This window comes from Trichoplusia ni, chromosome 12 (assembly GCF_003590095.1).
Source record: "Trichoplusia ni isolate ovarian cell line Hi5 chromosome 12, tn1, whole genome shotgun sequence".
NCBI classification, from domain to species: domain Eukaryota; kingdom Metazoa; phylum Arthropoda; class Insecta; order Lepidoptera; family Noctuidae; genus Trichoplusia; species Trichoplusia ni.
In genome coordinates, this window is record NC_039489.1 from 6,152,356 (window position 1) to 6,296,534 (window position 144,179).

At 35.1% G+C, this 144,179-nt stretch overlaps 13 protein-coding genes and 2 pseudogenes across 16 annotated transcripts in view; 2 read left to right on the forward strand and 13 right to left on the reverse strand.

Annotated features, from left to right (window-relative positions):
- Positions 1-15,730: 15,730 nt before the first annotated feature.
- On the forward strand, positions 15,731-17,956 carry LOC113499364 (UDP-glucuronosyltransferase 2B17-like). Its single transcript, XM_026879815.1, has 4 exons — positions 15,731-16,595; positions 16,770-16,992; positions 17,190-17,409; positions 17,522-17,956. The coding sequence occupies exons 1-4, from the start codon at positions 15,771-15,773 to the stop codon at positions 17,808-17,810; spliced, it is 1,557 nt and encodes a 518-aa protein (XP_026735616.1). The 5' UTR covers positions 15,731-15,770; the 3' UTR covers positions 17,811-17,956.
- Positions 17,957-22,232: 4,276 nt separating this feature from the next.
- On the reverse strand, positions 22,233-27,073 carry LOC113499578. The gene is made up of 8 exons (XM_026880093.1): positions 26,045-27,073; positions 25,733-25,955; positions 25,411-25,630; positions 24,820-25,105; positions 23,570-24,439; positions 23,254-23,476; positions 22,933-23,152; positions 22,233-22,565 (listed from the first exon to the last, which is right to left on the reverse strand). Exons 1-8 carry the CDS (start codon positions 26,882-26,884, stop codon positions 22,283-22,285), a joined length of 3,165 nt encoding a protein of 1,054 aa, XP_026735894.1. The 5' UTR covers positions 26,885-27,073; the 3' UTR covers positions 22,233-22,282.
- A 2,362-nt stretch (positions 27,074-29,435) lies between these two features.
- LOC113499226 (UDP-glucuronosyltransferase 2B7-like) lies at positions 29,436-32,762 on the reverse strand. The gene is made up of 4 exons (XM_026879620.1): positions 31,750-32,762; positions 31,418-31,640; positions 30,908-31,127; positions 29,436-30,835 (listed from the first exon to the last, which is right to left on the reverse strand). The coding sequence occupies exons 1-4, from the start codon at positions 32,569-32,571 to the stop codon at positions 30,547-30,549; spliced, it is 1,554 nt and encodes a 517-aa protein (XP_026735421.1). The 5' UTR covers positions 32,572-32,762; the 3' UTR covers positions 29,436-30,546.
- A 2,474-nt stretch (positions 32,763-35,236) lies between these two features.
- Positions 35,237-41,273, reverse strand: LOC113499579. Its single transcript, XM_026880094.1, has 9 exons — positions 40,360-41,273; positions 40,049-40,271; positions 39,376-39,595; positions 39,006-39,303; positions 38,728-38,789; positions 36,390-37,233; positions 36,090-36,312; positions 35,599-35,818; positions 35,237-35,525 (listed from the first exon to the last, which is right to left on the reverse strand). Exons 1-9 carry the CDS (start codon positions 41,179-41,181, stop codon positions 35,237-35,239), a joined length of 3,201 nt encoding a protein of 1,066 aa, XP_026735895.1. The 5' UTR covers positions 41,182-41,273.
- A 3,049-nt stretch (positions 41,274-44,322) lies between these two features.
- LOC113499580 lies at positions 44,323-53,628 on the reverse strand (annotated as a pseudogene).
- A 6,440-nt stretch (positions 53,629-60,068) lies between these two features.
- On the reverse strand, positions 60,069-68,403 carry LOC113499601. Its single transcript, XM_026880115.1, has 6 exons — positions 67,200-68,403; positions 65,514-65,748; positions 65,008-65,150; positions 64,257-64,398; positions 62,333-62,459; positions 60,069-60,264 (listed from the first exon to the last, which is right to left on the reverse strand). The coding sequence occupies exons 1-6, from the start codon at positions 67,249-67,251 to the stop codon at positions 60,085-60,087; spliced, it is 879 nt and encodes a 292-aa protein (XP_026735916.1). The 5' UTR covers positions 67,252-68,403; the 3' UTR covers positions 60,069-60,084.
- A 9,012-nt stretch (positions 68,404-77,415) lies between these two features.
- On the reverse strand, positions 77,416-79,871 carry LOC113499678 (UDP-glucuronosyltransferase 2B20-like). The gene is made up of 4 exons (XM_026880223.1): positions 79,010-79,871; positions 78,612-78,834; positions 78,104-78,323; positions 77,416-77,927 (listed from the first exon to the last, which is right to left on the reverse strand). Exons 1-4 carry the CDS (start codon positions 79,838-79,840, stop codon positions 77,645-77,647), a joined length of 1,557 nt encoding a protein of 518 aa, XP_026736024.1. The 5' UTR covers positions 79,841-79,871; the 3' UTR covers positions 77,416-77,644.
- Positions 79,872-84,784: 4,913 nt separating this feature from the next.
- On the reverse strand, positions 84,785-90,528 carry LOC113499679 (UDP-glucuronosyltransferase 2B31-like). The gene is made up of 4 exons (XM_026880224.1): positions 89,052-90,528; positions 86,486-86,708; positions 86,192-86,411; positions 84,785-85,205 (listed from the first exon to the last, which is right to left on the reverse strand). Exons 1-4 carry the CDS (start codon positions 89,874-89,876, stop codon positions 84,917-84,919), a joined length of 1,557 nt encoding a protein of 518 aa, XP_026736025.1. The 5' UTR covers positions 89,877-90,528; the 3' UTR covers positions 84,785-84,916.
- A 68-nt stretch (positions 90,529-90,596) lies between these two features.
- LOC113499581 lies at positions 90,597-93,231 on the reverse strand (annotated as a pseudogene).
- A 2,186-nt stretch (positions 93,232-95,417) lies between these two features.
- On the reverse strand, positions 95,418-99,257 carry LOC113499675 (UDP-glucuronosyltransferase 2B10-like). The gene is made up of 4 exons (XM_026880219.1): positions 98,252-99,257; positions 97,861-98,083; positions 97,028-97,247; positions 95,418-96,565 (listed from the first exon to the last, which is right to left on the reverse strand). Exons 1-4 carry the CDS (start codon positions 99,077-99,079, stop codon positions 96,277-96,279), a joined length of 1,560 nt encoding a protein of 519 aa, XP_026736020.1. The 5' UTR covers positions 99,080-99,257; the 3' UTR covers positions 95,418-96,276.
- Positions 99,258-101,920: 2,663 nt separating this feature from the next.
- On the reverse strand, positions 101,921-104,444 carry LOC113499676 (UDP-glucuronosyltransferase 2B9-like). Its single transcript, XM_026880220.1, has 4 exons — positions 103,568-104,444; positions 103,256-103,478; positions 102,454-102,673; positions 101,921-102,301 (listed from the first exon to the last, which is right to left on the reverse strand). The coding sequence occupies exons 1-4, from the start codon at positions 104,396-104,398 to the stop codon at positions 102,019-102,021; spliced, it is 1,557 nt and encodes a 518-aa protein (XP_026736021.1). The 5' UTR covers positions 104,399-104,444; the 3' UTR covers positions 101,921-102,018.
- A 7,945-nt stretch (positions 104,445-112,389) lies between these two features.
- Positions 112,390-114,895, forward strand: LOC113499672 (UDP-glucuronosyltransferase 2B9-like). The gene is made up of 4 exons (XM_026880217.1): positions 112,390-113,407; positions 113,516-113,738; positions 114,093-114,312; positions 114,439-114,895. Exons 1-4 carry the CDS (start codon positions 112,577-112,579, stop codon positions 114,725-114,727), a joined length of 1,563 nt encoding a protein of 520 aa, XP_026736018.1. The 5' UTR covers positions 112,390-112,576; the 3' UTR covers positions 114,728-114,895.
- A 2,117-nt stretch (positions 114,896-117,012) lies between these two features.
- Positions 117,013-119,407, reverse strand: LOC113499671 (UDP-glucuronosyltransferase 2B9-like). Its single transcript, XM_026880216.1, has 4 exons — positions 118,577-119,407; positions 118,240-118,462; positions 117,665-117,884; positions 117,013-117,405 (listed from the first exon to the last, which is right to left on the reverse strand). Exons 1-4 carry the CDS (start codon positions 119,405-119,407, stop codon positions 117,117-117,119), a joined length of 1,563 nt encoding a protein of 520 aa, XP_026736017.1. The 3' UTR covers positions 117,013-117,116.
- Positions 119,408-121,641: 2,234 nt separating this feature from the next.
- On the reverse strand, positions 121,642-136,655 carry LOC113499668 (UDP-glucuronosyltransferase 2B20-like). 4 transcript variants are annotated; one of them, XM_026880210.1, is made up of 5 exons: positions 135,750-136,654; positions 135,288-135,510; positions 133,788-134,007; positions 133,238-133,414; positions 121,642-122,662 (listed from the first exon to the last, which is right to left on the reverse strand). In XM_026880210.1, the coding sequence occupies exons 1-5, from the start codon at positions 136,578-136,580 to the stop codon at positions 122,551-122,553; spliced, it is 1,563 nt and encodes a 520-aa protein (XP_026736011.1). In that variant the 5' UTR covers positions 136,581-136,654; the 3' UTR covers positions 121,642-122,550. The 4 variants fall into 4 exon arrangements, with proteins under 4 accessions (XP_026736011.1, XP_026736014.1, XP_026736013.1 ...); XM_026880212.1 differs by lacking the exon at positions 121,642-122,662 and adding an exon at positions 128,490-128,812 and having other exon boundaries at positions 135,750-136,655; XM_026880213.1 differs by lacking the exons at positions 133,238-133,414; positions 133,788-134,007; positions 135,288-135,510; positions 135,750-136,654 and adding exons at positions 123,012-123,231; positions 123,366-123,588; positions 124,197-125,073 and having other exon boundaries at positions 121,642-122,839.
- The window catches only part of LOC113499669 (UDP-glucuronosyltransferase 2B31-like), a 28,622-nt gene continuing 17,503 nt past the window's right edge, over positions 133,061-144,179 (reverse strand). Inside the window, exon 5 of the mRNA XM_026880214.1 lies at positions 133,061-133,245. Coding sequence (XP_026736015.1) covers positions 133,126-133,245 — 120 coding nt within the window. The 3' untranslated portion in view covers positions 133,061-133,125. The remainder of the gene's footprint in view (positions 133,246-144,179) is intronic.

Sequence of the window (144,179 nt, forward strand, 5' to 3'; positions counted from 1 at the left end):
TTATTGCAAGGGCCTTCCCACTCCACATCGCCTTCAACAAACCCTTGTGGACACGTACATAATTGTGTAGGTTTCTTTGCTGACACGAAAAGGAAAGAGGTTTTAATGCCTTAGAAAGCTAGCAAAGGTTTGATGCGGATGAAAAAGGAAACTCAGCCTATAAAAAAGCTTGAAGAATGTATCTTCAATGTGGGTAATAAAACTAGTTTGATGGAGGAAAAAATGGTGTATTATTTGACAAGATTATTTGATTTTAGGACATAGGAATCACACGTGGATTTAAGCTTCTTTCTAATCATTTTCTATTCTAACCAAATTGCACTTTCTGGCTTGACTTGGTTCTGAAGATTGTCGCAGAGACGTGAAACTAAACTGATATGTGACAGTAAGAAAAATACACGTGTCAAAATAGAATGTCATTCCCATATATTTTTAGTGTTTTATTCGTTTTCTATTCGAATGCTATGTAACAATATCAAAACCCTCTGGAATATAGAAGACCCTCTGACTTTTTCAACCATTTTCATATTATTTACTAATAGATTACAATATCTCTCGCGAGGAAGATTCATAAATGCTTAAGAGCGGTTAACTCACGCGTATTTATCGGAATTTCAACCGAATTGGCGATTGCGATAAATACTTTACAAATTGAACGATTACAAATTAAATTAACTTAAGTAGTATTGCAAAATGTCTGTGATTTAACTTAATCGATCTTAATTGATTGCCACCTTCTTTTTGGAACCTCTTTACGTTCAAGTGTGAATAAATAAAAATGACCAACAAAACATAAATTATCTCGTCACCATAAATAATTTGATTGTTAACCCTCCACTGCTAATTAAAACCTCTTGATAAAGTGCAATCATCTAAAAACCGATAGCGGACAAGTGTTATAAAATATACTTGAATATTCATCCATTTCGGAACACCTAATTTCGTTTGCAAATAACCGTCGGGCTATTTAAAACATTGAATTATTCAAAGCGTGTGTATTATTTTGGATGAAATTTGTTTGAATAAATTCATGTGTTACATTATTTTCGTAGTTGTTTTTTATAACACTTTTCTTTAGGTAAATATTTAGTTATTGACTGTGGTGGAATTGCAGGTTTTTTACATGAGGATTAGTAAACTAGAGGTGAAAATTTGATCCCAAGGCAGACGAGTCCTAACTTGACTTTTTCAAAGTTGTACACTTTTATAATCATTTTAAGAGGACGCTGAATAATTGTAATGGAAAACATCGTCACAGAAGCTGGATTGATTGGAATCTAAAATCGCCAACATTCCAAATGAGCTAGCGTGGTGATCGAAGTTTAGAACCTTTCTTAGAAAGAGGCCTAGGCCTAATATTTTATCATCCATAGGGCTAGTACTATCATAAATATTTAGCTATTTTTCTACTTTGGCAGGTTGTGTTTTGTTGTTGTAATTGGTTTATCATAGCACGATAGGGTCAAAACTTTTTTGAGAGGGCAAATTATTTTTTTCAATGGGGGGGTTTATATTCATGAATTTATCTGTAATCACCTCAGCTTACATTCTTTTAATTCTCCATAATAACTATAAACTTATAAACGACCAACACATTGATAAATTGTACGTGTAATTATAACAAAAATTTCAGTGTTTCATTTATCAGTACTTACTGAAAATTATTACGTTTCAATAAAATTCTTTCGAAGCCTACTTGAACGTAATTGCAATAATTGAAACCATTACTACAATACCATTTAAGTATTTCATTGTAAAGCTGAAATAATATTCAATTAATTCGATATTTCCCGTATTTAACACTGTCTTTCGGTTATTACCCAGAGGCATTATTTCATTGAATTGAGCAATTAATCTTAATAAGGTCTTATTAGGTATTCAAAACTTTAATTGATGAATGAGAATGACAGATATCTTCACCGGAGATTGTGTATTAGTTCAGTTTAGTTAAATTTTTGTCATTTCCATAATACCTCGCCCGCAGAGATCGGTCTCGACGAGATTTTTTCCACTTCTGTCTTCAGCGAGTGATAATTGCGAGTACTTTGTAATAAGCACACGTAAAGGACCAAAATGTTTTGGTGTCTGGCGGAACCTATTTTAGTATTTAATTTATTAGTATTTACTTAAAAGTAGCTTGTTAGTCCAACAATCATAATTCTAGGTTGTCGTTGCCGTCAAATATGTGGCCTCCATAAAAAATATACTTAAACTGTTGTTTATCTAGGAAAGATACACAACAAGATTATTTCTAAAACATCAAAGAACGTAAATCTTATTTATAAAAGTATCCTAACTTTAGGCGTTAAACAAAGTCCACTTTAGATGTTTTCTTCTAGATTAATCTTAGTGCTTTCAGATATTTTCTTAAATATTTTTCTGAAATTTTAATCTTGAAGTCCGGAATATAGACCTTTGTATTTTAAGATTTAAATAGTGAAAAGACTCAACTAGAGTCCATTAACTATATATTATTAAATGACGCAACTACATACTATTGTATTTATCGGGATTGCCTGACTAGTTTCGGATCAACCTGAATCCTTAGGTACTCTAGGACTAGACATTAAATAAACTTGTTTCTTTATTTTTCATTTAATATGACAGTATATATGATCCTGGTGTCCGAGTTTCATATACCAAGTTTAAAGATCTCTTTGCTTAAACTTTTTTTTTAAAAACAATCAAATAAGTGAGAATTTTTTTCCGTGAAGAAACATGGATACAATAACTTGCTGATCTTAAATAAATGCGGACAACATCACATACATTGTTCTGAACCCAAAGTAAGTTGCTAAAGCACTTGTGTTATGGAATTCAGATACAACGAAGGTACCACAAACACCCATCTTGTATTGCAATGATCTAATGCAGAGATCTAGCGTTTTGATCAATGCTCAAAATGTTCATATAACATAATAGGTAAATAACAAATGAAATTTAAATATCGTATCTGACCTGATAATAAATTTGGTCTTAAAGTAAATTAAGTTCAGACAATGTTTAATGATTGTTATTCTAACCTTCAGAGAAATGAACAACAAATAATTTTATGAAAATAGTTCATTAAAGTTAGCCAAGTTATTGTTATTTATGTCAATAAAACTGTAGTTTGAAATGTAAATTTACCTTTTGTTGTAAAGAAATACATGCCAGTAATTTAAATAAAAAAACTTGCCGAGTAAGTCTTTAGTAAAACCTGTGTTATGTAGGTTGTGGGGATAGAACACCTTTACCTGGAATCAGTTTCTCGGCTTAGTCTGACAAGACCCCAGACAAGACAAGACCAGGAATCGACCCCAACATAGCTTGGACAACTGTGATATACCAGCGGTACGACTGTTAAATTTTAATAGTCCAGTCGTAGGTTCTTATCCCGGAAGGTTTTAATGTCATTTTGAATTTATGAGCAAATTGTAATAACCGCCTTTTTACGTCATGATGCTAATATTATTGCAGTTGTGGAAGAGAGACGACGCCATGCACTGTGCGTCACATTTTGCACTCAAATCAAGCGATGACGTGTATTATTGTTTTCTTCGTAATTTTAACCAGCCTTTTCCAAAACTTGAATAAATATCAAATAACAACTATATCAATACATTTCCGTAACCTAAAACCATAATAAAGCCATAAGCGAAGTCGAATTCAAATAATTCTTCAAGAATTCGACTTAGCTTTTAAAAACTTATACCATTAACTTTATCTGTAATGGCAGTTCTTTTTCTTATCTCCAAGACTTCAGACCTAGGTTATCGCTTAGTTCTTAATAGTTCCGGTAATAAACGAGTTATCTGAACTCAGGTGTAATCTTCCGTTTATAGGTTAATTGTTAAGCGGTTTTATAGTTCATTAGTTGAACCACAGATTATCGTGAGATTCTTTAATTGAATTGAATCTCAATCGTTTTTTTTTAATTTCGTACACAAAGGTTAAAACGAAAGGGTTTTAAAGTTTAGCTGTCTACTTTAGAGGTACAGATACCTCTGTCTGTTTGTTCGTCCGTCACCAGGCTGTATCGCATGAACTGTGATAGCTAGACAGAAATTTGAATTTTCATCAAAAAAAATGATGTACTTCTGTTATCACTATAACAACAAAATACAAAAAATGAGGTTTAGCTAAATTGTTGCTGTCATTGAGTGAGAAAAAAAATGGGTTAGACAAAAATATGTTAACCTATTTGTTTTTATTAAGCCTATTTGTAAGGGAAACTTTATGGTTTTTTTCTTAAATTTTCATCCATTTTCGAAGAACCTTGCATAAAATATTTCAAAGTTCAGCACGTCGTGAATTGCCAAACACTTGCCTTTAATTTACTTCAATAACTTCTAAAAGTCAAAAAAAGTTAAATTAATGCATTACATGAGACTCAAAGTCAAGTTTCGTACGTGTCAACGCGAAAACGCGATCAATAAGGGATTGATTTTATATCAAAAGTTCGTTGGAACCCTCCCAGGGGCTTTCCATAAACTTTTTCATCTCCCGCTAAACCTTCGGGGGTTCAAACAATTTCATTTTATATCTGTTTTCGAATAAAAATGTTGTGTGAAAAATAATAATCGTTTCGATAAAAATTATTTATACTATTGGTTTTGATATGAGACAATCGGTTGTTCGAGTCGGTATAAAACAAATGCTTGTAAATGGAAGGTGTTTTATATTTTGATATCTCAAGATTTTGATATTCGAAAGAAAAACAATAAAGGTTTAATGCACGAAAGAGTTATATTTAATTGTTGTGAAACCACAAAAAAATATTTGAAAATGTTCAATACTGACTCCGAAAATAAATTGTGTTATAATCATAGCGAGCAATCAATTCAGAGCGAGCCGTATTCGCGATACTGAGGGTGTAAATAGACAAAATAAAAACAAGCAAATCTAAAGCCGACCGTAACAACCATTGCTTAAGGTTGATTTTTATTTTTGTAATTTGTTGTTATAGCGGTAACAGAATGTAAAACAGAAAAACAGCTGCCTAGATATCGACGTTCAGGAAAAACAGCCAGGTAAAAGATGGACAGACATTAATGACAGCAGGAACAAAATTCAGCCTTTATACTCTAGCCATAAAATCCTAAAAAGTATATCTATATCTATACTAATATATAAAGCTAAAGAGTTTGTTTGTTTGAACGCTCTAATCTCAGAAACTACTGGACCAAATATTGTTATACTGGATAAAATTCTTTTTGTGTTGAATAGACCATTCATCGAGGAAGGCTTTAGGCTATAAACCATCACTCTGCGACTAATAGGAGCTAAGATATAATGGAAAGTGTGAAAAAAAACCGGGCAGGTATACCTTAATCATAACTTATATCTTCTACCCACGGGGACGAAGTCGCGGGCAACAGCTAGTCTATATATATAATCCAAGATCCCATATTTACCGCCTAAAAACTTTCCCCTAAGTCAGATAGACCTTTACCATCACTAAAACTGACAATAAGAACATAAATAACAGACAGTTATATTTCCATCAGTTGCCAGTACTAACAAACCGGGGCCTCGCGGGACGACACATGTATCAGGAAACCACTGACCAAGCTCCTAGTCTATTTATTTAGCCAGTCGAAAAAAACAGACCAGAAAAATTGGGCTTTTAGACCAAGAGTTCCGTAACTATAAGCTTTATATTATATTATTTTATTCTTTATTGTACACCACATAAGTAGTTAGTTACATGGTTTTTTTTTTGCGTACCATTTTCCTGTTTTGTATTTATTAGGGTAAAACAGAACCCTATGGCTCTGCTGACAGTCCGTCTTTTACCAAACTGTATCTCTTAAGCTGTTATAGCTAGGCAGTTAAGGTTTTCACAGATGATGTTTATAACAACAAATAAAATTAAAATCGAAGTAAAAAACTGTGGTATGGTTATTGACATGTGACTATTTTTCTTTTCAAATTGGTTTTTTTTAGCCTATTCACCCTTGAACGCCATTTTAACATGCTTCGTTTAGTTAATCTGGTTTAAACGAATTACAATACATAGTTAATTTGATTAGTTTAATTTAATTTGAGTTAGTTTCACAAAAAGGAATAATTCACCACAGAGGCCTATCTCTGACACCAGGTTGTACATCAATCATTAGAAAAAGCACTCGGTGTTGACACTGGCTAGTTTGACCTTAAAAGTTTTGGATGGTCCTTTAAAAGCAACAGAAAAGCACACTGGAAAAAAACAGTTTATGAGTTTCGTGATTTAAACGGACTAATATTCATGCTAGTAACAGACAAACAAATTGGCAGCAGATCCTTCGTTTTACGTAACCCTAAAAACGTTCACCGTTCCTAACAAATCTCCTCTCGCGAGTTGTGGTTGGATTTTATTGGACCACTAATCTCTCTGGCTAATAGTTTCCCTACTTTGAGTATGTGATTTCTCGTGTTTATTTCAGTAGGTATTCTGGTATCCTTATTGCTTTTTTGCTATTGATTTACTTTTGACGAAGAAAATATTGGTGTGATTAACGCTGAAGATTAAAAAACACGATTAAGATTAGGGTAGGTACAGTTTTTAATTTATCAAAATGATTTTGTTACTTTATAATAATGTAATTTCTAGTTTTCTGGTAATTATGGAGAGGCCTATGTCCAACAGTGGACTGCTATAGGCTGAGATGATGATGATGATGATGATGATGATGATGATGAATAATGTTGATGAAAAAAATTTCAAGATTAATTATTTAAAAATTATTAACATAAAAGTTAAGAGAAGAGCGTCTAATAGAAAAACTAATATCTCCATAATACTCCTAAAAGAAATATGCCAACCAACACACAACCTTTTCGTGACATTTTCCCGACATCCAAAAAAATACTAATTTACCTTTGTTTACCATTTAGGAAGCGGTAACAGGCTGTTATCCCAAAACACGAGTAAAGTAAAAGAGAACAAATTAGTTCGAGAGCTTTTTTATGAAAAAATTGTCCTTGCTAACCCTTTGTTTGGTCCATATTAGCATATTTTGATCATTTCTCAAAGGCTTCCGTGGCATTGAAAAATGTTGCATAAAATGGGAGTATTGTAATTTGTTTCATGTTTTAGCCTTGCTGTTTGACAGTGGTCCTTTTTATCAAGTGCTTTGGGACCTTCAAATTGGTTTGATGCAAACTATCACACATATTTTTAAGCACGCTCACTTGCTTGAAGCACGTCGTATGCTGATTTTTTACATCTGCACTGTGTAGTGTGTGTGACAGAACTTTAAATGAGCTCTGAATAAGACTAGGGAACAATCGTGTTACGTTTAAGATAGTCAGGGTTCATCGTCTTGGCCTTTAAAGGTTATATTTTTAGAGCTGTTTATATAAATTTAGTACAAGGTGACATAAGCTATTGGGACGTGACAAAACACTGTCTCAGCTAGATTTGTGTTTGACCTAGCCTGTTAGATAAAGTCAAGAGTATTTTTATTTGCAAAATTAAAACATAAGTCTATCCAACTTTGATACTGAAATAATTTAGAGGTATGTTTTTGGAAACACCCAAATAATATGTGTCCAATATATTAAAAAAAAACCCTTTACTTTTTAATTTATAGGTACGGCTATTTTTACAAAACAAAAATATCATTTTATATCATGAAACCTGAAACATAAATCTATATCTATACTTATATCTATACTAATATATAAAGCTGAAGAGTTTGTTTGTTTGAACGCGCTAATCTCAGGAACTACTGGTCCATAGTGAAAAAATATTTTTGTGTTGAATAGAACATTCGTCGAGGATGGCTTTAGGCTATAAACCATCACGCTGCGACTAATAGGAGCGATGATACAATGGAAAATGTGAAAAAAACAGGGCAGGTATAAATCATAACTTATATCTTCTACCCACGGGGACGAAGTCGCGGGCAACAGCTAGTTTTCCATAAAAATTAAACTATCAACACTAAAATAATAAAATTGCCAAGGCGAGTATTATCAACAATATTACAAAGGATGGACAACATCCATTAAAATAACGACAAATAAAAGCCTTTTCAAAAAATGTCATATTTCATTGTGATCATCAATATCATACGTAAGTTTAAAACATGATAAATAATTCAAGTTCAAACAAACTCAATAAGAATACTAATTAAACAGTCAGATAATTTGATTACAAAATAAAACATAACCTTTACTTCATATTCTCCAACAAAATTTTTCACAACTTGTCAGTCGACGCTTACAGCAATTACTTAATTTTTGCTGTCGAAAAAATCTTTCTAGAACCATTTGTTGATTTCAATTTAACCATTTTAAAAAACCGGCCATGTGCAATTCAGATCCTTACACTAATAGTATTTTTTTATAGGGGAGAGAAGAAGATTCTTTTTGACCATTATAGCGACAAACATTCACCTTTAGTAAAAATCTATCTAAAATATAGGCATACCAAATAGAGACACCACCAACAATCATACATCGCAGTCAGCTCAAACTGAATAACCCCACTCTTTGTCAGTAAAGGCTTAATAAAGTAACTTAAAATATCACAATTTTCAGTTACCACTTTTCAACAACAGCTTCATATTTTCCGGACAGTTTTATGCCTTGTGTGTTCGTGTCCATTCAAGTAATAAACAACTCGAGCACCGTAAAAACTTCGCCAGCCAGTTGCGAACCCGATAATAATTTTCTCGATACTTCCTCTCGCGGTTTCTCTTTCACAACTTCGTTTATCCACTAATAAAAAACGTATTTGCCACTAGTTTGTTCTTACTTATAGTTTTCATTCCCGTTCTCGAAATATTTTTTGCATGCACAAACAATGACGATGATTTAATGACAAAAGGCGGGGATATACGACGGGTCTGAATTTCGGAATCTTTTTGGAAGTATCCAGAAAGTTCTGGAAAGGTTGAGAAGCGACCCAAACAATTCTTCAAGTGTTAAGTACTGTTTGGGACCTCGAGCTTATCAAGGACTTACTGACAACAAGGACAATGTAGCAATTTCCGTACGAACGACGGAGCCTCTGTAGGTAATAGATAAGCCGAATTTCTCTTCCGTGACGTCATAAGAAGTGCCTGAAGATTAAACCGCCTGAGATTTTATTTCGCTATTTTTCTGTGAGAAATTTTAGTGGATTAAAAACGACGTGTATGGAAGGTGAACTTGGACATGTTTTTATACGTGATATGAAAAACTTTTATAGGATTTTTGTTAATACTTTTTGCACAAAATCGTCATCAATTTAGAGAGTGAGTTATCAAAAGAAATAAAAGTAACACAATCTTGACATCAAAAAAATTGTAGGATTAAGATTTAATCTCGTAACGTAGTCGACACACAAACAGAATTCATGCTATGATGGATCTAGGGTCTAGAGAAGGTCTAAAATTCAACGAAGTCAAATGTTAAAAGCGATTGCAGAATCACACTTAATAAATCACCACAAACCCAACAATACAAACCGTTATTTATGTTAGCATGTATCCTTCATTTACACTAAAGCTAATTTAGTAAATGTGGAGCGAGATTCTGTAATATTAAATCTGCTACGTTGTCACTCAAGTCACGGTTGCCTGGAATTATCACTCTCATTTTGTAGGGGCCAATTTCTGTCAACGCCGCCCGAGAATGTTAAACATTGGGCGGGGACTTTGAAAGAGCGATTGCTGTGATGCAACGTTTCATTATAAGGTCTTAATTGCTATTAAAATTTTGTGGTAGTATGTAAATTTGGGTGGGTAGAAATTTTGCTTGTGAATGTTTTGTGTCATATCTACGGAATGGGAAAGAAATATGGAAATTTTATCGGAGAAAAAAAAGATTATAAGGCTTATATTTTTTTTTTCTCAGGGATTCGTGACTTCTATAATATAGACTATATACTTTAAGGTTTTGCCAGTTAAATTTTGTCTCCAAGAGAAATGAATATTGACTGTAGTTACCTTTATTTAATTCCTAATATCCATCATTCTCACCTCTTCCTTGAGCGCATCACTTTTAATACTAGCTATTCTAGTGACTTCGTTTGTGTGGAAAAAAGACTAGGGAGGTATTATGTTGGATACATACACACTTAATGCTTAGTGAAGTTTATCCAAATACAAAAAAAAAACAATTTGATTGTTTTGAAATAGCCATTGAAATTGAAAATAGCCATTGCTAGGTTAATCGCACACAAACGCACAGACAGAGAGGCAAAGCGACAAAAGGGGAAGCTTATAAAAAATGATTTTTTGTGTTATAATTATGCAGTCTATGCACCACTAATTTACCTGCCTCAGTTTTTATGACATTTATGGATAAGTAAATTATTTAATTAGATACTACTTATTAGCATCATAAGAGTGGTTTAGTCTCATGAACTAAACGAACATTATCCCTTCAACCCGATGATACATCAAAACGAAATCGCGCTTCTCAAAGCCGCATATCAAACGTAAATTGTAAATCTGCCTCATTTTACTTAGAAGCGAGACCCAAGGTGGGATCCAAATTGTTTTACAAATTGTTTACATTGAGAGCAGTTCTTAGATCCTTGTTTTGCTCGTAACTTCTTCCTGTCATTATATTAAACAAATTTATTGGTTTACCCGATACGGAATGCGTTGAGAATGTTTTTGGTAAAAGGATTTTCGACTGTTTTCGTTTGTTGAAAATGACTGGAGCTGTGCAATCTAAGTTGATAATGAGGCTTTAGAATGTAATCTTGTTAAGCTTTGCCCGTCAAAGGATTTAAGATTTGGATTACGAGTGCTTGATTGCTTTTTGTTTTATTTAGCAGTTTTTGTTTCTACTGTAGGGTAAAAGTCTTTTTTACTTTTTATTGTTGGTACAATAAGATACAACTATGTGTGCTTCGTTCAGTAAGACCAAGTTCTTTTTTTATTGATAGCTTCAAAATCGATAGAGTCAACAGATGACACGCCGATTTTAAACATATACCAATTCATATTACGATATACGTATCTACATAATAAAGACTTGACTATATGTGCCCAAGAATCTTCATTTACAAGAAAGCCGACGACAAATAGCTGAAATATCAGGAAACCAGGTCAAAGAGAAGAAGAACAATTAGCTAATGAATTTGAACGTTGAATTCTGATTACAACTTCGATTTTGCGGTCTATGCGATTCGTGGATTCAATCGAGTCAGACTATTTGAATATTAGAAGATCGCTGTAAATATTGGTTAGTTCTAAAATGTAAGTAAGCGTGATTCTAGTTAAAAATTGTTATTTCCATGAAAGTATTATCCCATAATGATTTTTTAGTATACTTTATCCAAAGAGTATAACGAAAAGCAATTAGTAAGGCATTGCTTTGCTGTATCTCATGAAAAGTGATAGAGAGTTGAAGTTTGTCCAGATGATGTATTTATGTATACTTAAGATCAAGGTTGATATGGTTGTAAATTTGCCGGATGATCGGTATTTTTTGGTAGGTTCAGTTACAAAAACTCTATGTTGCGAGTCTGTCACGCTGTAGCCAACCCTCAGTGAGTACGAGTATTGATCACCAATCAATATTCATAACCTAAACAGGCCATAAAAAGGCCATAATTATGTCCAGAAGTGTGATTTTTAGGCTGGTATTAAGAACTACTTAGCAAATCACTAAAATAATCTCACGGGAACATAAAATCGGAATAAAAACTGAAACTATCCTATGTGATAATCCAGGTTATAGAACATCTGTGTAACAAGTTTCATTTTAATCATTTTTAGAGATTTTGCGTAAAAGAGGAACAAACATCCATGCATACAAACCCTATTACTATTAGTAGGATTATAATAGTATCAAAATTTAACCGAAATGCCGGATAGCCGAGTGGTACAGGACATCACGTCAAACCTACTAAGTGTCAAAACGCTAACGCTGACAAATCGTTCCAATGTCAGTACATTTGACTCTAAGCACTGACAAAGTCACGTCGCTTGTTAAATGGAATGTCATTATGTACATTGCAAGATTTGTATTCTTGTCTATTTGACGTAACATTATCTTGATTCTTACTTGACTTTGTATTTAGTCCAGTAATAATTAAGTATGTGACAAAAAAACTAATTATTCCGTTGGATATATTTCCAAACGTAAGGGAACTGCGTATTTTTTCAAGACTGTCGTAACAAAAAAGTTATTTGAATTTTAATGTGACGTCAATTAATTATCAGTACACTTTTTACTGGCAAGTGACGTTACTATCCCCTACTTTCGTTTCCCCATCTTTGATGCCTTTTATCTTCATATATTTTTATTGCTTCTAAGGTTAAAAAGCAAATATCAAATATTTTTAGAAATCTACCCAACGGCCAACCCTACGGCTTATTAGATTTTTTTTAAGTCAAATATGTACCTTATTACACTAAATACCTCTAACTCCCATATTAATATAATCCAAAATCATTCTAGTCTCACTGAATCCTTCTAAATCATAAGAATGAAATACAGGCAGCATAAGCTGAATGTACCAAATATATTTTCTTAACTAACAAACCATTCTCTACCATTACAGATATAAATAGCACCTCTTTATCAAGGCTTATAGTTAATCTAATAGCAAACGGCAAATTGTATGTTTTGTTCGATAATTTGATTCTCCTCTTTTCATTTTGCGTCCTAATAGTATTTGGGTTTAGGTTGTATTTGTTGTTACTGGAAAATCGATCCTAAAGATATTATTCTAGAGCTATTTTTGGTTTGATTATTAAAGGTAATTACAATCTATGATTAGTATTAGATTTTTGATATTTTATTGTTATTTACTTTTTCAATTACATCTAATATCTTAAAGTTATCGAATACATTTTTTTAATTAGGTCTTGCGCCTGATACTTTTATCTTAGCAATACCGTCCGAAGCAGTAAGGCTGCGATTCCACTAGAGATGTGCGAGGATGCGTAGCGTGGAAGGTGTTTGTAAAGAACCAATAGAACGCGTTATTTATTTCGCCTCTGTCTGCATAACTCTGGTGGAAACGGTTCAGCTGTCATCCTCGCACGACACATTTCCATCAAACATCCCTGGTGGAAACGCAGCCTTACAACGGAGCAACAACTTGACATCGAGCATATGATCTGAAGTCTCCAAATTGCAGTGCTCATAAAGTACCCAATAGTCACCCAACCGAAACAGTTCCAGCTAAGTAAACGAAATTAAGGTTAACGTATTTAATGCTATTATTATATACCAAAATAATTATCGCTTTCGTGAAGGCGTATATTCCTTGGAGTATTTTTTTACCTATTTTTGATAATAATCGATTATTTTAGTATCAAAAAATATCGACCCTTAGCACTGTTGACAACGTCGTAAGAAGGAGGAATATGTAACAGACAGTATAAGGTGTAAAGGCCGCACTTCACTCGTCGGCTTCCGAAACGCGAAAGGATGTCTTCACTTCTTCAGCCCTCTCCGGCCTGTTTGCACACGATGCATTTCCATGCCCTGGCCCTATGCAGAAGACATAGCACGTCAGGTTTAGGCAGTAAGAGTCTGACACTAGCCGTTATCCCCCCCAAGAAGGTGGGTGCCGGTGACGGAACGAACGCGAAACCAAAAAAAAAACTTTCTGGACTGGCACTTCAAAGTCACATTACTTGCCGAAAAGAAACGTTATACCCGTATTTTTAAGTGTTCTATTAGTTGTACACGGTCAAGGTAGTCTATTTACATCTCTGTCTATGTTTAACAGTACTTACATCATCATCAACGTCCTTGAAGAAATAAATTCTACCTAACGTTTTTTTCTGTTCTTAGTTTTTGTGATTACTGTAATGTGTATCCGGGTAAAGTATTTTTAGTCGTCTGAGTAATTCACAATGTTTCATTGTCATTTACTTATGCCTACATATTAGTGCTATAATCAACTTATAGCAGAAACATAGTCAAACATTTAAAGTAACGTTTATTTGCAGGATTATTGGTCTAGAGGTAAGTGGCCCCGACTCCTGTAATGGAGGTCATGGTTTCGATTCCCACACCGGAAAAATATTTGTTATTGTGTATGATTGAAATTATCACTTAATTCAGATGACCATTTACATGCACATGATCTTACTCATTATTTTACAGAATATTTTTTCGTTGTTCTTTCAATGAAATTTCCATTCAAAGGATAAAGAAACGCTTTTAATCTCGATCTCATTCTTTGTTTGATTGGTCCTACCACCCATAAGAACGATATTATACTTTTGTATTCAATTACGGAAGCCTTTAAAAGTATTGATAATAATGGTTTCTTAAGTTTACGCGAATGTTAGACATTGAAATGAAACTACTTTTACGGATTTTATCGCGGTTTGTGATCTTTACTTTTATGGACACGGGCAGTCTGAGATGGTGTTTGTTTTGACAGAAGATGTTGTTCGTTCTACCTTCATATTTTTAATTAATTATTTATGGTCCGACCTACGCAGTATGAGCTCACTGTGTCGGGATGTCTTGCAGCGCTGCTCTTGGGTTTAGCCTTGAGTTTTTGTATTATTGGGTCCCAAGTAGTGTCGAAACGTCGGGAACTAAAATCAAACATTAAACCGCGATAAAATCCATAAAAGTAGTTTCATTTCAAGTATAACCAACTTGCGTTTTCCTGACTTTTATTTTAATTCACAGAATGATCACTATTGGAATTTACCTTATCAACTAACGTTATCACAATTTATAGTAGTATCTTCCTCATAGTATTATCATTGTGATAATTATCCGATACAGTACCATGGCAACGTGATTAATCATGTTCGAAACATGTACAGACAAGTCAACTATTATAAAGAAGTATCACAAGACGAGGCAAAGACGAAATGATGACGTCACAAGTACCGATGGATGGATACACAAAAAGGATTTTTTAGTATATTATTTTTGGACTATTATAACTTGTATTATTCTTGTATCTTGTATTATTCTGTAAAAAACCCTTAAATTCAGAACTAGTTGGTTGAACCAGTCATAAAAGATCAACTATTTATACTTGTGTGCTTGTATGAAGTCTTATCGATAATGTATTAATTTGTCATGAAATCACTGTTTAATTAAAAAGTACCCATATCTCAAAAGCCTTTTACTTAGCGTATATCACGACCACAATTTAAAAGTCTTACATGAACTCTTATATAGCATAGTAGTTATACAGTTATAGAATGTGGGTTGATTCCGGTGTTTTTCATGGCCTATGCAATACAAAATATTTAGAAGCTACAAATTGCAACAGACGCATTAAAAGCAGGTATTGATAAGATCATTGTGAAGACATCAGGCTCTGATTCCCACCAGTAAAGTGGGAATCAGATGATTATATATCTCGAGTGTTTTGACTTGTAACTCTTCGACTCCAACAAAATCTAGTTGAAAATAGTTTTATGGTAAAAATCAGAGTAAAATGTATCAGAATATTTTTTTATGCGTTTGGCCTTGAGTAGTTATATTTAACTCATCAAGCAGGTTTCAAGATTCAAGGTTCAAGGTTCAAGTTTTCAAGATTCTAGTTTTAAAAATATACTTACTAATTACACAGAAATAATTATAATTGCGTCAGCAAAAATCGATTAAAAGTATAATCTAAATATCGATTTTAAACGTGACTTGGCAAACAATAAATTACCTTTTTAAGAGTTAGAAAACTATTCTTTTAAAAAAATCGATGCAGTTTCCATCTCTCCACGATTTCATTACAATGACATGTTGAAAAATACCAACCTTTTTAACGTATAAACCAAACAAGGTTGAACGATCGTATCGCTAATCTGAAGCGGTATATATAGTTAACGAACGACATTGTGGATAAGTGTAAACATATCAGTGTGACGGTAAACATGGTGGCGTATCTGTATTTATTAACGTGTTATCTTTTATTCGTAAATTCAAATGAGGCGGCGAGGATATTGGCGATGTTCCCGACCCCTTCCATCAGCCACCAAGTAGTGTTTCGACCAGTGACTCAAGAGCTAGCTAAGAGAGGACACGATGTCACCGTCATCACAACAGATCCCGCCTTCCCGAAAGGAAAAGCACCTGCTAACTTGACAGAAATTGACATCCATGATTTATCATACGACATATGGATGAAAAGCTTTATGTCAAGTCCTCGTACGGATGATCTATTAACCCAATCAGAAATACTTTTGAACTTGATAAGAATACTATTTGATACCCAGTTGAAAGATGAACGAGTGGCAAGTTTGGTCTTAGGGAAAGAGCAAAAATTTGATTTGTTGATTCTAGAAGACTGTGTTCGGCCTGCGCTTTCATTAACACATTTTCATAAGGTTCCAGTTATTCTGTTCAGTTCTTTGGGATTTGTGCTTGATAATTTTCAAACGCTTGGCGTTCCTTATCATCCGTTGTTGTACCCTGGAGTTCCACGACAACGCTTGAATAATCTCACATTATGGGACAAAATAAGTGAAACCTATATATTCATGAGGTACCAATATTTAATTGGAGAATCTATAGCTTTGGACGATAAGATGCTGAAAAGACATTTTGGACCTGAATTTCCAACAGGGACTGAACTTAGCAATAACGTGGATATGGTATTTTTAAATGTGAACCCAATTTTTGAAGGTATAAGACCAGTACCTCCGAATGTTGTGTTTGTTGGAGGCTTACATACAACTCCAAGAAAAGATTTACCTGCTGTAAGTATTTTACGTTTTAACTTACAATGTACTGTTCCCTTTTATTTTTATACTGCTTGTATCATGTCCCACAATTACGAAAATTCTTTACCATCATTTAAACTTCTTTATCTATGTACCGTGTTTCCTTTAAAAGGTTGAGAGAATATTAATTTTACGTAAATATATTTTCAGGATCTCAAATCATATTTGGACTCTTCCAAAAATGGCGTGATTTACATCAGTTTTGGTACTAACGTCGATCCTACTCTACTACCAGCCGAAAAAATCCAAGTTCTAGTGAAAGCATTCTCTCAGTTGCCTTACGATGTGTTATGGAAGTGGAACGGAGACGAGCTGCCTGGACGTACTGAGAACATCAGAATCTCAAAGTGGTTACCACAGTCCGACCTACTGAGTAAGTTTTTAATACATTATATTATAATACATTACATTATATTTATCCATAGGAATTATATTTTGAAACCGTGCGCCTAGTGTCATTAATGAAACATTTAAAAGTGCCTCGGGAAGCGCCTACTTGAAATAAAAACTTTAGATTTAGATTTGACTTAATTGCACTGGTTTTATAACTGCCGTTTGTTTCTTTTTCAGAACATCCTAATGTCAAGTTATTCATAACTCAGGGAGGTCTTCAATCAACTGATGAAGCCATAGTCTCCGGTGTACCTTTGCTTGGTATGCCCTTGATGGTAGATCAATGGTTCAACGTTGAGAGATATGTATCTCTTAAAATCGGACTGCGAGTTGATTTAGAAGATGTAACAGAGGAAAAATTTAAGAACGCCATCATTGAAGTGATTACAAATGACAGGTAAGATTCAGTTGACTTAATTCTACTGTTTAAAATTTTAGTAAACAAGAATAGAGAGTCATGTTTTGAAAGGTATAGCGTACAACATTTTAATAAATGTGTTATCTTTCAGTTATCGACGCAATATAGAAAAGTTGAGAAGTATAATGCATGATGCACCACAAACTCCACTGGAGCGCGCCGTGTGGTGGACGGAGTACGTGCTGCGGCACGGCGGCGCGAAGCACCTGCGCTCGCCCGCCGCCAACATCTCGTGGGTGGAGTATCTAGAACTGGAACTGGTGCTCACATTACTGACAGGACTATCCGTAATTTTAAGTGTTGTGTTCATCGTCGTCCGAAAACTGTACAAGCTAATATTTAAAAGTTCGAGGTCTTCCGTAAAATCCAAACGTAGTTAGTATATTAAATTTAATAATCTTAATAAGCTGTCAGCTGAATGAGATCCATTCTGAACGACGATTTACAAAGACTGCTAGTAGCTTCCAATATTTTCTTAAGTGATATATGGATAGTACATAAAAATAATAAAATATTCTAAAAATAATATCGTGTTTGTTCTGATAGGAGGAGTCCTTATCTCAAGTGTTTGTTGGGTACCAAGGTTATTGTAATTAGATAAATTATCCCCCCTGCGTACTTTCATATAAAGCTGAATCACTGTTTTACATATCAATGCTAATAAAAGATTCCGCAGACAGATAAATAGATATCACTATCTATTGATCAGACTTGTTGAGATAAAAAAGTGACCACATGTCCAAGAGCATATGCACTTATAACGTAACATGCAACAGCAACAACGCAATTGTTTTAATGTTTATTGATCAAAAAACTCGTTGTACTGCCTGACGTAATATATTGATAAGATATTTTATCAGTTGGTCAAGCAAGGTCTTCAAATTGACCTTGATGTTATACTTTGAGGCTTGCGTCGGTCTGCCGGTCAAGTGAGGTATATTAGTACTGATATAATAAAAAGCAACGTAGTACACGTTGCTTTTTATAGCACAGAATCTACGTTTTTTTATCTCGGATTAAAACGAGTTTTGTACGAAAACATTAGCACAACAAATTAACCTGTTGATTGATCTGAATAAAGATAAATACATTCACAATCACCTTAGGAATACTAATGATTCGTAACAATTGTCATTCTGTGCTTATAATTAGAGTCTTGATGAATATACTTGATGAACCTTTAAATAAAGCCGTATACAAAAAATGTCTCGTTGTGTCTTATGTCTGTAAGTACAGCTCGCAGACCGTTTATGGTTCATTTTATCTCGCGGGCACGAGCAGCGAGAAGAGCAGGTCGTCGAATCATGTGCACATTGGTTAAACTCTGTCCGTTCCAGGATGAACCTTTCCACAGGTTATGATATTGGTCAATAATATGCATAGCCGCGCGCGGTTTTGTAAATTCAGCAAAAAATTTCGAGCACTTAAATAACCAGACAATATCAATGTCTTCGCAGCATGTATGTGCCATGTGACTTGTTCACATTTTTTTCTAAGAGATATTTTTAAAAAGCTCGGTTTTGTCCAATTATTAAAGAACAAATACCCTATTACATCACCCTTACAAAAAGATTCAAATTAAAAGATTCGACCGCCTATAACTTTTGTCAGACAGCAAAAGAATTGCGTTGCGGAAACTGACCACAGTAATGTGTACGCGTCGCCGGCGCCCTTTGTATGGGAGAACATACCACAAATAATGGGCCAGCCCTGGAATGGCAAAACTTTTTTACAGCACTGTGGGTGCTGATTTATTAAAAATTGTTATAGAAGCAAAAATGTGTATTACAGAAGTTGATACACACGAATGCGTATTCTAGTAGAATAAGAAATCTGATGGCTGCATAAACTTAAACGAATTTGTTGGTCTGTGATGCGTCGCAGATATTGATGTCGTAGCAAACGTAAACGTGTTAAGTGAGCCCTTTTTAAGTCATCATGATACATTTATCTGGTATAGTGTCTTCTCTTCACAGTTTCGCTACCTGATCGCCTACTGACACCTCTTAAACTGATATTCTTGCCGTTATGTAAGAAGGCTCCCAGCCATCATAGGCTTCTGATTGAGAAGCACCTTCTCAAAAGCTACTATCCAGACAAACGTCCTTATTTACAAGCCACGTAACTTGAACTTAAATTACAAAACATCACTTCCATAACATATCTATAATTAGTTTAAGTTTTAACGTAAAATTTTAAAGACAAAAGAACCCAATTTGTTTCGTAAGAAAGTTTCGGGATATTACCTCGAGAACTTAGTTCTGAACTTTGAATAATTGGACAATAAAAAATTGTATGACTTCTTTTAACGAGACTGAATTGTGTTTTTTTTTGGAATAGGTAGGCAGGACCTTTTTTATAGAGTTCTAAAATTTTCCAAGAAAAGTTGAAGAAAATGGTGTTTTTATGGGTACTCCGTATTATTACAGGTTACATTGATTCTTGTTTTAAACTAGTTGAATGTGAAGAATTCTGAATTTTTTGACTTTCAGTGAGATTTAATTTATTAATAGCAGCACCAATATTTGAATATCAATTTCAATGTTATACGGAAATCGCAAAAAGAAAGAAAATATTTTTATATATTTCCAGACATTTTTATTTTTTAATTTTAAAAAGGTTTAAGTTGTAAGTGCAAATATTTTTATAGGCTAATAAAAAATAACTGACTATATGCATGCATAAGGGCCTAAAGCCAAGGTTTATTTTGCTATTCATAAAACAAACTAATCGCCCAGACTGCGTTCAAATGTACAGCTATAAATTTTAATGAGTAAAGTTAAGATCGAAATATTTAACACCAACATTCAACTCTACATTATTTCTATAAACGCCTGCCAAAAATATTCGAGCAACTCAACATCTTGCAAATATTTGCGGACAAAAATTAATATTGAATTAATTTTCAAAACAACATTATTAGATAAGAGAACACAGCGAAGTTCTCGAAACAAAACCAATAATAATTAATAGGAGCCATGTTTTTAGCATCGCACTTAATGTAAAAGACGCTTTTGTGGGGAATGTGGCCTTAGTACAAGCGAGTGTTGAGAAACCACTTAAAATTTTGAATGCGGACTTTTTGGACGATAACTTAACCTTTTCCTTTTAGAAATGTTTCTACAGTTTTTCTTTTAAAAGCCTACCAACATCTTTCAAAGCCTATTATTGCAGGTGTTGGAGAGAGAAGTCGTTCTGTGCTATATAAAACAATCAGGTTTTTTAGAAGACTGGTAATAGGCCAAAAGAATTTTGACAGATTTGTTTATAAGTTTAATAATATGGTTTTATAACAAACGCCTAAAACTAACACCAAACAAAAAACAATTAAGCTAAACTTGATAACGTTTAAATGTGACTTACAAAATGATAGTTATTTCACGTAAAATGAAAAATAATCAAGACAAACGTTTAATCCAGTTTAAAAGACGAACAAAAGACAGACGAATCCTCCTCTTTTTTTAAGTCGGATCAAAAGAATAAATTCTTAGAATATTCTTTTACGATGCAAAAGATTTTCTTAACATTATTCGTTCTGAGCAAATACATTAATATAATTTAACAATAAATTAATTTTAAACAAACACTATGTTCTCACACATATTTTTTTTTATCATTTTAGTTTGACATTGTCTGACCCAACAATGCTTGAAAAGTATTACATTAAAATTGAATACAAAACAGAATTTACTCAGAATCTTATGTATTCAGTGCATGAACACAATAAAATGTGTTGTTTTTATCATCACAAAAGATGACTTTATTATTTTTTAAATCAACAATTACAATTAACTATGAATCAAATAATTTGTCACGATAAATATAAAGAATAACCGAAGTGTGAACGAGACAAAAAAAAACATTTTCGGACGCCGTTGGGTAAAAAAATACAAATATGAAAAACATGAAACAACGAATTTTACTCTCTATTTATACCTTTACTATATATGTATATTATACCTTTTTCCCGAGGCTTCGCCTGGTTGAATGTCGCTATAGCTGCAAGTCATTATGATTCTATGCTTGGGCAGTCGAATAAACGGAGCCTATGTCTTAATTCAGAGTGTCACTTGTCTTCTGTAAAATAGATCAGATTTGATGCCTGCCGGAATAGCAGGTGAGCGAGATTATACAAAAGGGTTACTACGACCCCGGTACACAAATGGGGAATTAAGGTGGGTTTCATTCTGTAAAAGTCGAAACCGAAACAGAAGTATTCATTTGGTGATTTCCCATCCTGAGAAAAATCGTTGCGGAAGAGAGACGCCATTATTTCCAAAAAAAAATACAAAACCCACACACCTACCTCTATAATAAATTTTATCAAAAATGGCGATATTTAAGCTTCAGGATACAAACATACGCTCAAGAATTTGGATTCTTAATATCAATGTCATTACTCTCGTTTGTGATTAACAATAATTACTATATCCAAATTAAGCCCGAACAACAGACAAATTCAATGTAACATTCATAATGACGTCATCAACAAAAAACCTCATTAACATATATATAAAAATTATCATAATCGCAATCATTCTCACTCCGCTTACATTAGCGCCACCCGGTTTCCGCTCATGAGCAAAGTTCCTTTTGCCATTACATAGATAAGCGAATGAAATTGAACGCGTTTCGTTGATATCCCTGAATTAAAACGAATGCTTCTGTACTTGCTGCTATGCTACTACTGTGAATACTCTAGATCAAGAGGATTTTGTTCCATGTATAGGTTAGGTATGTAGGCCTTCTTAGACTTTTAAGGTTGCAATAGAAAATAAATAATGATAAAAACTATACAAAAGTCAATCAAAACAAATTTTATTTCACACAATAAAATTTTCAGTTTACATCTTTAAGAATCCTTTATTTTAGAACTATTGTTCACCCAGTAGATGCACAGTTTGTACATTGTTATAGGAATTACAATGAAAATGAATAATAGTTCCAGCAGTAAAGTCAGAACAGAAAGTTCCAGTTCTTGGTACTCCCACCACGAGATGTTGGCGGCGGGCGAGCGCAGGTGCTTCGCGCCGCCGTGCCGCAGCACGTACTCCGTCCACCAAATAGCACGCTCTAAGGGAGGCTGTGGGTTCTCCTGCATTATTGTTCGAAGTCTTTGTATATTGCGGCGAAAACTGTAAAATTAAATACAATAGTTTCTAGCTTTACTTGAACTTTTATATTTCTACTGATAGAATTGTTTGGGTGCCCGAACTTGGGTGCTGAACGTGGATCGCGATCCAGCTTGGGAGACCACGGTACGCCAAATCGACTAAATTGTAACTATAGCAATAACCGAATTTCATGTCATGATCGTTGGATTCCTCAACCAACCAACTTATATAGTTACAAATTATAAAAATTAACTTTTTAAAATTAACCGAGCCTTAGATCTATTAATTGGATTCACTTTGCACGAAACAGAACTATGTGCTGTTATTATGAAAAAGGGAGCACAAGAAACTATTCCGAATTAAATAAAAATAATCGAAATAAACTTACCTTTCATCTTCAATTACAGTTTTAATGGCATTTTCCAATATCTGCTCAGTGACTGTTTCGATATCTAATCCAATCCCAATGTTGTGGTATTTGTATTTTTCAACATTAAACCATTGATCACCCAGCATGGGAAAACCAATCATTGGCACGCCAGCAACAACAGCTTCATCAGTTGATTGTAAACCTCCTTGCGTTATGAATGCTTTGACTTTTGGATGTCCTACAATGTAATTATAATGCTTAGTATCATTGACTGTAAGAGCAAGAATTCAAAAAACACTACCCAATAAATCCAGAAAATCCAATAAAACTAAGTCTTACTCAAAAGATCGGACTGCGGCAACCATTTTGCTATTCTAATGTTATCACTCCGTCCTGGCAGGTCATCGTTATCCCACTTCCAAAGCACGTCATAAGGAAGTTGAGAAAACACTTTTGTGAATATCGCAATTTTCTCTTTTGGTAAATCTGACGGCACAACGTTTGTCCCAAAGCTTAAGTATATCACTCCATTTTTAGACGAGTCTAAATATGACTTGAGGTCCTAAAAACACAGAACGATGATTTTCATTTCGAAATTTTGCTGTATCGTTTATTAAGGTAAGAAAACTATCTAGGCATATAACTTTGTACTTACAGTAGGTAGTTCCTTCTGTGGTTTTAGGTGGAGTCCTTCTATATAAACTACTGACGGTGGAACCGGACGGATACCTTCAAATATTGGATGTATGTTCAGGAACAACATGTCAACGTTGCTACTCAACTCCGTTACTGATGGTAAGTCATCACCAAACTGTTTTTGAAGCATAGTATCTTCAAATTCCGCCATATTTTCATGAAGTTTCTTAAATTGGTAGTGAGTGTACAGCGCACGAAGCTTTTCCCAGGAAGTCAGATTGTAAATACTCTGGTGGAAATGGTCAGGGTATAACAGAGGGTGGACTTCTGCACCTATTACTTTATAATTTATATTTGTACCACCCATGGAACTAATAAGAATAACTGGAACATTTTTGTAGATGTGAGAAAATATTAAAGCTGGTCGAACACAGGCTTCAAGTAATAACAGATCAAATGATTTTCCTTTGTCACTTATTAACGCTTGGACCTCTTTAGTTTGCAATTGCGCTTCTAGAATTTGAGTCAATCCTTTAAAAACAATTTCCATCTGTGATACTATATCATTCTTTTTTCCTTTAGAAGCTTTTGTAATGAATGTATCGTGCCATATTTTATACGAGACGTCATGGACGTCGATTTCTGTTAGGTTAGGAGGTGCTCCAATATTTTTGAACTCAGGATCTGTTGTGATGACTGTGACCTCGTGACCTCTCTTTACCAGTTCTTGAGTTAAAGTACGGAAAACAGCTTGATGACTGATGGATGGTGTCGGTACCACTGCCAGGATTCTGGATGCTTCATTAGTAGTCACAAATATAAAATAAAGGAGAATATACAGTATAGTAGACATTGTAGACGCACTTACACTCACGTTCAAAAAATTACACTAAACACGTTGTCGAGAGTATTTTTATATCGGACTCGATCGCTGTTTTATTTATTTGATGAGTCGTGAGAAAATTCATTATTTGCATGAATTTAAATACGCCTGAATAATGATTCAAACACTCCAAGCGGTCCTAACAATTTCGCTCTTTTCTCTAATGTAGTTAAATTGTTGGGCTAGGAGAACACTTTTTTTTCTAAAGGTTTATCGAATAGGTATTAAGATTGATATGTTTTATTATATCAATAAAACTCTTTAATTAATGTGTCTCATCTTTATGAGCTCTTTAATTGTGACTAATAAACAGACTATAAAAATAACATATTTTTATTTTTTTAATTTGTTTCACACTAACGGTATTTACTAAAAGTAATTCCTTAAAAAACTTTAACTTTAGATTTACTTTTAAGAAATGTGGAAATGTGGAAATACAGTTTATAAATAGTAAAAATAGTTATGGTGAAAATGGTAAACAGTCCTGCCAGTAATGTGAGCACCAGTTCCAGTTCTAGGTACTCCGCCCACGAGATGTTGGCGGCGGGCGAGCGCAGGTGCTTCGCGCCGCCGTGCCGCAGAACATGTTCCACCCACCAAATGGCACGCTCTAAGGGAGGTTGCAGATTATCCTGCATTAAGTTTCGAACTCTTCGTATATTGCGGCGAAAACTGAAAATAAAATACTTTGGTATATTCGTTTATTGTGATAGAATTGTTCGCAGATCGCGATGCTGCTTGGGTTAACATGGGACGCCAAAACAGTTACTATGAATAATAGTTATCGCTTTAATACGTAGGATATGGCAACATCCTAATTTGTAAATTGATGTTATGTTATAATCATCGGATTTTTTTAAGGTTACCAAATACTTTATAAATCAACTCATCAAAATGTCAGAATTACCATCTTGGAAAAATCGCACAAAATTGACTCAATTTGCACAAAATTTAACTCTGTGTTGTAATAAACTTACCTTTCATCTTCAATTACAGTTTTGATAGCATTCTCTAATGTCTGCTCAGTGACTGTTTCAATATCTAATCCAATCCCAATTTTGTGGTATTTGTATTTTTCAACATTAAACCATTGATCACCCAACATGGGAAAACCAATCATTGGAACACCAGCAACAATAGCTTCATCAGTTGATTGTAAACCTCCTTGCGTTATGAATGCTTTGACTTTTGGATGTCCTACAATGTAATTATAATGCTTAGTATCATTGACTGTAAGAGCAAGATTTCAAAAAACACTACCCAATAAATCCAGAAAATCCAATAAAACTTAAGTCTTACTCAAAAGATCGGACTGCGGCAACCATTTTGCTATTCTAATGTTATCACTCCGTCCTGGCAGGTCATCCTTATCCCACTTCCACAGCACATCATAAGGAAGTTGAGAAAACACTTTTGTGAATATCGCAATTTTCTCTTTTGGTAAATCTGACGGCACAACGTTTGTCCCAAAGCTTAAGTATATCACTCCATTTTTAGACGAGTCTAAATATGACTTGAGGTCCTTAAAAGAACAGAGAACGATTATTTTGATTTCATTTAAGCAGAAGGTCAGAATACTATGTCTATGCATACGGAAAATTTTATACTTACAGTAGATAGTTCCTTCTGTGGTTTCAGATGGAGTCCTTCTATGTAAACCACTGATGGAGGAACCGGCCGGACTCCTTCAAACATTGGATGTATGTTCAGGAACAACATGTCAACGTTGTTACTCAACTCTGTCACTGATTGTATGTTAGGACCAAACTGTTTTTGAAGCATAGAATCTTCAAGCTCTGCAATACTTTCATGAAGTTTCGTAAGTTGGTAGTGAGTGTACAGCATATGAAGTTTTTCCCAGAAAGTGAGATTGTGAACTTTCTGGTGGAAAAAGTCAGGAAAAAGTATGGGGTGTCCTGCTGCACCTAAAACTTCATAATTAAAATTTGTTCCACCCAACGAACTGACAAGAATGACTGGAATATTTTTGTAGATGTGTGAAAACACTATCGTCGATCGAACGCAAGCTTCGAGCAGTAACAGATCAAACTGTTTGTTCTTGTCATTAATTAATGCTTGTACCTCCTTGCTTTTTAACTGTGCTTCTAGAATTTGATAAAATGCCTCGAAAATTATTGTGATTTGTGGTACTAAATCACTTTTTTCCCCTTTAGAAGATTTCTTCAGGAATGTGTCTTGCCATATTTTATACGAGACGTCATGGACGTCGATTTCTGTTAGATTAGGAGGTGCTCCAGTATTTTTAAACACAGGATCTGGTGTGATGACTGTGACTTCATGACCTCTCTTCACTAGTTCTTGAGTTAGAGGACGAAATACAACTTGGTGACTAATGGATGGTGATGGAAACACTGCTAGGACCCTTGCTGCGTGATTAGATCTTACAAGTACGAGTAAAAGACAAGTTACACTAAAAATTACTTTTGTCATGGTAGACAAACTTACTAGAACATTCAAAGTAACACTGGGTAAATTTTAATTTTTGGATATTTCTTTTATACTGATACGAATTAATTCTTTGTTTATATATGTATCCTCCGTTATTTTTATATGAATTGTGGGAAATTTCATGTTTCCTTTTGTGAGTAAATCAAAATGGTTTGTCATTAAACCTATGTGATTGACGTTAATAAGGATGATGGTTTTTTTTTACATCCGTCTGGAAGCTTAATGGATAATATTGCAGACGAATTTTTTCTTCGGTCTTGTGACTGCTGTAAACGTTGAAGCTGTATGATGTGACTTTTAGATGGCTATATGTTCTTTCTTAAATATTCTAAAACAAAAGATGATGAACAATATCGTTAGTAAGCCTGGATTCCAAATATCGGAATCTGAAATCGCAAACCTGCAGTGAACTAGCGTGGTGATCAATGCTCGAACCTTCTCTATGCAAGGAGGGGCCTTTTCCCAGCAGTAAGACGTAAATTGGCTGGTATCATATTAATACTAGTTGTTGCCGCGTGTCCGCTCGCTACAAACCGAAAATAACCCCAAGGGAACATAAAAAAATTGTAGAATCCTATGGTTAAAACTATTTGTGTCCCAAGTTTCGTCTAAATCCGTTCAGTATATTTTGTGTGAAAGAAGAACAGAAATCTATGTATCCATACATCCTTACATCCATACATACAAACTTTCGTGTCTGTAATACTAGTAGTAAAATAATATCTAAATAATCAATGTTAGTGCAAGTATTTAATTAGTCAAATTATTTCATTTTTTTACCAATGTGCGTCATTATGTAATTAATTTATGACTTTATTGTTTAGATGAATACAATTCTGCAACACAAATTATTGTAAAAACATTTACACTATAATTTATGAAGTTTTTATATCCTAAATAATATTTATTACCCTTTGTGAGTCATATTTTTAGTTTTATAGTAGAAACTAGTATCATAAGTAGTTACTGTAAGATGTCAAAGACTAGTCAATCTTTGATTTAGATTTATTAAAAAACCAACATCTGTTGGTTAATGTCGGAAAAATTTCAGGGCCGCCAGTCATTTGAAACGCATTGCCATACACCGACACAAAAAGGCGGATGACGTAGCACGGCGGTTCAGGTTTCGTCAGTAAGTGTCTGACACTACCCATTTCCTCCTCTGAGAGAGTGGGTAGTGTTCAGGATAATTCACCTACAAAAGTAAAAAAAAAGTTCGCGAGTTAGACTCGCGGCCCTTAGGATTCTCTTCAAATAAGTCAACTTTTTCAGGTTAATCGGATGTATCCTCATGGACAAGGAGGAAGCGAGTAGACTCCTGACTAAACTTGAACCGTAATATTTAGTCGGTGCGTAGCAATCCATAGAAATTCATCACGCACTGACCGCGGGGACGCTTAATTTACGTACCTACACGAAGCATGACATAGCATTATTACAATAAAAATGATTAGGTGGATTCAACATTATTTATTTATTTGTTGTTTGGTTAACTCAAGTTTATTTATCGGGATAGAACGACTAGTTTTCGACCCAACGGGAATCGTCAAATTAGCCCAAATCCGAGGTGGCTGTGATGTGATGTTTATTAGCTGAGCCTCTATTGCTACCATCCAGCTTTGGCATTGCATCAGCTGACAAATGGTGACTATCTTTATTCTACTACCACTACTACGATTATAGTATGTGGTTCCAACTAGCACTGATGTATCCAAGTAATATTAAAGTGTTAACTCGTTTCAGCTGTGCAGTGACATTAGAGACTAGTGGCATCTTCAGTCGTGTCACCTCCTTCGATCTAATATGTTTCTTCTAGAAGTGGCGAAGGATGGGCGAAGAAAAGAGCTGTTTATATGATTATTTGATGTTCAGAAAGTGCTAATTTGAAACCTAACTTGACAAAATTGATTTTGATTTTTCCTATTAATATTCTTTTCGGCAAATGGTCTCTTCGAATATTTTAAACATCATTGTCAGCACAGATCTGCAATGTTTTGTGGAATAAAAAAAATAGGACACCACCATACAAGATTAACGATTGAGGTAAAATCTCTAGAGAAACTAAACGATAAGGCGTATCGAAACGTTTGATAATATTAAACAAACAATGTGTTAAGCGGCGTTTGCACTGCTAAAGCGACTGTAAATAAAATAAACACAACATAAACTCTCGTAGTATAGTTAGAAGCACACATAATATAGAAAAGGCCCAGCCTCTTTTGGCTAGTACCTTTTTGCTAGTACCTAATAACAAAAATTTACTGGTAGCTGATAGCAGGAGTTGGGACGAATAAAAAAAACCTTGCTGCTTCATTTGTTTATACGAACGAAGTATAAAATGTTAATGAATAAGAAAATGTGATACTCATATCTTGAATTGTGGAATCAATTAGTGTGTGCTTCCATAGAAGTATTGACTTGTAATATTTAAGTTGTCTAATTATTTTTAGTTATTATTAAATTAAATAGAACGGCCGAAGCCTATACTATCATCAACTATTTCATCAAATTACAACTTACACAATTGGCAAAATATTATTTTAAAACAGTTTTATTCTTTTCACAAAAATTTAAACATGTCAACAGTTACAACTTGCATACATTCACAAATATATCAAAATCAGGATATGAGTCCAGGAGAGCATTGAGATCCCTTAGCGATCTTAGTAGGGGGGAGTTTGGCTGTGCAATGCAATGGTCCGACGACGGAACTGCCAGAAATCTATGCCGTCTACCACGATTTGTTTGTAAGACCAGTGAATAAAACAAATCAATTTCCGATGCAAAAAAGTATTTAAACTTTATAAGATTGTATCTTTTTTCATTCACGGGTTAACGATCCTTTTAAAGGCGTGTACGGGGATATAGGTCCAACGTGCAGAGGCCTTCTTGAGAACTTTAATCTATAATGTGATGGAGCATCTACTAGGGATCATTCGCCTCCGCTCTATGGGAGAACCAAACTGAAAAAATCCAAAGTAGATGCTAGACTATTGCAAATGTGTGTGTAAAATAATTAGGCTATTGTATACATGTTACATGTTATGTGGACCAGTTCCTTAGATTTTCCGAAAAATTGTGGCACTTACCTTTCTACACATGGTGATGTAAATAAATTTTCATTATTATAAGATTGTTATTATTGTGGCATTTGGGTGTTTCTTTTGTTTTTACTCGACCATATTAATTGGAATTACTACATAGTATGTTATGGCGTATTATGGCCGATAAGACTGAAGAAGACCTTACAGTTTTATTAGAAGGCTAGCAATAGTACTATGTATATAAATGTATGTATATGTTATATTTTATTGACATCTAATCAGTTTTTTATAATTTTTATGACTATGAAAGATTATGTTTATGGCTTTGCCCGAGTACTCGTAAGTTATGCTGCAAAGAGCAGTTTATACATTATTTTCGCCTATTTAACGCCTGTTTTGGGAGATTTTATAAATCGCTAGCTGTAGCCCGCGACTCTGTAGTCGTGGTCTTCAGTTTAAATTGCGTGGTCACTCCTGTTTCAGTTTGCATGTTATGATAAAATTATTCTTAAAACAATACTATAATGAGAGGGTTGAAATTTTAACAAAAAACACGAATGATTACTACAAAACCAAGACTAGAATAAAAAACGAAAAATTTCAATTTCGCTTAATTTTAACAGCAGTTTCCTTACGACTAAAGAAATACTTGTACGATTTTACTACAATTAGAATCACCGCACTTAAAATAGCTAATAAAACACCAAGTAATGTGAGCACCAGTTCCAGTTCCAGGTACTCCCACCACGAGATGTTGGCGGCGGGCGAGCGCAGGTGCTTCGCGCCGCCGTGCCGCAGCACGTACTCTGTCCACCACACGGCGCGCTCCAGCGACGTCTGCACCTCGTCACGCAACAGGCCACGCAGTTTTATGATGTTCTTTTTATAGCTGAAATAAAATAATACGATATTAAGAATTCTTAGTCAACCTGAATTAATTTAAGATACATTTTATACCCACCTATCATCTCCAATAACTTTGTGTACGGTTGCTATAAAATTCTCTTCCGTAATAATATCCAAATCCAATCGAACTCCTATTTTTAAATATTCATATCTTTCAACATTGAACCATTGGTCACCCAGCAATGGGACGCCAATCATCGGAACGCCAGCTGTAATCGCTTCATCTGTTGATTGTAAGCCTCCTTGTGTTATGAATAACTTGATTTTGGGATGTCCTGAAAAATAAAAAAAGTATTAATATCTCAATCCTACAAAGTAATATCTTTAGCAAGAATTTTATTACCAGGCATAATAGTTTTATATTTTTGTTTCAAATATCAGGTCTAAGCATTTTTATGAAAATTATATCTCAAGTTTAAAGCCTTTACTAGACTGTTATGGACGTAAAGCGCCAAAATGTGGTCTTTTGAATGACAAGATTCGTATCAAACCACTTGCAAATATATAAGTTCGGAATGACATACACTACTTAGTAGGTACTGCAGCTGTTGGACATGATGCTTACTCAGTAAATCTGACTGCGGCAACCACTTTGAGATTCTGATGTTCTCAGTACGTCCAGGCAGCTCGTCTCCGTTCCACTTCCATAATACATCGTAAGGTAACTTAGAGGTGGCTTTCACTAGCACTTGGATTCTTTCGGCGGGTAGGAGAGTAGGATCCACGCTCGAACCAAAACTTAAATACACCACACCGTTTTTAGAGGAATCCAGATATGACTTTAGATCCTGAAATTTGATGTGGTATTTTAAGGTTTTGTGATATAGGTTCTGATCTGACAGGTTGACCGACAAATAATGCTTCAGATAGTTTAAGGATTCAGATCAAAGAACTTACCTCAGGTAGTTCCTTTTCTGGATTTTGATGTAACCCACCCACAAACACAACATTTGGCGTCACTGGTCGGATTCCGTAAAATATCGGATTGACATTCAGGAACAGCATGTCCACATTATCACTCAATTCCTTCATCGATGGAGAGTTCTCGCCAAGAACCCTTTTTAGTAACTTTTCTTCTTCGACCATCATGCCTTCCATAAAACTGTTCATAAAATAAATTATGGATAATTCTTTTACTTTTTCCCACATAGTAAGATTGTTTGTTCGCATGCTAGGGACCATGGGATAAAGGAAAGGATGCATAGGAAGTCCAAACTGAATTAAAGAGTCAATAAAGGCTCCAGCAGTACTCATTTGAATCACAGGCACTTTGTATATATGTGCATACACCAGTAAACTCCGAACGTATGCTTCTAAGATCAGTAAATCGAATTTTCGTTCTTTATCACGTAGCAAACTGGCTATGTTTTCATCTTTCAATTGCGCCTCAATTGTTTTCAGGATTAAATCAGGTAGAAGTTTCATTTGTTTAATTAAATCTGTTGATTGTTTTTCTTGAAAGGGTTTTAGCCAGTTTTCGTAGCTTATATCATAGACATCTATTTCTGTGAGGTTAGCAGGGGCTTTTCCTTTCGGGAAGGCGGGATGTGTTGTGATGACGGTGACATCGTGTCCTCTTTTAGCTAGCTCCTGCGTGAGAGGTCGAAACACTGACTGATGGCTGATGGCAGGAGTTGGCACTACTACCAATATCCTTGCCGCTTCATTTGTACTCACAAACAAAACGTATAACGTAACTGAATAGAATAAGATACCCATGTCTAATAATAAGTCTTAACTTAATTCCTTCCTTAAGAGCACTGCTATTGAATGTTCAAGATTACTGTTTTTATATCGAATTGGAGTAATTATAATCGCTTATCGGTTTGAATGGATTATTTACTGACTCATCCTTTGTTGCCGACTTATTAAATACACACACAGACAAAATTAATGGAACACACAAATCTAGGACGAAATTGATAAAGAATAGAAAAAAAGTATTCGAAGAGTTTTGTTATCTTAAGAATTAAGCTAAATACTAAAAAATATGACTTCATGTCGAATATGTGTTTTGCAACCTATATTTGTGTTAAAGTTTACAATCAATTTAGGAGCCATAATATTTACTTATTTAACCTCTTTGACACTTTTATTAGCTGGAGTTCTTTCTTGGAGACTTTCAATGTCCAATGAGTTTATATTTGGTATTGTTCTGGGAGCCAGCCACCATGTCTTAAAGTAATATCATTATGGGTTGTGCACATTACACGGCTTAGAGCAGCGTCTTTTTTCTACACCCGTAATAATATTACTCCAAGTGATGGTAGTATACCCCTAGGCCCCGATTTTGCTACTTACAATGGCCGATGAATAAATGACAATTGGATAGTAAATGGTAAAATGCTAAACAGAATAGAAATGGTGCCAATTGAGAATCCAATTTCCAACCATCCATCCGCCATTATAAATACCAGAATTGGGGCCCGGGTCAGTCCATCTGGGTTATATTGCTGTCATAGAAATACCGCGTATAAAAAAGCCGTGAGTGCGTCCAGTAGTTTAAACTAGTAGATTCTGAGGTTTCAGCGAAGAAGGATTGTCAAAAAGGGTTACCATGGCCCCGATACACAAAGAACAAATGAAAAAACATGGGTAAGTTTAAATCAGTAAAGTTCTATTCAATCCAAAGCAGAAGAATTGATTTGACGAATTCCCATCCGGAAAAAAATCGCACATTTTTCTGCAGTCAGACCACGATTAGTGACAGCAAGTGTTGTTTGTGAAGCCTATTATTAAGACTCAGCTGTTTGTCCATCTGTCTATCGGCTCTTCCTTCTGTCACTTCACTGTGCCTCATAAACTGTTATAGCCAAACAGTTGATATTTTTACAAATCTGTTTCTGGTTTAAATATGAATCCTAACAATCAAAATTGGTTTAGCAATCAATAAATTTGATGAGTGAATATTAAAAAAAAATATTTTTCTGAATTCTGTGCTTCGGTAATCTGGCTCGCAATTGACATATTAATTTCTTGTGTGCCTCTAATTTTGCTCGTGAGTGCAGGTAACTCAATTGTTATCTTATTAGTAGTATCATTTATTAGTTTAATAATTTATTGCTTTTTTTCAATCCATCAGTAAAATCTTTTACGTCTGTCGTTAATCGACATAAATTTTATCTGTCACACATTTGTAGAATGATGTCGTAGGGGTTATCTCAGAAACTACTGAATTGATTTAGGAAAATCTTTCACAACTTTCGTTCCTTAAATGAAATACTTTCCTGTGGTAATTGGATTTGTAAAGTAATTGGAAAACAAAATGTCAACCGACAGTATTGCTTACGGATGCTGCCTAAACTTTGAGTTATAATATCTGATTTAGTTCCAGAGAAAGAGCTTGATGACACCTAGAAAAATTTCAGCTGCAGTAATTAAATATTTTTATCTTTTACTATGTAAGATTTTTTTTAATTCATCAAATAAATTTTAATGAATGTTATTGGCGATTATAGTCCTCCTTATAAATTTAATCGTAATTCTGGAATGACCCTTAAAAACCTTAAAAAATAATGTTTTAAATTATTTATCCTACAAGGCAAATAACAATTTTACCGAGAACGTTGACTGCAGTCTTAATAGTTATTCTGCTGTATTCGACATTTATTAAATCCTATCAAAATAAGTATGCTTTGTATAGCCTTACTTACCAGCCTATACATGTGCTACTGCCCAACACAAGCATCTACCTTTATAGGAATGTTTAAGCATTGATCAATTTGATCATCCTTGTCGTGGTCTTGGGTTCGATCCCAATTCATGCAACCAACATTTAGGTACTAATGTGACATTTTCAAAGTTATGTTATCATCATCCTAACCTTTTCCCAACTATGTTGGGGTCGGGTTCCAGTCTAACTGGATGCAGCTAAGTACCAGTGTTTCATAAGAAACTGCGTCCCTGTATGTTTACCGCGCATACTATAATTTTAAATAGAGTTTGTAACGTAGTAGTTGGATCCATTGATTATCTATCTATACTCTATACTAATATATAACGATGAAGAGTTTGTTTGTTTGTTTGAACGCGCTAATTTCAGGAACTACTGGTCCAAATTGAAAAATTACTTACTGGTCCAATTTTTTGTGTTGAATAGACCATTCATCGAGGAAGGCTTTGAGCTATAAACCATCACGCTGCGACTAATAGGATCGAAGATACAATGGAAAAAATGAAAAAATAGGGCAGGTATAAATCATAACTTATATCTTTTACCCACACCACGGGCGCCACCACCAGACGCGGGCAACAGCTAGTCTATTATAATATTACTGAAATATAATTTTAGTCAAATCGAGAAAACAAGCTAAACACTTTTTTTTTGTAAAAAAGGCTTTTTTTTATTACGAGTTATAGAGACATATTTAATACAAAAAAAAAATCAATTCCGTTTCGATTTAACAGGAGCTACCTTTCGACTAAACAGGCACTTATATAATTTAACGACAATCAAAAGCAACGCGCCTAAAATAACTAATACTCCACCAAGTAATGTGAGCACCAGCTCCAGTTCTAGATACTCCGCCCACGAGATGTTGGCGGCGGGCGAGCGCAGGTGCTTCGCGCCGCCGTGCCGCAGCACGTACTCCGTCCACCACACGGCGCGCTCCAGTGGAGTCTGCACCTCGTCACGCAAAAGACCACGCAGTTTTACTATGTTTTGTCGATAACTGCAATGAAAAAATACGATGATACTAATTACCATTAAAACCGGAATCCAGTTTAGGAACCTGTTATACGCACCTATCATCTCCAATAATTTTATTCACGGTTGATATGAAATTCTCTTCAGTGATGACATTTAAGTCCAATCGTAAGCCTATTTTGAAATATTCATATCTTTCAACATTAAAAAACTGGTCAGCCATCAACGGAACACCAATCATCGGAACGCCAGCTGTTATTGCTTCGTCTGTTGATTGAAGACCTCCTTGTGTTATGAACAGTTTAATTTTGGGATGTTCTGAAAAGCTAGGAACAAATAATTAAGGTCCTCTTAAGACTGAAAACTTATTTTGTTTTGGTCTTTTTCACAATCTTTTCTAGGATTTTTGGTTGGTTATAAAGCTGGTTGAGTTCTTATAGATCTTTATGGTCCCGTGGCGCTTTAAAAACGATGAACAGTTTCTTATCAGACTTCTTACAGATTTGATAACCACACTGACATTATTATAAGCTCTTTGATGTGAACAGACACAATTTTTAATATTTGTTTATTAAAAAACGGTACTCACTCAGTAGATCTGACTGCGGCAACCACTTTGAGATTCTGATGTTCTCAGTACGTCCAGGCAGCTCGTCTCCGTTCCACTTCCACAGCACATCGTAAGGTAACTTAGAGGCGGCTTTCACTAACACTTGGATTCTCTCAGGAGGTAAAAGGGTGGGGTCCACGCTCGAACCAAAACTTAAATACACAACGCCTTTTTTAGATGAATCTAGATATGACTTGAGTTCCTGAAATGAGATAAAAGAAAATAAGCAAATGATGTTTAAGATAGAAAAATATGAAAACAATTAGAGATATTGCTTACCGCTGGCAATTCCTTATCTGGATTTTGGTGTAAACCTCCTATGTAAACAAAATTTGGCGGCACAGGTCGAATTCCGTAAAATATTGAGAATACATTCAGAAACAACATATCCACATTGTTACTCAGTTCCTTCATTGTTGGGGAATCTTCGCCAAAAAGTCTTTTCAGTAATTTTTCGCCTTTAACCGTTATGTCATCCGCAAAATTGTTCATGATATGAATTATGTACAATTCTTTTAGTTTCTCCCATAATGTAAGATTATTTGTCCGTTCGCTAGGGACTATTGGATAAAGAAATGGATGTGTAGGAGCTCCAAACTGTACGTAAGAGTCATGGAATGCTCCAGCGCTACTCATTTGAATAACCGGCACTTTGTAAATGTGTGAGTATAGCAGCAAAGGTCGGCAAAACGCTTCTAAAATTAGTAAATCAAATTGCCGGCTTTTATCATTAAGCAAAGTTGCCACCTTTTCATCTTTTAACTGCGCCTCAACTGTGTCCACCATCATATCAGATAAGAGGTTCATCTGATCAACCATGTTCGTTGGTGGTTTTTCTAGAAAGGGCTTCGTCCACGTGTCGTGGCTTACATCTTGGACGTCTATTTCTGTGAGGTTAGCAGGCGCTCCTCCTTTCGGGAAGGCGGGATGTGTTGTGATGACGGTGACATCGTGTCCTCTCTTAGCTAGCTCCTGCGTAAGAGGTCGAAACACTGACTGATGGCTGATGGCAGGAGTTGGCACTACTACCAATATCCTTGCCGCTTCGTTTGTATTCACAAATAAAATATATAACGTTAGTGAATAAAACAAGATACCCATGTCTATACCTACACGAAATTGCCTTCAACAAAGTACTATTATTGTATGTTCAAGATTACTGGTTTTATATCAGATTGGGGCCATAATTGTTTATCAGTTTCAGTGACTCTCTTGTTGTCAACACGTTCGTACACACACTGGCAGAATTAAAGAAACACAACACCTAAAATTTTCGGTTGTCACTAAGACGACTATTATTTGTAGAGAATAATAGATGAAAAAGCAGTAGTATTAAATCCTTTCAAAATATGAGTTTTTGTCGTGTGATAGCTCTAGATACAGATACAGGTAGTTATTAAAATAAGGTTTATTTTTTGTATCGATGTCCCCATTTACAGTTATTTTATTCCTTTTAACTCTATAAATGCTGTTGACTAAAAGTCTTATCAAACAAACGTGAAAATATAATATATTTCAGTTAAACTCTTGGAAGCTCAAATCAAAACAGTTAAATTGCTCTTTGTAGCTTAAAAAAGACTCTTACAATTAGAACTCTTACCCCCATAACATTTAAATGGATCGACGATTTTTTATTAAACATGTATTGTCCAAGGACATTTGCAAATAATTCACCTTTAATGCCCCTAATTGAAATCGCTCAATTCCTTCGAGAGCTATAATGCCACAGAAATACAAATGAATATTCTACGAAATTACGGAAAAAATGTGTTCCCCTTATTTTGTCCACGAGTGTACATTACTAAACTAAATATAATCTTAATAATCTAATCTGAAGTTCTATATTTGTTACGCATTTTTATCAATCCTTAAAATCTGTATACCGTTATAAAGTATACTAGTATAATAATTATAAATAGGTAATTTATGCATTTTTGGTGTTTTAGGGGGTCACAGGAATTGCTGAGCCAATTTCGAAAATATTTTACTGCTAATATTATTTGTGAGAGACATAATAGGCCTTTTTCTTTGTCGACCTAATTGCACAATAATTCAAAGACAAAAATTGACCACTCATAATTTCGTATTAAAATAAAGTATCTACTCTGTTTTTTAGGTATAAATGAAAAAAAATATTTTAATACATATTATTTGGGGAAAGCTTAAAAAATAATAATTAATAAAAAAAATGAAAAAGTAAATTAATACGAGATTGATGCTGAGTACCGCGACCTTATCAAAATTAATCAATCGAATTATGTAGACGGTATTTTTCCAAACAATTTGTTTATCATAACTAACTTTATAAGTTCTTTATGTTGTAGGGGTATTCTCTAGGCCTACTAAACCGATTTTGAAAATTCTTCTACTAAAAAGTCACATTACTTGTGACTGCTATACGTTGTATTTACCCGCAAATTGAAATGACTTCGTCGCGGTAATCGGATTTGCATAGGAATTTGGACAGTTACTGTTAAAGCAGATATAAGGAGGTCAATTTCTCAGAAGAATTACTCAACAACGGAAAAAAGTTTAGCTATTAACTTATAATTTACAATAACACAACAATTTGTGAGAACTTTTTTTTTTTCAAATAAAAAGTTCTGGTTTCTCTCACTTTTTAAGCTTTGTCATAAACTGCTCCGTAGACATCGTTTTCAACCGTAGTGGTGTTAATGGCTATATTACAATGTTTATCATCACATAAAAATAATTTCAGAAAATCATATGCTTAGACGGCATCATAGGCCTGACATGACACTAAACAAGAGGACATTAGATATCATGACAACATCGTCAACTCAACCTGAAAATAAATGAAGTAAAGAAATCGGGAAAGCAAATGCTCATGAAAAGCCTACTTAATTGTAAAATATTTATTACGCCAAAAAATTAGTTTCGCTTTTTTTTACCTGGGCTAGTTTTTTTACCAGGGTAAGTTGCAAACAAGTACATGTAAGCTTTAAAGGCAATAAGTATAAATACACTTGAAATAGCTAATACTCCTCCAAGTACTGTGAGCACCAGTTCCAGTTCTAGATACTCCCACCACGAGATGTTGGCGGCGGGCGAGCGCAGGTGCTTCGCGCCGCCGTGCCGCAGCACGTACTCCGTCCACCACACGGCGCGCTCCAGTGGAGTCTGCATCTCGTCATGCAACAGGCCACGCAGTCTCACTATGTTCTGTCGATAGCTGTAATAAAATAATATAATAACAAAAATTCCATTCAATCTGCGCAAAATTTCACTTTCCTGTTTTACGCACCTGTCATCGCCGATAACTTTATGTACGGTGGCTTTGAAATTATCTTCTGTGATAATATCCAAATCCAATCGAACTCCTATTTTGAAGTATTCATATCTTTCAACATTGAACCATTGATCACCGAGCAGTGGGACGCCAATCATCGGAACGCCAGCTGTAATCGCTTCGTCTGTTGATTGTAGGCCACCTTGTGTTATGAATAACTTGATTTTGGGATGCCCTGAAAAATAATTGATCGTAAATGAAGTAATCACCCCTCCATCCTGCGTATGCCCTATTTTTTTTAAATAAAAAATTGCAAGGATGTTTGCAGTCACAAGAAAGTGACCTGCCGGCCAACACTACTGGCCTGTGGAATCCCGCTGTCGATGTATGAAATATTGCAAAACATTGCCAGGTAAGCGATTCAAGATCAAGTAAGAGTGTGACATAACTCATGTTTGCAAATTTTTTTATTCAACCATGTTTTTTGTGTTAAAGATGTCAGTCGTCGGCTCTATGTCGCACGTAAGCTTAGTATTCATTTAAATGTGGAATGCACCGCGTTATGACTCCAAGTAATAGCATTAAATGTTCGACAATATGTTGTGCAAAGCTACCATTTGATTTGTATGAGGTCCACGAGTTGTTCGTCAGTTTTTGGAAGCTTTAAATTTTTGGTGTTGCTACTTACTGAGTAGATCTGACTGCGGCAACCACTTTGAGATTTTGATGTTCTCAGTGCGTCCAGGCAGCTCGTCTCCGTTCCACTTCCATAACACATCGTAAGGTAACTGAGAGGCAGCCTTCACTAGCACTTGGATTCTTTCAGGAGGTAAGAGAGTAGGATCCATGGTCGAACCAAAACTTAAATACACCACACCATTTTTAGAAGAATCCAGATATGACTTCAGATCCTGAAATGTTTTTTGTTTTGTTAGATGTTGCAAAATAGTTAAAACTTGATACTTGCAAGCAACGTTAGAAGAAGTCATAAGTAAGTACCTCAGGCAATTCCTTTACTGGATTTTGATGCAGCCCTCCCGTAAACACAACATTAGGCGGCACAGGTCGAATGCCTTCAAATATCGGAAAGACATTTAGAAACAGCATATCGACGTTGTTGCTCAGTTCCGTTACAGACGGAAAGTCGGAACCAAAATGTTTTCTCAGAAAAGCGTCTTCTTTTACCACCATATCGTCCATTATTTTGTCCAAAGTGTAGGTAAAATACAATGATTTAACTTTTTCCCACATGGTTAGGTTATTAAGTCGCTGACTTGGGACATGCGTGTAAAGTAAGGGATGTGTAGGAACACCGAATTGTTTTAAAGAGTTACGAAAAGCACCAGCGCTACTCATTTGAATCACAGGCACTTTGTAAATATGTGAGTACAATAGCAAGGGTCGGCAATATGCTTCTAAAATCAGTAAATCAAACTGCCGGTTTTTATCACGTATCAAATTTGCCACATTTTCATCTTTCAACTGCACCTCAATTATGCTCAATACCATTTCTGGTATAAGTTTAAATTGTTGAATTAGGTCAAGTGAAGATTTTGCAAAGGAGGTTTTTATCGACGCGTCGTGAGATGTATCATGGACATCAATTTCTGTGAGATTAGCAGGGGCTCCTCCTTTCGGGAAGGCGGGATCTGTTGTGATGACGGTAACATCGTGTCCTCTCTTAGCTAGCTCCTGCGTAAGGGGTCGAAACACTGACTGATGGCTGATAGTTGGAGTTGGAACTACTACCAGTATCCTTGCGGCTTGAATTGTATATACAAACAAAATATAAAATGATGTTATATGTAATAAAACACCCATATTTACAATTTCACTCAAGTGCTTTCACTCACAAACTGATGTATATTTTTGAGATCCCTCTTTTTATATCAAATCGAAGCAACAGTTTCTTGTTACGAAATCCTGCAGACTAAACCAAAAATTAGTAATCATGCCGCGTAGACATTTTATAAAGATAAAGAATTGCCTGATAAAGAATTTACAGCTGATAAGATATTTTAATTAAAGGTAACATACTAACGCAACTGTCATTATAAAAAAAAAACATTGAAATAACTTAGGTGACATCATGATTTGCGTTGAGTTAAAATCTCTCGCTATCTCATATTACGCGTTAAACGTATGGACCCAGCGGTAAATCCTGCAACGACTAGCATTCACAAAATTCGGTGTAAAAGAATAATCCGTTGCAAAAACGACTTCACACAGCCTCGCACCCTCCTTTCTACAACTACCTCTACAGCCTTAGAGTGTAATTTTAAAAGGAGTAGATTGTACCAAGAGCTGAAGAGAATGGTGGTTTAAAGGGAAACTGCCCTACTAATATAAGCAGGTGATAATCATTTAAATTACCTGCAGCGATGCTTACGTAGCGCCATCCATTTTTTTTCAATTATATGCAGGTTTATTCTCATTGACACCTACCTTCTCGGGGGAAAGAACGGGAAGTGTCAGACTCTTACTGACTAAACCTAACCGCCCGCGCCGGGTGACGCCAGTCGCGTTTTGTTGCCGTTCAAACACATAGCATTGCTACACGTGCCGGCTGCGGGGAGCCCCCGGCCGCTGAGTAGGGCTTGCCTTCGCGTTTGTGTGGAGGCCGACGTATAAAGAGAGTCGTCGCATCAACCTCATCACTTATCGTCGGAGCTGTGATAGAAAATCATAAAATTTAGGCATACATTGTACTATAATAATTGGTAATCTATAGTCAAAACTCATGTACCTACGCTTAAAAAGATACCAAATAAACAAGTATGTAATATTTTAAACAAGTCCGTTCTGGTTGTAATAAACGAGTCTAAAGGTTTTGATTTCTTTAAATTCTTAAATTAACAAGCTTAATCAGCATTACGCATTTCATTATTATTAATACTCAACTCATCATGAGTGTCTCAAATTATTGAAAGAAATTCTGCACGTGGTTCGATAATATTTATCTATCTATATATATAATCGATAGATTTAAATTATCATCTCAAACAGGTGCAACTTAGTGGTATTACTATTGAACTGCCAAGTCAAACGCACACTTTTTTTCGTGTATTACAAAGTTATTATATCTTCTCTAACTAAAGACGGTAAAGGAAAATATCGTGAGCCAGCATGACTGAAATTTCAAGTGTGTTTTAAGCCACGTCAGATGCATGGGACGGTATATATTAGTGACACCGAAAGTGAAAGTGAAAAGATGTAAATCGTCATAAATTGCAAAATATCGCATTTGAAAACAAAAGGGTGTTCTGAAAAGAACACCCTTTTGTTTTCAAATTCCTTCTTCCACTTTGTAGCTTTAGCTTTTTTATCGGGATTGACCGACTAGTTTCGGACCCAAAAAGTAAGGCACTTTAAACCGATTTTTTTGTAGTCGATTGAAAATGGTTGGAAAAATTAGAAGTCAGTCGTATTTCCTTTAACAATATTATTAAGAAGTCATTTAGGCTGTACACATTCCTGCAATGTCACTCTCATTTATTTAAGGTAAGTTGATAAAGCAATCAGAAAATATAGACTGACAATAAGTAACAAGTATTATGCGGTTGATAAACAGTAATTGAAATCAGTAGTGACTAATGACTTGCAACCATCACTTAAATCCCTTTGAAAATCAGCTGCTGTCTGAGCGACGGGATTTCAAAGTTCAATAATTTTGAGGGATGATGATATTTTGGGATAAAACATTCCAAATTATATGGCCTTCACCCACCCTTTATCCAATATGGATCATCATTACAGGCTTTTTGTGCATTGGTATGTGCGGAACCCACAACGGTTACTCTTTCGGACGAAGACAGACCTCCACTGTATGCTCTACCGCCTCCTCCGAGCAATTTTCTGTTCTTTTGGAGTTGTCGTTTAACTGCGGTTTGTTATTATTGTTGTATCAGGCGTTTAGTTTACACCACTAGTAGATACGAATCGTAAAAATCATACCAGATCCACAGCACTTTAATGGTTATTCAGCACAAGTGGTATTAACAACAGCTGTCAACAGCAGTGGGTGCTGCTTGCGGTGGCTGGTCGGTCTGCTGACCTTGGCCTTAGTACTTAAAGTTTAATTTCGTATAGGCTTATATACAGCGACCTCAAACTTTTGTTTGTTTGGCATGGCACCTGCACACTTATTTTGTTATTGTTCTGTACAATTATAATATTTTTTGTAAACGGAATGACAGCGTGCTGCTGGGGAGTTTGTTGCGCCGTTTCTTCTCTCACAGCAAAAGCCCTTAGAAAGCGGTGAAGGGTGGGCGAAACTGGGTGCTGTCCAATGTAAATGACCTTCAAAAAGTGCTACTTAGTAGCCTAATTTGAATAAATGAATTTTGATTTTGATTTTGATTTTGTCTTTTTACGAATGTATTCTGACCTATTTTAAGGAACCCTAATATTTTCGCCAACACCTGTCGTGATTATTTTTGACGCCGTGAACGTTGAAAGTGACGTGCTGTCCCAAATAATAACAACTCAGCTCAGGTTGATTTCTTAAAATAATGGAAAAGATAGGTTGGAAGCAAAAGACAAGACGCGAGAGATCATAGTATACACAAAAGGAATTCTATACTAAGCCGTGGTTTGCGCAGTGCTGATGACGACAAAGGTGGTTGAGATGAAGAAACTGTCAAAATACCTAGTTTTTTATCGTAAGAGTTTTGAGTCACAAATAGTACTTTCATTTTGTCATTCTGCACAAATATTTTGGAACATCGATACGGCCAAAGAGCAACATAATTATGACACAATGTCAAAGTACTTTGCCCTTTTATTATTTTAATCTAATGCTTGCTGAAATGATAAATTGAGATTATAATAAAACAAATAATGCGTAATTGTTTGTTCGATAAGATATGCGAAATAGGTTTCCCTTTTTGATATTTTTTATCTTCGTTCAAAGCTCAGCTTTCTAGTAAAATTCGTTTAATTTTAGGTACAAACCAAACTCTCAGTCTAAATTATATTATTTAATATCACATTAAATTATAATAATGTTTACAAAGTATACATCAACGAAATTTTAATTATGTCCTTTTTACTTTGACTGGAGATTCTAATGAATTATATACATATCTAAATAATTTACGTAACACAATCAATAAGACAATAAGAACCGTTAACAGTCCTGCCAGTAATGTGAGCATCAGTTCCAGTTCTAGGTACTCCGCCCACGAGATGTTGGCGGCGGGCGAGCGCAGGTGCTTCGCGCCGCCGTGCCGCAGCACGTACTCCGTCCACCACACGGCGCGCTCCAGCGAAGTCTGCACCTCGTCACGCATCAAGCTACGCAATCTTACTATATTCTGGCGATAGCTGAAAACGTTGAATATTTATGAAATTGCTGCTGTTCTCGAAATGAACCGAAAACTTATTATATAATTGTACGGCCTAGAGATACAGAAAACAATAAAGATCCCTTTTTTTGTAACTCGGTCGACATTGTTAAAAATTTAATGGCTCATGGAAAAAAAAGCTTCATTCCTACAAGATTAACTCACCGGCGATCTTTTCCATTTCATATTTTCGTAAACGGAATGGATTAATCGTAAAATTTAGCTCAATATATAAAAATGAAAACAAATTGTCGAGTACATAAGTAAAATTTTGTAGTACCTGTCATCTCCAATAACTTTGAGTACGGTTGACTTAAAGTTTTTGACTGTAATCTTCTCCAAATCTAAACGAACCCCGATCTTGTGTGATTCATATCTTTCAACATTAAACCACTGATCAGCCAGTAATGGGATTCCGATTAGTGGAACGCCAGCTGTTATGGCTTCATCCGTAGATTGTAGGCCTCCTTGTGTTACAAATAACTTTATTTTTGGATGCCCTGAAAAAAAACAAGATCATTTATTCATTTGTTGACTGGAAATTATTGTACGTATTATACGAGTATTGTACGAAATTATTATCGTATATTTTTACTCTGCACAATTTTTTTCATTTGGAGTCTTCGATCATGTATCATAGATAGTTTAAACATTATTTGTTTCAGTTATAGGTTTTTATACACGCTTTTTAAAAATACCCTATATTCGAGAAACACGTGCAAATTGTACCTTATTTAAATATCCAAAAAAAATACGCAAGAATAATTACTACTCTGACCCCATATAAATCTGATCACTTTCCTAGTCAGAATGATGAATACATTTTATTGCCACTTCATTGGACTCGGTACTTACTCAGTAGATCTGACTGCGGCAACCACTTTGAGATTTTGATGTTCTCAGTACGTCCAGGCAGCTCGTCTCCGTTCCACTTCCATAAAACATCGTAAGGTAACTGAGAGACGGCTTTCACTAGTACGTAACACAATCAATAAGACAATAAGAACCGTTAACAGTCCTGCCAGTAATGTGAGCATCAGTTCCAGTTCTAGGTACTCCGCCCACGAGATGTTGGCGGCGGGCGAGCGCAGGTGCTTCGCGCCGCCGTGCCGCAGCACGTACTCCGTCCACCACACGGCGCGCTCCAGCGAAGTCTGCACCTCGTCACGCATCAAGCTACGCAATCTTACTATATTCTGGCGATAGCTGAAAACGTTGAATATTTATGAAATTGCTGCTGTTCTCGAAATGAACCGAAAACTTATTATATAATTGTACGGCCTAGAGATACAGAAAACAATAAAGATCCCTTTTTTTGTAACTCGGTCGACATTGTTAAAAATTTAATGGCTCATGGAAAAAAAAGCTTCATTCCTACAAGATTAACTCACCGGCGATCTTTTCCATTTCATATTTTCGTAAACGGAATGGATTAATCGTAAAATTTAGCTCAATATATAAAAATGAAAACAAATTGTCGAGTACATAAGTAAAATTTTGTAGTACCTGTCATCTCCAATAACTTTGAGTACGGTTGACTTAAAGTTTTTGACTGTAATCTTCTCCAAATCTAAACGAACCCCGATCTTGTGTGATTCATATCTTTCAACATTAAACCACTGATCAGCCAGTAATGGGATTCCGATTAGTGGAACGCCAGCTGTTATGGCTTCATCCGTAGATTGTAGGCCTCCTTGTGTTACAAATAACTTTATTTTTGGATGCCCTGAAAAAAAACAAGATCATTTATTCATTTGTTGACTGGAAATTATTGTACGTATTATACGAGTATTGTACGAAATTATTATCGTATATTTTTACTCTGCACAATTTTTTTCATTTGGAGTCTTCGATCATGTATCATAGATAGTTTAAACATTATTTGTTTCAGTTATAGGTTTTTATACACGCTTTTTAAAAATACCCTATATTCGAGAAACACGTGCAAATTGTACCTTATTTAAATATCCAAAAAAAATACGCAAGAATAATTACTACTCTGACCCCATATAAATCTGATCACTTTCCTAGTCAGAATGATGAATACATTTTATTGCCACTTCATTGGACTCGGTACTTACTCAGTAGATCTGACTGCGGCAACCACTTTGAGATTTTGATGTTCTCAGTACGTCCAGGCAGCTCGTCTCCGTTCCACTTCCATAAAACATCGTAAGGTAACTGAGAGACGGCTTTCACTAGTACGTTGATTCTCTCAGGAGGTAGGAGAGTAGGGTCCACACTCGTTCCAAAACTTAAATAGATCACGCCGTTTTTAGATGAATCTAAATACGATTTGAGGTCCTGCAAATTAATTGTCAATTCAGATTAGTTGTTTTGCACTAAAATTACAACGAAAGTTAATTGAAAATAATATTCACCTAAACAGTCAATAATATTATATTTTCAAAAGCTTTTAAAACTCACCGATGGTAATTCCTTTTGTGGATTCTGATGTAATCCTCCAATATACACAACATTTGGTGGAACAGGTCGAATACCTTCAAATATCGGGAACACATTTAAAAACAGCAAGTCGACATTATTGCTCAGTTCCTTCGCCGATGGAGTGTCGGCGCCGAAAATTTTTCGTACTGATTTGTCTTCTTCAACGGCGAGATCTTCAAACATTTTCACCAATGCATAGGTATTATACAGTTCCGTTGCTTTTTCCCATAAAGTGAGATTGTTTAAGCGCTGGCGAGGAACCGAAGGATAAAGTAGATGATGGATAGGAGCACCGACAGTGAGTAAATTAAAATAAGTGGCACCGAAACTACTCATTTGTATTACAGGTACTTTAAAAGTATGTGATAATACCAGATATGGACGAGAGTACGCCTCTAGAATCAGTAAATCAAACTTTCCATTCCGAATCACATTTGCCACTTTGTCATGTGTTACTTGCACTTCAAACAATTTCAAAAATGAGTACATGGCTGTTTTCATTTGGCCATGCAGATCGTTTGTTCTGGGTTTCGAAAAAAAGTGTTTTGACCATGTATCGTATGATAAATCATGGATGTCAATTTCTGTCAGGTTAGCAGGGGCTCCTCCTTTTGGGAATGCGGGATCTGTTGTGATGACGGTGACTTCATGTCCTCTCTTAGCTAATTCTTGAGTCAGAGGTCGAAACACCATCTGATGACTTATTGCAGCAGTTGGGACCACTACTAGTATCCTTGCTGCTTCATTAGCACTTAGGAATAAAATGTAACACGTAAATGAATATAGAAACGCACCCATGCTTGCAAGTAGTCAGTAGCGTCTAAAAAAGTGATGATTAAATTCTCTTTTATATCTTATTAAGAAGATAATACAAAAGATAAGATTTTAAATTAAGCGATGATGCTTCCGTCATCGAATTGTACAAAGTCTAGTCTATTACACTACACTACTTAGTGCTCTATTATGATGATAACGTTAATGATCATCAAGATTCATAAAAATATGACATGATTGTTTGTCTTAGTATATGACAGCACTATTTAAGGTAATAAAAAGATTATGTCAGTTTTAGTCATACCAGCTAAAATCAGCCTACAAAATATGTCATACTGTGAACATAAATCACGGTTCACTGCGGATTGCCGATTTCAGATTTCAATAATTAGGAACTGGGTTTGAAAAGAGATTGTTGATGTTGCCCAGTGTTGTTAGGTTTTCCAGTTTATCGACGGTAAATAAGGTTTTATTATAACTTGGTAACTGTTTAATTGTGGTGTTTTCATGGTCATTTTCTAGCTTTAGGATATTCACTTGACACTACGTGGGTCAGTACGAATCATCCATGATGGCGTTGTGACTATTTATTGAGGAGCTCTTATGGCCATTATAATGCATTGTAAAATTTGTGAACAGCCGAAGATCAATAGAGCCTAATTCCTATGGCCTATGTCCAGCTGTGGACGAATATGGGGTGATGATGATGATGATATTTGTTATTATACCGATACCGGTTTAGCGATCGCGGTTCATGAGAACCCGGGTGAGAGAAGTCTCAGTGATTGTTCGTTCGTTTGTGCACTTTGTGTTCCATATATTATTCAAAATATATCAACCCTGCATACTTCGATAAATTGGTAGACTTGACTTCTTTTATACTGCGTCATTACATTGGTAATCCTTATGCAATTAATTGTCATTGACGGCACAGCGTGATTAGATAGTGTTAAATCTATGTATTTTATAAAAACAGTTAAACGGCAATTGATTATAGGTACTTAAGCCTTATGCTTTTTTTGAGAAAATGTCAACTTTCTTATTATCATTAAATGATGCAACGGTTCACTATTTATCGGGATACCTTTCAAACTGCAACCGGCTTCTTGAATTGGTGGATACCCCTATCTGCATAGTGGGAGATTTCAACCTGGGAGAGCTTCACTGGGGTTCAAAAGCTGCGGCTGATACCATTCCTAAAGCTTTGTTTTTTGTTAAGGCGGGGAAATCCTCATGAACACCCAATCCCTCAGGGGAGGAAATGAGTAGTGTCAGACTCTTACGGACTAAACCTGAACCGCCGTGCTACGTCATCCGCGTTTTTGTGTTGGTACATGGCAATGCGTTACAATCTTTCATACACCGACCACGGGACCATGTTTAAAGTCTGCCAAATCTTTTATAGCTGAGTCATTAATTTGACTCAGCCGAGATAGCTGAGTAGCATAACAATATTAAGAATAGCTCTGGCCGAGTATTGGATCTGGTGCTAGCCAGGACTTTGTGTTCTTCTGTGACCGAATCTGACGTTCATTAGCATTTACGAATAAAATGTAGCACGTAAACAAATAAAGAAAGGCACCCATGCTAACAGTTACAGTAACTAGCTTCTCCAAAATTAATTATTAAATTCTAGATTAGATAGACAGATTCTAATTTCTATCTTGTTAGGAAGATAATACGATACATAAGGTTTTAAATTAAGCGATGATGCTTCCGTCATTATGGGTTAAATACGAATCCTCCTTGATAGAGTTGTGACTATTTATTGTGCCATTATAATATTGCATTGTCTCATTTGTTATGATACCAATACTGATGCTGTTTAGCTATCGCAGTTCATGAGACAACTGGATGAGAAGAGTTACAGTATGTTGGTTCCGTTTGTACCAAATCATATCATCATTGGCCTAGCCTTTTCCCAACTATGTTGGGGGTCGGCTACCAGTCCAATCGGTTTCAGCTAAGTACCAGTGTTTTACAAGGAGCGACTGCCTATCTGACCTGCTTAACCCAGTTACCTGGGCAAACCGATACCCCTTGGTTAGACTGGCTGTCAGACTTTTTCAAACTTCTGACTACCTGTAACGACTGTCAAAGATGTAGGAATAACAGCCGGGACCCACAACTTAACGTGCCTTCCGAAACACGGAGGAACTCGTTATGACAAAGATGGTCACCCATCTACAGACCAACCGCGTCAAGCATAGCTTAACCTGTGATCTTATCACTTATGCGGTTATAGCTTAGCCACGAGCTCCTCCCAAATCATATGTATAATATATCAAATCTGCACCTAGCTACATGGATAAAAGCAGCATAAAATAATTTTGCTGCGTCATCCCATCGGTAATCCACTTATCTTTACATTCGTGCATTGAATGGCTTTTGATGACAAAGTGTGATTAGATTGAGTTTTAAATAATTTATCATTGGAAATTAATAATAAAATCTTATCTTTTTTTGAGAAAACTTCGACTGTCTTACTATCATGATTCATAAGATACCTCCTGAGAAACACAAACGGAAAGATTACTAAGCTAGTCTAAGTGAACGGTTCCTTTTTGGTATTTAAGGACGAAACTTCAAATTCTATTTATTTAGTCAAAAAAAGCAATGTCTTGACATTTTTGTTCGTAAAATGAAAACAATGAGCCATTCTCAAAGTCAAAATCAGTATCAAAAGTCATTTATTCAAATTAGGCTACTATGTATCACTTTTTGAAGGTTAGATTACATTGGACAGAACCCAGTTTCGCCCACCCTACACTGCTTCCTAAGTGTTTCCCTATACTAAGTCATTCTATGTCCAATAGTTGGTTATTCAAGGGTGATGACGATGTTAACGAAAATGATGATAATGATGCTTGGGTGGAACTGAAAAACACTGCTAAAATTGTTTTTTATTTTGTGTATAGGTAGACTACTGACACCGAATAAGATCAAATTATGAATACCTACGTCAAGTATGAATACGTTCTTTTTGAGGAAGAGCTGCAACCATGTTTTATTATTTTCATCATAATATATGATTGTGTAAATGATAGGATCTTATCAATAAATAACTGTAGGTAAATAAATACCTTGTATTTTGTCGATGGCATTTAGGCAACTTTTTCCTGTTTTTGTTTCCATCGACTCAATTTCCGATAACGATTGTAAAATTATAAGATAAATATTACAAGAAAATAATGACAATCAAAAATTATATTTATTCACTCACTTATTTTAATATTTTTGATGTATAACTAGATAACATTAATCAAGTCGTTTTTACTTTGACTGGAGACTGAGATCGAGAATACACATATGTAAATAACTTAGCTACAATAATCAAACTAGCAATAAGTAAAGTAATTAGTCCTGCCAGTAATGTGAGCACCAGTTCCAATTCTAGGTACTCCGCCCACGAGATGTTGGCGGCGGGCGAGCGCAGGTGCTTCGCGCCGCCGTGCCGCAGCACGTACTCTGTCCACCACACGGCGCGCTCCAGTGGAGTCTGCACCTCATCATGCATAAGACTGCGTAATCTTACGATGTTTTGACGATAGCTAAAAACGTACATATTATAAAAATAGTTTTCAAATTAAAGCTTATGAAAAACAAATAAATACTTATATTTATTTTGTAAAACTCCAAGAAATCATTAAACATTAATTTTCTTGTGACTTAACGAAAATTCTGATTAGCGCTGGGGAAGCAAAAGGACGTGCCAGATTCCCAAAGGCAAAACAATCAAAGCTCATTTTCCATGCCTATTTTAATTGGCCAAGTACACAAAACACAAACACTTGACAACACGGGACACCCTAGTCTTAAAAATCTAGCCCAACAATAAGTATGACGTAACCAAAACAATTTTTTGTCACATACTATTGTTGGTAAAAATGTGTCATGAGTATAATTTTATCATACCTCTCATCTCCAATAACTTTAAGCACGGTTGACTTAAAGTTTTCTACTGTAATCTTCTCTAAATCCAACCGAACCCCGATCTTATGGTATTCATATCTTTCAACATTAAACCACTGATCACCCAGTAATGGGACTCCAACCATTGGAACGCCAGCTGTTATGGCTTCATCTGTAGATTGTAGACCTCCTTGTGTTACAAAAACTTTAATGTTCGGATGTCCTGAAAAATATTGACTATGTTAAAAACATAAGGACGAATCGTTGAACCTAAGCTTTACTAATGTTTTCCGTTCACCAAATGGAATCTAGCATCAAATGTTATTGGATTTCTCTGATTAATATAAAAAAAAAACAGTTTTGAGCATAGAATCGTTCAGGATAACCAGATTATGCGAATAAAAATCTATCTAATTGCTCCTTCACTAACTTTTCTTCAGCATTCTTCCAGGCTTCCAAAGGCTTCAAAAAAGTTGTTGTGATCACTCAATTTTTTATCCTGCTCGGTAATCAAAGGCGCGTCACGTCACGCTCGGATTTAGGGTGGTGACCTACATATATCGCTGGGCTCTCTGTGCAGTCTTAATGATTCATGATACAACATGAATGTCAATTCATTGATCACGTCACTTACTAAGTAAATCTGACTGCGGCAACCACTTTGAGATTCTGATGTTCTCAGTACGTCCAGGCAGCTCGTCTCCGTTCCACTTCCATAACACATCGTAAGGTAACTGAGAAGCAGCTTTCACTAGGACTTGGATTCTCTCAGCAGGTAGGAGAGTAGGATCCATGGTCGAACCAAAACTTAAATAGATCACGCCATTTTTAGATGAATCTAAATACGATTTGAGGTCCTGCAAATTGTACTGACATGTTAGTTGCTTCACGATGATCAGTTAGAAATAATATTACAGAACTTACCGCAGGTAATTCCTTTTGGGGTTTTTGATGGAATCCTCCAATATACACAACATTTGGTGGAACAGGTCGAATACCTTCAAATATTGGGAACACATTTAAAAACAGCAAATCGACATTTTCTCTCAGCTCCTTCACCGACGGAATGTCGACACCGAAAAGTATTTTTAGTACTTTGTCTTCTTCGCTTATAAAATCATCAAACATATTTTCAATTCTATAGGTTTTATACAATTCTGTTGCTTTTTCCCATAATGTTAGATTGTTTAAGCGCTGACGAGTAAAAGGCGGGTAAAGAATATGATGGATAGGTGCACCCACGGTAAGTAAATTATGACGCTCAGCTCCGAAACTACTCATTTGTATTACAGGTACTTTAAAAATGTGTGAATATGCTAACAATGGTCTACAATACGCCTCTAGAATGAGTAAGTCAAACTTTCCATCTCGGATCACACTTGCCACTTTGTCATCTCTAACTTGCACCTCAAAAGTTTTCAAAACTGCTTCTAGTGCTGTTTTCATTTGAAGATGCAAGTCATCTGACCTAGGTATCGATAAAAAGTGTTTTAAAAACGTTTCGTAGGATATATCATGGACATCGATTTCTGTCAGGTTAGCAGGGGCTCCTCCTTTCGGGAAGGCGGGATCTGTTGTGATGACGGTGACATCGTGTCCTCTCTTAGCGAGCTCTTTAGTCAGAGGTCGAAACACCGACTGATGACTAATTGTAGGACTTGGAACCACTACCAATATCCTCGCTGCTTCATTGTAGTTTACAAAAAAAACGTAACACGTGAGTAGATACAACAAGATACTCATGTTCTCAGTTAGACTTACCGTTTTAAATTGCTTCTACAAAATGACTGACAATATTTATTACATGTATTTTACCTTTCATATCCGATTTTAGCGATAATAGGATAGATAAGGGTTTCCTTTAAGCGGTATCACTTACATCATTCTTTTGTATTATGTCTAATCATTTACATTATTTTATTTAAGCCGTATCGATAGCAGTTGTGTTTACGTCATTCAGAAATAACTGTTCGCAAATTCCATTTTAACGTATAATATTATGTTTGTAACTTAAAATGGACATGTGTTCCGATCTTATTTTCATATTTTTTTGTTTTGGAATTAATATGGGTATCACATGTATAAAACATGTGATTTGAATGCTTTTGAAAACCTCCTCGATACAAGGATTAACTTCCTAACTGCGCGATGCTTTTTTTAATGATTTTTTTCAAATGCATTGAATCGGCATTTGCAATATGGTCAAAAAATCTGCTCAATGACATTGTCTACAAAACCGCAAGCAGTCTTTTAAAAAGCTCTAACATCGAACACAAAATAATCACATTGTGTTTCGACATATCTCACATTATTTTTCTATTTATTTTAACACTAAAAGCTGTTAGATAAAGAAGAGATTAAAAGATAAAATCCATTGCCCGAGGCCATTTTGCTTGCGCTAGTCGCGTCTACGATGCGTCCAAGTGTCTATTCTGTTGCGACTCATAAATTTTTATGTTATCATAGTTATAAAAATATATTCAGGACTTAGCGCGGTATAAGTGAAAAGGAACGTTTTATAGTTAACTTGTTTCAGGATTTTTCAGTCTTTATTGGAGTATTAAGTTCAGAGTGAAGATTCTAGACGATTTTTGTTCGTCAAAAATAATTTAGTTGGTTAAATTTTTTTGATCATTTTGATTTTATTATTTTAGACCGTTCAAATAAAAGTAAGGTAATGAACTTAAGAATTTTAAGTAATAATATTTTCTGGGAGAGTAAATACCTTCCTAACGTAATACGTTACTGGGCCATTTTTTCTGCAGCAGTAGGTAGGCTGCCTTCTCTTTAGTTTGGTCGGGGTGGATATCCGTTGCAGCAAAACTACAATCACCCTTCTTTAAAGCAGTCAAATACCTAGCCATGTGCTATATCAAGGAAAACTCGAAAATTAAAAAAGGAAATGTTTTTCTATTACAACCTGGAGATGTAAGAAACATACACACACTGTAACAATGTGATGTGATATCGTAAAATTATCGTTTGGCTACATAAGAGCTTTACAAGCAGTTATTATGTAGATGCAAGGAAACAAAACGCTGACAGACGCCCAAGGCGATGTGTCTACTCTTTTTATTGCTCCCGTTCATGTTCATGTCAAGAAAAGCATAAACCTTAAGAATTTGCAGAACAGTTTTGGGAAAGGTTTTAACCCCCGTGTCGCGACTGTGATAAGAAAATTAAAACCGGAGTTTAAAAAAAAATTGTTACACCTGTTACACATTGGGTGGATGGGGTTTGTTTGAACATGTTTTTTTTAATGAGTAAGCTAAGTAATTATTAATTGGTATTTTAAAAAGTATTGACTGTAAGGGTAGCCGAGTGGTTGAGGTCACCTTGATAAGAACACTAGGGCGACTTATCGCGGGTTCGATCCCTGCGTAGAACAAACGTTAGTGTAATCAATGTGTGTATTGCTTGTCCTGAGTCTTGGTGTATTTGTACGATATGAAAGCATAATTGTTTTTTGTTTTAAGTTACGGTTACTTTTAAGTTTTCTAATGAAAGTTTTCAGTACTAGTTTTACATGAGCTAATCGATAACTAACAAAAGTTACAAACTAACTCATTATGATTACAGTCACGTAATAGAATGAAAAACCAGAACCTTTTAACGATGAAAGAAACCTGAGTCATCTTAAAGGAAATATCGAAGAAATATCTTAATAAAATCCCCTCTAATGAATGTAGAGGCTGCTTTTTGAATTAAAGGTTGTCCGCTTGCGGTCAACGTGATTTCCCTGAGGGATCTCTAGTTTATATTTATTTATTGCTTAAAGAATAAGGATTTTTTACAGCTGAATATATAAATAATCTAATTCGTACATGACTTGTATCGATGTTTCTTCTCAGGGTAACCAGTTGGGAAATGACAACGTTTATAAGTAGAAAAGTGATGACGACTATCCTATTTAGAATAAATGATTTCATTTCATACATGATAAAGTGGTTTACTCACTGGTTATCTGGTTAGTCAGACTAGATTAATAATTTTTATATACTGTATATTGTCCGAGATTTTCCGATTGCAGTATGAACAAGCATAATAAAACTTTCGATGACACACATTCTTAATGGAAAGACAGCGTGTTGCTGGGGAGTTTGTTGCGCCGTTTCTTCTCTCGCAGCGAAAGCACTTAGCAAGCGGTGAAGGGTGCGCGACACTAGGTGCTGTCCATTGTAATTTGAAATTTATAAAGCGCTACTTAATAGTCTTTTGAGAATATGAATTTAGATTCTAAGATGTATATATATATTATGATTACTGTTACTACTTATAATTGGTCTGTGCAGGTAAAAGGTCTTTTTATAAGCGATACGCGCGTGGCCAGCAATCGCAAAATATAGAAATTTCTGGAAGAAAAAGGGGGAGGCCGTTGCCCAGCAGTGGAATCCAAAACAGGCTATATACAAGATCCTCAGTATACTGTACCTCGAACATTTTCAAACTGATGAGTTTGCGGATGAGTAAAAAGTGATCTTGTCTGAATGGTTAAAGTATTGTGACATGATTGCTCAAAGACATTTCATTATACGCAAATAGGTAATTTATTTGCGTTTGCTATAATTTTCTTTATTAGTGTAATAGGTTACACGTGCCTTACCGTGCCAATAATGAGCAGTAAATGAATGAAATAAAAAAAAGTCTGGCACTCGGGGTCTGCCGCGGTAAAGCTATTGCATAAATACTTATACACCTATATACTTTCTCACAAACAGCTGATTATGTATTCGTCCGATTTCGGAGCAGCTCGTCTCGATTCGGGCGAGTTCCGTAAAGTCGTACAATACGTCTAATCGCATGACACACAGCGCCGTGTCGAAGACTGCCGAACTGACACGACGTTAGACGATGCACGGCCTTCAAGCCACACCTCCGTGCCCGTCGGAGTGGGGAGCGTAAGGTTTTTTCGTTACGGAATTTCTGGGTTTAGTCCCCGCGCTCAAGGCCTGCGATAGAAGCTATGCAATAGCCCAAAAGGCTGTATCTTTTATAGTCTATCAGGTCCATCAGATTCCTCATATTATCTTCATAATATTACATTGTCACGTATAATGCATAATCAAACAATATTAATGTTTAACTGGAAGCGGGGCTGTTAAATTTAACTAGCAAGAATTGATGACAACAAAGGGACTCGTGGAAGTAATTTAAGTCTTTCAAAAATATACGGTACCTATTACAAATTACGGAGAATTGGCTATTGAAATACTAGCTGATCGTTTTACTTCTTTTGTATTCATATGGATGAATACTCGAATACACAACATTTATAGGTAAATAAAAAAGGAAACTGCGAGTCGAAGTGGACTAGTGACAATGAGGGTTCCGTAAAAATAGAATCAAAATCAAATTAGTCGATTGACCAAAAACAATAAAAGGTATTAAGAAGCATTACGATCTTTATTTTTATTATTTGTGGTAATGGAGGAAAAAAATCATTATCTGTTAAAAATTTTACTTTCTGGCTTTCATGGTTAATGAGACTGCATCTCATTGTGACTGGCTGATAGACGAACAAACAGCGGTGCTTCAGTTATATGGTTTCATTTCACCATTAATGTACGGGACCCAAAAAAAATATGTTCATTAAAGAATGGAATACAGGCCTTTGTTCTGCGTTGAGAAATTGATGGTTTAACAATGTTCGTTGACATATTTCATACATCCCATTGTTGGGAAATTCAAAACCCCACTTGCTTTATTTTGTCCAGTAGTGCATCGAGATAATACTTTAAATCAAAATCAAATTTAACTAAGTTTGCAAACAGTTCAAAGCCCTTCCAATCGTATACGGTATATCTTAAATCTAGCTGTTGCCCCCGACTTAGTCCGCGTGGTTAGAAGATATAAGTTAGAATTTTTGAACGGAAGCCCACGAAGATAAATATGCTTCCCCGTTTTTTCCACATTTTCCATTTCCATCACTCCTATTAGTTGCAGCGTGATGGTATATAGCCTAAAACCTTCCTCGGTGAATGGTCTATTCAACAAAAAAATAATTCTTCAATTTGAACTAGTAGTTCCTGAGCGCGTTCAAACAAACTCTTCAGCTTTATATATTAGTAAGTATTAGTATAGAGTATAGATAATTACCAAATTTGCGGTTTACAATTAACACTAAAATGTAACTCAATTCCCTTTCATGATATTCTAACAATGCCTAAACAGACCTTAGTAACAGTACCCTAATTTCCACCTAAAAAGCAGTAAAAATAACGACCTACCAAAACAGCTGTCCTCGACTAACCCAATAGTTATTTGTTCCAAATTTGTCCCTTGCCCATCGTTAGGACAATTCTCACGTACCTACTTACTTATTAAGGGCCCTTAGGAGAGCCAATGTAAAAAACCTCTTTGAATTCTATCCATGAAAGTAAAGCTCTGGTTTGGTCAAATTGATACACCGAACCGTCTTTGTCCCGATATCTTAAGAGGGGTTTAGAATTACATATTGATAGGGTGTTTGTTTTTATTGTATAGGATTTGGCTTGGAGAAGATGTTTTCATTGAAGACGAACCTGAGGGCTTGGATAGAAGGTAAAATCTTAATTTTTTACTTATATGGAGAGTGTGCCAGACCTCCTAGATGTCTTGATAAGAGAACTTACCGTCGATTTAGAGCCCCCGCAGACCACAGACTTTTTACCGGCCGATAGTTTGGTCGGGCTCTTAATTAGTACGCAGATGTCAGCAAGTGCCCATACTATGACGATTTGGTATCGGCCGATAAACAAGTTTGATGGGCATCCCGATTCAATTCAAATTAAACTGTCGGCAAACTATCGGCCGGCCGTATAATCAGTATTGGCTCCCTACCACAGGCGCACACATGACGATTTTTTAGTCGGCCGACTAAGCCATAAAACATATTTTAGGCGCTTTAATAAATTCAATTAGTTCCCAGATTATATTTACAGAATTATAGTTATACTGTGCTGTTTTTTGCAACTTTCCTTTTAATAATCTATCACTGTGGATGGGATGCACTCAATACTCTCGATTTCTTTTTGTTATTAACATTTCTAATAATAATAACATTTCTCGAAACTTTCATCATACGACCGCTCACTTCAAAATATGTTTCCTAATTGAGCGATTAAGTCAGAGCAATAGGACGACTGTTTAAAAAAAAAAAAAAAAAAAACTATCGGCCGACTAAAAGTCTGCAGCCTGCGGGCTCTCTTACTTTTTGATTTATATTGCTGAAGCCATGTTCTTTTTATTTTCAAGTTCTTACATGCTTTTTATGAAAAAAATCTTGCTGAGTTACCAAACATTGTTTTGCCATGAGGCAGAATATGAAAAAAAAACACTTAAGGAATTCAAAAACAAATGTCGCCCAATTCTCAGACCTGCCCAATACGCACACAACATTTTATGAGAATCAGTCAAGCCGTTTTAGAAGAGTTTAACTACAAACACGGCGATTCTATAAATATTTCTTATTTTTTAATAAAATGTTTACAGTTCACTTTTAGTGATATAATTTCCTATTAACATTTCAATGAACGACGATTTTTGATATTCTCCTTTATTAAGGCTCCGGCTAGTTAGCAATTTAAATAATTTTAAAGGTAAACCGGGAAATATTAAATGGGAGGAAATTGGACGAAACTTCTGCAAAGTGTTGCCCCTTAATATCTTTGGGGTCCTCTTTGCGGGTTCGAAGAAACCCGAACACAACCCGGAAAAGCTTCTCCACATCATTATTTTAATTGGTTTAAATGTTTTTTTTCCTGTTTAGGTTATTGACCGTTTTAATTTGATTCGATGTTTAAGTATACTTTATCCGTTTAGAGATGTAATACCATTGAAAGATTTTATTTCTAGCATGTTGAAATATTTTCCTACTAGATCTTATGAACATACTTTAAAATACTCACATGAGTATTTGAACCAATTATTAGGAATAGGGGAGGGTACGTACATGCCAATGATGTTAAGGTTCCATAAATATGAAATATACTTTATGAAGACTGTTTTCAAGTTTAATTTCGGTTCATAAATTTCCAACTGATAAAGTGTTTCTTTTTACTGAAGGGACAGAATTTAGAGCGCTTTGATTATTTTATATATTGCAGTAACAACATATAATGTGGTGTCCAAAATCCATACATTGATGCTTTTCCTCTTCAAAACGCGGTGTTGGCAACGACCTCTTATCAAGTCCACAAATATTATTATCAATTTTGTTTTTGCAGATAAATTAAAAATAAAATAACCGAATCACGCAACAACAGTTTTATATAAACAGGCCACAAAACATAGTGAGCAGCACAATACAAATGTCAACAGCATGATTGTGTGAACTACTGTGAATTGCATTGAACGCATCAGCGTTCATGAGCTTGGCTAAGGACTTGCCTGATGGCCGTGGATCCCCGCCAGGACAGTTTGTGTACATCACATTCTGATCGCAATCCTGGAAAGAAGGGAAATTAAATATAATGGAGAGATTTTAACTTCCAGTCAGCGATTTCGATGGTATAGGACGTAAATCTGGTTCATTTGACTAGTAGTCATCATCATCATCCTTTTTTTTCGGGCTGAAACGCTAATAACTTCAACCCACGTCGAAGGCACAGCGCGGGGATATGTCGGAATTCCACCGACTAAAAACACCCCGGGCCCTTTCTACTGCTTAGCCTTTTCCCAACTATGCTGAACTATGTTTGGGTTGGTTTTCAGTCGAACCAGATGCAGTTTAGTACCAGCGTTTTACAAGGAGTGACAGTTTATCTGACCTCCTCAACCCAGTTACCTGGGCAACACGATTCCCCTTAGTCAGACTGGTTTTCAGACTTTCTAGCTTTTGAATAGTAACGACTGTCAAAGATATGTTATTTACAGCCGGTAACTATTTTGCGTGCCTTCCGAAACACGGAGGAACTCGTTATAAAATTTTGATGGTTACCCATCCAAAAATCGGACTATTTCCAGTTGGCAATTTAACTATTGACCTAACTATGAAATGCTAAGTTGCTTAAAAATATTTCAATAACAAAATAATAACGCACATTTCTTGTTTCAACTTCAAATTCAGCACAATCAAAAGCAAAGTAGCAGAAATTGTTTAAATAAGTCTCTTTTATAACAGAATGGCCAGGTATCTAAAATGCTCGAGGAATTGTTATGGAATGTCGAAAGGGCTGTTGGAGCTACGGCTCTAAAACAAATGATGATGTGCCTCAAGATGACCAAACCATTTGCGATTTTTTTGCCTATGGATCAGCTGAAGTGGCCTTTGGTGGTTGGCTGAATTTTTGTAAAACAATCTAGTGTATGACATTATGGTATCATACCATTGAATATTTAAAGAAAAAAGGACCGATTGGAGCTACCACTTTGAAAAGATTTTGTTTGTCAATCTCAAAGTCCAACCGTATTGGTTGATTATTTGTTTTCTATATTATTTTTGATCTTATTTTCATTAGTAAAAAACATTGAAGCGATGAAATTTAAGTCGTTCTTTTAATATTTTCATCGTTTTACAACCCAGACCTATCTAAATTTTCTTATTAATTATTTTAAGCGATCGTGCGCGTGCACAATGCACTGAAAAAGTACCATAGCTGCCTACACCAATAAACACTTACTAAAACACGACTTAAATTTCAACAAAATTGACGACCTCCGTGGTCGAGTGGCGTACGCACCGGTTTCAAGGTGTCTCGCTAGCTCTGAGGTCCCGGGTTCGATCCCCGGTCGGGTCAATGTAAAAATTCTTATTTCTACATTGTCTCGGGTCTGGGTGTTTGTGGTACCTTCGTTGTATCTGAATTCCATAACACAAGTGCTCTAGCAACTTCCTTTGGGTTCAGAACAATGTATGTGATGTTGTCCGCATTTATTTATTTATTTATAACAAAAATTGCCTGCATGAGAAACTAAAGTGGTCGGACCGTCTTGACGCTCACAATTTCAAACAAATCGAAAGAGTTAACTTTGTTCAAAACTTCTTTTTATAGAAGAAAATATGATGACACTTTCTAGTCTAGTTTCTAGAAAATGAAAAAATAGGTTATGATACGAGGTGCTAATGTTCACACATCCTTATCCAAAACATTATTTAGTTAAGAATAAGGGTCAAATGATAGGTCAAAGTCGCGTGACTTCGACACAAAATATCGCCTCCGTAGTTTTGAACATTATTTTACAATTTGGGCAATGTTATCAATATTTACATTCTCGAAAATAATTTACAAAATCGCTAGAAATATGTTAACAGTAAACACAAAACACGAACAGTATAAAAAATATTTTAGTATCGGATATTTTGATAGCAAACATTGCAAAATAAAAAATAAAATATAGACTAATAAACCCGTCACGTTTTCATAAATCATCCCGAAAAACGCTTTATCAACGCGTCGGTGTACAAGCTAAAAATAAATTCTATAAAGGAATGTGAAATCCACTGTGTATCAGAGCACAATCATTACAGTTACAAAGTCAAAAGCAAAAGAAAAAGGACCAAGAAAAAAACTTACCTGAAAAACATCGCCTTCAGAGACAATTACTGAAAATTTCTGCAACGTGACCGCTTGCTCGTAGGGACAGATTTCAGGCATGTCAAAAAGTGAGTCTAACGTGCATCGGCGAAACTGCGCTCGGGCACTGAAAAAAAAAAAAAACAGATCAACTGTGAATAGGACGCGTGATATTGAGGGTTTTGCACAAATAGAGAAAAGAAAAGAAAATTTGAAATTTAAAATGGTCCATCAATTTTAATATCCTCAATTATCACGAAGAAAACGTATTTTTTTAACCGTCTAAGCTTTCAGTCTAAGATCCAGCGATTTTTTTTATAGGCCGTGGAATCCTTCTGTATGAAGGATTGCAATGCATTGCCATACACCGACACAAAAACGTGGATGACGTAGCACTGCGGTTCAGGTTTAGTCAGTAAAAGTCTGACACTACCCATATCCTTGAAACTCACGTCCTCGAGGGAGGAAGCGTAGTGTCAAACTCTTACTCTCTGAACCTGAACCGTCAAGCAATTTCTTCCGAATTTAGGCTGAAATATATCCTGGTGTCAGACAGACATACAGACAACGGAGCTTTAGTAATAAAGTTTCGATATAACCATTCGTGTACGGAACCCCTAAAATCGTCGAAAAAATGACATTTGTCACCAGTACCAGTATTTTTGGTTGAAATATTTTTGGCGGGTTGTCAATGTGAATCCATGTTCATTGTTGCAATGGTTAGAATAAATGGTTCGCAGAATGATTTTTTACAAAGGATTACAAGGGTTTGTGACGTATATTTTTGCGTACTCGCGCGGCGTAAAATGAAAGTATTCATATTTGAAGTTTTGGGTATCCGGTCGTGTTTGATTGGATTATAAAGGATTGTGATTTTGCCTCTATAATAATGCGGGTTTTCAGATTCGGAAATGTAGAGAAATATGACTAAACACTTATTTATGTGTTTGCGAGTTCCCTATGATGAAAAAGGTATATTAATTCTGTTCACATCATCTACCTTTAATATCATTTTTTCAATTTATGGCAGCTCAAGAAGTTTTCAGTGACAGTACAAAATAATCATTGAAAAACTAGGTACAAGATTTTTCGTGCATCATTTTCAAAATTGAGTTGACTCATAAGGAAGGTGATTTTCCATCTCTTCATGCTCTGCAATTCACTTTTGACCCTACCATTTTTATTTTATATCGAAAATTGGCCAGTAACACCTGATTGTAAAAATAACACTAGTTTAAAAGACTGTTTCCAAGTAATTCTTGTAAAGACTTTTTGTATCATTTAATTAACAGTTTCTTTCAAACGTTCGGTTCATTTATTTCGGTGCGGTTCCCATTGGCACTGCAGTCGGGTAACGGGCGCACTCAATCGAAACCTCATTTGGTGTGTGTTGACCTAGACAAAAGTACGCTAGTGCACACACCAACGCGTACCAATTAGGCTAAATTGAAACATGTTGCTTGCACTTAAAATATATTTTGCAATTGCGATTTTTAAACGGTATTTAATTTTTGTATTTTATTTTCTTATCTCTTGGCTAATATTATACAACCTTGTGTGGAGTTTGAGCTAACTTTGGACCTCTGAAATGACTTAACACACTCTTAGAAAATTCTTAAGTGTGCCAGTTTCTCACGACGTCTACGTTTACCGCCAGTGATAATGTGTTTGTTAATACATTATATGAATTCAATAAAAAAACAATCTTTTCCCTAATAGTCCAACTAAATTAGTAAATATACAAAAATAAATGGAGTTATTTGGAATTTGATCATAAAAAAAATACTACAAAATTCCAACATACTAAAAACTCTTCATATTTAAAATAATTATATCGATAACGCAATAATACAAATTCAGTCAGAAATTCCGAATCTAACCCACCCAATTCAAAATGTCCTAAATAAATAAAACTGGAACTAACCAACACATGTAAAAGTGTGTCTCAAAATGGGTCCATTCGTGCGTTGTATTCTTTTGGTCGTCGACTAATGATTTGAATACTGAATAGCAGGCTTCCCAAGCATCCGAAGCCCCGTCAATGCAAACTGGTAATACGTCGTACCCTGGAAAATAAGTAAAGACATTTGTAGGCAAGTATCCAAAATTATATACTACAGAGCGCCATCTAGTGTTAAGCTTAGCGAAGTTTGTATTGTGAGAAGTAGTCAAAATATATTTTTAATTACTACAACAAAATATTATAGTTACACCCACACAGAGAACAAATTAATGATCGTGAACATCGTATATAATGTTCTATTGACTCAGCTTCATATTATCATGGCTCAAGATTATTCAAGATCATTTCTGAAACTACATCAGCATCACAAAAGCACAGTTTACACAACTGCAATCATCTGAGTTTTTCACTTTGCAAAACATTATTTTTAATCTGACCAGCGTGTAGGTCTAATGATTGACCTCTAAATGCTACAACGGAAAAAGTGGGTTCAGTTCGCACTAAGACAAAATTAAAATCGAACATTTGTTTTGTGTCTGGGTGTAACCTTTATATATATTATATCTGAGTTTTGAAATAAAACATGTTCATTGATTGTCTAAATGGAATTTAAAATACAAGCTTTGCTGAGTTCAAGACAAGCCGACCAAGATGGCTTTGGATAAAGTTGTGGTATATTATTATGCTACATATAGAACCATTTTCAACTTACTCGAGAGAAACCATTCGTCGTCACACACGTTGGTAACTACGTGCATGTGCCCTCGAATGCTTTCCTCGTTGAAGTGGCTCTCGGTCACATCCTTGCAATCCGAGTTCCAGTCTATAGCGCAATTTGTAAGGTGGCGGATTGCTCTGCAGGAAATTATAAGGCATGGTTCATAATTACATGGACATGTCAACACATTATTCCTAAGAATATTTCTATGTAAACCCGTAGTTTTTTATATACTTTTCACCTGATTTTTATTAAGTGTTCACTTAAATTAATTTAAATAAGTTAAGAGAACTCCATAAGTTTTTACTGCAGTCATTCAAGATGAGTAGCTACAGTATCTCAATAACTGAGTTGAAGGGGAAGCGAACAATCTTTTATCCTTAAGCACCGAAATAAAAAATTTAAGGCAGAAGTAATTTTCACAAAATATTTAGGTACAACTGCGGCAGAGAGACTACTAAATTTTGTATTATTTATTTATTATTTTATAATACTCTTACTTGCACCAATCGCTGATCTTGGCTGGCATCGGTGGCGACTTTCTACTGGAGTTATACATGAGAGCTGCTTCCACGGTACAATTGATTGCGTATTTCGAGAAATCATCACAATTGATGTTTTTCATCACAACAAGTTTCTCTTTATCCTTCGTTAAGGTCATAATTGGCTCAAATTCAAGTTCTTCGGCGACGGGGAGCCGAGATCTAGACGATTGTTCATCGTAGTCGTATAAATCTGTAATGACACCAATATTATTAAGATGGAAGGATATGAGTGTGTATTAACGTTTTTTATGTCTTATCACTTAAACGGCTGAAACGATTCTGATGAAATTTGGTAAAATATGAGCTCATACCCCAGATTAATACATAAATTAGTTTACAGCTTTTTAAAGTTAAATCAATAACCAATATTCTTACATTAAACTTAAACCATTCTTACATTAAATCTAAACGGGAAAGGTGTTGGTTTTTTTTTGTCATTTGATTGTCAGCCTATCTGATAAACAGCGGGTGGCACCACGAGTTAAAGCATAAAAAAGCCCTAAATATGTATATTTGATTGTTAAGTTGCATCAAAATAATAAACTATGCTTTTTGTTTTCAAATCATTAAGATACTTATCAAAATATTCAAAAATGCAATGCAATAAATCCCTTTTCAGGCGCAAGCTATACTTGATAACTTACTTATCTTGCTACATACGAAACCGAACATGATTTCGAAACAGCACGGTCCATACACATGGCAATCCAGTGAACTATTAAGCTAGGCCTTAATTGCACCATGCATGCGACATTGGGAAATGAGATCCTGACACTACGAAAGGGATTAACAAACACTATACCGGTGAGATAGACCACAATGGAAATTATTCAAGACGCTGAGATTTAGATTTGTGTCAAGATGAAGCTCAAAACAAAGAGACGGCCTCTTTTATAAATTGCGAAGACCGAAATGCCAAGATGTGAACACAAAAACGTTTGATGCATACAAAGATATGTAGGGGTGTATGTACTACATGTTGATTTTGGTCAAACCAAAAGTGCGAGTCAAATACATGACACTGAGGCTTCCCTACAAGTGAAAATAATTTTGCCAACAAAATTCGTCACCCATCAAATGTATGACCGAACTTCGAACTTTATTAAGTGTATTTTTAGTAATAGGTTTATAGGTTGCAAAAGGAGATGTGTCAATAAAGTGAAGAAACCGGCACATCTGAGAAAATTTCAAAGGTGTATTAAAAACAACGTCAGATGCTTATAGGGAAGCGAGAAGACTCTGACACCAGGTAACGTTCATGTAACAAACGAAAATAAGTGTAATAATTATACAAGACTTTCTTACGACTGGATGTTTTATCATTTTGCTATTTAACACTGTTCTTTCATACATATATAAATTATCAGTTAGATGTACTGTTGATAAAATTATTTAATGCTTAGCTCGTAGAGTTTCTTGCCAATTCTTGTCCACAGGCAAGACGTTTTGGAACCGAACACCTTGAGTCAATAACGTTCAACGTCATAAACGTTCTAAAAGTGCATGTAAAACCGCCTACTTGAACAATAAAATGATTTTGATTTCAATACGCAGATACGCGCAAATGCGGCCTTCGGTTGACTGGCCAAGAAGACAACACTCAAGTTTAAGAAGATTTTATTTAAAGAAGAAAGTACTTACAGACGGCATTCAGACATTGTAAAAGTATTGTAACAAAGTAAATGATGATCATTTCTCATTCACTCCGCTGTGTAGGTATCATTTCTTTGAATTTTACATCCCTGTGATCCAATGTAAATTAATTATCAAACGTCACTATATGACATTGATAGATGGATTTTGGTTTTGACAGCGTATTAATGTTCTCTTTGATTTCGAACCTTCTTTCTTTCATGTAGTTTTGTTATGTTTTTCTGTTGCTTATGTTTTAGTTTTGTTTATTGTAATTTTAGGAACAATGCTTTAAAAACAACAGTATTTAAAAGCTAAACTACTAAATTATGAAAGCTACTGATTGCACTGTTGACTCCAATCGCGTATCTCTACAACAAATATAACAATTGAGATTTAGTTAGATAAGGTCCTATTTCTTTTTTGCTATTTGTTCATCTTCATCCAATTTTATGGACGTCAACCCCCCATTGACTGTTCTGTTTTGAGAACAATGCTCAATAATTAGAAAATCGTTCATCTAACTTAACAAGTTCTTTCTGACATCTTGCCAACGAGTCTTTCGTTATCTCTATAAGCGTATACCTTTCATCTGAAGCAATTTGGCAAATAGAAGGCCATGTGTTAATACTTCGTTAGCTCAATCCATACCAAAATCGGTCTGTTGGTCCGACTGACTTCGTTACGATAAATCCTTTGTTTGTCAAGGCTTTAGATGAAGACATAGTCCATTATCTAGAACAAAGGTGATGGAAATTATCCATAGAACGTTATACCTACATTGTGAACCTCTCAAGGCTTGGCTTAAGCCTTAGCGGATACAACGGCACAATACCCTTTACAATTGGACATTATGAAATCCGATCGAACCCTGATACAAAAGCATTGTATGCGTATTTATTAAAAATAATAAAGTTTTTCATTCGAACAACAATCAAAACATAATATGTATATTCCTTGCACTACTACTCTATGCAGTATACTTAAAAAAGTCGTTAACCTTCTTTTTCATTTTAATAATAGCGTCCTGAACCTTGGTGTTTTTCTAAATTTTGATGTTATTTTTTTCTCTCGGCGTACTCCTCTCCACCGCAAAGGTAAAATTTGGTCCCTTCAAATTTTATTAAGTTTTAATCAGTCTTGTTACTTTGCTTCTGATAGTTACATTTATAAAATACTAGCTGTTGCCCGCGACTTCGTCCCCGTGGGTAGAAGATATAAGTTATGATTTATACCTGCCCTATTTATTTCACATTTTCTATTGTATCTTCGCTCCTATTAGTCGCAGCGTGATGGTTTATAGCCTAAAGCCTTCCTCGATGAATGGTCTATTCGACACAAAAATATTTTTTCAATTGAGATTAGTAGTTCCTGAGATTAGCGCGTTCAAACAAACAAACAAACTCTTCAGCTTTATATATTAGTATAGATTATGTACGTACTGACCTAAACCCCTCGGCTATCCGTGCATTAAAATAATAATAATTAATACAAAATATCCCAGCGGCCTTGGGATGGAGCTCGCTCCCTTTGTTTTGGCAATCTTGGAGTAAATATCAGGCTAGCACCGCATCAAAAGATTAAAGATTAATCACTAATCCATCAAATATTAACATGCATATAACAGTGAATAATAATTCCAATTTTGTGAGTAGGTACAATCGAATTGATGCTAATTAATTCTAAAACCGTGGTATTAAGGGATCTATACATATATGAGATGTTCGGATAGGTTGGATTTTGAGCCAATTAAATTTAATCGGGCGTCTTCTTGTTCTGTAGAGTAAGCTCGTGTTAAATTTTAATCAGACAATAGTGCCACTTGTACTGCGGGCTAAAAGCCTTTTTGAATTTTAACAAATTAAATGGTTTTTTAATATGTACCTATGTATGTATAATCCGTATATGTATCTTCTTCCGTCACTGGGAATTTTAGTGGGAGACAACGCAACACCAAAGTTACTGGTCGTAGAAAGCTAAAATTTGGCTTGTAAGTGAGTAAGTAGGCTTTGAGGATTTTTGGAAATTCAGAGAAAAAGGAAATGTATTCTTTTTTATTATTTCTTAATTTATTAGAAGAGATAGTTTATACAAATTTAGTAATTTCTCCTAGTCATAAGTATAATAAATGAAATAATATACCCAGATAAAAATACTTATAAAGCATACGAAAAAAATAAAATTAAAAAGGTCCACAAAATGACGATTATCGAAATATGCTATAAAAAAAAAACAAGAACTGAGAAATAAAAGTATGCTGAGCATCTAATGAAAATGGGTCAGTTACGAGTTGACCAGCTAATCTTGTTTTCTATATGCATACCAAAACATGATTAGCTACGAGCTACGAGCTACGGGCAAGATTAGCTACGGCAATACCAAAGCAAGGCTGTGCTACGGGTTTTGGCAAACGTCAAAGCTTGTAGCAAATATTTCGATATACCTACCGATTCACTGGTGTCATGCACAAATTGATTTTATTATCACAGCGTAGGATACAAAGCAAGCGTTCATTATTGTTATATTGTTCAAATTAGATGTGCTGCCAAAGGCGTAGGCTATGGTAGTTCCGTGAAATCAATAGTACATTAATAAATAATTATTTGTGTTTGTCAAATTCTAATGATGTCACAGGATCGGTTTACTCAAAGGTAAGTCAAAACTAACAATCAACATTACGGCTTACTGCATTAAGAAATAAAAATTCATTTCTTTAAATTTTTCATAACAATTGTTATCTCAAACTTTCGGATTCATGATAGCTAAGTTGTATGACCATTAGATTGCTAAGTAAAAGGCCGTAGGTCCAAGTTCCGCGATCCGCGATTCCGGTGCAATACCAACACTCAAAACTCCTGAAATATTCTCAGATGGGCCGGTCACCTAAAAATTCGTCAAGGATGCTGGTGCTGAGATGAACACTATTATGGTGCCTTTTTTACCCTTTGGATACAAAATTGTCTGCACGGATAGCCGAGTGGTTGAGGTCATCACGCCAAACCGATTTTGCACAACGCGGGTTCGATCCCCGTGTGGGAGAAGCATTTCTGCGATCCACGAATGCTTGTTGATCCACGAGTGTTTGTAAAACCCCCCGCGACACAACGATTAAATTCCTTAGTGCGGGAGTCATATAAAAAAACTCTCAAAACGAAAATAAAACATTGTTTATCTTTACTTTAAATCTTTTAATACATGCAATAATAAATAATTAACTTACACGACACACCTACGACCTTATCCATAGTAAGTTTTGTGTGCGTTGCAACTTGTTGCTTTACATCGGGCTAGTATCGACTTGATGGGTAATCCTGGTATCGGGCGTCCGAAAATTACAATCATACAAGGACCATACAACGCAAATTGAATGAATTTACGCAACAATCGACTTTGTTTATTATGAATTGGGTTAATAGTAAGAATGGAATTTAAGATACAAAAAAATTGCAAAGATGCTTGGTTAAACATCTTTGTTTTTTCATTTTGAACAAAAAGATTTCAGAAGTCTACACGTAAAGGGTAAAAACAAAACCCTATTACTGAAACACCACTGCCTGTTTGTTTACTCGTTCGTCAGTCACCAGACTGTTTCAGCGAGCACAATTCCAACTGCTAATGATGAAGATGGTTTTTTTTTATTAATTAAATTTTTTGAATATTTAACATTCAGATTCGTCTTTAAATATTTTGCCCATCGTTTTACATCCATTCAATATTTTTGTATTGTATATTGTAATATCTTTATTAGGAAACTTTCAGAGTATGTATTAAATTGCTTCTTTATTTAACCACTTCCCTATGTTACCTATCAATTATTTACATTAACCAACAGACCTTAACCAAATTCTGTTTTACGATCAATGCTGTGGTATGTGGTAGTTTCTTCGCTAGATGAACATGAGAATCCTATTAACATAAAGAAAATCCTCTTTACGAAACTATAGTTCAGTTTGGAAATAATTATAATGTTTACAGTTGAAGATATTTTGTTGATGATTCATATACTTAGGTATATGAATGATCCTTGATTTTAAAACTTCTTTCAAAATAGTTTAGAAGAAATAATATTTAAATTAAGCTCTTTCCCTTGTACGGGAATACCTTGCGAATGATTTGGTAGATACTTATTTCCAAAAACCGCACCCAATTTTAAAAGTATTTTTTGCAGTGATTTCGGATATGAAACCATTGACTTTACAGCCCAGCGGTCTAATAACGGTTTAATTTGCATATCAAACGAAAAATACGTACGTCTAAGGATCGAGTAAAAGTTACCGTCAATCAAACAAAAAAAAAAAGAAAAATATCAAGGAACATAAATAATCCAAAATAAATCATTACATCGATAGAAACAAGAAAAACAAATACAAAACGCTCACATCCTGTTTGTTTAAAGGAAAACAAACTGCTTTTATAAATCTGTAGAAAAAAAGACACATTTCTTTCCGATATCCTCTATCTTTTTGACATCGACTATGGCAGGTGATTTATAGATGAGACGAAAAACAATGGTAACCCCACGAGATTCAGTTAACATAACAAAAATAAGCGGGAAATTGGCCGTGACGTCACACATCGACCTGACAGCTATCGTTTCAGCGATAAACTCATACGAAATCAAATATTCGTATTACAAATTGACGTTTTGTTTTTTTTTTCATTGTATTTAGTTTTTTTTTTTGGCTTTAAACAGCATTCAGCTTGATATTAATAACTGGCTGGTTGAATATGACATTTTATAATAGCTTAGAAAACGCCGGTTTCAAATATTACAAACTAGCGACCGCCCGCCGTTCCGCCCGCGTGGGATTTCACTGAAAAGTTGCTGTAAAGGATAGTCCTGTTTGAAAGCAACCCTATGATACTTTTAATCCTTTCCAAGAACATCATCATCATTGGCCTAGCCTTGTCCCAACTATGTTGGGGTCGGCTACCAGTCCAACCGGTTTCAGCTAAGTACCAGTGTTTTACAAGGAGCGACTGCCTATCTGACCTCCTCAACACAGTTACCTGGGCAACACGATACCCCTTGGTTAGACTGGCTGTCAGACTTTTTCAAGCTTCTGACTACCTGTAACGACCGTCAAAGATGTAGGAATAACAGCCGGGACCCACAATTTTACGTGCCTTCCGAAACACGGAGGAACTCGTTATGACAAAGATGGTCACCCATCTACGGACCAACCGCGTCAAGCATAGCTTAACCTGTGATCGAATCACTTATGCGGTTATAGCTTAGCCACGAGTTGCCCTTCCAAGAACATATTGTTTATAAAGTTTCCAGATGATCGGTTTAGTATCGTTCGCGTGAAAGCGTAAGAAACTTACATTCATATTCGTAATATTAGTAGGGATTATTATTGTACGCCAATTGGCATAATTTTTGTTTCACTACTATCGTGTATATTTTTGTTTACCTTATTTGATTAAATATCTTTATTATAGTAAAACTTGAGAAAATTTGAGCTGACCCAGCAAAGGTTGTTTTGCCGAATATATATTTTTCTAGTTGTATGTATTTTTAATGCCACATTATTTAAAAAAATATATATTTCGTCCAAAATTAAAATGTTTTTTTTAGTTGTGAGCAACCCACTCAGGGGTATGACCACACTTAGGGGTATGAAAAATATATGTTGTTCTATTCTCAGGCCTACCCAATATGTGTACAATTTTTTTTAAAAATCGGTCGAACCGTTTCGGAGCAGTACGGTAACTAACATCGTGACACGAGAATTTTATATATTAGAAGAAGAAGAAGAAGATAAACACTTTAAAAATAACAAAATCAGCGGCCATCTTAAGTCGTCTATGTTTTGTTCTTCTAATGAGCACAGTTGAATAGCCCCTCGTCATCTTTTTCGGTTAAGGTTCGTAAGAAGGCCTTTGCATCTTAAGCCTATATCCCCGTGTACACCTTTATTTATTTATTTATTTTATATAAATATCTACACCATTCATGACTTAAATATTACATTACATTACAGGAATTATATACCTTTAAAAAGGAGAGACACAAGAGAATTATTGTTATTGATATGATCATTCTAAGTGAAATAGAAAATAATGTCATTTTACTCAAAATAAGCTAAATATTCCTCCTGAAATCAGTGCTACACATTCAGAAAATCGCCTTCATTTTGAATGAAACCACTACGGCACACCTTCGCAGAAAGATTAGATTTCCTCGGAATAAAGGTTACGATTGAAACTCCATCCGATATTGACATTTCAAGCAAACTCAATATTGATTACACTGAGTGCTTTCGAAAAGTTCTAGTTTTTGAGACGGAAATCATATTCGCAATGTAAGCTTAATTTCTGTCTAGCAACAAAACGTAAAAATGTTTATTGCGTGTCGCGTAGTATGTGTACAAAATTCAGCTCAATCAGAAACTGTGGTACACATTTGACTCGCAAACATTGATGTAAATAGGTTTAATCCAGTTTTGTGTTAAATGGAATATTAATTCTATTGCCTTATCCGTTGGTCTAAAAGTTACGGGCCCTGACTGCTATACCAGAGGTCGTAGGTTCGATGCCTGACTAGGACAAGTTTTTGTGTGATGGGCACTATCAATTGCTCAGTGCAGGACTTTGGGTGTAGTTTATGTCTACAATATTGTATACCTATTTAAAAATATATGTGTATGCTTATTATTTGTCTAGTAAATTCAACAAACAAGTTTTTCTAAAGTGAGACCTAAGGATATATATCAATTTTCTAGAATACTATTTTTCTTCAAAGATTTCATAAGTGTGTATCAAGCTTAATAAAGTATTTTTACTGAAGTGCCTACCTATCAGACTAGCATCACAAATCAATGAAAGCTGTAAACATGTAATGGCCGGTTAAGCTGCCTCGTTAAAAGCATTTATTAAATAGCCCAATATAAGTGGTACTTGTGAGTATATTTCGAGGACCCAACTAGTTGGACTCCGCTGGAGACCAATTCATGATTCATGCTCTTCAGAAGTTGAGGTCGCGAGCCAAACTATTAACAAGCATTACTTTTGCTTGCCTAAATTTGTGTAGAAGTTACTTTTATTCGAATTACTATTTAATTTCCGTGTAAATAAAGTTTATTTTTCGTTGTTTTCTTTTTAATTTAGCACGATTTACGTTTTTTTTTTTAACTTGAATGAAATTATAAGGTTTCTTATTTAATTTAGTAATTATGAAGATTACAACTTACTTTTGGGTCAAACAAAGAACGAAAGAATAGAAAGAAAAAAATATGAACGTCTCTTCTATGCCTTGTATCTATAAATCTGTTACGATTTCACTGAAAGAACTTTTGACATGAATGGTGAGCAGTAAGCTTAGATAAAAAACTAATTTAATTTTCCTCCGCGATAACTTACATCTTTGTGGCAAATCCAATAAAACGGAAAGTATTTATAATAGTAGCTGTTAGGCCGCGGGCCCACCCGCTACGAATAGGAAATGATCCCACGGTGACATGAAACGGGATAAAAAGTATCTTTTGTGCTAATCCTGCTTATAAACTATCGGTTTATCAAGGTTCGTCTAAATCCTTTCAGTGGTTTTTGCGCGAAAGAGGAGCAAAAATACCTACATCCATATACTCCTACAAACTTTCGCGTTTAATATTAGTAGGATTTCAACAACATTTCACAAAGATTTCCATGTTTAACACTTCTTTAAACACTAAACTGCTGCTGAGAATTTCTCACACAAATTTTATTTAACCGGAGAAAACTCTCAGCGTTAAAGATCGAAGCAACACTTATCTTCGAAGTAACAGTTTCAAGTTTCGGTTAAGCTTGTGTGAGCTTGACTCAAGTCTTGTCCAGAACGTTCAAGGTATATTCAAGTTAGGAAATAAAACGTTTTAGCGGCTGAGATACAAGTAAGCTCTTGTAAAAAACGTATATGTGGCTGGTGTTAAGGTTTCAGAAGTTTTTCTTTTCTGCTCTAGAATACGCTCTACTAAGTTTGGTGATACGGTTGCATGTATAAACGAGGAGCTTGGTGGACTTGAATACGTGACATTACTTTGCATGTTCCTTGAAGAAAAGGATTTGTTTAACTTAGTGCTGTGGGTTTTAAGTTTCCGTGCCCAAAGGGTAAAAAAGGAACTCTATTTCTATGGTTCCTCCATCTGTCCATCTATGGGCTGGATGAAATTTACAGTTAGCTATTTACATATAGAAAAAAACGCTAAAAAGGCTCAAGAGGTTGATATTACTACACCAAAAGACGGGTAAAATGACGACGAACCAAAAAAGCTGTATGTTAAATGTCTCGATCCATTTTAACAGTACCAAACGAGCATGGTATTCAAAAAACCGGTTACCATGGCAACAAACTCGTCGGCTACGGTTGAAAACATCACAGTAGACATTCAGGAAAAACAGTCGCCAGAACACTAGTTATCCATGAAGAACCTTTTACAAAACCCACTAGCAAAACAAATGCCGGCGACAAAGCGACACTCAATTCTTTTCATTCCATTCATATATTATCATTGTATATTGAAGTACACAGACTATTGTTAATATACAAGCAACCTCGTATTTCGCTACTATCGCTAATACTAGCACATCTTTTGTTTCGGCGAGTCACAGATGTTCGATAGCGGGTAGAAATGAAATTCCTCCGTCACCCATTCGAGTTGACATTCTCAATGTACGTGACTAGATTTCTGATTGGTGAAATGTATTTTTCACTGTGACATTTTCCAGTACTGCGTAGCTTTCGTTTGTCAAATCTTGGTAACTTTGAAGCTGCATGGAACAAAAATTGCGGCGAGGTTATATTGAGTGCGGACTTGATTTTATAGTTCAGGATAGGACTCTTTTAACTGTAGGGTCAGTAAATTGAATTTCAATTTGATTTTCTATTCGTTTTTTGTAGCTAAAAGTTGTTTTCTTTTTTACTGAATATTTAGAGACATCGTGTCAGATAGGAATGCGTTTTAGTATTCCTTTAGGTTTCCAACTTAGCAGTCATCTACACCGAAATATATACTGTAGTTTGATTTTTTTTAAGTATTCAACCGATGCAGTTATTGCAATGCATTCCTTGTGCCGCGATAGGTTTCTTACACATTCACTAATAAATATTCGTAGATTACACAAAATATGATTGTCCTAAGCGGGAATCGAACCCGCAACACGTCCTGTCACAATGGGTTTACCGTGGTGATCACAACCTCTCAGAAATGGCTTTACACAACCTTGATAAATTATCAGGTGGGCTAGTTTCCTCGTGCTGTTTTTCTGCAACGTTTAACCAATTGATAATATCTTCGAAATACTGATTGATGTATCCAGATTCCAAATGAGAAGAGTGTGCCGGGATTTCAAACTTGATACCCTTGACTTAGCGGAACAACGGTCATACAACTAGGCTATTACTGTTCCGAGATGTGTCTTTAGAGAAACAATAGAATATCACCGTGATCAAAGTAATTAAACTTAAAGGAATTTCTTTACCTTATACTAATCAATCATTGGATACATCTTGATTGATAACTAAAGTCCTTCTCTGCGATATTCGATTATTTAATAAACAAAACGGTACAAGTGAGTGTACTACACGCGACTATCAGGGTTGCGTACAAATAGGCTTAATTAAATAGCATATTTGTACCAAAAATTTATCACCCATCAAAAAACAATGAGCAATTTCCCAAGAAGACATTTGCTCGGTATGTTTTAGCGCCAATTTTTGAAAAAAGACAGTTTAAAATTAAAAGCCAAATATTAATGCGGTTGTGGAAGAAAGTTGTTCATCAACGCTGTGTAGTGCGTTTCCAAATTCGTCATAATAAGTATGTAGGTACTTTAAACATAGGCGACAGATCTCATTACTTTGCTACGATTTTCAGCCGTTACTTTCCCACTGCAGGGCAAAGGCCTCCCTTATATTCTTCCTTAGAGGAGTTTTACAAAAAATCATTTCCCATGCGCACAGACGTAAAGGCTCAGGACACATTCGTGGATCACACAGACCCTAGTTGTACGCGGGGTTTGAACACGTAACACAGGCAAGAGGACAGAAGAAAAAAAATGGCTCGTGACAACGAACAACAATAGACAAGGGTTAAAAAAAGTCTTCATGTAATCACACTTATTTTTATTACGGACAATTATGATGTTTTTCTTCCAACCAAAAAAAATCTTTGGATATTGAATCATAAAACAAAAAAAAATACAGTATAGCAGTAAAAATACATACATAAATCATCACATACAATTAAATATTAGAAGACAAACTGCCACGCCTCAAAATAATAATAATATCAGCCTATCTACGAACTATTACCGTAATGTATGGTACATAGATAGGTAGATAGGCATATACCGTATTTATGCACCATTTCATCAATAGTAAATACTAAATCCTATTGTCCCCCATCTGCAGTAACTTACTAACTTAACTTATGAGATACAAATCAGCCTATTTGTCATATTCAACAACACAACTATTCCTTTTTCGCCTTAATATTAACGTGACTAGTGACTATCTTGTACAACTTTCGGATGACAATGGCGGATACAATAAAAATAGCTAAAAGTACAGAGAATAATGTGAGCACCAGTTCCAGTTCCAGGTACTCCGCCCACGAGATGTTGGCGGCGGGCGAGCGCAGGTGCTTCGCGCCGCCGTGCCGCAGCACGTACTCCGTCCACCACACGGCGCGCTCCAGTGGAGTCTGCACCTCGTCACGCAGTACTTCACGAAGTTTGGCTATATTCTTTCTATAGCTGTAACAAAAATTAGAATAAGGAAATTTCAGAGTGCCGTTTCATCATTTTTTGAGAAACATCTAGAACATCTACACTTTATCTTAAAATGTTAACTTATACCTCCCTGAGCAAGTACCCAGGAGTTTTGTCAAATGTTTTTTTTTTTACTAAAATGCACATTATTTAGTTCTTACCTGTCATCGTTAATAACTTTAAGAATTGCATTCTTGAACTTTTCTTCGCTGACAGTTTCAAATTTGAGGTGAATTCCAATCTTAAACTGTTCATATCTTTCAGCGTTGAATGGCTGATCACCTATCATGGGCATTGCTATGAGTGGTACTCCTGCTGCTATCGACTCGTCTGTTGATTGTAAACCTGCTTGTGTTACAAATACCTTGATTTTTGGATGTTCTGAAAAAAAAACATAATTAATTAGGAATGATATTTAATATTTGAAGCCATGATGAGCATTATAGCCTATCCTAATTTAGATATTCAATCACCGCTAATATTTGTGAAATTGGTGGTCGATTATGGCTCCATGTTATTTGTCCATGGCCTTAAAACTAAATTATGTCTTGTTCAAACATCAAAAAATATTTTGGCAAGAATATTAGATTAGACATTTTTTCAGTTGCTATGACAAAGCATCGAAGAAGAAACTGAAGGAAAATGTAACGAACTCCATAAATTACTTACTTAGCAGATCTGACTGTGGTAACCACTTTGAGATTCTGATGTTTGCAGTCCGTCCAGGCAGCTCATCTCCATTCCACTTCCATAACACATCGTAAGGCAATTTGGAGACAGTCTTCACCAAAATTTGAATTCTCTCCGGAGATAGAAGAGTAGGATCCACGTTTGTCCCAAAACTGATGTAAATCACGCCATGTTTAGAAGAGTCTAAATATGACTTGAGATCCTGGAAATTTTGATTAATTTTTCATTTTAGCAGAATCAAAAATGATTTATGGTCAGAAAATTAAGTTTTATCAATATTAGGTATTAGTTATCATCGTCATGATGATTTCCAATTATTTAGTAACACAATATTAAAAAGATGGTCAAAGTCAAGGTAATGTCAAATTAATGCTTACCGTTGGCAATTCCTTTGTTGGTGTTTGATGCAGTCCTCCTGTGTATATAACATTCGGAGGCATAGGTCTGATACCCTCAAATATTGGATGAACGTTCAAAAACAGCATATCAATCCTTTTGCTAAGTTCCGTTAACGATGGTATATCTGGACCAAAATGTCTTTTGAGCAAGGCCTCGTCAATAGGTAAGTAGTCGGCATAGATCATATTTATCCTAATGTATGTATACAATTCATCTATTTTCTCCCACAGGCTAAGATTATTTAGACGCTTGCGAGGCACAGATGGATACAGCAGAGGATGAATAGGGGCACCAACATTTATGAAATTGTCATATACAGCTCCAAAAGAACTCATTTGTATCACTGGCACATTATCATAAATATGAGAGAAAATCAAAGCGGGTCGCACACAAGCTTCTAAAATCAATAAATCGAACTTTTGGTTTTTGTCACGAAGTAATTTGCTTACGTGTTCATTTCGTAGCTGACCGTCAAAAATATCAATAAACATTGCTGAGAATATTTTCATTTGAGAAATCACATCGTCGTTTGTGTTTTCTCTGTTCAAAAACGATTTCTTCCATACACTGTATGATACATCATGGACGTCTATTTCCGTGAAGTTTGCAGGCGGTTTTCCATTCGTAAATATTGGGTCAGTTGTGATGACGGTAACATCGTGTCCTCTCTTTGCTAGCTCCAAGGTCAGTGGTCGAAACACTACCTGGTGACTGATTGAAGGAGTCGGAAACACTGCCAGGATCCGAGCCGCTTCATTTGTACTCACAAAAAATATGAAACACGTTAACAAAAACCGAATCACCGCCATGTTCACAGCCACCCTCACTTGTACATACTATACTCGAATATTACAGAGTCTGGCTTTATATACTAAAATTGATAAAAGATATATTCCATCGTTGTTCATCATCATTTGCACCTTTATAAAATAGTATGAGTATGTTAGTGATTTTTATCAAATCTTATCAGGAAATATTGAAAATTATCGATAAACAGCAGGCATAGTCATGGTGGCAATGAAATATCATAAAGTTTGAATATCACCAAAAATAATATTCCAGTCAATCCTAAAATATATGAACAGGATGTTTATAAATATTACTACTGAACTATCCCTTAGGGTAGTAAACTGATAAGACTGGCGAGGGATGGGCATGGATGCATAAAGACATGTTATGTAAATCTGTAAACTCTTCGTAACTACCTGATTTTGACCTCAATGATTTTTTTAGTTTCTCGTTTATCGCTTAATAGTCGAGGGCCAAGAAAACACAGCCGTACCATCCTTTACTGGAACCATTTTGCCGCATTTTTTGGGCCCTAATTTTAAAATCTATTGTATGAGGCCAATACTCGGTTTTTTTTCTTCATCTAGTAAATAAACTATAAATTTAATAAATTCGAGAGAGCCGTTTTTAAATTAAATTAATTAAAGTCTAATAAGATGAATCAATAGGCCCCGTTTCTACAAAAAGACGCGAAAACCCACCAAAACATTCTGGCCAAGCCACAACATTACTCGTAACATAATAAAAGAACTGCTACAAGTCGCCAACCTCGTGAGGTAAATCCAAATATTTCAAATAAAGAAATCGCAATAAGGAACCTGAGACTACGTCTTTGTCTACATTTAATTATATTTTAGAGATAAACAAGCAGCTCTATCGAGACTTGGCTAGTTTCTTTACAGAATATTTTGGTGGGTTTAATAATGCGCTGAGTAATGGTGAAAGACAATTGACATTTAATTCTGATCGCCACCAGATACGATGAACTGTACTTTATTATTACTGTACTGAATTAGGCAGTAATTTATTGATATTTGACCCCAGTGTTCTTATGTACACTGATGGCGCCGGCTTACGAAATGAACATTCTAGAAGCGCCAGCGAGACGACCTTAACGCTTACCGCGCTGGCTGGTTCCTTGCGGCCCAGAATAGAAAATCGTGGAAGGATTTGGTGGAGGCCTTTGCCCAGCAGAGGGACACAATGGGCTTGAGAACAAAAAAATACTCGTGGGAATGATCGGACTTTCGTCAGCGATTAGCCATCGGCTTGACCACCACATGGGTTCAGTGTGATCACAACTTCGATGTAGCCTTAACCTATTAAAATAATAATACTCATAAACCGTATAGAACAATATTTTCCAATTAAAAAGTAACTCAGGGCCTTTCTCAGGTTCTAGGCTATCTGTGAACCAAAGCGAGACAGATTAACATACGGACAGACATACTTTCACATTTAAATATTAGTATAGATGTAATATTCCAACTAGTACCTAATACTTGCGCAATTTTTTGTGTATCATGCAGTACCTACATAAAAAAATGTCATTCATACTAAATCATGTTTTTTATTTTGTCTGATATCAAATTGGAGTATTTTGCTAGGATATGAATTGGCGTTTAGTTATCTGTTTATTACAGCCGTTGCATGAATTGTCGAATTTAAAAATTCAGTGTCATGTTTTGGTTGGTTAACCAATATTGGGTCCATTCACAGTTTAGACTCAGATGGAAGATGAAGTGGTTCGTTTTTGAAGTCAAGTGTATTTTTTGAGAAAAAAAAGTATAATTTCAAACAAAATACTAAAAGCAAATAAATAAGGCGAACGAAATTGTTTTCTTGACTTAAAATTGGTTTTCCAATAAACAGGTTTGTGCAAAGATTTGTGAATTTGATACTGCAATTTTGGATCCAATTTTTCATATATATTTTTTTGTTGCTCACGAACTTTCATGACATGTGATACTTAAGTTTGATTGTTAAAAATCTGTCAAAAATCTGTGCGATTTTAAAATTGTGGTCGGTATTTGTTTTGACTGTCGGATTTTTTAATTGGATACGTGATTGCATAAAATGCATGTTTGTTGCATGTTCTTTTTTCATATTAACCGTAAGATATAATTTATGACATTGATATTTAAATGATAAGTATTCGCTGGGGTAGGGTAGTACCATTGCCTGTAATTATAGTCTGACATGCCCTTCATGAATAAAAAACGTGATCAGTTTTCAATAACATGACTATAAGTGATTAAGTTTCCGGTGACCCCAATAATTCGAGGAAAATATTATCAGATGGGAAAGTCGAGCATGATAATGTGTGGTTCGATCTCCTTTCCCAAAAGCGCGAAAAAACACCACAACCACCAACGTCACTGGGAACACATTTTCTAGCGGACATTCCGACCGGCGTTGTCGACCCTCCGTGTCGCCCCGTCCATCATGATTTTTTTTAGCCTATTTGTACAGAGCAGTCACTGTCGCGAGTTCGACTTGCAATTGACGGTTGTTTTAGGCCATGTGATTACTTTTATTCGATTTAATATTATCGTATTGTAAAGATAGTCGAGTAGTATAGGTGTACACAATGACCTCCGCGCGTAAGTAAACACAAATACTTGTTTTTAGTCTACATGTTCTTGTGCATGTAATTTAAATGGTATCCTAAGGATCCAATTTCTTAAAGCTTAGGTTGGGTTTAAAAAAAAATCGGTGATTTTTTCAGTATTTAAAAAAAAAAAATTGTAGGGCCTATAAATTTTCATTTGCATTCGCGTAATCTCAATTACAGAAGGAACGAATGAGTAAAGTTGTGCAAGATAAATATAATTATATTTATCTCTAAAACACATATTGTAATTCATTATCAGAACACCTGGAAAAACTGTGTGGATAGTAACAAATAAATATATTGCAATATCATTAAATAAATTGTCGTTGTAATGTAATCATATCTTATCTACTGATATTAAAATAAAAAGCAGATTTTGTTTTGACTGGGGATGATAAAGTTTTACACCAGTCAATGCATGACAGGTCAAGTCCAAAGTTCAATTCAAACTTATGCAGAATCACACCTCTTACAATTTTTTTTGTAAAGCAAATTCATTCTGGAATTTGGAATGCTCAGAAGCGTTATCAACAAAACCTGCAATCACATCCTTAAATTTTCAATGACATCATCGGCCATTGGGGTCAGCTTCCAGTCTATCCGGTTTCAGCTAAGTTCCAGTGTTTTACAAGGAGCGACTGCCTATCTGACCTCCTCAACCCTATCAGACTTTCAAGCTTCTGACTACCTGTAACGACTGTCAAAGATGTAGGAATAACAGCCGGGACCCACAATTTAACGTGCCTTCCAAAACACGAAGGAACTCGCTATGACACAGATGGTCACCCATCTACGGGCCAACCGCGTCAAGCATAGCTTAACCTGTGAGCGTTTCACTTATGCGGTTATAGCTTAGCTACGAGCTCCTCTTAAATTTTCAATACAGTGTCTGGCTCAATTGCAAGTTATAATTTGTATTGAAAATACTACATGGAGAGTCGAGTGGTAGAGTTCAGAAATCCAAACCCACCGTGCGTGACATGGCTTGAGTTCAATCCCCGCGTAGGTCAAACATTTTTGATCCTCGAATGTTAGTTTTGAGACTGAGTTTCTAAGTGCAAGTGACTTGAATGTATTTTAAAGTAACACTAAGTTTCAATTTTTTAGTGCATGACGTTTTTCTCACTTGTCCCTTGGAATACTTAAATATTAGAGAAAATATAATACGGGTTTGGATATAAAAGACTATGTTTCTGCTGCAGTGGAGCTTCAATCGGGTCACTTGGCACAATTTAAGTATAAAATGGAAACTAAGCTATCAAACCCACTGGGTGCTAGTTTGTTTGTTAGATACATTTAGATGGTAAAAGATTGAACTGATTTTAATGAAAGTTTGAACAAAAACAATTGAAGTTCAAAATAAAACAAGAACATTTGTGCAAAGTATAAGCTTCGAGTTTGGCAATAAGGCATTAATTTTTGTGTTAAGATACAAGACCAAATCTAAAACACCACACTGCATTCCAACACTGGGATAATCGTCGGCAAAGAGTCTATCAGGCTATGGAGATTAGGTGAATCATGACAGCTGCATTTACAGGGACCGCTATGGTTGTGATGTGGTTAAAAGAGTAATTTTAAACGCTTTTAACAATTCGGGTGTAAATCTCTTGATAAGAGTTACTGGATAGTGCAATCTAACAAAAAAATATGCAAAAAGTTACAGTGCAATGCCGCTCTAATGTTGTACCGCTAATTTTCTTCAGCGTGCCAACCAAGCAGTAAATTCGAGCGGGTGGATTTGGGAAAATGTATTGACTGATTACTCGGCTAGGAATAAACGATAATGAGGCACGATCAGTGGTTAATTGAGTAGCCTATCCCTATGTAGGCTATGGACACCTGCCGTCCACAGGCATATTTATAAATGAAAATACAAAATAGAGAGGAACATAATATATTGTATTTATCTTTCGATAGCATGCTGCATAATCTTTTGCATGTTACCGTAAAAATATCTATTTACAAGTAAGTTTAAGAAACTTCTTTGTAAAATATTGATTAAACTTATCTCAACCCCATTTATACTATCTGGTTTCATTGGACTAAATGCAGTTTTTTTCTGGGTTATACACGGTGATTTCTTTGTCGTCTTACAAAAGTAGCCCAGTTCATGTATCCGACGTAAAATACCCCTTGGTGCGTTTTTTTTTTCAAAATCTGAAATATACTCTTAAAAATGATAAAAACGCCACCGCCCGCGCCCCTCACCATTATTACAAGGCTCGGACCGCGCTCGCAACAGAGCTGTGTTTTTAAAAAACTACGAATTGCATCATAATATTGAATAAAAATTGCATTTTAAATTTATTAAAATCTCATAAACACATATTTTTTTATCATGAACGTGTTAATTCACAGTCATTGGATACATGAACTGGGCTGCTTTTGTAAGACAACTAAAAAATCACGGTGTATATCATAAATAAGGATAAACTGGAGATAAGCTTTTTCAGCATTAATCTTTCATTACTTGGGATTACTAATTCCGTTTTAATTTACTCGCGGCCACAATCTTGCATCTGACGTATTTGTGAAGTTTTCGCAAGAAAATAATGAATACAATCATTACTACTGATAATCCAGCAAGTCCGGTGAGCACCAAGTCTAGTTCTATATACTCCGCCCATGTCATATTGGCGGTGGGTGATTTCAGATGCTTGGCGCCGCCGTGCCGCAACACGTACTCCGTCCACCACACGGCGCGTTCCAGCGGAGTCTGCACCATGTCGAGCATTAGGGTCCGCAGTTTTGCTATATTTTCCCGGTAACTGAAATAAAAAATGGCTTAAATTAACTGAGGGCTACGTAAAAAAGTCAGTCTTAAAAAAAATGTCATCCATCACATTTATTTCCGCACCGATCGTTTATTGATCATTGTTAATTATTCAGCAGCTAAGGAAACAAATTATCAATGACAATGTCCTAGCTATCATGGGTTCATAAGTTCAAACCTGGTAATAGAAGGAAAGGTGAAACCTTAGTAATAGGATTTCGATAATTTTCCGAACGGAAATAAATTATTGAACTTTTGGGACTACCAAAATATTTTCAAACTTAAAAAATGTTATGTGTATGGTATGGTATGGTATGTGGTATGGTGCGGTATATGTATAGGGTAATTAATGATGATTATGTCTGGGATAAATTAGAATTTAAAATTACAAGATTAGTGTCAAACAGTAGGTACGTATGACAAACAATGTCCGATCCTTGAAGGACATTTAAGTGACTTGACTTGGGCTAACAAAATATAGAAAAAATACTAATCTTTAGATAACATAAAAATATTTTTCTTTGGTACAGTATTAACGATCGATATTTTCTTGAATATTCGGCAACAAAACTATATTTTAGGAAGTTACCTAGTTGTTATAACGGATCCCACCAAAAACATTTTCATGTAAAATGTTGCCAAGACGAGCCCATATGACTCGCACTGTCAAAAAGTTATCAGATCTCATGTAGAGCCAAGCTTCTAACACTACAAGGCCTAACTTCATAAATTCTACACCTTAGTCAAAATATGTGGCTTGGCCATTTCGCTACATTCACATAGGCGTGAGGTGAAAAATTAATTCACTGTTCATTACTTTTGTGTTATACAATCGTTCTCGTAGTAACGAAGATTCGTTTTCAGAGCTGCCACATCTGATCTCTACGGGGAAAATCACAAGCACCTATTCATTTTATTTTGTTATACTGTTTAACACGATTTTTATATTTCAAAATAAGATTAGTAATATTAAAGTCTCACCTATCATCCTCAATGACATTGAGTAAAGCGCCTTTGAATTGATCTTCAGTAACAGTTGCCAAATCAACTCTGATGCCGATCTTGTGAGTTTCATATCTTTCAGCATTGAAAAACTGATCACTTAACAATGGCATAACCACTAATGGAACACCAGCAGTTATGGCTTCATCTGTTGATTGCAGACCTCCTTGCGTCACAAATGCTTTGATTTTGGGATGCCCTGAAGAGAAAATATTTAGTTAGAATCTTGTCTAAGATGTACTTTTCATGTAGTTTATTATGTATCGTACTTACTGAGTAGATCTGACTGTGGGAACCACTTTGAGATTCTGATGTTGTCAGTACGTCCAGGCAGCTCGTCTCCCTTCCACTTCCACAGCACATCGTAAGGTAACTGAGACACTGTTTTCACTAATACTTGGATTTTATCAGCTGGGAGTGAGTTAGTATCGACGTTCGTACCAAAACTTATGTAGATGACTCCATTTTTTGAAGAATCCAAATATGATTTTAGATCCTGGAAAGAGGCAAAAAGACTCGTTAAATTGATATAAAAATACTTATTTAAGACCTGCTGATGTCTGTGGTTCACACAACTGAAACTTAACTTATTGACGGAACTATTTACATTATAATAATATACCTGCTGCCCACTCGGAACACTAACATATGAATATGAATCCAATGCGCCACAATGGGAAAGTATAGTACTTTTAGTAGAATGTAGATAAACTTTTATTTATTTGTCTATTAATCAAAAATGTTATGTGATGACAAACATTACGAAAGCGCACATCAACACGTAAAATGCAACTATTCACTAAATTACTAGTTTATTTACGTTAATTTATATTTAACACATATTTTTTTTTTATTTATTTTCTTTTTTCACGTGTTTTTATATATTGGAAATGAACGAATGCAAGACAATTTACTTTTTTTTCTTGTTACGCTATTTAATCTGAGGGCACGGCAGTGCCCCTGCCAAGTCTCGAGCAAAACGGGCACGGCCGTACCATCTTTTCTCGAAGCGATTCGCGGCTGTTTCGCCCCCCCTGTATCTTCGACGTGGACAAAGCTAGGAGTTTAGCTTTTCGGGGAATAATAGTAGGCATTAGAACAAGCTTAAGTTCGAAATTACATGCCAATTGAATTAATGGTTTAGGAGTTACGGTCGATCAAAGTTACACCATTTTGTCACTCACTGACTCACTGACAGACCATCAAAAATCTAAGGTACTTCTAGCAGACTTAGAAACTTCAAATTTTGCACCAAGATAGGTCCTTAGCCACATATAAAGGAAAAATTATAAAAACATTAAAAAATAATATGCCATAGAAAACAATTTTATATTTGCGGTTTGGCAAGAACATTATGTATGGATTTTGACTGCATTGTTAACTTTGTTCGTTGTTTAAGTACCTATTCAATTGGATGAATACATACATAGAATAGAAAAGAATAATATAAATGTAATACACAGACTATCATTAATACAAATTAATACATAAAATTCATAATTCATTAAATTAATAAAGCTAAAACTCCATTGTATTGCGATAAATATTGTATGCGCGCTCGATAGATGGCGTTGTACGTGTCTGAATCGCGCTATGGTTTCGTTACAAAGCGCAGTCTAAGTAGTACTTCAGAATAATTCGATAATTTTCATTTGATAGCGCCACCTGTCTATGAAAAACCATTTCGAAACTAAAAAATATTGTAGTGATAATTGATATTCGGAGAACTTTACGTGTTATTTAGTTTAGTTTAGCTATAGTTTGTAAGTTAGTAGATATATATATGCATATATATATAAGTTTAAGCTTGTTTACATTAGAAGTAACGAAGTCTCAGAGAAGAAACAAAAGAGATAGAGATAGAGAATGGGTTCTAAGCAAAGCAGTAGCTGAAGTCCTAGAAATTATGACACCTAAAAAAAAAGAAAGAAATACACTTACAAAAAATAAATGAGATCCCACCAAAAACATTAAATGTAAAAAAATGCCAAGTCTCTCGATGCAGTCTTTCCATCGTAAAAAGTTTTGAGATCTCATAGAAGCCAAGTCCTATTCAAAATATTTTGTAGTTATAAATCAACATTTAGTAATTGTATCAATAGTTTTCTTTATATTATAATTATAGTGACTTGGCAATGAGCACAAATTAAAAGCTGCTTGATGCCTGGAATTATGTGCAAATGTTACTGACGAGACCAGTGATCAGATTATTTGTTATGTGTGAATCATGATGGTCACTACCGACTACATGCTCCAATACAATAATTAAGAATACCTTACGGGCCATCGCTTTATGAAAGTAAATGAATCGAGAGTACACTAAGACTGACTGCCGTTGCCGAAATTCGGTTGGGACGACACGGATAAACCAAAAGAAAATTAATTTTGTGATATTAATGTTTACGCATGCGGTGTGTGTAACTTTCAACTCCTACAAATATGCCGTTTTATTTGTTTCTTCTTGTGCTCATTGCCAAGTCACTATAATTATAATATAAAGAAAACTATTGATACAATTACTAAATGTTGATTTATAACTACAAAATATTTTGAATAGGACTTGGCTTCTATGAGATCTCAAAACTTTTTACGATGGAAAGACTGCATCGAGAGACTTGGCATTTTTTTACATTTAATGTTTTTGGTGGGATTTAATTTTATAAGACGTGCAACTATTATGAGGATATAAAAATACCGCGAAATTTAAAACAGTTATTTCCAATAGCTCCACTTTTCTAGCTTTATGCTATAAAGAGATGGCGTATTATAAATTATACACATACACAGTGTTAAAAATTAAATTGAACCAAGCTATGTAACGACTTTGTAAAATGCTTACCACAGGTAAATCCTTGCTTGGGTTTTGATGTAGACCTCCCATATAAATTATATTTGGTGGCACAGGTCGAATACCTTCAAATACTGGATTTATATTCAGAAAAAGCATATCAGCATTTTTATTTAACTCCGTTATTGGTGGTGTGTCTGGTCCAAAGTGTTTCTTCAGCATTTCGTGCTCTATAGATCTGTAGCCTCTTACTAAAAGCTCGTTCTTGTAGTACACATATAGTTCACTTATTTTTTCCAACAAACTCACATTGTTGATACGACGACGAGGAATTGATGGGTAGTGTATAGGATGAACTGGTATGCCTATAGTTTCGAAATTATAAGGCAAGCCACCTAAAGAACTCATTAATATCACAGGCGCTTTAAATCTATGGGAATATCCCAAGGCTGGCCGGACACAAGCTTCAAGGATAAGTAAATCAAACTGTTGCTCTTTGTCATGAATTATTCTTTTCACATTTTCATCTTTCAGTTGAGCATCTACCATGGACACAAACAAATCTAATAATATTGAATGTTGAGTCAAAATATCATCGTTATTATTTTTCCGTGACACTAGTTTTTTTCTCCATAAATTGTATGATATATCATGGACGTCAATTTCTTTTAAATTAGCAGGTGCTTTTCCCTTAGGAAAGGCAGGATCTGTTGTGATAACAGTGATATTGTGACCTCTCCTTACCAGCTCCTGAATAAGAGGTCGGAACACAACCTGGTGACTGATTGAAGGCGTCGGAAACACTCCTAATATTCGAGCCGCTTCATTGGTATTTACGAGAAGTATACACGCCAATATACTTAAAAACACTGCCATGCTTACTGTTCTTGCGCACCGGTAACACAAATATGCGGTAACAATTTAAATGCCTTGTTTATATAGTAAGAATAACGGATATCGGAAACGATAAAGCATAGAGTAGAAAGACTGGAGTGCTACTAGCACTATACCGAGACGCTGTAGGCGGGAAACAGCTAATATGAAGCGCTTTGTATTGCGTTTGTTATGAATCGCAGTGTTGCCAATTTAACCCGTCTCGTGTTTTGGTATTGAGTCATAAAGATACCACAAGATAAAATGATCACCAATAAAGGATGAACACATTTTATTCTTATCTTTATTTTGTTTTATATTGTTACTAATTTTAGTAGTAGTGGAGTCTATGTCTACAACTCAGATAGAATGACATTTCACAGGTGACGATTATCCGAATGATGTGGCAGCAGCCACGTATACGCTTTTGACAGCGACACAGTTCAAGGTAACCCAGTTATTTTTAGAACGGTACTATGGTGTAGTATAAAGAATTTGCGCCGAATTTTAAAATATTCGGGAATATAGAATGAGGTATTTGTATAGTATGATGGGATAAAACGTGGGAATACCAGTTTGAAGAAAAAAAAATGTCATTAATAGTGTTTAGGTTCACAGAAGCTGTCAGAATAATTTTAATATATATTTGCATAGGAAAAGCAATAGTAGTTCGTTTTTTCGATGGGAGGAACACTTTCATGGAGTTTATTAAAAAAACAAAACTTGCAATTGTGTATTTAATATTTTCAAAATATGGTTTTATTGACATCTTAAATTACACTTTCAAATTTTTATGCCCAAAAATTACAGAGATGGATTATTTCTTAATAAAGATTTGCAATGATCAACTTGTATTCCTGACCCGGTTTCATTTCGGAAGACAACTGACATCACAATAATAATATAAGTATTTACACTTCAAAAAGTATTTTTTTTATTTTCTCCTCCAAAACAAATGACGTAATCAACCAGGGTGACATCCCTTTTACAAGTTTTCTAAATCTCACTAATGAAATTATTGCTTCTTTACTTTGTTAGGAGTAACCAATACACCGAGGGCATACTTGTATAGTTTCCGAATAATATAAATGAAAAGAATAACGACGATCAATAGTTCTGCCAGTAATGTGAGCACCAGTTCCAGTTCTAGGTACTCCGCCCACGAGATGTTGGCGGCGGGCGAGCGCAGGTGCTTCGCGCCGCCGCGGCGCCGTGCCGCAGCACGTACTCCGTCCACCACACGGCTCGCTCCAGTGGAGTCTGCACCTCGTCTTTTATTTGACTGCGTAGTCTAACTATATTTTTTCGGTAACTGCAGGAAATATGAAACTCATTAAACAAAAATCTTTTTATCTTAACACAGGACAAAACGCAAAATTAAGGAACAGCTACCTGATCTTCAAATCAGTGGCAAGACTATGTGTTAATCCTGGGTATAAACAACATATATTATGAGTGTACCAAATTTCGGCTAAAAACAGTATAATGATTTGAATTCTTCTTCTTACCTATCATTCCCCACTACTTTAAGAATGGTTTCTTTAAACTTTTGCTCCGTCAATTGGTCCACATCGATTCTTTCTCCAATCTTGTGATACACATGTCTTTCAGCATTAAACCACTGATCGCCCAACATTGGAATCACGATTAGTGGAACACCAGCTGAAATCGTCTCATCTGTAGATTGTAGACCTCCTTGCATTATAAATAATTATTTACATTTATTTTGGGATTGTCTGAAAATAAAACGCAATAACATTTAAACCTGCTCAAGTTCAAGTTGGTCTCGCAATATTGTACTGCAGTTTAAAAAACACCAAAAAAAATATATAAACTACAAAAGTCTATACCAACCGTTCCTAAATCATATTTATTTTCAGTAGCAAAGGAAGTCACAATGAACGACAATCCCAACTTTCTAACTATCAGGATCCCTGAAATACAGCCTGATGGCAGACGGACGGAACCCTAAAAATAGATCTACGAAACACCGCAATTTTTGAACGATCTAATCCTTTGGGCCATTAACTTACGTAATAATAATTTATTCATTAAAAGTATGCGTAACGTTGCAAAACTCAATAAAACATACCTAAGCGGGCGATAACGTTATATGATCATTGCATAAAACCAGTGGTATTGCCCCGAGTCGTCACATACAAACACGTCATCGGCTACACTTCGACTGATAGACAAAGGCCGTTGACTGCCTCGAATAAACAACTAAAGCGACGTTTATGTTTTTGACTCCACGTTGTCTGCTATTACGTGTCATTGTCTACTACTAGTTTGTATAAGTTTTTCACTTTTTCGATTATTAATTCAAATTATAAAATATGTTTTTTTTTATAAGAAACCAAAACAGTTTAAAAATAAATAAATATTCCACAACTTTCAACGCCATCTAGTGTTAAACTAAGCAGAGCTTGTATTATGAGTACTAGACATTTGATCAACATACTTATATATTTTTAAATACATGCATATTATAGACAAATTACTCCCAGACACAGTACAAATGATCGGGCTCATCACACAAACATTTTTCCTGGGTGGGAATCGAACCCACGACCTCCGGTATAGCAGTCAGGGTCACTAACGACTAGACCAACAGGCCAGTGAGTTTGAGATTGGTGTCTCAATAAATACTCGTATAAATAAAAATTACTCACTGAGCAGATCTGACTGCGGCAACCACTTTGAGATTCTGATATTCTCAGTACGTCCAGGCAGCTCATCTCCGTTCCATTTCCATAACACATCGTAAGGCAATTTAGACACTGCCTTCACCATAGCTTGGATATTCTCCGGTGCTAGTCTTGCAGCATCCACGTTCGTTCCAAAACTTATATAAATGACTCCGTTCTTGGAAGAATCTAAACACGACTTAAGATCCTAAAAAGCAACGATAAAAGAAAAATATATTTATTTATTTATTAATGGGTGTTAAACCTCATCAAAAACGAATAAGTGGATAAAACTGAGACTCCAGATTGTACATTAACCTCACGAAAGAAGAAAAATATCTTGAAAGTATACTTTTGCAATATTAAATTCGTGAATTCAATAAACCCTAACATGTTGAAAAGTTATATTGGCGAATGTTGTTCGGGTAGTGGCAGGATAGTTAGACATTTTTAATGCTTACCGCAGGTAAATCCTTTTTGGGATTTTAATGCAAGCCTCCAATGTATATTACATTCGACGGCACTGGTCGGATTCCTTCAAACACTTGATAAACATTCAGGAAAAGCATATCGACATTCTTGTTTAACTCCGTAATTGTTGGTGTTTCTGGTCCAAAATGTTTCAGCCATTTCATGTAGTAGTTGTATAACTCACTAATTTTCTCCCACATGTTAAGATTATTTATTCTCTGACGAGGAACAGACGGGTAGAGTGAGGAATGAACAGGGACACCAAATGCTTCGAAATTAAAAGGCAAACTTCCAAAAGAGCTCATTAAATCCTAACGCAGGACGAACCCAAGCTTCTAGAATAAGAAGATCAAACTGTTGGCTTTCATCGTTTATGAGATTCTGTACTTTTTTGTCTTGTAATTGAACATCTACCATGAAAACGGTCAGATCGAAAATGATTTTTTTCTGGGTCATCGTTTTTAGATCTTTCAACAAATTTCCTTCTTCACAAATTGTACGAAATATCATGGACGTCGATTTCTGTCAGGTTAGCAGGTGCTCCACCTTTCGGGAAGGCGGGATCTGTTGCGATGACGGTGACATCGTGTCCTCTCTTAGCTAGCTCCTGCACCAAAGGTCGGAAAACTATTTGATGGCTTATTGAAGGCGTTGGGAACATTGCCGGGATCCGTGCGGCTTCATTTGAAGTTAAAAATAAATTAAACAAGTAAATAAATAAAAAAATAATGGACATCTTCAGTATCGCGGAGACCAGTGTTCCAAATAATTACTATTAAAATTGTGACGTTATGTGATCTAATAGTAGTTTATATAATTTCTTCCTATCTCATAGATACGATTATGGGTTTATATGTATAACTCTGCCTCACACTACTCGTAAATTAATTTGATGACATGTCAATAAATTTAATACATATTATTATGAAATCGTCATATGTAAACATTTTTGTTTGTCATAAATAGATGACAAGCAACAAAAAAAATCAACTCATGTAAAAATCCTTACTGAGCTTTAAAACTTTATCAAAGTACCTAATATGAATGCTTACAAGCAATTTTCGTCCAATGTGATAACATATTTTTTTGGAGATCAAATCAAAGAATGACTGGGCAGGTGCCTATCTAGCTATATAAGTTAACTGAAAAGTTTTAAGCTTTTCACTTACTTCGATTAACTCTAATGAGCACCAACCCTGTATCATTTAAATTGAAATTATTAGCGTCGAAATAGTGATACTAAGGGTCCCAGTCTAACTAATATGTTATTATCAGTCTACCAAAATCCAGTGAAAATAAAGGTAACTATAATTATAATTCTCTTTGCTTTTTAATCGTTGTGTACCTAATTTGAATGTAAGATTTCTTTTAAAATCACATTTAAAAATGAACTATTTTAACTATATCTAAGGGAAATATTTTACTATTAGTCAATGACCATTATATTTAATCCTATCAAGAGTCATGCACTCTCTTGTTCATAAATCACATGCACTGGCAACCGAACTAAGACGTCGCATCATCCTAAAAACAGTTTTCTGAAGCGAAACTTTTTAGGACCCAGCTACCCTAAAGCAAAAAAACTAAATAAAAAATTGTCCATTTAATTATTTCTGGACATATTTTACGAGTATCAAGGCGTTCATTTTAAAATTATCTTTTTATTTATCAAAATCATAACCACATATTTAACAACTGTTAAGCCAATAAAACGTATAATACCGTTATCTAATAAAACAAATAGAGATTATATTTGTTATCATGATTATAATCTTTATTTAAGTTTGGCATACGGAAGATTACACGATAATGTTTGGTAATTCAAGAAAAGATCTTCTGCATCAGGTCGGCCTCCAGTTTAACCGGATGCAGTTATGTACCAGTGTTTTACAAGGAGAGACTACCCTTCTGACCTCCTCAACCCAGTTACTTGTGCAACACGATTCCCCATAATAAGACTGATTGTCAGAGGGACAATTGACGGCAAATAACGTTTTGTTCACTCAGGCTCAGAACAAGCATTTGTGGATGACACAACGATTGTCCTACGCGGGCATTGCACCCGCAACACGTCGCGCACAGAGGGTTTGGCGTGATGACTTCAACCACTCGGCTATCCATGCAGTCAAGCAGATGCAGTTGTTTAATTGTAATGATAAGAATAAAATATTCTTATGTATATAACATTTGTTTATAACAAACGTCAGACTGAATACACAAGATAAGAACGTTATGACTTCCTCTTTAAATGGCATAATAAAGACTTTATGGCTATCTTGTTTGACAGCTACTGTCAAGGTTGAATTAATTGATAAAATGAAGAAACATCTGTATTGTGTAACATAATATGTTAATAGTTGCTACTGATAAAGATGCTAGTAATAAATGCAATTGTTTATTGAACTTAAATATTGCTTACGAATAAGGGGAAGCTTTTGAGTGTCTAGCTATATTAAAGTAAAGAATGTTATATATATTTTTTAATATTAAAACGTTGCAAACATATATCAGACGCTTGAATCATGGAGACAAACCAATATAAAGAATAAAAGTGTCAGTTATGATCAAAATTTTGAAATTGTATTTAAAAATAGCTTGGGGGTGCCTCATGGAACAATTCTGGGTTTCATATAAATCTGCTACAATAAAGTTACGCTGTTTTTTTCATGTAGTACTTTTTTCTGTATTCTGTACATTGGTTCGGTGTGTAAAGTATAATTTAGTAAATGAAAACAATCACAAAGTTTTTACAAAATTTGTCTTTATTGCACTACTGTACATAGTGACTCGCAGTTTTTTCTACAGTTGTTTAAAAAGTGATTAATATTCAATTTGACAGAAAAAACTTAACCAAAAAAGGAATGCAAAGAAATTTTTTACATAATTATACTGAAGTTGATTGTCTTTTTAGCAAAATCATGAAATAAATGGTATTTACAATAGGAAACTGTTAAAGTTAAGTTTTGTAAACTATCTCAAAATATGTGAAGGAAAAACTTAATGCTTCAAATTAAGTGAATTAATGTTGCTACTTATGTTTATCTACCAGTTTAAAACATAATGTCGGAATACATAATAAATTACTTAACAAAACTTAATAAATACTATCTACAAAATATTATCACGGCGTACAAAATCAATTGATTGACCATTGACCATAACATAATGGTCGTACACAATACTTCGCATTTCAATTTAAAATAATAACACCTACATTTTATACTTTCACAGCACACTTAACATAATTAGGAACGTTTTGATTTGACTTTAGGTACAGGTTTTTCAAAGAAACATTTCAACAACTTACGAATAATCAGTACTAGAACAGTTATTATAGCTACTAATACTAGGAGTAATGTGAGCACCAGTTCCAGTTCTAGGTACTCCGCCCACGAGATGTTGGCGGCAGGCGAGCGCAGGTGCTTCGCGCCGCCGTGCCGCAGCACGTACTCTATGTTCCAGATGGCACGCTCCAGTGGTTTCTGGGGCTGGTCGACCATCAGGGTATGTAGCTTGACTATGTTCTTACGATAACTGAAAATCAAAAGAGGTTTATTTTAAACAGCGTGCGTATAAAGAGACAAATATAAACATGGCGTGACATGGACGAATCGTGAAACGAATTTTTTGCACAGTATGTATAAAAAAACTTGTCCGATTTTTAGGTTTTTGGTTTTGCGTAAAATGATAAAATAATTTTAATGATAGATCGCTCAAATGTCTTCCAATAATCGGATATTGTTTTTCATTCGTATTTCACTTTTTATTTTGAATCTACTCAGCCTAAAGAATTTCGCCTTAATTATACTATAGCTCACCCATAGACTTAAAACATGTAGGTATATCTTATTTTAACGACCAAGAGTAACGAAAATGCTAACAAAATTGTGGGTTTAGTAGATTAAAGGGTTACTAGGTACTTTGTAAGACTATAAAAATCGTAACAAATTTTATCATTTCATAAGTTTCGGAAAATTGAAAATTTGTTATCCTTACCTGTCATCATTAATGATCTTGAGAAGAGCATCCTTAAACAGTTCTTCCGTAGCTGAACTCAAATCCATACGAATTCCAATCTTGTGATATTCATATCTCTCCACATTGAACCACTGATCACCTAACATTGGAACTCCTATTAATGGTACGCCAGCTGTTATCGCTTCATCTGTTGACTGAAGACCACCTTGCGTTACAAATACTTTAACTTTTGGATGTTCTGGAAATTACATAAAATCAAATATTAGATGCTATTCAAATTCTCTATATAGTAAACCTCCGTCCATATTAACTCTTATATTGTAAAAAGGAATGATTTCTTTGTTTGTGTGGATATGTTTATTGATATAAAAATAATGAGAATTAATAAATAATAATGGGCTAGAATTTTTAAGCTATCAAAATCGATGCGACAGAAAAAAAAATAGCAGACGTTATTTTGTGCTTAGTTTAAACATTGTTATAAAAGTCGTATTTTTTGACTATTTGTTTATATGAAAACTCGTAGAACGTGTCCTTGAGTTTGTTTCTATCACCGTTGTAACTTACTGGAAGTGTTATAATTATTCTAGTTTTGTTTGAGTATTTTTTGTTTCGGCATGATTATTGCGATACATGTTGAACTTCCATTTTTTTCATTAAAATGCGACTAATATTATGAAAGCGAAAGTGTGTATTTATGGATGTATGGATGTTTATTACTCTTTCACGCAAAAATCACTGAGCTGATTTAGACGAAAGTTACACAGATAGTTTATTACCATGATAAACACATAGGACACAATTTTGTATTCCTATGGGAACGTTTTATATATGCTTTGTTAGATACTTACTAAGTAGATCCGATTGCGGGAACCATTTTGAGATTCTGATATTTTTAGAGCGCCCTGGCAGCCCGTCTCCGTTCCACTTCCATAATACATCGTAAGGCAACTTGGACAACGTTTTCACCAGCACTTGTATTTGGTCAGGAGGCAACAGAGTAGGGTCCACATTAGTACCAAAACTTATATAAATCACACCATGCTTGGAATTATCTAAGTACGATTTCAGGTCCTGAAAAATGTAAAAATAATTTTCAGTAAAAAGTCATTATTTCTAGTCACAATTCAAATGTTCCTGATCTAGGTTAATTACTTTGTTACATAATTGATTTATTGTTCTGCAAAGAGTCTTAGGCATTTAAAAGTTTAAGAAATAAAATCTGAATAAAACAATAATTACCGCTGGCAGTTCGCTGTCTGGTTTTATATGTAGACCACCCATGAACACCATAGACGGAGGAACAGGTTGGATACCAGCAAACACTGGATTCACATTCACCATCAGCATATCAACGTCCTTATTAAATTCAGTGACACATGGAAAGTCTGGTCCAAAATGTTTCCGAAGCATTTCATTTTCATAAACTAAACTGTTATGATAAATGTTCTGAATCTTGTAATGATTGTAAAGTTCTGATAGTTTCCCTAACCACGTAAGATTGTTCAGTCTTTGCCGAGTAGCTTCTGGGTAGAGAAGAGGATGTCCAGGCGCTCCAATTATTTCAATATTGTCAAATAACGGACTTAAAGAACTCAGCAGAATCATTGGAGCTTTAAAAACGTGGGCTAACGCTCGTGCAGGTCTGAATATACCCTCGATAATTAATAAATCAAACTTCTGGCTCTTATCATTGATCAGTTTTTGCATATCCTTATGTCTCAACTGTTCGTCGAACAACATGATGAACAACTCAAAAGATATTCTCAGTTGTGACATCGTGTCTTTTTCGTTCCCTTTGGAATGTATCATGTAATTTTTCTTCCAAATGTCGTAGGATAGTTCATGGACGTCGATTTCTGTGAGGTTGGCTGGTGCTCCTCCGTTTGGGAAGGCGGGATCTGTCGTCATGACAGTGACATCGTGTCCTCTCCTGGCTAGCTCGTGAGTAACTGGCCTGAACACTACCTGGTGACTGACTGAAGGGATTGGAAACACTGCTAGAATCCTTGCCGCTTCATTTGTGTTAACGAATAATAAAAACACTAGATAATGCACAGAAACACCCATGTTGGCACGTTCGACGTGCGGCGGCCACGCGGTATAACTGATATATGTTGCTGTGTTACCTATTTATATAGTTCAACATCGTTATCCTATTTCGAGAATATCAGAGTATATCTGAGTTCACTATGTTGATTGGATTATAATAAATACCTATTGCAATTTATTTAATACTAGCTGCTGCCCGCGACTTCATTCCCGTGGGTAGAAGATATAAGTCATGATTTATACCTGCCCTGTATTTTTCCCATTTTCCATTGTACTTATCTTCGCTTCTATTAGTCGCAGCGTGATGGTTTATAGCCTAAAGCCTTCCTCGATGAATGGTCTATTCAACAAAAAGAGTTAAAGGTAAAGAATTTTTCAATTTGGCCCAGTAGTTCCTGAGATTAGCGCGTTCAAACAAACAAATACTTCAGCTTTATATATTAGTATAGATTAGGAAATCTATACTAATATATATTATTGGGAAAATTTAGTTTTTCCTGTTTTCGAGATATATTATTAATATTTTTTTATTTAAACAATTCATTTTCTACTAGAGTAAAAATACGAGGTGTCAAAATATCGTATTGAATTAGTCAAGGTTAAAAACTTATTGATTGAATATCGAATAAATTTGTAATGTGGCAATTAAAAGAACAGTTTTAAAACTATCACGTTCTGCGTATAGTAATATATTTTTGAATTTTTATACATCTGATTTTCAGTTCTACGAGACTAATGCAGAATTTGTTGCAATTTAGAAAGTATATCAGTTGTGTATTTTGTGTAATGATTGTTCAATACGGATACGTTGATTCTCTTACATAATTAAGTGCATAAGATAACTATTGATAACTCGAGTTGTTTGGAGGGCATGATATAATATTTATTATGATAAGCTCTATCATAGTAAATATTATCATTCGGGGAATTACAGCTCTATTTTTAAGGTTGCGTGCCCAAGTAGTAAAAAAAGACTACTGTCTATCCGTCTGTCTGTCCATCCGTCCGTCACCAGGCTGTATCTTACGTCGGGAACTAAAATCAAAAATTAAACCGCGATAAAATCCGTAAAAGTAGTTTCATTTCAATTCCGTGCTAAATTGTTGAAATGTTCACTAATTATGAATTAATACTGCCACAGTAACAACAAATACTAAAAATTAAGATCGAGTTTGCGAAACGACAGTCACCGTGTCTGTCATTTTTTTTCTGGTGAGTATTTTTCACCCAAATTCATTGGTCTCCCAACCAATTTCTTTCTCTTTCTATAGTCGACCTCTTTCCTCGTCTATGTGTACGGAATCCTCTGTGTCGCGAGTCCGACTCTTTATGGACCAGTTGTTTTTTAGTTTTAGGCGTTCTTCCAATAATGATGCAATACACACAGCTTCTGACACTATCGGAATCCCAAAAATAAAATCCAAATCGAAGCATGTATCTATACATTATTTTAGTCTGAACTACATTTTTATCTGAAAGATTAGGGACAGACCAGAAAAACGTTAAAAAAGATAATGTTTTTAATCAGTCACAGTAGATTTAATCCGAACTTTGTGCTATAATCGCAGTGTTAATAAACTACTTTGCCATACTTTATTTTGTCTGAAATTTAAGTAATTAATTCATTGATTATAGTAAACTGTAAAAGTCCAGCAAGTTAGTCAAAGAGGGTGCAATAATTCCATATCGTTACTTATTATAAAGTAATTCAGAGGTCATATTTTTTTTGTGAAACACATAAATGTAAGAACCTAACTGCGGGAGTCGTTTTAATAAAATGGATTGCAAATTAAATTGCCTTACATTCATAGACGATTCCTTTTATATCCCGCCAATTCTCGATCTAGTGACCAAGAGTAACCATAAGTTAAAATATATTTTTCAAACAAAAATTTAATTTAAAAATCGGACTAGACGTCTTCAAGTTACGGAAAACGAGTAAAAAGTTGGTTAAAAGGGTCTTTGAAAAAAAAAGATAGCTGTCACTGCTGACGACTACTGCCCCAAACCTCGACTATCCCTGTCAATAAACTCATATAAATAATAACATCTCCCATCATCTTCATTCCGGGCTCTTCTGTAGTTTGTACTTTTGTCTAGATGGGATATTTGAATTCAAAGGCCCGTCCTCAGCAGTCGCATTTTCGATTACTCGATCAACAAGGTCACTTATTTGCCCTCTGTGGTGTCCTTATCACTTTTTTATAGTTTTTATCAATTTATTATTATTTTATTTGGAACGAGGGTCGTATATGAGGGTAATAAAGGTAGGTTGTATAAGTGACTGAATTATGAACAACAAATAGGTAGGTTACTTATTATTAGTTAATAAGTTACCTACCTATTTGTTTAAAGATAAATAAATAAAATAAATATAATAATAAAATAATGACTATATTTAGGAGACTTCTCAGAATCTTAGCACGCTATCTAAATAGGTCCGATGCCGTGTAAGCGAGATCTTCCGAAAGGCTCATGTCTGCCTCTGTTATACAAAAGGAGTGAAAAAGGAACATAGGTTGGCTTTAGTCGGTTAGCTCGTGGCTAAGCTATAACCGCATAAGTGAATTGATCCTCCGCAGATGGGTTACAATCGTTGTCATAACGAGTTCCTTCATAAATTGTGAGTCCCGGCTGTTATTCTCCATCTTTGACCTTGAAAGTCTGACAACCAGTCTAACCAACGGGTATCGGTTGCAGGTAACTGGGTTGAGAAGGTCATAATAGGCAGTCGCTCCTTGTAAAACACTGGTACATACCTTTAATTTCGTTATCATTTATGAGCGGTCCCAGTTGCCGGAAAAAAAATGTTTATTTTTTACAAAACCAGCAACTTGGACTGCTAATTACAACATTGAATTGGTATTTTATGATAAAATATACATTAGTTTATTATAGTACATTTCTTACATATCACAGAATGCAAATATTCTATTAAATATCTAACTCCAGTAACATTACGAACGTTTTACTTTGACTTCGTACCTTCTTACAAAGGACTTGTATAGGTAATATACAGCTAGTACAATCAGACTTATTACAGTGAATAGTCCTGCCAGTAATGTGAGCACCAGTTCCAGTTCTAAGTAATCCCACCACGAGATGTTGGCGGCGGGCGAGCGCAGGTGCTTCGCGTTGCCGTGACGCAGTAAATGTTCTAACCACCAAATAGTGCGATTTAATGGTGACTCAGGTTGATCTCTTAGTAAAGTGCGAAGCTTCACAACATTTTTTCGGTAGCTGAAAAAGAAAATTTATTTAAACTGAACATATTTCCAACTAAAAATGCAACTGGTAAGAGATTTAGGTTAGCTAATGAGGCAGATTCTTCGTTGATACTGGTTTAATTAAAATCAATTTTAAGAGTTTCAAGTTATTTTAAGAGTTCATACCTGTCATTGTTAATAACTTCGAGAAGTGCGCTCTTGAAATTGTCTACTGTCATTACATCGATGTCCAATCTGACTCCAATCTTGTGATATACATATCTCTCCACATTGAACCACTGATCACCCAACATTGGGACTCCTATTAATGGAACACCAGCTGTTATCGCTTCATCTGTTGACTGAAGTCCTCCTTGTGTTACGAAAACTTTAATTTTGGGATGCCCTGAAAGTAACGACAAAATAATTAAAATATGTCCTGTTTATAAGGTAAACAGAGTTTTATTAATTATTCTAATACACAACAGCGTAGGTTATTGGTGACCATTTAATGCACCACCTTATTTCAATTTTTTTTTAATCTTGAGCCTTTTGAACTTCAAAATATTGTATAATTTTATTTGAAAATATTGTATGGTTTAAAATTTGATTTGTCAGATCGTGAACATGACTGGCCACGTTATTCACAATGACTGATTTATTACTGATATAAAAAAGGACAGATACTTAGAGGCTGGAAAAAGCAGAGAAAGGCCAAGAAGGAATTACATGAATGAAATGCAGAAAAAGGCAGAAGTAAGAACATGGATGGGCGTGAAAGAATCGGCACAGGATAGAGCAAGATGCGAAACGCTACGCCAAATTTTAGAAGACGATAATTTTTAAGTATGTCAAAAGTATTATTTAGAACTTAAAAAAAATGGATTTTTAGGATTCATAAATAGTTCAACTTAAGAAAATCCAAAAAAGTGTTCTCCTTTTTTAATATTCAAACACGGGACATGTGTAAAAGGCTTTATTAACTTACTCAGTAAATCTGACTGCGGCAACCACTTTGAGATTCTGATGTTCTCAGTACGTCCAGGCAGCTCGTCTCCGTTCCACTTCCATAACACATCGTAAGGCATTTGAGATAATGTTTTCACTAGAACTTCGATTCTGTCAGCTGGTAAGTGAGTAGGATCCACATTGGTTCCAAAACTTACGTAAATTACACCATTTTTAGAAGAGTCTAAATATGTTTTAAGGTCCTAAGAAACAAAGAAAAAAAAATAGATTATGTTAAAAATAAATAAATACACAGGTATAAATTAACTACTAAATTAACTTTAATAATTACCTTTGGTAATTCTTTCTGCGGGTTTTGATGTAAGCCTCCCATGTATACAACAGTTGGGGGTACAGGTCGAGGGCCCACAAACACTGGATTCTCGTAGAGGAACAACATTTCAACGTGATTGTAGACTTCCATTAACGACGGTTTGTCTTCACCAAAGACTCTTCTTAGTAACTGGTCTGATTCAAGTAAATTTTGATAAAACATCGATTCTAGTCTGTAGTGGTTGTACAGCTCTGTCATTTTCTCCCACATCGTCAAATTGTTCAATTTCAGACGAACAAACATTGGATAAAGGAGGGGATGTGAGGGAGCACCGATCGTGTGGAAATTGTCGTAAAACGCTCCAAAAGAGCTCATTATAACTATGGGTGCTTTGTAAATATGATAGAATCCAAGCGCGGGTTTAACACAACCTTCTGCAATTATCAAATCGAACTTTTGAGTTTTATCGTTGATCAGTCGTTGTACCGCTTCATCTCTTACTTGAGCCTCAAATATCACATTAAACAAAGTCACAATCATTTTCATTTGGTTGTACAGATCTCCTTTGTCTCCTTTATTGGCAACCATAAATGAGTTTTTCCATATCCCGTATGATACATCATGAATATCAATTTCTGTGTAGTTAGCAGGAGCTCCTCCTTTCGGGTAGGCGGGATCTGTCGTGATGATGGTGATTTCATGTCCTCTCTTAACGAGCTCTTGCATTATAGGTCGAAAGACAACCTGATGGCTGATGGAAGGTGTCGGGATCACTACTAGAATCCTAGCCGCTTCATTACTTTGTGTGAATAAAATGTAACACGTAAATAAATAAAAAATAATCGACATTTTCAGTGTTGCGCACACCTGTCCACAGAAAAATTATCACAAATATTGTGAGGTAATGTGATCTAATAACGTTTATATAATGTGCCGCGATAATTACGTCCTATCTCATTGATATGATTAAATATCATATACACCAAATTTATTCAATGACAAGTAAAAACTTGTATTACATATCAAGGAAACATGATAAGTAAACATTTTTGCCTATCACAAATGAATGACAAGCAATATAAATAGATTTTGAGCTGATGATCATTGAGGTTCGAGTGTTGTCAATGAGCTCATTATCAATACTTACTATCAATGTTCGTGCATCTGTGACAAGAATTATCTCTCTGAGATCATATATTATAAAAAAAAAAACGAAGTGAACTTTTGTTGAAATGGCAAAAAAACAAAAAAAAATTACTTGACTACTGTCGGCATCACCCAGTAGTGAAACCGAGTCCAAAATGCATGTGATGCTGAAGATCATTGGATTAAATGGCTGCCTAAACGATCCAATATAGCCCTAACTCCCTGGGGACTTGATATTTTCTCAAAGAGATGACCACCTTATTTTCATAACCAGATCCTGGATATCATTTAAGAGTAAAGTGTTCAAATCAATTCAAACATGTGGTTTGTGATGTTTCTCAACAAATTTGTTGTAGCTTTCTTCCAGATTCATTATTAGACTCTTGATATTTTCATAATGTACTCGAATTATTCTTTATAAGTCCTTTTATTTAGTACCTATAACTAATGCGAAAATAACGATATATTATACATTTTCTTTCAAGACGAACACCATCTCAGTCTGCCCGTGACCATGATACCTTCAAAGTTGTCGAAACGTCAGGATCTATTAAACCGCGATAAAATCCGTAAAAGTAGTTTTATTTCAATGTCTCGCCATTCGTCATTCGCGTAAACCTAAGAAACCACTTTTTCTTCATCTTTTAATCACCTAACGAAATTTTTCATAAAACGAAGCCTTATCTGGTGGCGAAACGGAGTTCGCCGGGTTTGCTAGTAACTATATATTATATGGAAAAGGTCATAACCGGGATGCCGGGAGACCAGAAACACAAATATATTTTTTTTTGTTTCTATTGTTATCATCGACATCGACGTCGGTACGGAGTACGGTGAGACAGCCAGTATGCAAACATATGTAGCTATATTGAGATTACATTACTAAGTGGCATGGCAACGTGAGTAGGTAAGGTTGTAAAAGATAATAACTAATAAAACAAAACTTGTAAAAAAACTTGGAACATGTCGTATTTTTGCAATTGCAGAAAATAATCTTATCGTCTATAATAATAACAGTACCTATTGTTTGTGAATTGCATTGTGTTTGTATACGATGTCCAAGTTAATTTATTTAATTAAAACATAAAAGATTTTTAATTATAATTTTTGTAGCTTGGATATTAAAAGACTAGCTGACCCAGCAAATGTTGTTTAGCCAAATAAATTATTCCCAGTTGTATGTATTTTTAATGCCACATTATAAAAAAATAAAAGCAAAACATTTCGTCAAAAAAAATAATTATTTTTTTTTGTGAGCAGCCCTTAATACTTAGGGGTATGAAAAATAAATGTTAGTCGATTCTCAGACCTACTGAATACGCATATAAAATTTGGTAGAAATCGGTTAAGCCGTTTCGGAGGAGTACGGTAACTAACATCGTGACACGGGAATTTTATATATTAGAAGATAAGCGACTCCGGTTTTGTTCAAAACTATTATAGTTGGACCATCCCGACAAATATGCAATACTGGGATTCGACTCAAAAGGTTTTTTAAGACCTTAACTACTTCACTAGGATGATATTTATGGTATATCCCAATGATCGTTATTGATACACATTTTCCATGAACGTGTTTTTCTACCTTATGTGACTATTGATGCCATTGAAGTAAGAGATATCCTATTGCTGCTAAGTGAAACTGCTTAAGAACTGGGCGTCCACATCAATATAATAGTGGGTGTGCTAGGGTTATGCCGCTTAAAAGTTTTTAGTGGTTATAATATATGAAGAGGGAGAGGTGTGGCCACAAACAGATGGATGAACTGTGTAAAAAGGGATATGACAGGAGGGAAAGGAAGGGAGCTTGTGATAGTGCGATGAGTGACAGAGAGGAAAAGGATAGAAAAAATTTGAATGAAGGAAAAGGGCAGGAATTAAGAAAGAAGAGGTTTGCAGCTTTATGCATTATATAAGCGCTGTCATGCTTTTACGGTAGTAGACCCTCTGGACTCCTTTGGATTGTCTTATTGATCCCAGAAATATAGGAATAATATTATATTTTTTTTTCGCTTGTAGTCCTTTTTTTCACGATTGCACAACTTTATGCAACATGCAAACTTTATGTTTATTTTTCATTTTACCTCAATCGACCCTATCGTCTATCAATCGCTTGACGTCACCTGAAAACTCTATCAGTAGTATTATGTCTAACTATTGTGCAATACGGAAAAGTAGAATCATATGGACAATTGCATAAGATAACTATTGAAAGCTCGAGTTATTTTGAGTGCATGATATAATATTACGATAAGTTCGATCGTAGTAACAAATCACTTAAGATTGCGATATTATTCGACAAATCTTATCAGATGGAAAATCTCAGCTTTGTTTGATATATATATATCTCCATTAATGATGCGATGTACTATCGTGGACACTGCCGCCTTGCCACCTGGCTGTTAGGAATCGGTTGACGTTATCGGCGTTCCCTCTGAGCAAAGACGCGCCTTTTCAATTCTTGTTTAAGCATACACTTCAGTCGTTTGATTGCGAACTTTTAATGTGTCACACGCGGTGTTGACTGCGTTTATTTAATTTCTTTTTTAGATGTTAATATTTTGTGTTTGAAATGTATTTGATTAAATTAAGTTTGGTATAAATTGGTCCCTGACTGATTCGCAGAAATTCCGCCTTGGAGTTTGCCAAAGAGCTATGGAACGCAGCAGTCGTGGTGTTAGGTTGCAAGACCGAATTCCAAACACCACGCTGCGTTCCAAAACTGGGATTAAAGACGTCGGCAAAAAGGCTGCCTGGCTAAAATGGGATTGGGCGGGTCACGTTAGCCGCATGGACAGCGATCGATGGGCCAAAGTCACCACACTATGGGAGCCAACGGATGGACGGCGACGTCGTGGGCGACCTAGGAAGCGGTGGCGAGACGACCTCAACACTTATCAACCAGGTTGGTCCCATGCGGCCCAGAATAGAGAGTCGTGGAAGGATTTGGGGGAGGCCTTTGCCCAGCAGAGAGACACAGTAGGCTAGGAAAAAAAAACTTTAAACAAATAATTCAGTTTACAAAATCAAATAAATTATTTAATTTTCTCTTTCACAACTGGAGTTTTAAGAAATCGGTGAAGAGTGGGCGATTTGGGGTGCTGTCTGTATGATTTTTGATGTTCGCAAATACTTTTTACTAGCCTAAGTTTAATAAACGGATATTAAACGAAATACGCACAAATATTAAAAATACGAAGTTAAATCTATTTTAATACCTATATCCTTTTCGTTGCACAGCTTTTCTTTTATATAAATACAATCAGTCATAAATAGGTCACTACTGCCCGAGATCCCAGAAATGCCAAGTCAATAAACTCATAAAACATCAGCAAAAAACCATGACTCGTTACATAACATTTGTTTATTTAATTGAAGCGACTCACATGTTACAACCACGTGGTACAGTAACCTTGCTCAAGCGCCGATGTTTAACCTTGAATTTAGTGTCAGTAGAGCACGAACAGCGTCGGAAGATAATTTGAATGTCTGTTTGAACCGGTAGAAAACAGCCATCCGGTAGTCTTTTGTGGCGAATTTTATGTTTATGTTTTGTTTTACTTATATAATTAAACTAGCTGTTGCCCGCGACTTCGTCCGCGTGGTTAGAAGATATAAGTTAGGAATCTTTGAACGAAAGTCGAAGATTAATAATTTTCCCCGTTTTTGCCACATTTTCCATTGAATCTTCGCTTCTATTAGTTGCAGCGTGATGTTAAATAGCCTTAAACCTTCCTCGATTAATGTTCTATTCAACACAAAAGGAATTTCTCAGTTTGGACCAGTAGTTCCTAAGATGAGCGCATTCAAACAAACTAACAAACTCTTCAGCTTTATATATTAGTATAGATTACCATCAGTATTGATTGTTTTATATGGAAGGACATAATTGATATGTTTTATAACTTAATATGTTTTAATTAAGGAAGCGTGTTATTAAAGGATTTTAGGACATCGGCTGTTTTTTGAAAATCGTTTTTCATTTCGTAACATAGCAACAATCTATTGTGTTCTTAGTGAGGGATTTATTTGGGCTATTATACGTCTCACATTTCTCAAATCTGACTACAATTAATACTTTTTTAAGTATCATTGGTTTACTAGGATAGAACACATGCTTGTAAGTCAGGCTCTTCAATGTGTCTAAACAACGAATTTCGTTTAATTATTTGATGTTTGCGCTGCAACTGAAACAAATAAAACCTGAGAAAATTCTTGTTCGAGAAATCTTCTTGTTAAATCTACAGCCTGGATAGGACCCCGATTTCAATTCGGTTATGGGACCCTAAAAATAAACCTTTGCAGTAAAGCTGCAATCAAAGACATTAATTTGCAACACACGTTTAATAATTAACTGCCCAGACACGTTCATCGCGACAGCAATTTGTCAAACAGATGGGTAATGCTGCCTTTAAGTCTTCTCCAACATCTGATGATTTAAGTTTACCAATAATTTTCTCCATATAAAATCACAATGATCTGGAGGAAGGAATGTACCAAACGCTGGAATTTTGTTCTTAATAAATAAAATCGCATCCAAATCAGTTCACAATGACAGGGGGAACTAAAACACGTATACCAGGCTAAATTTCATAGCAATGGGTTTAATAATAGAACTTGAGCAGTTGGAGTTTCTAGTATTTTTTATACTTTAGGGTCAACCATCAACTACTTCAAGTAATGTAATTGCAATTGTAGAAAAATGACAGCGCACTACACGTTAAGGCGACATCTCGTTTCCACATGCAATTACGAGTTACTGAAGAGCGTTGTTTTCCTTTCTAACACGCTACTAACGCTGTTGCTATCCATTGACATCCATGTTTCAAGGTCATTTCAATTGAAGAAGTAATTGTGCATTCCCGATAACGACGCAAATCACTCTGTTTTAATTTGGTGAACAAGTCCTTGCCCGTGACATTGTTTCCGAGGTTTTAAAGATGCGAGAAATAATAGAGTTCAATAATGATGATCCAGCATGAAAAAAATGCATTCTGTCGAATGAAAGAAAAGTTGTAATTTACGAGTGTTACTATATTACCGTTGTATAATATAACCGTTATTCAAAGTAAGCAGTTTTTTTTTTAATACTAACACGAATTGAGATAGAGTTCATCACAAAATATTTTTTTAATATTCATACTAATTCCATAGTCAAAACATATAGCAATCTTGACGACAACGAAGGATTAACTGCTAATTATTACAAACGGTTATTTTCAGTCTCACCTGTCCTCTTGTCTGTCAATTATCAAAGCTTGATTTTTTCTACTGCCCAGTTTCCGATTGGCCTGAAATTTTACCATCATATTATTGCGTGACAATGCTACAACATGGCATATAGCTGATCTGATGCTGGAGTTGGAAGGTGGATATAGGATCTTCGCTAAAAACACCATTGAGTTAAGATTCGTTTTAATTGTGTTTTCGACTATATTAATTCAAAAGCAATGAAAAGCTTGTTCCTTAAAATGGGGTTTCCTTATATTAGGTTGATTTGCAAATTTCAGAAGTTTCAAAATTTTTTAAATCATTGCGCAATCGAGACTAAAATAGTACTTTTGGGTTTTTGTACGATAAGAAATATCAATAAGATAATGGCACTAAAATAACTATGCCTCAAAATTAGATTCATCGTTAAATAATCTAAAAGATAATTCAGAAGACTCTTTGATAGGATTACTTATTTATTATAAAGATACCTTATTACAACATCATTACTTGCATAAAATATATATTATACCATTTTTATCTAAAGTATAATAAATCATCAAATTTTATTAATTGGTTTCGTTGTATCGGAATTTAACATCTGGAACATAGTCGTTTTTAAATCTTAATAATTTGTCTTATCTTTTTCCTGCTTCTGTGCGATACGATTATTTTTAGCAACCTTAGTTCCCTACCATACAACCCGCTATACAGGCATACAAGTTACTTTAAGTCTGACACCAGGTTGAATATCAACAATAAGAAAGTAAGAAGTTCCTTATGTTTACTAGATCCCTGTTTCGGAAGGCACCTTAAATTGTGGGTCCCGGCTGTTACTTATACATCTTCGACAGTCGTTACTCGTCGTCAGAAGCTAGAAAGTCTGACAACCAGTCTTACCAAGGAGCATTGTGTTGCCCAAGTAACTTGGATGAGGAGGTCAGATAGGCAGTCTCTCCTTGTAAAACACTGGTACTTAGCTAGATCTGGTTAGACTGGAAGCCGACCCCAACATAGTTGAAAAAAGGCTGAAATAAGGATGATCTTCAGTAGATCATAGATGAAAAAAAAATAAACAGTACTAACGAACTGTCAAATAAATCTGTTCTAATTCTAAATCACTTTCCCAGATCAAATAATCAGTTTTGAGCACACACGTTGGATAAATAAATAATTATATCGTCTAAAATTATTTTTAAGCCCCGACGCAAAATAGGAGTGTTTTTCTACACTCCTTTTGAGAGATTTCTATTAAGTAAAATTTTTATTAAGGGTGAATTATGTGCAAGTATAAAAATCGTTCAAGCTATTCTAAAAATGTGCGAATGTGTGCGAAAGTACTTACTGTCAGGGATTCTAATTTTTTAGGAGGTGTTAATAAATTTACTGTTTGATGCATATAAATTTTACCATCTTGGCTTAACCATTCGCCGTGGCGGTAGATATAGGTACAACAAAGATCATTCTGCATCGCGTGACCCTAAACGTTGTACCATTCGGGGATCTGACCCGAAGCACGCCGCACACGGTCTCATTATCGTTATGACCTATACCACTCGGTTATCTGCAGAGGCTGATAAGTATATTGGTGAGTAATGATCACACAAAATATAGTAGTCATTACAACAATGATGATGGTTTTCCTTATTAAGTTCATGAACTATCTTGTAAAGGACAACTAAACGTTTGTTATGTCTACGCCTTTTTATCGAAGTTGGGATAGGTTTCTCAGTTGTATCAGTTTCAGCAAAATACTAATCATTGGAATTGTTTTTAGTGCACATTACTGTGAGACAGTAGGTTGTAAAAATAAGTTCGTCAGATTTCCAAAAAATTATTGGATACTTATTTTTTGTTCAATAACTTAAAGAAAACATGAAGGTGATAAAGTGCTTTAAAGCGGTTTTAAAGCACTTTATTACCTTAATTTTTTGTTTGCACCCTTGAGAATTTTCCAATGATAACCCAAGCAATGAGAGAGGCCTAGCAATGCATTGAACTCTAATAGGAGCATCAACTATGAGAAAAGAGTACTTAAAATTGCTTTATTTCATCTATGTTTAGATAGATCAAAAGATTTTAAATCTAAAACAACTTTTCAGATGACTTCAAAATGAGGAGATTAAATTTCGTCTATAGTTTCTTATTTATTACCTCAGAACTTCAGACTGGATGAAGGGATTTTGTTTTTCACTTTCTTTATTTAGTGTAAAATAGCGGTCTTGTTATACGATTCATCAAGTTTCAATTAGTAGTTTTTATTCGTATTAAGACTCTTTGTAATGACCATGAACTTGAATATCTTATTTTTTGTCGTTTTATAAACATGTTCCAAAAATAACCAAATATTAACGGTAGACGCATCACCATCATGTAGGCGTAAGTTAATACATAATAGCAAACCTTATTCTTGTTCTTTTGTTGTTATTTTTGTGTATGTTTAATATTGTACAATCTCGTTACAAAAATCATATTCATTATCTAACTATTATTTTTCCGCCTGATAAAAAATGTAAAAGTCATTTTTAAGATGCCGTAATTATTGAATTTCATCGTCTCACGATTTTGCTCCGGTAATGACATTGCTATTTGAACTCGGTATATATAAGCCACTTGAAATAAATATTCGATGTGTTTCAGATCGATCGTCGAGTGAGTGAACGTGTCAAAATGGGTGTATTTTTATATTTATTTACGTGTTATATTTTATTCACACAAAGTAATGAAGCGGCTAGGATTCTAGTAGTGATCCCGACACCTTCCATCAGCCATCAGGTTGTCTTTCGACCTATAATGCAAGAGCTCGTTAAGAGAGGACATGAAATCACCATCATCACAACAGATCCCGCCTACCCGAAAGGAGGAGCTCCTGCTAACTACACAGAAATTGATATTCATGATGTATCATACGGGATATGGAAAAACTCCTTTATGGTTGCCAATAAAGGAGACAAAGGAGATCTGTACAACCAAATGAAAATGATTGTGACTTTGTTTAATGTGATATTTGAAGCTCAAGTAAGAGATGAAGCGGTACAACGACTGATCAACGATAAAACTCAAAAGTTCGATTTGATAATTGCAGAAGGTTGTGTTAAACCCGCGCTTGGATTCTATCATATTTACAAAGCGCCCATAGTTATAATGAGCTCTTTTGGAGCGTTTTACGACAATTTCCAAACGATCGGTGCTCCCTCACATCCCCTCCTTTATCCAATGTTTGTTCGTCTGAAATTGAACAATTTGACGATGTGGGAGAAAATGACAGAGCTGTACAACCACTACAGACTAGAATCGATGTTTTATGAAAATTTACTTGAATCAGACCAGTTACTAAGAAGACTCTTTGGTGAAGACAAACCATCGTTAATGGAAGTGTACAATCACGTCGAAATGTTGTTCCTCTACGAAAATCCAGTGTTTGTTGGACCTCGACCTGTACCGCCAACTGTTGTATACATGGGAGGATTCCATCAAAATGCCCCGAAAGAATTACCAAAGGTAAGAAATTAAATTTTAGTTTAACTCTGAGCACTAACTTCAGGTACCTTCATAGTCATTCTTAGCTTTTTCCAAATACTATAAAAGTGTTTACTCTTTGATTTTCAGGATTTGAAATCATACTTAGACTCCTCTAAAAATGGCGTAATTTACATAAGTTTTGGAACCAATGTAGATCCTACTCACCTGCCAGCTGACAGGATTGAAGTCCTTGTAAAAACATTATCTCAAATGCCGTACGATGTGTTATGGAAGTGGAACGGAGACGAGCTGCCTGGACGTACTGACAATATCAGAATCTCAAAGTGGTTGCCGCAGTCAGATCTACTAAGTAAGTTTATGGCACTAACTCTTTTTTCGTCTGCCATACTTTTTTTGCGAAAAAAAGTTTCTTTGCGACACTTATTCCGTTAAAATAAATAAGTATAGTGTAACATCTCCGAACAAAAGTTCCCAAATGTCATTGTTTAGAATCGATTTAAATGATGGTGAAGCTTAGTTTTGTTTGATTCTACTATCACTAAGCCTTGTAACGAAGCAGCAAGAATGATTCTATACAATGGTACTCTATGTGCTTACCATAAGAATACGCTTCTCTGTAAGAAAACAAAACAAACGTAAATATGATTGCGTGTGTTTTGTTTTCTCACGACATGCAAAGACAAATTTTAATTGTAACTTTCAGGACATCCTAAAATTAAAGTTTTCGTAACGCAAGGAGGTCTGCAGTCAACAGATGAAGCGATAACAGCTGGTGTTCCATTAATAGGAGTCCCAATGTTGGGCGATCAGTGGTTCAATGTGGAGAGATATGTATATCACAAGATTGGAGTCAGATTGGACATTGATGTCATGACAGTGGATAATTTCAGGAGCGCACTCTTCGAAGTTATTAACAACGACAGGTATGTATTTAAAAAAAAAATCTTAGAAGTCTTTGTTTTAGTTTTATTTTTAAAATTTTTAAAAGAAATTATAAATTTATTTTCAAAAGATGGACAAAGCCGTTTACAATTTAATTTATTTTTCAGCTATCGACAAAATGTTGTGAAACTGCGTACTTTAATGAGAGATCAGCCTCAATCTCCATTAGATCGCACTATATGGTCGTTAGAACACTTACTGCGTCACGGCAACGCGAAGCACCTGCGCTCACCCACCGCCAACATCTCGTGGTGGGACTACTTAGAACTGGAACTGGTGTTCACACTGCTGGCAGTACTATTCGCTGCAATAAGTCTTGTAGTACTCGCTGTATATTCGTTGTACAAGTATTTTGTAAGAAACTATGTTGCTGTTATTAAAGTAAAACATTCGTAATGTTAGTTATTTAATAAGTTTAGATATTTAGCTAACTGTGATATGTTATATGTTACGAATAAGGAGGTCCAATCTTAAAACTTGTATGAGTATTTTACCATAGCATACCATATTCAGTTTTGTACTTAGGCTAAGTGTAAATAAATAAATTATGCCATTTTTTTATTATATATTTCTTTCATAATATATATGTCCCGCCCCAGATTAGAACAAAATTTGAAATAACTCAAAATAGACGATTTTTTAATAGATGGTTTCACATTGTTTAATAGACTACCTAGTGCGAATGAATTATAATCAACTGATAAAAAATATTTAATTAAGAAATCCTTTTATATTATCTCTTTACTAATTATAACTGGGTGATTTTTATTACTGGGTACTCAGCCTCTGTTATTAGGTATTCGCTGAGATGCGCCTAGTATCTATTTTAACCGATAACTGATAAGGACAAATATTAATTACTTACCTTTTGTTTTTTTTTTGAGAACAACTGATTGTCATTACAATTTAAACGTTTAGTATAAAATATACACTTGTAGACTTTAAACGATAGGGCTAGGGATTTGAGTAATTCTCATTATGTAAATCGGTTTAGTCCGTCATATAAAATGAAAAATAATTTAATACTTATTTGAAATTTTATCACATCATTAAAAAATAAGGAAGATGGTTAAATGTATACTTACCGTCTGAGTGACGTCACACGTTATTTTAATTACGATGCTTTCTTTCACCGTGCATTTGGTGGTGTCAATCTGATAGAACAGCCGCTTAAAGAAGGTTAATAAATAAATGCCAATCCAGTTTTTTTAAGGAATTAATATAGTTTTGACCCTTTACTCTTAAATAAAAATGCACTGACACTAGCTTTCGAGGTATAATGAAAGAAATAGTATTTTTTGTAAAATAAATGACAGCATCCCTATTCAGTGGTCACAAAGTAGTGAATTGAATGGCAAGTATTACAACTTATTTAACATATCTTATGGTTAAGTATTATAAAAGAAATGTTTCAAAATTAATACTTCTAAACCTCTCGTCCCCATTTAAAAGTGCTTGTGGATTTTTATCGACATACTATGATTGTCTTGCTTTCACTCAACTGCCAAAAGGAAACTAACTATAATACTATAATGTACGTACATATTTAATAACGATGATGCCTCATTGTTGTGAGTTTAAGAAATAAAAAGTATTGCTTCTGTGCAACGCTCTTCGGAACGCTCCGATCACTCTCCACTTATGTCGACTTGCCTTCCCATCGGGCCATGAGAGTAAGGAAATAATACACCTGTGTGGTCATACACGATTTTGAACGTAATGTGTGACATGGCGTGCGCATCTGGCTGGTTCATAGTTCAAAAGTTCTCATTTCTTTATTTTAACATTAATCAATGAATGCTCCACAAAACCCACCGTTGTCTCGCGACACTCGCACCCGTGGCCAAAATCAGCCAGAACAATATTATTATTATTTGTAGCCGAGAGGTTGAGGTCACCACTTCAAACCCACTGAGCGCGATCAGTTTATGTGATCCATAAATAATTGTCTTGATGCTGCGAAACTACCCGTGCTACAAGAACTAAATTTCATTATGCGGGATTTGTTTAAAAATATGGATGAATGAATGAGAATGAGCAAAAGTATTCCAAACGATTTAAAATGGTATCTGTACCTGAAAATTTATTAACATTTCATTGCTTGGAGACGCTGTGCTATACGTAAATAGGCAGGTGCCATGGTTCTCTTATTTTTATTTCTTAATTAATGTTAGGAATTTTGTAATATTTTAGTTACGGCCATTCGATATAGTCACTATAGTACTAATTAAGATAAAATGAAGATTTAATTTTGTTATGTATAGTAGTAGTAGTTAATAGTAAACGTCTCAGAATACATTCAGACACCACATTGAAATGGCGTGTGCTTGCGTAATTCCGTATATTTTTTCTACTACGCAATGTATGTATTTAATTAATTTGATTCGTTGTTATCTCAAATATAAAAGTCAACGTTTTATTTCTGGAGTAATTCGTATATAATCAAGAAACCTATTAAAATCAATCCAAACTCGACATATTTGCTATTATTTTTCGACAGTGACTATCTGACTATCCCGGCTGCAGTGTCAGACCAAGACTTGCTTAGATGTATTGCAGGCAAACTGCGAAAATTGTAACTAGATCTCATTTTAAGGTCTTACTTATAACTCCCTATTTTTAATTCTGGATAACATTATGATTTATTGAATGAACACTCAGCTAAATTAAAACACTCGATGTAGTATTTTTTAATAATTTCATATTTTCAAGACTTTCATAATTCGACATATCACAGTAAGCTAAATATCTACACATACTTATAAAATAACTTTCTTAAATAACATTACGAATGTTTTACTTTAATAACAGCCACATAGTTTCTCACAAAATATTTGTACGACGAATATACAGCGAGTAATACAAGACTTATTGCAGCGAATAGTCCTGCCAGCAGTGTGAACACCAGTTCCAGTTCTAAGTAATCCCACCACGAGATGTTGGCGGTAGGTGAGCGCAGGTGCTTCGCGTTGCCGTGACGCAGTAAGTGTTCTAATGACCAAATAGTGCGATCTAATGGAGATTGAGGCTGATCTCTCATTAAAGTACGCAGTTTCACAACATTTTGTCGATAGCTGAAAAAGAAAATTTTATTGCAACCAACTTTGCCCATTTCTCTGAACCAAAGAAACAACTTATTTTGAAACTTACTAGGATATCAATTGGGCTAAAGATTTTTACACTAAAGGCACAAATTTCATTGATATAGATTTGAATGAAATCAAAATTTTGAGCTATAAGATATTTTTGGCTGTAGTGGAAAAACGTAATAGCAAACTTTGCCCTATGGTGGAGTCTCTAACGACAAAACAAGAAAAGTAATAAAATTCTTACCTGTCATCATTAATAACTTCAAGAAGTGCGCTCCTGAAATTGTCTTCCGTCATGATATCGATGTCCAATCTGACTCCAATCTTGTGATATACATATCTCTCCACATTGAACCACTGATCACCCAACATTGGGACTCCTATTAATGGAACACCAGCTGTTATCGCTTCATCTGTTGACTGTAGACCTCCTTGCGTTACGAAAACTTTTATTTTTGGATGCCCTAAAAGTAATGATAATATTGTAGAAACGTTTCTTGTATGTAATGTTTCATTAAGATTTGTCCTTGCATGTCATGAAATGATACGTTTCCATTAATTTAATTGCGCTTGTTTGCTTTAATACACAACGGCGTGCGTAAACGATATGCATTTACGGCACCATGCATGTAACATACCAAGTACTTGATTCTTTTAAACGTCATAGCATATATTTGTGTATTATTTGTTATTACGTCAATGGTTAATCATGTCTAATTTAAATACGAAAGGAAATACAGAAAACACAATCAGAAAATGTTCTGTATTCTAGTTTGCAAACATGTGATATGTGGAAAAGATTTAATTTCATAAGCTTACTCAGTAGATCTGACTGCGGCAACCACTTTGAGATTCTGATGTTCTCAGTACGTCCAGGCAGCTCGTCTCCGTTCCACTTCCATAGCACATCGTAAGGCATTTGAGATAATGTTTTCACTAGGACTTCGATCCTGTCAGCCGGTAGCTGAGTAGGATCCACATTGGTACCAAAACTCACGTAAACTACGCCATTTTTAGAGGAATCTAAATACGATTTTAGATCCTGGAAAAGAAATAAATGCTCTTTAAAATTTGCTGAAAAATATGTTGTGGTGAAATGATAAAGAAGATTGAATAAATTCTTGTTCTGATAGTAAATGAAAAAAAAAAATCTTACTTTTGGTAATTCTTTCTGCGGGTTTTGATGTAATCCTCCCATGTATACAACAGTTGGTGGTACAGGTCGAGGGCCAACAAAAACTGGATTCTCGTAGAGAAACAACATTTCCACGTGATTGTACACTTCCGTCAATGAAGGTTTGTCTTCACCAAAGAGTCTTCTTAGCAACTTGTCTGATTCAAGTAAATTATCATATAACATGAATTCTAGTTTGTAATGGTTGTAAAGCTCTGTAATTTTTTCCCACATCGTCAAATTGTTCAATTTCTGGCGAAGAAACATTGGATAAAGCAGGGGATGTGTAGGAGCGCCGATCGTTTGAAAGTTGTCAAAAATGCCTCCTAAAGAGCTCATTAAAACTATAGGTGCATTAAAAACATGATGGAATCCTAGCGCCGGCTTAACACAAGCTTCTATAATTATCAAATCAAACTTTTGAGTTTTATCGTTGATCAGTCGTTGGACGGCTTCATCTTTTACTTGAGCCTCAAATATCACTAGAAACAAATCCACAATAACTTTCATTTGGTCGTTTAAATCTGCTTTGTTTCCTTTACTGGTTGCCATGAAATGTTCTCTCCATAAACTGTATGATATGTCATGAATATCAATTTCTGTCAGGTTAACAGGAGCTCCTCCTTTCGGGAAGGCGGGATCTGCTGTGATGACGGTGACATCGTGTCCTCTCTTAGCAAGTTCTTGCGTCACAGGTCTAAAGACCACCTGATGGCTGATGGAAGGAGTCGGGATCACAACTAGAATCCTGGCCGCGTCATTACTTTGTGTGAATAAAATATAACACGTAAATAAATATAAAAATACACCCATTATTACACGTTCACTCACTGGACGATTGATCGTTGAAATACATTGGATCCTTAGTTCAACAGGCCTATTTATACGTCGTTGAAACAGCTATGTCATATCATTATGTACGAGGATGATCGCGAGACGATGAAATACATTATATGGCGTTTTAGCGATGACAATTCAGAATTTCATCGAATTATACATTAAATAACGCTTTGATAATGAATATGAGTTAATAATAAATACATAAAATTAATATTACACGTTAATTGTTAACTATATATGAATCTTCGTGTATATTGTTATAAAAATGATTTTTCACCTTATTATTTGGTCATTTTTTAAACATATTAGTTAAAGGAAGAAGAGCATATTAGTCAAGGTCGAGTTCTTGATCACTACGTAGAGTCGTGATTCAAAGCGATATCATCTGTCTGAAAAGATTAATTGTGTAACGTGATGAGTGGCAGAAAATGTGGTCTAGACGTTGAAACTGTTCCATTTGTCACTTTGTATCAAGCAGTTGTTTCGTCTGGTTATCGCTTTGACTTTGGTTTTGAAATATTTATGTGTCTATTAAAAACATAATCGAGAAATTACTTTTTAGATTCAGTGCAAGTAACTTTCTGAATCGATTAAACTGTGGTAACCACTTTGAGATTCTGATGTTCTCAGTACGTCCAGGCACCTCGTCTCCGTTCCACTTCCACAACATCGTGAGGTAACTGAGATATTATTTTCAACGGGACTTGGATCTTTCAGCGTGTAGCTAAGTAAGATTCGAATTTTTTCCAAAATTGATATAAATCACACTAGTTTTAGAGTTCACAACTGACTCGAAACAAGGGACAGATTTTTATGTAGGTACTGCATTTGTACGTTGAATTAATGATCTTTGCTCGCTATAGTGTAGTTAATAAGTACTAATCAAGCATCATTAGTAATGAAGAAATATACATTTTAAACTTCATGTATTTGTACGAAATGTACACACATTTCGTACAAATAAAAATGATCTCGTAGTGATAATATTTTTTTTTGTATTTATGAAACATCATAAATTAGTTAGTTCTTTGACGAACAGTTGTTGGATAAGGAGTGACGATGTGTAAGAGACCGAGGATATTATAATTATCTTATACAACTTCCGAAAGAGCTCATTAAGACAAGAGGCGCTTTGATATTATGCTAAAATGAAAACGCGAGTCTAAAGCAGCTTTTATAATTTTATCATAACATTTTTTTTTGGGAATCAGACGTTTGTTTTTTATTTTACTCGTTCTTCAAACATAGGTAAGATCAGATGTAAAAACAAAAATATTGAATTGACTAGGCCATTTTTATTTCCTTTTCTCTTCGGCTTTTTTCCATCATGCTATCTGATTTATCATGGTCTAAGCCATCATGACATTGCTTTCAGTCAGTTCGCCACTGACTTCTCCGTCCGGGTAGGCGAGATTAGATGTCTTGATAGTGACGTCATATCATCTCTTTGCTAGGTCTTGCGTTGCAGGTCGGAACACTACCTCATGACCGACACTGGGAGTAGGGATCACTATTTACATCCTTGCTCTTTACAAAATCAATATAAGACGTGAAAAAGATCAAAAAGTCCATGGGGTGATAAATCACAAGTACTTTAATCATGGTAGTTCAACCCAATCAGTAAATTCACATTCAGCAATTCCTTATTGTAAAACCAATATTCGTCAAAAATGCAAATACGTTAAATGTGGTTATATAGTCTATAAGATTAAATATCTATCAATTCCAATTGAGAATAAGGCACCTTGAGGTTTAGTTGATAACATAAATTTAATCTTCATATAATTGGGCGATGGTCTATTTTCATATACGACTGTCGTCCTCATAATTATAGTGCATGTCTTTCGTTATCAATTATTAAAAAAAGGTCTAAAATGTCGAAGAGCACACCGTAACCTTTAAAAATTATATCATCGCAATTGCATAACACTGAACGGCAATAATATTACTAGGATACGAGGAAATTTAATTTAACACTATTAGTACCATAAAAGTGATTTTATGTTTTTGGGCAAATTAATAGGAAACAGCAATATATTTCATCACAATCCAAGCCATTGAGGATCTGAAATGCCTGATGAAAAAGTATTGGCAAAAATACTTGCTGGTGTCTTTGTACAAACCATAGCAAAACTAAAGTAATTAATAAATATTTTTATCAAAAAATTATGTCGTGGCCACTTAATAATAAAAACAAAACAAACATGCAAAAAGTAATTTATCGATTTTATTATTGTAATCACTGTCTGCAAACGTACATTATATTTCCGTGTGCAGAGAACCTATGCTAAGTGTTAAAAGGCAGGTGCCATTGATTTCTTAATTTAAAACAAAATAATGTTATGTAAACCGACGGATAACCCATGTCCAAGTTCGCGTCGCGTCGCTGCACGCAGCTTATTGCAGGTTTGACAGCCATTTGTGCTATCCACGAAAGGTTTTTCTCAGTCTTACTGTCTTTATGCAAGTGAGTCTAATGTGTGTGAAGTATTCATAAATAGCAAAAAGAGGTTGTCCTATGCTGGGATTGAACCCGTGAATCGTCACGAACAGTGGTCACATAGACTATATCCAGAATCTTTCGGAGATCAGACCAACATGTCGTAAGCAGCGATGGGCTATGATTGAAAATACCTTAAGAAATTTAGACTAGTAGAACATTTAAACAGGAGAATAAAGAAACCATATCTTATTAAATAATTAAACAGATTTTCATAACGTCTTATCAAAGCCAAGCTTTCATTTATTAAATAACACCTACATTTCAGTCAAGTCCAGACATGTTTCATTGCCAGATTAGATTTCAGTATCCATATCTCCGAAGCTTATCATAATCGCCCATTTAAACAGTTCCAAGATAAAAAGTATTTATTACAGTGCAAAAAGCTAATAAAACAACTGATACAGGTTTGAACTTGCATCCACAAGTCATCTCATCCACAGTCACAATTTCTTCATTATTATCAACAATGACTTATTATTTTGATTCCTCACTATCTCAGTAATTAATCGCAACTACGTAATTTTGGACTTTAGCATCAATTAACACACTATCAACATAACATTCATAATATATATCACAGTCAAATTAATCAAAATTAAACTTTAATTCAAGTTTACGACCGTTTTACTTTACTATTCAGAACGTTGTATCCTACAAAGTACTTGAATAACCAATAAATACTAAGAACAACTACACTTATTGCAGCCAATAGTCCTGCCAGTAATGTGAGCACCAGTTCCAGTTCTAGGTACTCCGCCCACGAGATGTTGGCGGCGGGTGAGCGCAGGTGCTTCGCGCCACCGTGCCGCAAAACATGCTCTATCCACCAAATAGTTCGCTCCAGTGGGGTCAGGGGCTGGTCTCTCATTAAGGTTCTTAGTTTCACTGTATTTTGTGGATAGCTGAAACAAAAATCATCATTTTGAACGTACACGTTACACATCACTCATGTCTTTAGATTTTTTATGGTAGTTTTTCTTTGAAAATTCGTCTTCAATACTTATACTTTCCCTAAAGAGATCAAGACTTATCTGTAGATACCTAAGTACTTCAATTAATTCAAATTATTCTAACCTGTCATCTTCAATTACTTTAAGAAGAGTATTCTTAAAGCTTTCAGCTGTTAGAGTAGCAATATCCAATCTGACTCCAATTCCATGAGTTACATATCTCTCTACATTGAACCACTGGTCGGCCAACAGTGGGATTCCAATCAATGGAACGCCAGCTGTTATTGCTTCATCTGTAGATTGCAGTCCTCCTTGCGTTACAAATACTTTAATTTTAGGGTGTCCTGGAAGTAATAATATGTTCAATAAAATGTGTATAGTACCCACATTTTCAACACTCAGATTTGATATGTTCAATTTATCATTTGTGAATTCAAATGAACGAATGTATGCTTTTAAGAATCATTCAATAACTTACTTAGTAGATCTGACTGCGGCAACCACTTTGAGATTCTTATGTTCTCAGTACGTCCAGGCAGCTCGTCTCCGTTCCACTTCCATAACACATCGTAAGGTAGTTGAGACACAGCTTCCACTAGGGCTTGGATTCTGTCGGCGGGAAGTTGCGTAGGATCCACGTTTGTACCAAAACTTATATAAATTACGCCGTTTTTAGAAGAGTCTAGATATAACTTCAGATCCTGAAAATAAAATATAAGCAATTAATAATAGCTACAATGCAATGAATGTTTAAGAATTTGTACATAATACACACTTTTAGAATTCCGTACCCAAAAGGTTAAAACGGGATCCTATTACCAATACTACCGTTTGCCACCGAGCTGTATCTCATGAACCGTGAAAGGCACATTATTAATTATTAACAAGAACATCGAAGTTAAGCTACGAATGCTATGGATATAAATTGGGTTATTTTTATTGCAATTTATTCCTTAGCATATTTGTAAGGAGGTCAGCAAGTGTGATCACACATATTTCTCATCTTTTTTTTTATTTCAAATCAGCATTGGCATTCAAAATAATGGCTAAAATGGTTAATTTTGGAAACATTCTTGGTGTGCTCATACAAATAAAAGAAAGCTGATAAAAAATTAATGTTTAAACCATTTTAATCTTAGAGATTTGATAAATTGTTTTTTTATATGTGGCACGGGATTTTAATAAAATCCGGTGTGTATTTAAACACACGGTATGATGAGCATAAGTCAATAGAAAGGGTATTAAATATTTTAAACAAAAAAAATCTGAAGTTAAAATTTCTTTGTGACTATTGTACAGATGGTTTTACCTTTGGCAATTCTTTCAGTGGATTTTGATGTAACCCACCCATATAAATTACATTCGGTGGTACAGGTCGAATGCCAGTAAACACCGGATTCTCATTCAGGAAAAGCATTTCGATACGATTATAAAACTCATTCACGCTTGGAACGTCGGGTCCATAGAGTTTTTTCATCGTTTTCTCTTCTTCAACTAAGAAATTACTAAACATGTTGTAGAGTCTGAAGGAGGTATATACTTCTGATATTTTTTCCATCATCGTCAAATCGTTAATTCTCTGCCGAATAATCGTTGGGTATAGCAGAGGATGTGTAGGAAGGCCAAGTGCTTCAAAATTATCAAATGTCGCTCCGAAAGAGCTCATTAAGATCAGAGGTGCTTTATAAATGTGTTGATATCCTAAAGCAGTTCTTGACAAAGCTTCTGTAATGATCAAGTCAAATTTTTGATTTTTGTCCTTTATAAGCCGTTGCACGTTTGCATCGTTAAATTGTTCCACAAATACTCGCAATCCCACTGTGACGATGGTGTTCAATTGATTATACAAGTCTCCTCCATCTGTTTTACTGGCTTTCATAAAATGTTCTCTCCATACTCGGTACGATATATCATGGACATCGATTTCTGTCAGGTTACCAGGGGTTCCTCCTTTCGGGAAAGCGGGATCTGTTGTGATGATTGTGACATCATGTCCTCTCTTAGCCAGCTCCTGCACTACAGGTCGAAATACTACCTGATGACTGATAGAAGGAGTAGGAATAACCACAAGAATCCTTGCCGCTTCATTGAAATTTATGAATAAGATGAAACACGTAACAAAATATAATAACACACGCATTATGACTTGTTAACACACTCAAACATGGATCACAACTAGTTTTGTTTGGCGGTTTGATTAGTCTTTTTATACTTACGATCTAAAAATGACAACGTCATTGTAAATAAAAACTCTATATCAGCGAATGAACCTGATATCTTAAGTTCAGCAATTCCAGCGAATTATAGCGCTGACTATTTAATTCTACGCACGTGTTTTAATAGTCTTGTCTAGTAAAACCGGTTCAGGTAGAGTCAGACTCGCGACTCTAAGGCTACGGTGCCAATAGGCTAAATAGGCTAATAATTAGCAAATCGGTTGGGTGACAAATACGTTTGCATAACCTTGGTCATCATTTTTAGTTAATGCGGTAACAGGAATACACCTCGCATAAAATGCAACTGTATACCTGTTCATGAGATACAGTCTTGTTATACATGGACGGACAACAGCGGTGTCTCTTACCTTTTTGGTACGGAACCCCTTAAATTTCATAATTTTTGCTGCTTTTATTGTTAAAGGTTTTGTGATAAGAAATACTAATAACTGATGAAGTGTTTGCAGGTGTGGAAGGCAAAGTCGAATTAGGATTGTGCAGCTTTTCACATTGCGGTCGAAATGTCAGGGGGCGTGCCGCCATCTCGTATGTAATAGTTTTAATGTCAAACATGTCATCCTATTACACTGGCCTGTTGGTATAGTGATTAGTGTCAGTGACTGTTATATCGGAGGTCGTGGGTTCGAATTCTCTTTGCTCTGGGTGTAATTTATGTAATTAGGTATGTATTTAAAAATCTATTTAGAAGTATGTTTATTAGTTGTACTAATAACACAAACTTTACTTAGTTTGAAACTAGATGGCGTCGTGTGAAAGTTTTTGAATGTTATATTCATAATTTACTATAAGACGTTGACCCACATATCTATTCAACGTTCTGAAGTGGGGTAAAAGGACTAGGGAAAATTCTTTGGCAGGCGTTACAAAAAATATAATAAGAAGCTAGGTTCTATATTACTTCAGGAAGAGAGAAAAATATTTGAGGATTACTTTATTTTGCGTTGTCACCAAACCAATTGAGATACTAAACCTTTCTTTATTTTTTTTGATCTTTAGGTCACGTTTTTATATTCGATGGGAAAAACCCAGTGTTTTATTTTAATTATAATTTGTTTTTATTTAAATCCTTGCGGAAAAAGCAAGAAGCTTAATATGATACGATACATATTGCAGTGATACGAATACGGTGGTCAAAGTGTACAAGCGATACTAGTTCAGACATGTATACGCTACAATGACACTGCGTTTTGTAGATAAAACGTCAGGACACACACTTTGGCCAGTTTTCTATAATTAGTCATACACAAGTTCAGAAACATTGAATGTAATAAGACGACCTCCGTGGTCGAGTGGCGTACGCACCGGTTTCAAGGTGTCGCCAGCTCTGAGGTCGCGGGTTCGATCCCCGGTCGGGTCAATGTAAAAATTTAGATTTCTACATTGTCTCGGGTCTGGGTGTTTGTAGTACCTTTGTTGTATCTGAATTCCATAACACAAGTGCTTTAGCAACTTACTTTGAGTTCAGAACAATGTATGTGATATTATAATAATAATAATATATTTTATTCTCAGACATTACATCCATAGTATGTACATATTTTAGGAAATAAAATTATTTTATATATATATATGAAGATCGGTGAGACGTCATCCAATGCTTCATAAAAAGGCTGTCCATTTTATTTGCCACAACAGCGACAAGGCTGTTGGGGCTGTCACGCACCCGCCGCATCAGGGAGGCTATTCTATGTCTAATAAGACCACAAAAATCAGGTGCACCAGCCTCTGCGAACATTCCTGACGCACTGCAGAATCGTGGCAGCCCCAACATAATCCTGAAGGCATTGTTATATTGGATACGCAGAGCATTGAACGAACTTTGTGTATAATTGACCCATAGACCACACGTGTACAACGATTGGCAGCGCTGATATTGCCCGCATTTATTTATTATAATAATATTCTACAACTTTCACACCAGGTCATCTAGTCTCAGTTAAAGCAAAGCTTGTACCTTTTATGAGTGCACTACTGATAAACATACTTATATATTTCTAAAATAAATTACACCCAGACACAGAATATATGCATATGCTCATATCACAAACATTTCTCCTGGGTGGAAATCGAACCCTTAACCTCCGGTATAGCAGCCTGAGTTATTACCCACTAGACCAACAGGCTAGTCGTGTGAGCCCGGCCAGGCAAATGTAGATCTTTTATTTTAGTTATTTGTTAATGATTTAAAGATAAAACCATCCATTTATCTTTTTAGCGTCTAAGGAGCTCTCAGCACCATTGCAAAAAAATGGAATACTTCAAATATTAGGCCAGAATATAAAGAAAGAGTGTATAAAGGAATGACATCCTGTCGTAGCCTTAACCAGCCTATATCTATCCCACTGCTGGGCACAGGCCTCTTCCCGAAATGGAAGGTTTTGAGTATCATCACCACGTTAGCTCGCTGCGGGTTGGCATTGTTTATTCCAATATTTGGTATGTCGGTTTTCTCACAATATTTTTCACAGTTTGTCTTAGATTAACTAAGACAGTAACTTTGAAAAAGTTATATTGACACTTTGCTTGCCTTGGGATCAAATGAGCACATCGTGCTCACAAATCTATGCATACAAGGCCACCTCAAGGTCATAGCCTGTTTTGCAAAATAAGCCACCTCCCTACTCATTATCTGTCACATAGGTATGCGACTAGGTGGCTGTATGTTCAAAATGGATTTGTAAATTCCATACGCTGTGGGAAAACTGCCGGGTATGATAGAACACATGTTTAAGGCGCTATTAGAATCTTTTAGAATGACTACCTTCCTTACTTGCTACTAACTTATACAGGTTCAAATTTAAGAGAGGTTGCGCTATTGCAACTAATTCATTATTGTGCATTATGGATACATTGTCCAGCAATGCGGTCTGACTCTCAATTCAGTCTACTTTATTCAGTCTGTTTTTTAGAGCCATCATTATTCTTTTGTATAGAATAGAGCAAAATTGGGAATATAAAGGGAATTAAATAAAACTTTTGAACTATGCTAAATTGTGCTCGAAATTGTATATAAAGTATGCATATGGCCAACATTCTGATATCAAAAACTTGTTCCCTTAACTCATACGCGAACACTGCAGGATAATTCTGGTTAAGTAGTGTCCAAAATGTAGTTTGGCATTCACCTTAAAAAACATGTATTCTGGTTATTTTAGTTAATTTTAGCCTCTTTCACAGCGTCGTTTTGTATAGTAGACTGTTGTGAGGTAAAGCTGCTATAATCGAAATGGGCCCTGCTTGTGTAGACTTGTCGATCAGCTGAGATTTATCTGATTTATGGCAATAGATGTAACAGCATGCTATGCAGTGAATTTGATGCGCCTTTAAAACTATAGAAGCAGTGAAGAATGGGTGATAAAAAGTACTTGAAAGAATGAATTTTTATTTTGTGTTTTTTTATTATCAACAACTAAGTATTTACAATATTAATTCCTTATTTCTATCTCGGTGATTTTTCGTAATATACGCTTAGGACTTGACTTCAGAATTAATAATAACTCCAAAATATATTAACAACATAATATTAACATTTATACAACTTATCGCAGTCAATCAATCAATGATCAAACAATTATTTTAAGATCGTTTTACTTTACTATTCGAAACACCGTTTTTTACAAAGAACTTGAACAGATAATAGATACATAAGACTACTAAACTTATTGCCGTTAATAGTCCTGCCAGTAATGTGAGCACCAGTTCCAGTTCCAGGTACTCCGCCCACGAGATGTTGGCGGCGGGCGAGCGCAGGTGCTTCGCGCCGCCGTGTCGCAGAACATGCTCTATCCACCAAATAGTGCGCTCTAAAGGAGCCTGAGGTTGGTCCCTCATTAAGATATTCAGTCTTACTGTATTCTGTCGATAGCTGAAACAAAAATCGTTCTTTTGAAAACCTATACTCAAATCTTTAGAATTTTTATTGTTAGTTTATTTATCCTATTTGTGCAAATATTCATTCATGATAAGTTTAATTTGGAAAGTATCTTATGTTACTTAAATAAAGTTTTTTTTTCTAGAAAGGATAATGTTTAACTATGAGCAGTCATTTGTAAGTCACCATACCTGTCATCTTCAATGACTTTAAGAAGTGTGTTCTTAAACTTTTCTGCCGTTACAGTTGCTATGTCTAATTTGATTCCAATTTTATGCGTTTCATATCTTTCGACATTAAACCACTGATCGACCAACATTGGGAAGCCAACCATTGGTACGCCAGCTGTTATCGCTTCGTCTGTTGACTGAAGTCCTCCTTGCGTTACAAAGACTTTAATTTTAGGGTGTCCTGAAAGAAATTACAAAATTTTAGTCATAAAACTTGAACAATAATTTTTCAAAAATTATTATACGAGTATTTTGTCATTTAATTTCCGAACTCAACTGAACAAAACCTTGAGAATAAACAAATCACTTACTCAGTAGATCTGACTGCGGTAACCACTTTGAGATTCTGATGTTCTCAGTACGTCCAGGCAGCTCGTCTCCGTTCCACTTCCATAACACATCGTAAGGTAACTGAGAGAATGCTTTCACTAGCACTTGGATCCTGTCAGCGGGTAGTTGAGTAGGATCTACATTTGTGCCGAAACTTATATAAATTACGCCGTTTTTAGAAGAGTCTAAGTATGATTTCAGATCCTAAAAAAAATATTAGTACATTAAAAAATAAAGTTTAATAACACAAAATTAATAAGTTTAAGTAACGTTGAAACTGTTTGCTAAATCAGTACTGATAATTACCTTAGGTAGTTCCTTTACTGGATGTTGATGCAAGCCTCCCATATAAATCAGATTCGGTGGTACAGGTCGAATGCCAGAAAACACTGGATTCTCATTCAGGAAAAGCATATCAATACGATTGTAGAATTCCCGCACCGATGGAACATCGGGTCCAAAGAGTTTTCTTAACAACTTCTCATCGTCCTCCATGCAAGATTCAAACATGGTATAGAGTTTTGCAAAATGGTAAACTTCTGATATTTTGTCCCAAATCGTCAAATTGTTTATTCTCTGCCGAATAATCATTGGGTACAGCAGAAGATGTGTCGGCACGCCCAGTGCTTCAAAGTTGTCAATTGTTGCTCCAAAAGAACTCATTAAGATCAGGGGGGCTTTGAAAACATGCTGGTATCCTAAAGCAAGTCTTGACAAAGCTTCAACAATGATCAAATCAAATTTTTGATTTTTATCATTAATAAGCTGTTGTACCTTTTCATCATTATATTGGTATTCAAATACTTCCAAAGCCATTGTAACGATGGTTTTCATTTGGAAATATAAATCTTCTTGGTTTCCTTGTGTGGCTTTCATTAAATGTTGTCTCCATACTCGGTACGATATATCATGAACATCGATTTCTGTCAGGTTAGCAGGGCCTCCTCCATCAGGGAAGGCAGGATCTGTTGTGATCATTGTGACATGGTGTCCTCTCTTAACTAGCTCCTGGACTACAGGTCGGAATACTACCTGGTGACTTACAGAAGGAGTAGGTACCACTACTAAAATCCTGGCCGCTTCATTGCAATTTATTAATAAAATATAACTCGTTAAAAAATACAATAAGACACCCATTTTGACTAGTTCACTCACTCGACGCTGGATCTTAAGTGACTCGGATATTGAACGCGAATATGTTATATATCTAGTATATCTACTGATTAAAAAAACATCAAGTCACTATAGAAATAGCTCCGAATCTAAACATAGTGGTCGTGAACATTGGACTTGATAAATAATAATTCCGCAGCTCTATCAATTTGCAGCGATGTTTTGTACAAACAATAGCACATTATGAAAATTTAAAGACTACTTATCTTTGTCATTTTTTAGGGTTCCACATACAAAGGATGAAAAAACAATAAAACCCTTTCTGTGTCTGGATTTTCATAGTCATATCACATTTTCATGTGTTTTCTGTTAATCATTGAGGTTAAGCAACATTAACACAAAAATAACAAAAAAAAGCCTCCCAGTCTAAAAAAACAGCATGTTAACATAAATATATTTTTAGACGTTATTAAAATTTTGTGGTTATGTTCTAAGGTGTGGTGATGTGAAATCTTACTGGGTACTTACTTTTGGCTAGTATTCTGATGCTCATATTGTTCGATCAATCACCGTTATATCTGTAGACAACACCAAGAATCCAATATAGAAGTCACAATTTCAAATCCTGCTAAATATTTTATCTGATAATGTAGTTGTTTATAAAATAAATATTCAAAATTAAGATAAGAATTTTTGTAGTGCAATAAGATAACGTGAAAAATCTAATTGCTATTTTTAGTACATTACATAGCGTTTCATAATATAATGGTGCAATGTTATAATACAAAGTGCGACTGATAGAAAAATCCTTTAGACTTTGAACTGTGTCAGTCATGATTTATCTAAACCAGTTTGTTTCTTGCGGCTCAGCGTCTCAAGAAGTCTGAGATTAAAAAAACTTCTTCTTATAAATTACTTCTTATGATAACTTGACCGAGAACCGTGAGCTGAGTAGTATTTTTTTTTTATAAAAATCTCCTTCTGTCAGGAATTTATTCTTGATTACACAAACATTCAAGTCAAATGCGTAAAAATAATCAGACTTAGGTAAGAGATTTGAGGATCACACAGATGCTTGTCCTACCAACCACTGATAACCACTCGTTTATCAGTGCAGTGTACTAGATTGTATTTTTTTTATTTTCAGCTCTTCATTTTTTGTAGCATTATTGTAGCGCCGCGCAGTTGCAGTGTTAACCCGGTGCTAAAGCTGCGCAGCATTGATAACCGAGTGGCTGTGGTGATGTGTCGTGTGTTCGGTCGCGAAGGACAAGTGGTTGTGAGATGCGGTAATGCTTGTCCTGGGCATGTGACTTGAATGTTTGTCACACTCAATGCGAGAGGTGTCTTAATTTTGCTATAGCTTTGACCAATTTTTTTGGAACCATGTTCCAAACTCTTTAGAAGTTTAGATTAAGAAATGACAAAGAACCAAAAAGTCCCTTAGGAATTATTTCAAATGGTTCAAATAAGAATTATTGTCCACTCCATGACTTCAACAAAGTAATTAATTATCTTTAGTTGAATAACAAGGTCGTCGTTATGGAAATATATGTTCACGCGAAAATCGACCTAATGGTATTTGAAGGGCGCTCGATACAATGTGCTGCGATGGATATTTTTGCATCGATCAAAAAGTGCTACTTAGTAATCTATTTTGGATAAATATGAGTGCGAGAGTGAGAGCTAATTTTGTCGATTGCACATTTAAAGCACAACTAGGTGGAAACGTGTATATTAATGTTATTTTTTCTGTTATCTCAGCCAATGATTTGATACGAAGATATTCATAGCGGATCACAGATTTGAATTAACAATTGTATCGATTAATGTATATATGTATGTAAATACAAACACAAATAAATGTTCTAACAATTGATAGTGTTTATAGGATGTCATGCCTGTTCTTTAATAGCTGGAAAACTCGCACTACAGTCATTCAAGTTCTTAATAATTCCTATGACTTAGATGTGCGTTCTTGTAGGCCTATAAGATGGCCAAGTTTCTTCTTGTGTAACTTATCAGGAAATAAAAACAGATAAAAAATGATATAATCATTTATTGTAATAAATTGGCTTTAATTATTTAAAAAGATTACAAAACAAGACTTCGAATTTAGGATTAGGTACTATGAGCATAGGTGAAACAATCAAATCTATGCATCCACAACTAGGCACGGAATTTTATACAAAACAATACGCAACGGTGGTCGAATAGAGTATCATACAGGGCTTTTATCCACAATTTCAATTACATCATCATGAGCAGCAAATACTTAACTTACTACTTAATTTCCCTTCGTGATTTTTATACTTTAATGCAGACCTGTATTTTTTTTTAATTCACATCTGCGGTAAGAAATTTTAATATAATAATTTAAATAATCCACCACTTATAAATTAAAATTAAATACTTTATTGAACGTATCATTGTAAAGTACCACAATACACGAAAATTTTACGATCTTTTCACTTTTACATCAGCCACTTTGCTTCGCAAGAAGAACTTAAATAAATAATAAATACCAAAAACGACTAGACTTATAACAGTAAACATCCCACCAAGTAATGTGAGCACCAGTTCCAGTTCTAGGTACTCCGCCCACGAGATGTTGGCGGCGGGCGAGCGCAGGTGCTTCGCGCTGCCGTGTCGAAGTAAGTATTCTAACCACCATATAGTTCGCTCCAAAGGAGTCTGAGGCTGGTCCCTCATTAAATTGTTTAGTCGTACTGTATTCTGTCGATAGCTGAAACGAAAATCATTTTAAATTAATGACTATAGGGGATTCGTCTAATCTATACTCTGTACTAATAAATAAAGCTGAAGAGTTTGTTTGTTTGTTTATTTGTTTGAACGCGCTAATCTCACGAACTACTGGTTCAAATTGAAAAAATCTTTTTGTATTGAATAGACCATTCATCGAGGAAGGTTTCGCTGCGACTGATAAGAGTGAAGATACAATGGAAAATGTGGAAAAAACAGGGCAGGTATCATAACTTATATCTTCTAACCACGCAGACAGTTTTTCAATATATTTCTAGTTTATATTATTTATTTCTTCTGAATATAGCATGTTTTATAAATACGTGAAGGTATTAATAGGTTTAAATCATTCATACCTGTCATCTTTAATAACTTTGAGGAGTGTTTCCTTGAAATTTTCTACCGTTATTGTTTCAATGTCTAGTCTGGCTCCTATCCCATGAGTAACATATTTTTCTACATTGAACCACTGATCCGCTAACATTGGGATTCCAACCAATGGAACACCAGCTGTTATCGACTCGTCTGTTGATTGTACACCTCCTTGCGTTACAAATACTTTAATTTTAGGGTGTCCTGAAAGGAATAACAGGTTTATTATTAAAATGATTAAAAAGGATCCAAGAAATGCAGCAGTTGTTTCACTGATCATTTTTTCATCCGTATCCGATTTGTATTTCTCTATCCTATTCGTATGGTACCTTGTGTGACGCGAGTCCAAATCGCACTTGATAGGTTTTTATCATTATCTATTTTTTTAATAGCTCTATTATCGCCAACGGACTGTTTCTCATTTCCGGTTAGTCCCGCTATGGTATGGTCCCGGTATGGCACCCTCTTAAAATACCTATCAAAAAGTCCCGCTATGGTACCCTTCAGTTTTTGGTACTGTTGTAAAGAAAAGTTATACAATGCGTTAAGAAAAAAATAGTATTAATAAAAAATATCTTTTCTTAACTATTATAGTTAAGCAAGATAATATTTATTAATACTATTTTTTAAACAAATCACGCTCGGTAATTGTCGTTTCACTTCAGGTAGTTACCTGACCAACCGGTTTTTTCGTAAAACAATAGAGACGAGCCCTTCCTCGAATTCGTATCTAGCTCTTCCCTTTTGTTTTTATGAAAATAGAGAGAGACAGTATTATTCCGGGTTTAGTTTTGTTGAAATTGATCAATTGACAGCATACTCAACCTCATTATATTGAACCTCATTTTTGTAGTTTAGTTTTAAGTTTGTAAATTTGAAATTGTTCTTAAGTTGTCATGTTGTTTTTTCTTCGTATGTCAGTAAAAATAAAATAAAAGTAGAAGCGACTATAAAAGGCTTTAAAATTGTTATTTCTGTTTAGTATTGCGCAACAATCCGGCGATTGTCTTGCGGAAGTATTGTTTGTAAGAATATGTGCAATTTGTAAGATTCAAGAGGTGTTTTAGAAGCAATGTTCAATAAATGAAAATTTCCTGTCAACTCGGACTCAATTATTTCTTCAAGAACCCAACCCACTGTAAAAATAACAACAAGTTTGCTATTTGCAGCTGTACTTTTGCGATATGAGTAATTAGGATAGCTTGTTAGTTTATCTATTGCAATGTCTGGGTCAAGTAGTTCACGTGGTGTAAATTTAATAATTATTGACAGTCGACGCGGTGGAAAAACTTTATTACGTGCCGGACATAAATATATTAAACGCAGAGAAAATAAAAATTCAAGTACTTGGCATTGTGTAAATAGGAGAAATAGTATTAAATGTAGTGGATATATAACTATTGAGAATACTAGATAGTATTATTGTCTTTATACCTACATTATTGTGTAGAAAAACAATATTAAAAAAACCATAAGTGACTTACTGAGTAGATCTGACTGCGGCAACCACTTTGAGATTCTGATGTTCTCAGTACGTCCAGGCAGCTCGTCTCCGTTCCACTTCCATAACACATCGTAAGGTAACTGAGAGAATGCTTTCACTAGCACTTGGATCCTGTCAGCGGGTAGAAGAGTAGGATTCACATTCGTGCCGAAACTTATATAAATTACGCCGTTTTTAGAAGAGTCCAAGTATGACTTAAGATCCTGAGAAAAAAAAGGCTGTTAAAAAAAAAGTAGCAACCAGATAGACATTCTAAGAAAACTAAATTATTTTAAGGACAGTCCAAAACTCTGAACCTATTTTGATGTCTACTATCATTGAATTTCAAATTTATTGAAAGTCTCTTTATAGACTCGGCGTGTAAAGATTTTCAACTTTCAGATATTAAAAAACCCTTGCAGGCCTTCCTATATACAGTCATAATAACAATTATTATAGTTACCTTCGGTAATTCCTTCTGCGGTTTTTGATGTATCCCACCCATATAAATTACATTCGGTGGTACAGGTCGAATGCCAGTAAACAACGGATTCTCATTCAGGAATAGCATTTCGACACGATCATAAAATTCTTTCATCGTTGGAACGTCGGGTCCAAAAAGTTTTCTTAACAATTTCTCTTCTTCAACTAAAATTTCATTAAACAAGGAATGGATTTTGAAATATTGATAGGTTTCTGTTATTTTCTCCCACGTAGTCATATTGTTTATTCTCTGCCGAATCACGGATGAGTAAAGCAGAGGATGTGTAGGAACGCCAAGTGCTTCATAATTGTCAAATGTTGCTCCAAAAGAGCTCATTAAGACCAGGGGCGCTTTGAAAACATGCTGGTATACTAACGCAAGTCGCGAAAAGGCTTCTACAATTATCAAATCAAACTTTTGATTTTTGTCATGAATAAGATGTTGTACTTTTTCATCGTTATATTGGTCCTCAAATACTCCTCCAGCCATTGAAAGTATGGTTTTCATCTGTTCATATAAGTCTCCTTGGTTTCCTGAAGTAGCTTTCATAAGGGCTTCCTTCCAAGCGCGGTACGATATATCATGGACATCGATTTCTGTCAGGTTAGCAGGGGCTTCTCCTTTCGGGAAGGCGGGATCTGTAGTTATGAAGGTGACATCGTGTCCTCTCTTAGCTAGCTCCTGCACTACAGGTCGAAATACAACCTGGTGACTGACAGAAGGCGTGGGGACCACTACCAAAACCCTTGCCGCTTCATTAGTATTTGTTAATAGAAGGTACCACGTCAAAAAACCCAAAAGGATCCCCATTATAACTTGTTGACTCACGCGATGATTGGTCTAATGTCCTGCAGATCCATACTTCGAGTACGTTTTATATTGTATTAAACAATTTTATCTCTAAGAAAATGACGTCACATCTATATTGGGCAATAGTAGTCATTGTACTATGAAGATAAAATTTCACAAATCCAACCAATACAATCTTAAGCGCTATGAGTTCAATGTTTAATCTGAAAATATTTGCTATCATTAGTTATCAATCGCATCAACTATACATATGTATTAACATTAAGGCAATCAATAATTAATGATAACAAATTGTCTTAGATAAGTCTTAGAGCTGATTTTTGAGAGATATGTGTTTTTTTTTGAGGGATCAGTTTGTCTGTCATCAGGCCGTGTGAAATAGTGAATTTCGCCAATGATGTATATTTGATGCCACTACACCAACAAACGGTTTGGACTGCACGGATAGCTGAGTGGTTGAAGTCACCAAGCCAAACCCACTGTGCGCGTCGTGTAGAGGGTTCGATCGACAAGCATTTGAGTGATCCACAAATGCTTGTTCCGAGTCTGGGTGTGTGCATGTGACTTGTATGTTTGTAAACCCCCGCGACACAAGGATTAAATTCCTTACTGCGGGAGTCTTTTTCTAAAAAGAAAAAAAAAAGAAAATAAAAATGTTTTAATGTTACGTGATAAAATAACGTTGAGCTGGAAATATGATCAAAAATATTTTAATTTATGGAAAAAAATGGCCACCCATCAAATTGCTGTGTACATTGAGTAAAAAAAACTAAAAATAAATAAGGAATGAATGTATGATTACCGTATGTATGTACATTGAAGAAAATATCTTCAATAATAGGTACAGCTCAACATTGTTTTATCACGTATTTTTTATTTATTATATGTTTTATTAGCTTTGTTATTATCTACAAACAGGTGTATTGGTTTTATCTTCTAAGAGCCTTAATTTATAGGGTTCCCTACCGTTAGGGTAAAACTGGAACCGTACTATTAAGACTCTGCTATCTATCAACCGGACTGTCACCAGGCTGTATGCCAGTCACATTACGCGTGACATACAAACGACTTAAAATAAAAAAAAATGCTGAGCGAAACTTGGAGAAAACTTGATAAAATTTTTATGGGAACAAATGACAAAATTTTGCTTTAAATGAAATAATAACCACCAAAATCTGTTCAAGAAGTACAAATTGAGACCCTCTTGCTTTTTGAAGTCGATTGGAAAATTGAGAAGTTGTCAGACCTTCTAGCTTCTGACTACTCGTAACTATTACAAAAGATGTATGAATAACAGCCGGGTCCAACTCGGAGTTACTCGTTATGACAAAGATGGTCCCCCATCGACGGACCGACCGTGTCAAGCGTTAAAACAATACACCCATTCATCCAATTATTTGAGGGTCAAATAATTGGATGAATGGGTGTATTGTTTTCGCATGTCAATTTTCTTTAGCTTATTTCTACAAAACCTCGGCGTCATGATTCCGTCTCGCACTTCAACTGTTTTATTTGATTATCTGTTGAGTCGATACGTAACCGGTACAAAGTTCAGTTATATCTATTTCGTTAATACGCATACAACTTTTACTGTTGATAATGATATCTTAAGAAATGACAAAGCAATTTGAATGTTGATAATAAATTAAGACGCACTATTTTTTATCGACTGATTTATTTTGATAGAAAGCAGCGATCCATTGTCACATAAATCCGGTTGTGTGCAAGTAAGTCGAGTTTCGTACAAATAGACAACTTGATTTCAATTAATTATTTCACACCATAATGTTACATAGGTGATCAATTATTAAGTATAGAGTACATTGTGGACTCTGTTTTGTAGAGTTCCCTTAATTTCCTGGTAAAATAAGACTAACAGAAAGCAGACCAGTTGGGTGAAAACGCGTTCAACTACGTACCTACCTGCAAATTATTTTTTTCGGGTGAAGCTAACTGCACAACTTGATCGATCACAGGGCTACGCTTGACATGGTCGGTCCGTAGATCGCCATCTTTGTCATAACGAGTTCCTCCGTATTTCGGAGGGCACAATAAATTGGTAGGTCTGGTAGGTACAGCTGATTACGAATAGTCGTTAGGCCATGATGTTGCCCAGGTAACTGGGTTGAGGAGGTAAAATAAGGGGTAAGGAGGTAAGAGTCGCTTCTTGTTAAACACTGGTATTTAGCTGAATCCGGTTAGACTGGAAGCCGATCCCAACATAGTTGTAGAAAAGGCTAGGCCGATGACAAGAATATCACTACTAATTCAGTACATAGCCAACATTTGACACCTTCCAATAATTCTGAGTGCTGACTTTCTTAACATAATGTAATAACATTGTGTATGTGATAGTATTCAGAATGTTGATAATAATACTATCAGTTATAAAACACAGCTGGTCTGCGATAACGTTCAGACGCTTCATGACACGAAAAAAATAATCTTATCGAGTTTAATGTCTAAATATGTTTTTTTTAGGTTCTCATCCAAAAGGTAACACTGAACCATCGCTGTCAGTCTTCATGCCATTTCATTTGTCATTACATCCAGACTGTCTCATGAATCGTGATAGCTAGACGGATAAAATATTAACAGATGATGATTTATTTACGAAAACATAATATCGAGTTTATATTATCAAATCGAATTTTTGATCTTTGTCCTTGATAAGACGACGAACGTCCTCTTCCTTAACTTGAGCTCCAAATAGATCTAAAAGAATTTTGAATTGATCAAGTAGATCTTTTTTGTCTCCTTTTTCATTTAACATAAAGTGTTCCTTCCATAAACGGTAAGATATATCATCGACATCGATTTCAGTCAGATTTGTAGGTGCTTCGCCTTTTCGAAAGGCGGGATCAGCTGTGATGACGGTGACATCGTGTCCTCTCTTAGCGAGCTCTTGCGTCACAGGTCTGAATACCACTTGATGACTGATAGATGGAGTTGGGATCACTACCAAAATCCTGACTGCTTCGCTAGTATTTGATAACAATATGTAAACCGATAATAAAGATAAAACGATACTCGTTTTTTTCAAGTTGGCTTACTCAATGAACGTTCGGAAGTAATAATGTGCTTCCTCAGTGATACGCCGATTTATACCAATATAAATCGTATAGGTTTTTATGACTGACGTCGTACCTCAAAGTGCAGTGATCTAAAGCGATGATCTGATGAACAGAAATTTTGGCATCCATTTAGGTCTGTATTGTTGCAATTACTATGAGAGCATCTCTTTCTTAAGATGCACGTTTTCTAGAGATTTAATGGTTCACAGAATAATCAAGAACAACACAAAAATATGAAAAAAATGAGACTTAAAGCGAATACATCTCGATTAAAAAGCTGTATTACATCATGACTTTTTGTCACGATTCATACTCATGCTGTGATGTTATTTAGAACCACCGGACTTTCCCGTCGTTTAGAGGTACTGCTAAGGCACTTTGGATATTAAGTGGAATTCAATGAAGTAATGGCCAATTTTGTTTAACATTCAATACTTGTTAAGGTTTCCGATAAGGATTAATTCCATATCACAAAAACAACTTAGCAAATGAGCGTAAATTTGGAACAAACCCTTATTGCAGGCGCTGTTTTTTTAAGATTAATGTGTAAAAAATATTTGCGCCTGCCTGCCGTTACTTCATATTGTCTTCATATCATTTGCTTTTCATATTTTGTCAGGCGCTAAAGATTAACAATGATATCAAATCAAATAGCATTCAAGTGAATTAAGGTAAGACAGGTGATTGTAAATTTTAGAATTAAGTACGAAAGGGTAGAAAATGAAACCTGTTACTAAGGCACCACTGTGTGCCAGTCTATCACCAGGCTGTAACTCATGAACCGTAATAGCAGTTAAATTATTCATTGTTTTGTCATCAATTATTTTGTTGTCGATTTGGCAACAAACACCAAATATTAAGATTGCGGCTGAGAAACGGCTGTTAAACACATCAATTTGTTTTCAAAACAAATGATACTATTCACATATTTTTTAATTAACTTCGTGAGGATTAATAATATTAAAATGATGTCACGGTTAGCTTGGCAGTAAAAAAAATCTATGTCAAGCCCTGAAGTACGATTGACAAGCAAAACCAGACTAGCGTTGATGTTAGTTTATTATTCAATAAGGCGCTAGTTTTCAATTTTCATTTTATGTTTTTTTTTTGTAAAATATGTATTCAATTCACATTTTAACTTAATACAATTTAATCACAGTATAAAAAACCGACCATGACAGCTTTCTAGGTATCATGGAACGGGTTGATTTCGAAACGTCGAGAACTAAAATCTAAAATTAAACCGCGATAAAAACCGTAAAAGGCTACTAACAGGCTTTTGAAAAAAAATCGCTAAATGACGAATAAATAGCACGGGTACCAGATACCCTTAATACATTTTTCATACAAGGGACATATAAACAGTACCTATAAATTTATAACCATAACCATCGTTGCGCGACCTTGATCTTTATTTTTCGTATTGATTAATATAGCGACAGCTGAATCTGACAGACGGACAGACAGAAAGACGGTGGAGCTTCATTTTTATACTGTTGGGAATGGAACTGAAAATATATGTGTTGTTGTTGCATTAACCAATGTTCTTATAGGCGGAGCCACATTATGTTTGTGTCATCAATTGTCAAAACTAATGAAGATAGAATAGGTATTAGTCTTCCGATAAGATAAAGAGCCGATATTCCATTTAACATGTTGGATGACAAAGCGATTATTTTATAGAAGACATATTAAAGACATTATGGGATTTGTCGAACTCTTAAAATGCCCCTGGCATTTCAATTGCCTGAGCCTCGGGATCACTCGCAGGACTCCCCTGCCTTACCTAATAAAAAGGTTTTTTTATTAAGTCTCATTTTAATGTTAGTAAACGCATGCGACTCTCTAAAAAAATACAATTTTCTATTCACCATTTAAAACTCATTTATTTAATATAATTGCCGTAGAATTTTTATTTAAAACAAATCCGTTTTCGACTACTCTAAGACGTCAATGAGCCGAATGAAAAAAAACAGTAAAAGCAAATATGAATCACGACACGGAGGATGAAGCACATTAAAAAATTACTACCTTATATTTATTTCCTGGAAAAATAAAACATTTCCATTATTGCCTGCGTCACCAAATTTTACAAGACAAAGTCCATTCACCGAAGCTTCCTCAATATCAAGAACTCTAAAGAAAAAAAAACTACAATAAAATTAATCGAGAAAATCGATATTTTTACTTGTGTAAAGTTTGAGAAACTCCCCGTGACACAAGGATTAAATTCTTTTATAAGTAAAAATGATTTTCTCTTCAACAAAACAACCCTTTATTTGATATCGGCCATTTTGAATGTAAAAATTGAAATGACGTCACACATTGGACCATGCATTGTCATCCAAACATCCAAATGGTTTATCTCTTCTAGACTATTGGACGTCATCACATATCACAATTTTAAAATAGGTGCATTATATTTTATTACAATAATCACATTCCACAAAATTAACTTGAAGGATAAGGCTCTGCCAGAGATTGTATTATTTAAAAAGTTAGGGACAAATTAACGCTTTTAAAAAACAATCACATACTCTTAGGTCAGATATAGCTGCTCATGGCAACCACTGATCAGTTGTCAACCAACGGTTCGAAGAAGTTTCTAATTGATTGAATGATCTGTTCGGTTGACCAAAACACTCTAATAAATTACAAGTCAAGTAGACACAAGTTGATAGATAACAACAATTAACAATAATAATAAAATGCTTCAGAAAACACTTGTGATATTACGAATTATCAGTAAGGCGCGTGATTTTCAATTACTGTGTGTAGCCCAGACGACAGACTTTTTGTGCAATCGAATCTGCGGCGCTCAAAAAGCATGTATGGCGCGCGTGTGCGTTTCTGCATATAATTGCATAGGTTCCATTTTCACAACAGATCAACTAAGACCGCGAAAAAATAGGTAAATTAAAAATAAAACTGCTAATAAAATAAGACATAAGTTCCAATTCTAGGTACTCCACCCACGAGACGTTTGCGGCGGGCGAGCGCAAGTGCTTCGCGCTGCCGTGTCGCAATACGTGGTCTAATGACGAAATCGTTCGGTGCATAGTCTGCTTATCCTCTGGCGTTAACTAAAAAGAACAAATTATGATGTTTATATTTTACTAATTATTTAATTAATCACTATAAAATTGTATGCAAAATTACGCCACTTAGATATAAAATACGTCTTATATGAAGTAGATGTATTCATTTCATAATTAATATGAATGTGTTGAGGTATTTATAACCTATTGTTTTATTACAAGCACGTGTCATAGTTACATTCGCAGCTATGGGAGAAGTTCAATTCATTTAAATTGTATACGTTTCATATTTCTCTACATAGGTCGTATTTCTTATTTCTTGCTAATGGGAAAAAAGTTGTTTTAGCTTCATCCTTTGCTTAAAAACTTGCCTGTATTAGCATGATTCTGAGTTGCCCTAAAAATATTAAATAAATTAATACTTGTTCAGCTAATTGTGCGTCTATTTTTTTTTCTAGGGATCTATTTTCTAAGGATATTTTTTTGCTGAAATTCCAAAAATAGACTTTAATCAAGTAGGTATACTTTGTACAGCTAGCATGACTTTCGAATTTTCGTGCATACAAGTGATGATGCAAAAAGTATTTAATTTATGTAATTATCTAATTATCGACTTAGTAGACCTGATAGCAGTAACCACTTCTAAAACCTGATGTTCCTAATACACCAGGCAGCTCGTCTCCGTTCCACTTCCTTAACACATCGTAAGGCTACTGAAAGAATACTTTTAGCAAGATCTGGACTCTCAGTGAGAGGTTGAGTAGCATCGAGGTTTGTACCAAACATGGCGAGAGTCATATCGTTTTTAAAAGCATACTAATACAATTTAAAATCCTAAAACCGATTTCACCTTAATCACAATTCTATAAATATTATATTCATCATCGGCCTAGCCTTTTTCCAACTATGTTGGGGTCAGCTTCTAGTCTAAACGGTTTCAGCTGAGTACCAGTCTTTTACAAGGAGCGACTGCCTATCTGTCCTCCTCAACCCAGTTATATGGGTCAGAATTTTCAAGCTTCTGACTACCTGTAACGACTGTCAAAGATGTGTCTGTGAAAACACAGAAGATGTGTCGGTCTGAAGGTTTTCCAGCTACCTTTAGCTTCCTTTTAAAACATGTAATTCATTTATCTTTCAATATATTTTCTATAATTTATAATGAAGGCAAGGGTAATAGAAAAGGGGAGGTGATGTAATGTACGGTGATCTGAAACTAGCTCCTGCAATTATCGATGATACCTTTTTTCCAAAAAGTGGTCTGTATACTCGCATAATCATAAAAAATAGTTTTTTCATTTATCAATCGCACCTTGTTTCATTGAAAGCAAAATGATTTTCTTTTAAAACTTGAACTTCATAATATTTTTCTTCTTCGTCTAGTGAATTGGTAGTACATGACTATGAAGAATGTCTACAACCTGATAGATTTTATGTTCACGTGAAAACGCCTAGACCAATTTGAATTAAACTTGGTAAAGAGCAAA

Coding starts and splice junctions, on each gene's coding strand:
- LOC113499676 (XM_026880220.1), bottom strand. CDS start 104,398: ATGTCGATTATTTTTTATTTATTTACGTGTTACATTTTATTCACACAA. Junction 103,479..103,567: donor CGCAGAAAGAATTACCAAAG/GTAATTATTAAA, acceptor TTTGTTTCTTAG/GACCTTAAAACATATTTAGA. Junction 102,674..103,255: donor GCCGCAGTCAGATTTACTGA/GTAAGTTAATAA, acceptor CGTTACTTTCAG/GGCATCCCAAAATTAAAGTT.
- LOC113499671 (XM_026880216.1), bottom strand. CDS start 119,407: ATGGGTGTATTTTTATATTTATTTACGTGTTATATTTTATTCACACAA. Junction 118,463..118,576: donor CGCAGAAAGAATTACCAAAA/GTAAGATTTTTT, acceptor TTTCTTTTCCAG/GATCTAAAATCGTATTTAGA. Junction 117,885..118,239: donor GCCGCAGTCAGATCTACTGA/GTAAGCTTATGA, acceptor CATTACTTTTAG/GGCATCCAAAAATAAAAGTT.
- LOC113499579 (XM_026880094.1), bottom strand. CDS start 41,181: ATGGGTGTTTTATTACATATAACATCATTTTATATTTTGTTTGTATAT. Junction 39,304..39,375: donor AAAGTTATCGGCGATGACAG/GTGCGTAAAACA, acceptor ATTTTATTACAG/CTATCGACAGAACATAGTGA. Junction 37,234..38,727: donor TTTATGACAAAGCTTAAAAA/GTGAGAGAAACC, acceptor ACTTTGTTGAAG/GCAATTTCGTGTAGGTATAG.
- LOC113499675 (XM_026880219.1), bottom strand. CDS start 99,079: ATGGGTGTTTCTGTGCATTATCTAGTGTTTTTATTATTCGTTAACACA. Junction 97,248..97,860: donor CCCGCAATCGGATCTACTTA/GTAAGTATCTAA, acceptor TGTAATTTCCAG/AACATCCAAAAGTTAAAGTA. Junction 96,566..97,027: donor AAGATCATTAATGATGACAG/GTAAGGATAACA, acceptor TTTGATTTTCAG/TTATCGTAAGAACATAGTCA.
- LOC113499668 (XM_026880210.1), bottom strand. CDS start 136,580: ATGGGGATCCTTTTGGGTTTTTTGACGTGGTACCTTCTATTAACAAAT. Junction 134,008..135,287: donor GCCGCAGTCAGATCTACTCA/GTAAGTCACTTA, acceptor TATTCCTTTCAG/GACACCCTAAAATTAAAGTA. Junction 122,663..133,237: donor GAACTGGAACTGGTGCTCAC/ATTACTTGGTGG, acceptor ACTGGTGCTCAC/ATTACTGGCAGGACTATTGG.
- LOC113499226 (XM_026879620.1), bottom strand. CDS start 32,571: ATGGGTATCTTATTCTATTCAGTTACGTTATACGTTTTGTTTGTGAGT. Junction 31,128..31,417: donor GCCGCAGTCAGATTTACTGA/GTAAGCATCATG, acceptor TTTATTTTTCAG/GACATCCCAAAATCAAGTTA. Junction 30,836..30,907: donor AAAGTTATTGGAGATGATAG/GTGGGTATAAAA, acceptor ATTTTATTTCAG/CTATAAAAAGAACATCATAA.
- LOC113499678 (XM_026880223.1), bottom strand. CDS start 79,840: ATGGCGGTGATTCGGTTTTTGTTAACGTGTTTCATATTTTTTGTGAGT. Junction 78,835..79,009: donor CAACAAAGGAATTGCCAACG/GTAAGCATTAAT, acceptor CAAAATTTCCAG/GATCTCAAGTCATATTTAGA. Junction 78,324..78,611: donor ACCACAGTCAGATCTGCTAA/GTAAGTAATTTA, acceptor TTTTTTTTTCAG/AACATCCAAAAATCAAGGTA.
- LOC113499679 (XM_026880224.1), bottom strand. CDS start 89,876: ATGGCAGTGTTTTTAAGTATATTGGCGTGTATACTTCTCGTAAATACC. Junction 86,709..89,051: donor CAAGCAAGGATTTACCTGTG/GTAAGCATTTTA, acceptor GCCTCTTTCCAG/GATCTAAAATCATATTTGGA. Junction 86,412..86,485: donor CCCACAGTCAGATCTACTCA/GTAAGTACGATA, acceptor TTTTCTCTTCAG/GGCATCCCAAAATCAAAGCA.
- LOC113499601 (XM_026880115.1), bottom strand. CDS start 67,251: ATGATCATCATTTACTTTGTTACAATACTTTTACAATGTCTGAATGCC. Junction 65,151..65,513: donor AAGATCAGCGATTGGTGCAA/GTAAGAGTATTA, acceptor AATTTCCTGCAG/AGCAATCCGCCACCTTACAA. Junction 62,460..64,256: donor ACACACTTTTACATGTGTTG/GTTAGTTCCAGT, acceptor TTTTTTTTTCAG/TGCCCGAGCGCAGTTTCGCC.
- LOC113499672 (XM_026880217.1), top strand. CDS start 112,577: ATGGGTGTATTTTTATATTTATTTACGTGTTATATTTTATTCACACAA. Junction 113,408..113,515: donor CCCCGAAAGAATTACCAAAG/GTAAGAAATTAA, acceptor TTTGATTTTCAG/GATTTGAAATCATACTTAGA. Junction 114,313..114,438: donor GAAGTTATTAACAACGACAG/GTATGTATTTAA, acceptor TTTATTTTTCAG/CTATCGACAAAATGTTGTGA.
- LOC113499364 (XM_026879815.1), top strand. CDS start 15,771: ATGGTGGCGTATCTGTATTTATTAACGTGTTATCTTTTATTCGTAAAT. Junction 16,596..16,769: donor CAAGAAAAGATTTACCTGCT/GTAAGTATTTTA, acceptor ATATATTTTCAG/GATCTCAAATCATATTTGGA. Junction 17,410..17,521: donor GAAGTGATTACAAATGACAG/GTAAGATTCAGT, acceptor GTTATCTTTCAG/TTATCGACGCAATATAGAAA.
- LOC113499578 (XM_026880093.1), bottom strand. CDS start 26,884: ATGACAAAAGTAATTTTTAGTGTAACTTGTCTTTTACTCGTACTTGTA. Junction 25,631..25,732: donor GCCGCAGTCCGATCTTTTGA/GTAAGACTTAAG, acceptor ATTACATTGTAG/GACATCCAAAAGTCAAAGCA. Junction 23,153..23,253: donor GCCGCAGTCCGATCTTTTGA/GTAAGACTTAGT, acceptor ATTACATTGTAG/GACATCCAAAAGTCAAAGCA.